Below are 132,815 nucleotides of genomic sequence, written 5' to 3'. Positions count from 1 at the left end.
TGTTTGGTTACATTCAAGTCATAAAAATTAATGACATTAATGACATGAACTATTTACACATAAATATTGTAGCAGTATCACCCAATGTAAATGAGGCTTTCAATTTTTTTTTTAATTAATTTTTTTTTGCTAAACATTTCAAACATTACAACAGGCGACATAAGACGTCCTAGCACGTAATGACAATAAATGACAGAGGTCAGAGTTTCAAGTCACCCATCCAAATGATAGTTCGAATCGCATGCTTTTAACCAGATAGAGCATCCAACTGTTTTAAATACAAAATATTGTTAAAATAAAAAAAAAAATCGTTATACTTTGTGACATTAATTTTCTTAGTTCGTCCTGATCATGTCAAAAAAAAAAAAAAATTGAAAAAGAAAACATATGGAACATATAAGCCTTCTCTTCGTGGGGATATCAGTGATATTATCACAATTTTAAATTTGTTAAAACATGGCTTTTCCCGATGGATTAGAGTGATGGCCCTGTGATATTTTAATTCCCTTGACGTCTTTCTATGACAGCTCAGTTAGAATGATGCTTTATAAACAAACTAACTGCATTAATGCCACATTTATTTCATATACTCCTGCTTGTATTTTTACAAAGCTCATAGAAACTCACTCGTCTGTTTTCCTTTTGTCTGTCTGGTACAAATTTTGTATACTGTATGTCTCCAACTTCCCAATCGCGGTTTAAGTTAAGACTTTGCAAAACTATTCATTGCACTGGAGAATCCAGGGGGGGGGGGGGGGTAGGGCGATCCCCCCCAATCGGCAGACGAATTTGTATACGAATTTATTACTTATGAGAATAATATATTAAGTTCCCCTTTCAGACCTTGTGGTCTTTACGGCAGATGATGTAAAGGTCCTCTGTTTCTGTGGCCTACGGTTAATAAGAGTGACATGTGGCCAGCACAACGACCAACAGCCTTTACTAATGTCAGGTGCCCATTAGTGCTGGGTGGACTCAGAGGCGAAATTAAAAATCCCAGTCTTCACCAGGATTCGAACCCCGGTCCCCGGTTCGGAAGCCAAGCGCTCTACCGCTCAGCCACCGCCAATAATATACACTCATTATTATTATTATTATTATACACATTATTTATTTTTTTAACCTATTTTTAGATTATTTCGCCCCCTCTCTAGTATGTTGGCCGATTTGGTGGGTTGGGGAGGTGGTGATGGCATCCATCCCGCCCCCCCCCCCTAAACTTTCGAGTGGGGGGGGCGGTACAATTTATTTGTAGAGATCACAGTTGTTAGAGTCAGAATCAATTAAATATCTATATAATTAAAACTTGTTATTAATATTTTAACGGATCTTTATATTATGTCGTTCCCCTGTTAGCCGATTTGCTGGGGGGTAGCAAATACATCTACTGCCCTTCCCAACTAAACCCTTTGAGGGGGAGGGGCCGTCCTACTTTTATTTAGAAATCATAGTTTGTGAACAAAATTAGTTGAATTACTATATAATCTTTATATTATGTCCTTACCTGGTATCTTAGCCGATTTGGTGAGGTGGGGGGGGGGGGGCGATTGCTTCTACTGCCCTCCCCACTCTAGCCCTCTGAGTGGGGGGGCGGTCCTATTTTTATGGAGAAATCATAGTTTGTGAACAAAATTAGTTGAATATCTGTATAATATAAGGTACATATTGATGTTTTAACCCATTTTTATATTATGTCGCACACAGAATCTCAAATTTTATCATTAGTAAATTTAAATGAAAAAGGGTTGTAACAGGTGGGAGGGGCGATACATGCAATCGCTTTCCTCCCATCGGACACCAATACTTTTTTTATTTTTGTATTTAAGTTAAGAAATTACAAAATTAAAAAAAAATATGTCACTAATATAATTTACATTTGCTATAAATTAAATTCTTATATCCAGTCTGCCACCCCCTATTCTTTAAGGCCGAATGCAATCATTAGCAGAAATTATAAAAATGAGCGAGGATTAATTGTTTTCACTCTAACGCCCTCTTCTCTTTCCAGACGAGAAGATGATGCTTTAAAACAGAATAGTCAAATGTGAAGACAGAGTTTATGTAATTGCACACGAATTTATCTTAATTTCTTTAAGAAAGACTTTGTTTTGGAAAACTTAGAATTCATACGAAATTTTTCATTATAAGAGTAACAATTTCCAACATTTTTCCAACCTATACTCACACTGACACTTTTGTATTGTATTACAAAATTTGGGACTATAACCGTGACCTCCATAACCTATATCGAAGATGCCGCTACAACTCACAATATATGCTTGAATCCTAAACAGCAACAAAAAAATAAAGTAGAATCCAATAGGCGCACTTAATTTTGCGTTCCACTTCCGAATGTTTTTGTTTAGAGCTTTGAATTAATAGTTACAAAATATAAATATTATAGTAACAAAATAAAGTTACAAATATGCCTATTGAGCAAAATGTATCACTTACAAATGAGTTTGTTTTTTTTAAATATTATTTTTCAAATATTTTATTTTCGGCGGCGATCCTCAATGTCTTAATCTAAATATGTGGGGTATCTTATCTTTTCAAGGAACAAATCGGTTGTATTTGCAATGTAGTAATGGCCTGTAAAATCATATTAGAATATTTTTCAAGTAAAACATTTCCAAAAGATCCTTTTTGAAAAGGATGAAGATGTAGATGTCAGGAGAATGCGTTTCTGCTGTAAAGAATGCAATGAAAAAAAACGCTTTTGGTTTACGGCGCTCCCCCCAGACCACCTAGCTGTCAAGATAAAGGCCTCAAAATGTTTTGTTGTTGTTGTTGTTTTTCGTCAAAGGTTGCGAAATACTGTTTTAAAATTCTAATATATATATTGTAGTAACTCCAGTGGCGGACTGAAAGGGTTAATGTGTGTGCGGCCTACTGACACACACGACTCAGGCCAATCACATAGGGCAAGGGCTGTTGAACAAGGGACAGTACTGCTAGTGCACGCAAGTATGACCCGTGCTTTGGTCATGTGACCGAGAGCCATTACGGTCGAGTGACAATGTGTAAGAAAGACAGTTGAGTCCAGTACAGAAAGCAGAAAGGACTGTACCTTGAGAGGCCTCGAAAATGTAGCTGTACGAGCTAGAGAGACTTGAAGTGATTAGTTAGGCAGTTCTGTAGTGCAGCAAAGCATTTGATGTATTTGTAATAAACCGCCACATTGTTTCTTGAAGTTCTTTTTGTAAAGTTCTTTGTTAAATGTGCTGTTGAGCAGTGTCTACAGAAGGCCTGACAGAGTAGATCGTAATAATAATAATATATATATCTTATCTTATCTTATATAATACAGACGTTACTTCAAAAAAGAAGATGGTTACGTCCTACGCGTCATGCATTTAGTCATGCATATTAACCAATGACTTAAATTCTGCCAAGTCACTGGTTTTCCTGGCTAGCTCAGGCAACCCATTCCATGCTCTAATAGCACTAGGGAAGAAGGAGTATTTGTACAAATTTGTCCTAGCATATGGGACGAGGAATGTGCCTTTATCTTTGTGTCTTTCAGAGTATTTTATTAAATTTTGATTTTGTATTTGAAGATTATGGTTCAGTGTTTTATGTATGATTGCTACTTTACTTTTGAGCCTTCTGTCCTGAAGGCTTTCTAAATTTAGTGATTTTACTAAAGGTGTTACTCTAGTCAAATGTGAATATTCGTTTGTTAGGAATCGCACTGCTCTATTTTGTGTCTGTTCCAGTTTCTTAATGTTTTCTTGAGTTGAGGGGTCCCAAACGGAGGATGCATATTCTATTATTGGCCTAACCAAGGTTAAATAACATTTTAGTTTTATGTTCTTATTTGATTTATAGAAATTTCTTTTAATAAATCCTAATGCTTTGTTTGATTTTTTTGTAGTTTCATCAATATGTGGATTCCATGATAGTTTTTCATTTATTATATCACCTAGGTATTTTGCGTTTTTAGTCTGTGTTACTGGTTTGCCATGAATAAGATAAGTGGAATTAATTTGTTTTAGTTTTTTTGTTACTCTTAACAACTGACATTTTTATATGCTGTCCGCGCGTTTATGCTTAGGGTTAGAGTTTACTATAAATCAATCCAAAAATAAACCAATTAATTAGTGGTAAGTAATTAATTTTGTTGGATAAAGAAAAAGGGAAAAATCTTACAGTATTAAGATATATTTCTGTAAATGTACTGTTTTTCCCTTATATAAGCTATGTGTTGTTTTTTGTAAAGAATTTTTTTTTATTTTGTTAATTATTTAAAATTGTATACCTGTCATCCTGTCAGCGGAAGTTTGAGTTCTTCCTTTCTCCAGCGTCGACTACACTTCTGCCAAAACACAAGAATGACTTGACATGGCTGCTGATACATCCATTGTTAATGGGACTGGCGGGAAACCTTCACACGGTAACGATTTTTGTTTTCTTTCCTTATACAGGTTCCTATGGTTAGAAAGGGGAACCAATCTATATATAGGCTTGACGAGAGAAGCGTTTCTCTTTATTTCATTTGGCTAGGATATTCGCTAGAAAAGTTGGCAGCCAACTGGAAAGGAAAGTGGTGACAAATGAACCGAGGCTTTTCGATGATTCTAAAAATAGATATTTGGTTTGGGTAATAGGTCAAAGCTCTGCTTTCAGATGTTGTTTTTTTTAAATGAAAAAAAAAACGTTACATTTTTTTTCTTTGGCTTATAAATGCCAAAACTCTTCGTTGTCAAATGTTTCATTTGATTTGTGAAGCGGATTTGCCTACATTAGAGATAACATAGATCAGTGATTCTCAAACATTTTCCTTAACGGAACACTTTGAAGATTCTCTGCGTATGTAGCGCAACATTGTGCTTATTTTTTTTAGGGAGATTAATTCACGTGGTGGCCTACAAATTGGTTCATCCAGTAGTTCGTGGAACACCTATTCAGGCCTTGCGGAACAATGTTTTTTTTTTTTTACGGAACACAGTTTGGGAAACATTAACATAGATTTTTGTGTTTTATGTCTGTTATATACTTTAGGGTTATTTCATAATTTATTTAGTAATTTGCGTTGTAGGTTTTCTCTTTACAAAAACATTTAAAGTACTATAAAGGTGTACATTAACACAAGTAACTGCATTGCACAGTAAAACTGTGTACAGTAACACTTTGAACAGTAAAACTGTGTACAGTAACACTTTGAACAGTAAAACTGTGTACAGTAACACTTTGAACAGTAAAACTGTGTACAGTAACACTTTGAACAGTAAAACTGTGTACAGTAACACTTTGAACAGTAAAACTGTGTACAGTAACACTTTGAACAGTAAAACTGTGTACAGTAACACTTTGAACAGTAAAACTGTGTACAGTAACACTTTGAACAGTAAAACTGTGTACAGTAACACTTTGCACAGCAAAACTGTGTACAGTAACACTTTGAACAGTAAAACAGCCTTCAATAAAAAACAATCTACAATAAAACATCGTCTTCTTCTGGTTAGAATGACGATACACATTACATATATAAGGACAGGCACTAAAGATCATATTTTAAATAACATAAATTGGTAAAATCAATTATAGCGGAATAAATGACAGTCCTGACAAGGGGATGAACCATTGACCTTCCGATTCGACACCTCTGCCTACCAGCATAACCCAGTGTTTGAATGTCGCAAAAATCCTGACTGTTATGGAGTGAGTGTGCGCATTTGTATTGGCTGATGATTTCTGACGCAACTTTAGGCAGGATTTTAGTGGAGGATCCTACATATTTTTCGAAAGCCTGAATAAAGATCCACTTATGAATTAAAATACTTATATCTAAAAGCGTGACTTATTTTAGAAGAAAGAAACAGAGTCTTTGTCAATTTAATCTCACTTTTAGTTTTGAAAAAAAAAAATTAATAGGCATATTTTAGTTTTAAAATGTATATATTTTTGGTGAGCTAAAAGGTGGTCGACGTAACAGAGGCGCCCCACGGAAACGCTTCAAAGACCAGCATAGGCGTCAACTTTCCTTGGCTGACATAGAAGAGAGCGCCTGGTTGCATGCGGCCTTAGAACGAGACAGCTGGAGGTCAATAGCGAAGGCCGCGGGATACACATTTGAGACCAAAAGAAAATCTGCTGCCGAGGACAAACGCAGACGGCGAAAAGAAAATCTAAATAGACCGACTGCGGACAATGGTTATGCTTGTCCTGGTGTGGCAAAATATGTAGGTCACAGCTGGGACTGCGCAGCCACGGTAAATACTGCATTCCTCAATAATCTTCGGACTCGAAGACTAGCTTTATTATTATTTTTAGTCTGTGGAAAGTAAAACATTAGTAGACGCACAATTAATCCGAAGATGTATTGACTTCTTCCGAGCATGCGCACACTTCTTACTCAAGACATTTTTGTCAGTCGTAAAAAACTGCGAAAAAAAAAAGTTGGACAAAAAAAAAAAACGTATAAGTTTCTGACCTATCTCTTTTGTTTAGGGCCCTTCCCTTTGGAGGTTCTGGAGATGTAGCCCCGCCTTCCCTCCTTTAAATCCGGCCCTGACCTTAAGTAAGATAGCATAAGCTAGATATGACTAGATACAGCTACATGCAATATCTGTTTTTTGTTTTTTTTTAAATAAACCAAATATATGTTCTAAAAATCTACTCCAGAAATTGCGTCGCATAGGTCAGCCTTTCCACTCTTACATCTCCCCGAAGCAGTAAAGGTCATTCGGGGCTGTCCCAATATAGGGACAACTCGAGGAATAATCAATTCAATTCTACTAGCATTCAACACCTAAATTTCGTCTCCCCCCCCCCCCCTTTTCCCCTCTCACCCCCCCTCCCACAACACCACAAATCTACTGTTAGCCTTTCTGTGTCCCCGAGCTCAACTTCACGCCAATCACGTGGGTCTGTCTTGTTCTGTCCAAAGAAGAAAAAAAAGAAAAAAATACAATCAAACCAACAGGAAACACTGGCACTTGGAAGAATAATAGATGTGGCCTCCAGTGGGAGAGATCACAGGAGTTCCTCAACACATACATAAAGTAATGTATGTCCTAATTTGTTGATTTGCTTGGGGCAGTCACGATTGGTCTGAACATTTTATTTTAGGATATGAGAAGAGGGTGGTCTTCTAAAGTCATGATGTTGACTTGATTGCACTAGGAAGAGAGAGATGAAATGAATACTTTTGAAACATTTAAAGAGCAACCCACAGAACCCTAGTCCTCTTTTTTTTTGTTGTTGATTTTTGTTTTACATGTTTCGGACTTCCATAAATAGAATCGAGGATTATTACAACCGAAACTTCTCGAAGGGCCATGGCGAGCAAGGTTAAAACTGGGACCGTCGAGACGGCAGTCCAGAGCGCAGACAACACGACCAGGTAGCATTTCCATCACGATAATAAGAAATAAATGGTTCGAACTCATTTGTCTATTTTATCAGTTCTTATTTCCAAGTTATTAATTGACTCTTTAGTTCTTACTGAATGTGGGACCATCTTCCATTGTAAATTATAAGTAGGATTTCTTGAACCCATTTTTCTGAGGCAAACATCCGATTTATTGATTACTTCCGGAAACCAATTAGCGACACGTGACATTTATCATCCAGACAAAGTCTGTTTCTTGTCGTCTGCTATAAATGCCGGTTGTGACACCTGTCATGCTTTGTTTTCCTTTTTTTCCCCTCGGAGAATTTTCTGGCAGTTCTAGAATGTTCCTCGCAGAGCTCATCAGATCATGGCGTGAATCTTCCCACGTGTTTACAGGAACATTAAAAAGTTGTCAGCAAATTGTGGAACGAAATTCTCATTTCTTTTGTTCGACATTTTTGTTTTTTATATAAGGACATAATTTTCCGAATACAAAAAAAAATCGATTTGAAAAGATTGAAGACTTTTAATTTTGATTACTAGCACTAGCCCAAGGTGGTTTTAAAGTGGAGGGAAGAGTATGAACTTTAACTCTATCATTTCTGAATACTTTTGATAAATGCATATCCTAGCAATATATGTTTGAATTATATTACTTTTTAAAATGTTACATTTTTACAAAGTTTTTATCAACTCACTCTGTCTGTCTCTGTGTCTGTCTGGCCAAAAATTTGCACACATTATTTCTCGACACCCAATCTCGGATCAAGCTGAAATTTTAAAATAATTATTTCTTTTACCTGACAACACAAGAATCATTAAAAAACAAACAAACAAACAATTGGTCATAAATTATTGTATTTGATTTCTCAAACAAGGAAACAAAATAGTACGTTACTGAAGTGGTATAAGCCGAATTATTCCCCTTTATATTAGCTTTAGGGAGCACAAACATGAAAAAGAAACAATAGATAACTATATAATCATCCATGTTCATAGACTCTTCGCTAGCAGAGTGGTTACCGCGTTGACTTGACTCTTTATCTCCCAAGAAACGATAATATCGTCGGTCGTTTTTGTAAAAGCCGATTAAGCGACGATATTGTCGTCGGTGCAGTTAAACATCTTTGTTTAGTTCCTATTCCTGGTTAATAATTTTAAATGCTTATATTCTAAATCTACGTGATTTCTGCTTGCAGAAGAGTTCACTGTTTACCTTCCTTCAACATGGTTTTAATATTACAGAGCGTTTTGAAAAGTCGTCTTTTTTGTTTGTTTGTTTATGTTTGGAAATGGAGCCCGGCCCCATCTGGAGGTCGATCTACTAAAACTTGTAGATCTAAATTATATTCGGATCAACATGTAAAAGACCTTGTTGATTCAGAATAACAGTGATTTTGTTTTATCTGTTCATAGTGATAGTTTTAGTTTCAGTGTTAGATCTAGATGTTAGATCTGAATCTGATAGTTCATAAGCTGATGAACCTGCCACGCCCCCTCCTAAAAACTAGACGTATTAGCACAAAGAATACATCTAGATCTAGGCCTGTTTCATCAAATTTGAAAAATGCAGAGATAAGTACTACAACAGAAAGCAATTTTAGATTTATTCCTTCTAATAAGTCTAGATCTACTTCAGCCAATGTGGTATATATAGGTGTCAACATGAGCTTACTCAATTCTGAGTCAATTGAGCTTTACTCTACTAGATTCCGCAATTGTTGATAATCTTGTTGATGCAATAAAGAGTAATGCAGTCTACAGAATAAAAATAAACACTCCAGCACGCAGGGCATCCACTTTTACAAAATGGAAACCAGTTTCTAACTATGAAATTGATAAATTTCTGGCCACGACTACAATGATGGGATTAGACTCGTCGTTACGTCCCGCACATCCATATGGATTAATTTTACTACCACAGTTAAAACATGGAAGTTGTTTTTTGTTCAGGCAAACATTATATAAATAACAATGAATCACTTTTTGAAATATATCATGTGCAGTGTAATTATTTTCTTACTGGAACTTAATGTTGCTAGTTGTTTGTTTTTTTATCATAAATTTTCTATGATGGTGACCTTGGATAATGTGCTCCAGTTTTGTACTCCATGAGTTTTTAATTGTTTGAGTGCCAGTTCTAGTTCATGGAAATATGAATAAGGATTATAAACATTCAGTTCATTCATTTGATTCAGTTTGGAATAGAAAAGATCTTCTTATGTGACTTGGATTAAATTTTTGTCGTCCATTGGTGAGTTTTCAGATTTTCATTTTTACTTTTCATAAAGCAAAAAAAAAAAATTACACTTAATTTATACACTTGACTATGTCATATCTAAAAAGAACATTCATTTTCCTTTAATTCAATATCAAAAACATTATTCTATGATTGTAAATAAAAAAAGTTATGTCATTATAATTAGAACATGTTAGTGCACTACAATCGGATTAAATTAATAATTCCGTCAGAACGTGGAAAATAGTTACGGAGATAAATAGTTGAGAAACCTGAGAAGGCTTTAGCCCACAAGTTCAAATTCAGGTCGTTCCCTTGTTTATTTATGAATAAATACATTTAAGATAAGCCGTTCTTTCTTTCCCTTTCCAACTGGTCCAGATAAGTGATAGGATCATAGCGCACAGATAACGCTAAAAGTATGACATTGGTGGAAAAAGTTCTAATCCCTCAGATTTATTATTGTTAGTCTAGATCTATTACAAATTTAATGACATGACTGATCCAAACTAACTGATACACTAAACATAATGTTTGTTTGTTTTAAAAGTTATTTTTTTATTTTGCTTATTTCAATGTTAGAGATATTATAGAACCAGTTTTCTTAAATTTAAACGATGTTTATTCTGTAAATTACAAACATGTCATTTGTAAAATGTTCAATAGCAGTTCTCAGCAGCTACTCCTGGTAATCCAAAAGCTTTAGATTTTTTTTTTCTTATTTAATACTAGCCAGACATTACCCACGGCCTGCGGGCCTTAGTTTGTGTATTACTAATCTAGTGGATTGAATATAGATCTATGTCAAACTAAGTTTATGTTTCTTTCAGGTTTTTCTCTTTCGCCACGAAAATAAAAGTAGTTTTGCGAAAATGAGTTTACTTCCATATCAAATATAAATTACTATGGACACGCATTTACACGATTTGTTAAACGCTTCTTTAAGAAATTAATTTTGCTATTAAAATGAAATAAGCGCGAGATGAATGGGTTATATAGCACAATTAAATTTAATATATATTAAGTATGTGTGACAAGTCAAAAACTCGCTGTCAGAGTCACTCAAATTTATCACAGCATTAATTATTAATTTTCATTATTTATTTATTTTATTTATTTCCCCATCCTACCCCTAAATTCTTCACCCGCACCACCTTTTCCCCTCCAGGCTAGACTTAGTTGACCACATTGGAGATAGCTAGGCCGCGTCTTTCGACTTATCTTCCCTTGACCGGGGCAAAGATACACACAGTCTCTTTGATCTTACCGGCAGGATGTCTGACGGGTGCAGTTGAAGTCCTCCCCCCCCCTTTTTTCCCAAGTCTCTCTTTGATCTAGGAGATCACGCGGACCAACACGCCCATTGATAATTCCAAGGTGCGACTCCCACCTCGAGTCAAATCCACCCACGTGTAAGATAAATCTTAGCCTAGGACATTTCCTGTTTCCGCCAGCACTTTCCAGGCCTATATAAAGTAGATCCAAATCAAATCAGACCCTCTTTTTTCTTATTGTCGCTGAGCAATCGAGTCTGGACTACTTCATTTATTCATACTCTTAAGAGGAATACCTGGTGGTAAGCCGAACTTAATCACAAGTTCCATCTTAATTACTTTTGTGCTATTTCCATTGGATATTATCATGTGTATTTTGCTTAGTTCATTTATATTTAATTAGTGCATTGTGTATTTCTCACTGGCATAAGTAGAAAACATAAACATGTCTTATGTAATCTATTAATGCTACGTTGCTCAATTGATCGTTGATGCAACCATGTATATATTTGTACATCGTATTTTATTTCCTTTATCTCGGTTGACCGCCTTGATAATGTTACTAGCGCACTGATACTGCGTCTAGATAGGAGATATGAGTTATCTTCCCTGTATTGAATTATCTCCTCTTTAGTCATTTCACTCTAACGAGAGTTGCGCCGCTTGAACGGTCACCCTCTCCATTCAAGCGCGCTCCATTGTTCTCGACCGAAGGTCATATGTAAACGAACCGTCTTGGTCGCTGACCACCGCCCAATACCTCCCCCCCCCCTTTTTTTCTTTCTCTATCCACCTGTGTTGTTTATTTGAGATTATTATTTCCCCTTCTATGTACATTTTTATATTATTACTTTCCCTTTTATGTACATTTTTATATTGCTACTATCAGCCATCTATTTTTCCAATCCCCTTTGTCATCATCTCCCCATTGTGCTCTAAAGCAATTTCACCAATCTGACGAATGCACCTCAGTCGAGGGCATCGATAAGATGCATGAGAGACATGTCCTAACTTGTCTTTATTTATCCGCAGCCTCCCTCAGGTGTCTGCCTATTTACTTGCCTATGTGCTGAGTGCTATTCAGCACTGCACTTTCCTACTGAGATCTGCCTATTTGCTAATTGCTGTTCAGCGTCTACTCGACACTACTCAACTCTACTACTTGGCGCTATCGGCCTTGCCCGCCTATTCAACAGCCCACCTGTCAACTTGTTAGGTGCGACGTTCCTATAGACCCAGATCTGTATGAAACGTCATAGCTACGCCAAACCCTCTGCAACTCACTGGACAAATCCTGTCAACTACGCTGCCCACGGCAGATCAGCTCTGCCCGCAGTATACTTGTGCCCACGGTAGCCGGCCACCCGCCCTACTGTGCCCACTACAGATATTAGAACTTGGGATTGAGACTCCACAAGAACTATATCACCGGCGTCCCTCTATCCGCTAGAGCGCCACCTCCAGCTGCAGAACCTCAAGCCAGGACACAGCCAGCTGCGACATCAACAGGACAACCAGCTAAGTCCGAGGACAAAGTGACATACTCTCTTATTAAATGCAAGAGTGATGATCAAAATACATTACTAATTAGAGATCGATGCAAACCCTCCCCCTTTTCTTATTATTATATGTAAATATTTATGTAAATAAATATTCTTCATTTTAACTTTGTATCTTTCTCTCATTGCTTGTCTCGTTGCGTGCCTGCTTCCGATTTATATGCTGACGGGTTGGGGTGTGATAGCTTTAAAAATAATCATCCCCTAGACATTAAACGCGCCATACACACGTTACATTTCCCCACCTGTCACAGTATGTATTGTTTCCAAGTCTACTACATGTTTGTCCTCGGCTCTTGATATTTTATGATAATATGAGAGTTTCAAAGAATTTATTTATAATCTAAATCTACCACCTGTGGACAATGGTTATGCTTGCCCTGGATGTGGCGAAATATCTAGGTCACAGCTGGGGCTGCGCAGCCACGGGAAATACTGTATTCCTCACTAATCTTCGGACTCTAAGACAAGCCTTATTTATAACTTACGAGCTTTTATTGCATTAACTCCCTTCAATAGTATTTTTGTGCAAAGCTTCTTCCCTTGCGCTATTAGAGTATGGAATGGGTTGCCTGAGCCAGCCAGGAAAACCAGTGACTTGGCGGAGTTTAGGTCATTGGTTAATATGCATGACTAAATGCATGACGCGTAGGACGTAATCATCTTCTTTTTTTGAAGTAACGTTTGTATCATATAAGATAAGATAAGAAAGTAGTGTACATTAATTTATCATAGAGCATGCACCTTAATAGAGCCCCACAGCATTATTCCTTGATAGAGCCCATAGAATTATACTTTAGTATGGCACATTAAAATTAAACCTCAATATAACCTCATAGCATTATAACTTATTACAGGGGTTCTCAACCTGTGGGTCGCGACTCCCTTGGGGGGTCGATTGACGATTTGCCAGGGGTCGCCTAAGACCATCGAATAAATGGATTGTTATTGTCTATTCTTCTATTGCTGCATGTGTGTGTGTGGAAGGGGCCGCAACAGAGTGGGGGGGTTGTAAAAAGGGGTCGCCGAGCATAAAAGGTTGAGAACCGCTGACTTATTAGATCCCCGTAATAGTGCACCACTGTAAGATCTTAGATCCTTAATGAAAAAGAATGTTTGTGATATTTTGATGATATTTCTAGCCTTTAAATCATAAACACGAGATACATTTCGTATATGAATGATAACCAAAGTTTTGTTTTATACACGAACTGTCTTTTTCAACCTTGTCCCAACGTTGTAATTTGATTTGTATTCTTGTGTCTGGACAAAGGATGAATCAATACCACCATAGTTCTTTGACATGTTTTGAACAATATTCAAACTTCAAACTTAAAGTACAAATGTAATAGAAACTGATTGCAGCAAGAGTTCCTTTAATCACAGACAAGATCAAACAGACCAGATTTCCCGTAACAAAAAAAAAAAAAAAATTGGAACGTCGTTATGTGACATTTTATATTAACGTAGGAAATTTAAATAATAATATTGTTGTATAACGGAAGAGTAATACGTTTTATGAATAAAATAATAATTTTTATTGAAGCCAATGTATGTTAGAATGTTTGTTATACAATGTTGTTTTGGAAATAATATAAATAAATTTAACTATTTTGTAGATCGGATTACGTCAGGCAGATAAATTCGGATTGTTTGGTCCATAACCTTCTCGTCTGATTTGTACAGGGGTTAAAAGGATCTATTTTGCACAATTGGGCTTCTTGTCTGGGCTCTGTGAGGGAACATAGTCCTGAGTCCTTCTTTTCCTGACTCCAATCGGATGCTCATCTAAAACGAACGAAAAGTTCGCGTTGTGCCTTGTTTTGTTAAAATGTCTTTCTGTTAATATATTTCACTTTTTTTTTCTCTACTGATTCATACAAGTGATTCATATAACCAATACAAACACATGATTCGTACAACTGGTTATTACAATTGATTCCTGCAACAGAATTTTACAACTGATTCATACAACTGATTCAGCAACTAATTTACACAACTGATTCATACAAGGTTCCTGTTATGAAAATTCTATGCTGTATTGGTTGTCGTTCTTATGTTTACATGTGCTTGTAACTCGCCCGTAAGAATGTGTTCACGAAATGTGTGTTGTGTAGTCATTCAGTGTATTAACTCTTTCTCTCCTAACAGACGATACCAGCGTTGATTCCACCAGAATGTGGTAAATAATTACGGAGAGAAAGAGTTAAAGCCATACAACGCAGACATGATTTTCGACTCCCTGTTATCATTACGTTCATAACAATAAGCTTGAGACTCCCTGTTATCATTACGTTCATAACAGTTCCATTTAGGAGTACCAAGAACAATCTAGAGTCTGCAATTAATTGTCCCACCAGCCACCTTTCCCCACTATTATTCCCTTTTATTTTAAAGCGACCTTCAAACGCCATTACACATGTTTATTATGTGTTTCTGTTGCATTTCTTTGTCAAGATTTTGTTAGATGGAATTTTTTTAAGGGATGCTATTACACTGATGACAAAATTTTTAAAAGAACAATATTAGTACACATTAAAAAGGGTAAATGTTATTACATAAAAAGGGCCACCACTGGGAATTCGTTCAATACTATTAGGACTTGGGATTAAAAAAAAAAAAAAGGTAAATGAATGACAATGGGGGCTCATCGATTCCCCGGTGGCTGGCATCACTCTGATTGAAGACTTCTTCTCGCTGAAGCACAATACAGTGGTAATGAGTCAATAATCCCGGTCAATGAAATACTTTTTTTATACTCCAAATCGATTTCTCGTACCTTCTTCACCTTCAACTATCCATTAGTCTGTAGGAATATAGGGGCGCCACATAAGATTTGTCGACTATCTTTCTCCATTCCTCTCTGTCTTTTGCCTTGGACAGAACCTCTTTCAAAGTCCATTCTTTTCTGTTGTCTTCCCCTTTCTCATCCCTTTTTTTTTGTCTGCTTCTTCTACCTTTTCCTGGTACTGTTCCCTGAAGGAAGGTCTTTGTAAGCCCCGAAGACCTTGTAATATGGTCATAGACTTTTAGTTTCTGTTTTTTTACACTAAATAGCAGGTCATCGTGGGGTCCAATCACTCCAGAAACTCTGTCTCTAATCTCTTCGTTTGTGATGCGTGTTATTTTAAAATAATACACTAAAAACGTGATATTACACAAAATCACTGATCCGCAAAAATAGGAGAAAATCCTCGATCGCTCAATCGAGAGGAAAAACTAATATGTCTTAATACACTAACACACTTACTGGGGGGTCATTAACTCTTTCTCTCCTAACTGACGATACCAGCGTTGATTCCACTAGAATGTGGTAAATAATTACGGAGAGAAAGAGTTAAAGCCCTTCAGCATAAAAACAAAAATCGCTCAAGTCATCACGAGGAAAAAATTGTTACAAGGGAGAACGGGCTTACAACAATCTATACAAGCCTGTAATGAAATACTATGTTCTATGTTTACATTAATCTGTAAGATCCATATTACATTTTTCTAGCTACAAAATGCGATAGAAAAAGAAAAGGAAAGATACGGAGAAATATGGAGCGATATAAGGGAACTAAAATAAAAAAATATGAATATTGCAAGAAATGTTGAAATAAATAAAGACGCCATATTGAAAGACCCCTGATCACAACTGGATAATAAAAATTACGTTGCGCTAAAGAGACTGCAAAGTTTATTTTACAACGCTAATAAGTGCACAAAAATTGTTTTAAACCTTTTTTTTTTAAATACATAGCTTATCAACGCGCCAAAATGTCTGTTCACCAGAAACAAAAATAAATTGCTATTTATAGTTATTTGTCTTAGATGGGAATTTCCGATTCAGGTCACATACATTGTATCTCGTACTTTAAACATGGAATTGGGAATCTCTATAACACTAGCGACTTTAATAGGTATCTGACATTTAGCTGAACTCAATGTAGGTCAGTAGTTCTAAGTGTAAATTTTGTTTTTTAATTTCTTCTTTACAGAAAAAGTTCACAGTCTTTTTGGTCTTGTACAAAAGTAAATCATCAATCGCGTGATAATTGTGTTACGTAATACTATAAAATGATCTATTTATTCGTAACTGGGAGCGGGCGTGGTGGCTGATTGAATAAACGTTTGGCTTCCGAACCTGAGGTCCTGTTTTCGGATCTCGGTGAAGACTGTGATTTTGAATTTCGAGAATTTTAGGGCGCCCCTGAGTCCAACCATCTGTAATGGGTACCTGACTTAAGTTGGTTAAAGTAAAGGCGGCTGCTCGTTGTGCTGGCTACGTGAAACCCTGCTCGTTAACCGTTGGCCAAAAAAAAAAAAAAAGATAACCTAACTGGGAGCAAATGTTTCTCATAGCGTATAAAATAATAATATGAAGTCAGCGAACAAGATAACAGCACAACAGTTTTGGCTTTCAAATTCTACAGCTCGCTGGTGTATCTGGCACATTTGGTGAAGAATTGATTAGATAGTTAACCATAATTGACTATTTTAAATATATTTGGCTTCACTTTATAGCCTTTGTTAGACTTCAGGCTGGTGGAGATTGGATTTCTAGAGTACACAGTTGATAGTGTGTTGGCTGCTATTTAATAGCAATGGCATCCTGTGAGGCAGTTAGACTAAAAAACTGCTGATCTAAAAATGACGGGAAATACTAACAAATATATATATATATATATATATATATATATATATATATATATATATATATATATATATATATATAAAACGTACAACTTAAGTTTGGTAAAAGTAGATAAACTAAGATATGATGTAGACAGACAGACATAGAACGAACAGACAGACAGACGGACAGATAGATAGATAGATAGATACATAGATACATCGAATAAGAATAAAATATCGATAATCTAACTTCATACAGAAAAATGTATTGACGTCAGTACAAAGTATTCGAAAAAAAAAGTGACATAATTTCTCTGAAGCAATACAAAAAGTAATCGAGCATGAATCCTAGACTCTCTAAAGTCACAAACTCATTTATTTGTAAAACAAAAAATACAATTTGGAGAGGTTAGTTTAAGAAAAAAAAAAGTCTTGTGTGAGTTATTTCTTTTGGGTGAAACGTCTTTAGTCTTTACTGTTAGTTTCCGTAATATAAAATACAAAAATGAAACTGAAATATTTCAGACTGTGGTGTATTTTTTTTTTCCTTTATAGATCTAAACAAATTTGAACACGTGCTGACAAAATAGATTTCTGAACATTTTTGCCATCTGTAACAAAATATAATTGGAAAAAAAATTCTTTTGGTTTAAACTAACGACAATCAGGGGGCACGGCGGCTGAATGGTTAAGCGCTTTGTTTCCGGACATTGGGTCCTGGGTTCGAATCTCAGTGAAGACTAGGATTTTGAATTTCGGGATATTATAACTAGTTAATTAATTAATTAATGGTGATTAATTATTGTGTTTGATATTGAAAAAGGGAAATGCATGCTACGTAAAGAGTGAAGTGGGAAGCGTGGTCGAGAGGCTTAGTACGCTTGAACTTGGCTTGGCTTGGCTATGAAGGGGGCTCGAGGTTCGACACCCGAGCAGAGTTGTGTTTACTGAGCGCCTAAAGGCAGCACGGAAAACCTTCTCCAAGACACCCTTTTCTCCACTGGTCCACAAATGAGATTGGACAATAGCGCTCTGATATGATATGATATAAGTATGAAATTAGCGCCATATAACAGCTATTATTATTATTATTATTAATATAAGTGTCTGTAAATATTGTAATAACTTAAGGGAGGCAACTCAACGAGATATATGTGTTTACTTACAAGAGGACATGACAAACACATAGGGCATCTGCCTTGAGCACAGCATCTTCATCTTGGTTCTCTCTCTAATGTCAACATCCTTCCTAGTCTAGTCACTAATGGTGAGCACCTTCTGCACTATCTTGGATGGCGGTAAGAAAAGCAGGGTTATAACAATATGGAGTTTTCACCTTTAATAATTTTGTACTTTAAAAAAAAATCCATTCCCCTTTCTCGAATTAAGTTGAAATTTCGCATAATTTTTCATAGTCTGTGACATACATGAATGGACCAAAAAGTTAACCGTATAATTAATTAAATAGAAGTAATAAATTAATTTAGTTTTTATAGAAAAGAGATTTTATTTACCAGTATTGAGATATTTACCAATGTTTTTTTTAAGTTCTTTCCCTTAGATAGGCTTTGTTCAAAAACAAAAGATATTTTGTTTATTTTGCTACTTACATTAAGTACATAAGTAACCTGTTAGTATACCCCCCCAGTCTTAGCCATACACTTCACTTTATCTTGTGTGACTGGTGAGGTCAGCACAACCTTAATGTTTTATTGTGTGCTGAGAAGTAAGATGGCAGTATCAGTTGTCCAATAAATGTCTAATGTCATATCCGTTACGATACACTGTCACTGGCGCTGACAACTGTCGAGATGACGGTATCGATCTGACAACATAAGCTCGAAACTAACTTAAGAGGGGCCACTCGATACTGACAAACTAACAGCATCAGATCTGCTTTCTCACAGTAGGAAATCAAACCTTAACCCCCCCCCCCCTATTCTCTCTTTTTTTTTTCTCACCTATTCTCTCTCCCCCCCCCCCGGCCCTCTTTTTTTTTTCTCCCTCTAACAGGATGGAGAGATGTGAGAGCGCGTGCTAGGGCTCCTCAAGATGTGCGAGAGGTCGGGCGCTGGAGAATTTATGGCGTCGAGTAATGGACAGAATGATTTCTCTCTCTCTCTCTGTTTTCTTTTTTTTTTTTTATATTTGTATCAAGATCTGATTTTTTTTTTGTTCTTCTCTTTCTTTAATCTCTCAGTGCATTTTGGATAAGCTTCAGTTTTACTAAGATACACATCTACGAAATTAGCATTCATTATTTCAGGACTTTTGTGAGAAAAAATAAAACAACTTGATGTTTGAAATTTCACTGGAAGTTATGGTCTAACTGTAAAAAATAGAGTGTTTGGATCTGAAAATTTAAAAAAGGTTCGTAAAACTTTAGGTGTCAGATTTGATTGTCTTTAATGTATATTTTTACAAAACTCATATTAGCTTACTCCGTCTGTCTGTCTGGGTAAAATGTTTACCTGTTTTTTTCTCCCACTTCCCATTTTTGGATTAAGTTGAGACTTTGCTTAATTATTCATTGTCGCTGACAACACTTAAAAAAAAATTAATTAATGAATAAGTCGTAATTAATTAATTTTATTTTAAACGGAAGTATAATCTTCTAATTTAAAAATGGAAATTTAAAAAAAGTGGGTCAAAATTGCGAATAAAAAGTCGTTATCGGCAAATTTCACCTCAGCGGTTTCGATTGTAAAAGGTGCCTGATAGTTATAGGCACACGTAAAGCAGTCACTGGTTACATTGTCGCAATTTTTCGTCCACTGTAATTAGGAGAATTATATATACGTCAGTTAATTAGTACACGAATGAATCTATTAGGGCCCATAGCTTTTACACATATACGTTTCTTTTCGCCTTTTTAGTCTTAAATCTTTGACTTTAATTTTCCACCACTATTGTCACTCAAACAACGTAACAGTCAGATAGAAAGTTTATGAAACAATTGAAATGATGTGTGTTACACCTTGGCCTTACCATTGGCGTAGAGAATTCAAACAGTTGTGTAATATTATTGTTTACATACCACCCACAACCTCATGAATTATCTCCAAATAGCTACAAAAATTACCACAAACTAAAAAATTACTAGAGTTGTTTTTTTTTTATTCCTTTATGTGCTGTCACCAAGCATGAGATTGTGTGCAAAATTTGATGACGATTGGATGAGTAGAAGAAGTAGAAAAATGGTTTAGGAAAATCCAAATATAAGATAAGATAAGATAAGATCATTTTTATTAATCGAATCAAATGGAAATTCAGTTTCACTACAATTGACAACCTCAGCGTAACTACTGGAACAATAACATTATAGATGCAAATACGAACAGCATTCACACAAGAAAAACATACACACACATAACCAGCGCTTTATGAATTAGACTTCTATGAACTTCTCGCTGACGACAGATGATCTTGTAACACTCTGATTGACAGTGGGATGAAGCAGTTTTTAAATCTTTCTGTTTTAGTTCTAATGGAAAGGAGACGACCACTTCGTTCAGACCTTATCTTATCTTATCTTATACAATAAATAAAAGCGTTGTACAAAAAAAGGCCTTATTGAAAAAAGTGCTGAGCTAATGCGTCCAATGGATACCGATGTGCCGATACATGAGGGATCAGGGTATGCCAGGTATGCCAGGTCGTAGCACTGTATAACGCTAGCTACCTAAGAATCACCAGTTCCTAATTTTTCCTCAAGGTTGACTCCCGAAGCCTTTCCTAGGTATGGGTATAGCTCCAAGGCAGCAGAGGTAAAAATTCTGAGTTTAGCTTCTCCTAGGTGGGTAGCCAGCCAATGCTAACCGAAGCTTGATGGTTTAGGCGCCAGTTCCTCGCCTCTGCCCTTTCCTCTGTCGGTGATAAAAGTTCCGCCGGACTCAATACCTGAGCCACAAGTGAATCCTAGGAACTAGACCGAGACCAGTCGTGATAGTAGGCTTAAACACTGACCTGCTACGTCACAACGTGTGGCCAGAGGAGACGACTGGTCTCGGTTAGACTCTTGGTTAGACTCCTTGTCATCGGCCATTTAAGACTCATGCCTTTGGAAGCATTTTATAGGTGGTGGTGATTACTTCCGGCCATTACAGCCACTGCCCTGTTGGCCTACTGTTATTGATGCCTTAAAAAAATATTTCGTATTTGATATACATATTTGCTATATGGGTCGCAGATGGATTTGTGGACATTTAAAAGAAAAAGGGGGCGGTATTTTAAGATGTGTATGAGATACTATAACTTATCAAGATACTATCACTTATCAAGATACTATCACTTATCAAGATACTATCACTTATCAAGATACTATCACTTATCAAATATGTAGGCTAAGAATTAATCTTTCTAACCACAAAATCCCTCTGAATCTTTTTAATACTATACTTTATAGTTATTTTTGTAAGCGTTTTATTATTATTATTTAGAAGCTAGTTATTAGTGTATGAATTGTATAATACACCAATTTATAATATAGAAATGAAACTAGTAACTTGCAGTATTTAAAGCTACACAATAAAATTTGTTTTAACCGTAATGTTCATAGATTTAAAATGGTGAATTTTTAAATAACTATGTTTACAAAAACAGATAACCGTCACAGTGCTCTGCCTCATTGGCCAGTAGGTCTCCAAGGGCAATGGCACGCGACTTTCTTTCGTCAGCCGTCAGTGGCAGACTAACCACAGTTTACAGTTTTGTTACAGTGATGACCCACTCGGTCACTGTGATCTTGAGAGTGGAATACATAGCTCTGTATATGCCTAGCTCTCTCGGATTCTCGATGTCCGTATTATTAGAGTCTTGAAATAAATGTGTCCCTTTGTTGTTATTAGGTAATGTCGCTGCATGGTCGAATGGTTTGCGTTCATCACTGTCGTTTCCATGCTCCGGGACTCGAACCTTGCCCCCTCCTTCCCCCCTCCTACCGCGAGAAGGGTTAGGATGTAAAGTATGTAATCTTCAAGTATGAAGGACGCAAACATCGAAACGTAAAACAAAACCAAAACAAAATTACATTGAGCATATGGAGTAATCAGCAAGCCATATTTACAAGCTTATATCAACTCAATCTGTCTGATACAAATCTAGAACAATGTCGCATATCTTGTACGAGTGTCCCCAGCTCCGAGAGCTAAAAAGGGGGGGTGGACGTGTCTGAGCAGTCACTCGACTTGTATGGTAGCTACGAGGCATTACGCCGAACGGCCCAGTCTCTTGCCAGAGCACTGCGGGACGATTGAATCATTCCATTTTTAATTACAGTTTCTGAATTTTACAGGAACATTTAATTGGCAGCCATATCTCTGTAGTGCCTTCTATATTCGCATTCTTTTTTTTTTTTTTTTTTACTGAAGACACAATTTTGTAAATCTATTTTTTTCATGCAATTCAATTCGAACATCTCTACGTCCCACTTTTATGCTCTGTGCCCCCCTCCCCTAATTCTACGAAATCGGCCCCGGGGGGGGCCCTTAAAATAACTGATCAAAAATAATTACCTGATTGATGAGTCTACGTCTCTGTTGTCTCACTCAATATAAGCTTTTTTATTTAAAAAACAAGTACATGTTTATATTTAACTTGTTTAAGAATTCATTCCATTCCTCTAAATAAATCTTATACTTGGTGCATTTGATTAAAAAAAAAGTATACTTTTCTTAATCTCACTGCCCTCCCAATCACACTCTCTCATTCCTTCAACCACCCACGCTCTACACATCCCTCTTTCCTTCTCTCTTTGTTTTTCTTTCCATCAGCTTAACCTCCAAGACTGATGAGGCTTGTATATCTGCAACATGTTTTCATTGCCGCTTCTCTAGATAGATTTCGGACTGTCTTTGTTTCGTGGCGAGTAAGAGTTCTGTTTAATCTAGAGTGGCGTCATCACTTCCGCTGTTCGCCCACGAATATTTTTAGCACGTGATCTCTATTGATTGGTTCTACTTTTTTTTTAGCCATTAAGACATAGAAGCTATAAATAGGTTTGCAAACATTTTATCAGTTAGCTCCCGTTATATGTTGAAATCAGTTGTTTTCTTAATTAACCTGATTTCGACGCCATCTAGGATTGTCGAGAAGCAAGCCTACATTTGCAACCCTTAATGCCAAGTTAATTTTGTTGAAATCTTTAATCAGTTACGATTCTTCGATTTGTTTATTGGTTGCCCTGAGTAGGACATGCTATTGTAATCATGCCACCATTGACAAAGGTGTTGTTTATAAATGGACCATCAATTACTCTCACTTTGGGAAATGTTTTCTTTCAGTCTCTCAAGTCCCATGGGACTTCAAGATTACGGTATGTTGTTTTTTTTTTGTTTTTTTTTTGCGCTAACTAATCAAAACATGCCATTTCGTTCGGTGCAGTGGCGTAGCTAGTGAGGAGGGGTCCAAATTAAAAAGTTCTCAAGTCATTTAAGGGTTACCTCAGTGAATGTCCTATTTTTTTTACTTCAAATATTAAATATTACGCCAGTGCCATGTCATCCCCACATTTCACATAAAGTCAAAAATGCTGGAGAGTATTGATCTAGATAATGTTATAGCTGTCTTTGCTGCACAGAAAGCACCATGTGAGGCATATGAATCTAGATTTGTCACTTGTGCACTATCTTGCCAATAAACTACTTGTTTACAAATGCATTTCTTTGCGCAAAATAAATCTAGCTTTTGATGGATTTGAAAAAAAAAGTCATAATGATTTTTATAGTAAATTTTAGTTATATACTGTACCTATTGAAATTTAGATGTATATATTTATTAAGTAAATTATCTCATGCCATGGCGTCGAATATCAAAATGCAAGGCCCCTCAAGAGGTCAAGCCCCCATGGCGTTCAAATCACTAGCTAGGCCACTGGTTTGGTGATCTAATATGTGTGGAATAAAAATGTGTTATCACCATTCCTCTTTTCAGCTCGGAAAGTCTTCATGGGTGGGTGGACAGTGGTGGACACGGATATCGAAAACAGCTTTTACAATTCTTATAGAAATAGGACAGTATCTTTGGACTAAAAATTATTACTAGCTAATTGGTCACACTGGTAAAACTTTGGTTTGATCCTAATCATTTATATATAATATAATAATCTAATAATAAAAAAAATAACCTAGCAAAACATGAATTAATTCGAAATTAACCAATTACTGAAATGATTATTGGTAATTAATTATTTAGTTCGATATTGAATAAGGGAAACAACTTCTATATTTTTAGAGATATAGTTGTAAGTGCTGAGTTAATCCCCTTCGAAAAGCTTTCCTTATGACGGGAAATTGGAACGGTTTTATATTTTATATTATATATATATAGTTATGTTACCTCAAGGTAGCTATTTCTCTTTTAGACAGAGATCGTAATTTGCGTTTGTGTATTGCGACATGTTTTGTTGCGTCAACAAGGGGAGATTGCTATGTCGTCTGGACGTGTTGGCTTTCCATGTATCAGCATCTGTATCTCATTTACTTTACCGACAATTCGAGGCAAAATGTACAATGTTCCTTGTATTATTTCTACTTCTGGTTTAAATATTGGAGAAAGATTCCTAATTTAATGAAATAAATATTAAATAAGCAACCCTTAATGAAATATCACGCATAGCCAAAAAACAGTTTCTAGATAACATTTTTGTGTGCGTGGCCATTGTCTATGTCACTGAACTCGGGAAGAGAAAGGGGCTTAACCTAGTCATGTGATCGAATCGTCATTGGCTTCGAGAAATAGTCGCCCTTGTTCTCGAACTGAGATAAAAGGGGAAAAAAAGGCTTGTGACGTTATTTTGATCTATAAATCAGTAGGTCAGAAGAGAGATGTATCAGAGAGATGTATCTCTCTTTGTTTTGTTGTATATTACACGGTTCGGATGTCACTTCAGAGTTGAAGATCATTGAACCACACCTTCCGCAATACGGCTGGGCACAATGATAAAAAGACTACAGAACCTGAACCATTTAGACGACTGTACAGAGCGCATAGTGCATGGTTGCCTGGATGTGCGGTTTTCGCGCTGGACTGTCGTTCAGATTTATCGATGGTCCAGGGTTCAAACCCTGCCCGCTCCCATCCCCCGTCGTCCTGCGGGAGGTTTGGACTAGGAAGTAATTATCTTCAACTCTGAAGGAACATCCGAAACATGTAAAACATTTTACAGACAAACATATTACACGACCTGGCAGGCCCTCTAGTAGACTCTAGGCTTGTACATTACATAGATCAGAGAAGAAGTCTAGTGTCAGAGTTTAGGTGGTACAATTAATTTATAATACTGTTTTACTATTCGATTATTCTTTTTCAATCTTTTTTCATATTTCACAAAATGACTTTAAATGACTATTCTTAAAGTCGCCTGCTGGAATGTCGGTAAACTTTGGGTCAGCATTAAAACAGACAGGACCGGCTTTAGTTATTTCTGTCAAGTCGGATAACAGGTCTAGGCCAATAGGGTATGACTTGCTATGCCGGGTTTACCCCCCCCCCCCACCTCATCGCTGATTATTAACTTCCTTTCGGGGTTGTACTTTAGTCATGGCTCATCTGCCTGGGCACCCCTAGCAATCAACTTATGAAATAATTACCAAAAGAACGAATAATACAAATAGTAACGTGTACTAGTGACTAACGAGATGGCATATAACAAAGCAAAATGTTTAATGTAGTAATGATATGATGTGGTATAAAGGATGAATAAATATTAATAGTATTCACAAGGTCAAATACCAGTTATACATTATATTCAAATGAGATATAGCACACCTTAAGCTCGGTGACACAACTAGACTGGAGCTCACGAAGCCCGCACCCAATGCCATGGATGCACGGACCATACCAAAACAAATCAGGCTTGACTATTATAACAGAGTCCCAAGCCTGCGTCCCTAAACATGAAAAATACGCATTCCTTGAGACCGCCATTCACAAGATTATATTATTAACGATTTTAAATCTACAACGCGAAAAATAAAGCAAAATAAACTAACTTACCTAATACTTGGGAAGAAAACAACAAAAGAAAGCTCCAGCAAAAGATCCGCCATACAAAGAAAGTGTGTGGACTAGAAACATGACAAGCGTAAGTGTCAATGTAAAAAAGAAGAAAGAGATTGATGTTTATTGTTTAAGAATATATAAATTAGATGTAGAGTAATCTATAAAGTTAGTTGCAATTCAGCTTGGTAAAGACATTTCTTGTCGTTGTACTATGATACGGGAAGGGGGGGGGGGGGTGACTGTGAGCGAGATCAATCGTCATTGAAAGCCTGATCACAGACCTGCAACGTCACAAGCTGTGGGCAGTTTAGACCGATAGCTCGTTGACACGTCTCAGGTCTGTACGGCGTGGCAATGAGCTATTGGTCTTAAAAAAAGCCCACAGGCTGTGACGTAGCATGTCAGTGCAGAGGCCGTAGGATCTTTATCACAGTCACCCACGAAAGGTCTCGCTGTGAGACGCGAGCATGGGAACATCTGCAATGTCAAGGATTGAAGTGTTTGTAGCCGCCCCCTTTTGTTATTTGAACACGTGGATATAAAATGCACGGGTGAACCAAAGAAATGTATTCAAAGGCTTAATTTAAATTTTACCTAGTTAGTTAGAGCTTGTAGAGCCAGACCAGGAGTTAAAATGTGTAGGGAGATAGGAGTTAAAATCTGGAAAGAGAGATTTAGAGACTAAAGAAAGAACTGAATTTTGTTGTATAAATACACATTGAAAATGCTACAGATTGTGCTTCTCTTCCCTGGGAAGCGTGGTCGAGAGGCTTAGTACGCTTGAACTCACAGCTTCTCGCCATGAGGACGATCGAGAGCTAATGTTCCAGCCGTGAATGTCGATATCGCATTCCTTGAAGGAGTTCTTGAGAGTGTCTATGTAGCGCTTGTATTGGCCTCCTTGGGAGCGCCATCCTGCACACAACTCCCCGTACAGAAGTTGCTTGGGAAGGCGATTGTCTGGCATGCGTAGTCTCAAGATTTGAAGCAAGAAGAGTGGCCAGGGCGAAAGAGCGCCGAACCAACAGAAAGCTGAGAGAAGAAGCAGGCCTACCTGCAACTGGTCTAACCCACCCATGCCACATATGCGGCCGGCTTTTTAAAGCGGAATTGGACTTTACAGTCATCTTCGAGTCCATAGGAAATGAGAAATGTGCTCATCTTTGACCACGAAGGAGGAGCTATATTTATATACGCTTGAACTATGAAGGGGGCTCGAGGTTCAACACCCGACTCGAGCAGAGCTGTGTTTGCTGAGCGTCTAAAGGCAGCACTCCCCAGATACCCCCCCCCCTCCCACTGGTCCACAAATGAGATTGGACCAAAGCGCTCTGAGCATGCTATAAGCCTGAAAGTAGCGCTATATAAAAGCCATAATTTATTTATTTATTGAGCACAAAACTAAACTAGTAAATCATCAACAATGAAATAACTTCGCATCACAAAAAAAAGTGTTTAAAAATAATAATATTGTTTAAAAATAATAATTAATGCTAGAATTACTTCATAATGAAAGTCTGTTTATACCTCAAAATAAATCTACTCACACTACGTGGATAGAAAACCAACCAGCAGACGTTGTTCGGAGCTAATTTAAACTCCCGCCTAATGACGTCACCTAATGACGTCATTAAAGCAAACTTTGTCCTCGGTTGTGCTGTCAAACGTAATTACTGGCCAAGACGCGGCACACAAAATGGAGACTTACGCAGATGAGAAAAAGGGACGAAACTTAATGTCCTCAAGGCCTCGTTCACGCGAAGGGGACATAAATCCGTATCGTTTCTTCAGCTTCATCAGCAGACGTTGATTTGGCGGTAACTTTAGAACCAGTTCTAGGACAGCAGTTTCAAACTCTGTTTCCTATACATTAACATGGCTGCCTGGTCGTGTGGTATACGCGTTGGACTGTCGTTCGGTTGTCTCGTTGGTCTAGGGTTCATACCCCGCCCACCGCCATCCCCTGTCGTCCTGCTTAAGTTTTGGACTAGGAACTAGATTATCGTCAACTCTGAAGGAACATCTGAAACATTCTTACAAACATAAATGATTATAATAATATTGGTGATGCCTTCGATTCCGAAGGTTAAGGATAATTGAAGGGCCGGATTTACACTTGTTACAGCCCTATGCTAATAGAGATATAAGGCCCCTTGTAAGGCCATTTTTACTTTGGGCTTTTGATTTAAAATATCCTTTTGTTTTTGTAGCCCTAAGCTATAGTTTATTTTTGCCTATAGGTAAATCCAACATTGGATGACTGAAGTGTTTCACAAGCCTCACAAACCCAGTTACGACCTGGATTTTATTCCACACCTGATGCAGACAAAGCCGTTGTCCGCCGGAGATCTAATTAAGTTTTCCTTACGTCGTCTGCGTTAGTCTTCTACTTCTGCTAGTTCTCTGGGTCTCAAATGTGTGTACCGCGGCCTTTGTGAGAGCACTCTAACTGTAGCTTTCAATGATGGACAAGAACTTTACTCTATGCAAGTGTTATAAAATGGTTACCTGACATTTTTGTGGGGAAGTAAAGCTGTTGGTCGTTGTTCTGGCAACATGGCACCCTTGTTTACCTTCGGCCATAGAAACAGATGAACTTAACATCATCAGCCCTGTAAATCGCAGAGTCTGGGAGGGGGACTTTACTTTTACCTGCGCTTTATATATTGTAGAATAATTATTTTATCTTTGTATTGTTAGTACTTAAGAGAGAGACAGAGAGAGACAGAGAGGGAGAGAGACAGAGAAGGAGAGAAAAAGAAACATAGAGAAAGAGAGGGAGAGAGACAGAGAGGGAGAGAGACAGAAAGGGAGAGAAAGAGAGGAGAGAGACAGAGAGGGAGAGAAAGAGAGACAGAGAGGGAGAGAAAGAGAGAGACAGAGAGGGAGAGAAAGAGAGGAGAGAGACAGAGAGGGAGAGAAAGAGAGAGAGACAGAGAGGGAGAGAAAGAGAGAGAGAGAGAGGGAGAGAAACAGAGAGAAAGAGAGGGAGACAGAGAGGGAGAGAAAGAGAGAGAGACAGAGAGGGAGAGAAAGAGAAACAGAGAGATGGAAAGAGAGAGAGATAATATATCAACAGTCGATAGTTTCTCGAGTTCAACGTCAAATCATTTTTATTACTTTAATTCTTATTCTCCAGTAATCAGTTTTAGTTACTTGTAGCGGACAACCAAAGAGAATTATCCTTTGCATCCAACACTTCGATCACAAGGCTCTGGAGGTTGATCAATACACTCTATTATAAATCGTACTCTCCAGTGCTGTGACATAATCAAATGTTGTTTTTTATCATTCCAAAAGAAATCTATGTTTCTTATGAGTTTTGTGTTTCAACAATGCAATAACAACACAAATGAGGTCACATCTACACAGCCTGATGCTAAATTGCAAGGTTCAGTTTGTTTTATTTCGCATAGTTTGTTCTAGCAGAAAATTAGGATTTCGTTGTTTTTTTATATAAAGCTGATTTTTTATGGTTTCAAGAGGAAAGCTGAAGATCAATAAATAACCTCAAAGACTGGGAGAGAGGGGGATAACAAAGGGACAAAGAGAGAGAGAGAGGGAGGAAGGAAAGGAGAGACAGAGAGAGAGGGGGGGAGTGTGGGAGGGAGGGAGGGGAGGAAGAGATAAAAAAGAGAGCAATGGAGAGACAGAGAGACAAACGGAGAGACAGAGAGAGAAAAATGGAGAGATAGAGAGAGAAAGAGAGAAAAAGAGACCGATGGAGAGATAAAGAGACAAACGTAGAGACAGAGAGAGAAAAATGGAGAGACAGAGAGAGAGAGACAGAAACAGAGGTTCAGTGAGAAAGAGAGAGTTTGACGTCCTCTTATGAAGACAAAGAGTTGAGAATGGGATGAAGGTCGTCAAGGTCAACATCTTGCACTCTCCATGGTCCATGAACTAACCTTTGACTTCAATGTAGCCCAACTGACGTTTTATAGAGCGAAGACGTGTCCACCTCTGACAACCATACAACTCAGACTTTATTTCAGTTGACAATAAATAGATCACAGACGTGTCCGCCGCGGTCCAGCAAGTGACTCGGACTGTACTTCCGTGGATATTGCATTTTAACATGAGTTACAACATACAATGTATGTGTCACAGGTCTTAGAATAGATGGCTGCCTGGTCGTGCGGTTTGCGCGCTGGACTGTCGTTCGGATTTATCGACGGTTGAGGGTTCAAACCCTGCCCGCTCCCATCCCCCGTCGTGGACTAGGAAGTAAACTATCTTCAACTCTGAAGGAACATCCGAAACATGTAAAACAATTTGCAACAAAAAAACAATTTAGAAAATTGTCTTACCGCAGGATTCGTTGTTGCAAAAACATATCAGGCTTAATTTGAATGCTTCAACTGTTTTTTCAGTTGAAGTCGCTTGGATGTTTAATCGTACTGTCATTATAATCATCGATGCCTAAAAGTCGACCAGAAAATAAAAGCATGCTTCGAAAACAGAAACTGTACAATTTTAAGTCATGTTTCTTGATAATTTTCAAAACCTCTCAGAACTTTTCCCCACACTAATTTCGTATCAAGCTGAAATTTAGAAACCTAATTTCTTCTACCCGATAACACAAGAATCAATTTTAAAATATTAACCGATTCGGTTGTTTTAAAATATCAAACAAGGGAAATAAATTGTACTTGACTTATGTCGTGGTATAAGTTGAATTGGTCCCCTTTAAACTTTGCTTACTGACTACAGACAACTATAAAATCTTCCAGTTTCATAAGTACTAATATCGATTAATGTGTTAGGGTTGAGGAGGATAGAGCCCTTGAGTTCGAATCCAAATTGTTAACATTTATTTTTATAATTGGATATGATAAGCGATCACATTAATATTCTAATATTCTATAGATACCCATTCTTTCCCACACTATTTTCCCAACAGGTCCAGACAAGTGATAGGAATCATAAGATCATAACATATTGACAAAGCTAAAAGCATGAAATTGCGCTAAACAAAACAATTGGTAAAAATATTTCTAATCGAACAGATTTAGTATTGTTAGTCTAGATCTAGATCTATTACAAATTGAATTACATGACTTTTAAAAAAATTCTTGTTTAACAGTACATCCATATTTCTGGGTCAGTCTCTGAGACCTGGTCTATTCCTTTGGCGTTCATCTCACAACAAGATAAACACCAGCGTTTCCTGACGTCTGCTATTAAAATGTCACTACAGGCCGCGTGAATGTCTCTTTAAGATTCCTGGGAGCAAATAGAAAAAAAAAGAGATTCACAAATAGAGAGAAAAAAAAAGATTCACACATACTGTAGTGTAGCTGAATACATGTAAAGTGATATATATGCTTAAATATAGGTATCTCTAGCTACTATAAGAATAATGTTAGTTTTCAAATGTTACGCTGTATGATATAATATTAAGTTAACAATGCAGCTAAGTTGTTCTCTTCTCCAAGTTTTTATGCCAACTAAAATTATGAGTTGTTTATTATTCATTCACATCTCCAGTTTTCTTCTATTGCGAACTTCTTTCTTGTCTACTCTGTTTCTGTCATTCTTTCCTGTTCAATGTATGGAATAAGAAGTGAGTTTTTACATATAAATAGAGTAACATCTTTAGTTAAATCACTAAATTTAGAAAGCTTTCAGAATAGAAGACTTAAAAGTAAAGTAGCAATTGTACATAAAACACTGAACCATAATCTTCAAATACAAAATCACAAATTTAATAAATTTCTCAGAAAGACACAACGATAACGGTGACACTCCTCATCCCATATGCTAGGACAAATTTGTACAAATACTCCTTCTTCCCTAGCGCTATTAGAGCAGGGAATGGCTTGCCTGAGCTAGCCAGGAAAACCAGTGACTTGGCAGAATTTAAGTCATTGGTTAATATGCATGGCTAAATGCATGACGCGTAGGACGTATTCATCTTCTTTTTGAAGTAACGTCTGTATATAATATAAGATAAGATAATATAAGATGATTGTGAGTCTTAGCAGAAAGAGAGTAAGCTTTCTATTTGTATGGCTGTGTCAGGGCCGGATTTAAGGGAGGGCAGAAGGGGCTAATTCCCATGGGGCTTCCACGTGATTAAAGCCTTTACATTTGACGACTTGTTTTATTACTTTGAACACAAGGATGTTAATCTTTTCAAATCACAGTAAGCTTGGGCTGCGTGGTGGATGAGTGGTCAAAAGGCTTGGCTTTCAGACCGAGTTTGAATCCCGGTTTACTATTATGATTTTGTCCTTTGTGACTATCATTCTACCCAACTGTATTCGTTAACTGGCAATCTTTTGGGAAGTAAAGACGGTTGGTCGTAGTGCTTGTCAAGGCGTAGGTTAAACAGGTTTAGCTATGGGATGATATAATTAACCAGTTACCCCTACCTCGGTAGTCTTATGTCTTAATTAAATGACGACAACAAGTACATGTTAAACAAAACTTTAAATAAATGGTAAACCATCGAATAACAATATTATATTTAATGCTGAAATATGAATGGATAATGAGTGTTAATATACGTTTAAAAATGTCTTAAAGTAAAAATTATGCAAATTTAACTCACCTAACGCGCGCACATATAATTTCGGCTGAATGTCCCAGGAACTCCAAAATTAAACATGACCACGCGCAGCCAACCACCACTAATCAAAGCCCAGTTCTACCTGCCCAAGACCTGCCTCAATCACGGCTCCAAAGTCGGTGTAAATAGTAGACAGTACGGCTCCGAACCTAACACCCTGAAACATAGAATAGGCCAAGATCTAGCAATGCCTCTAAACCTAGAAAGTTCAAACAAGACACGCCTACCAGTATATCGAACCTGAGAGGAATATCTGTGTACTTACGAAACTCTATAACTGGGAAACAGTGGACGCTGTAGTACAGAAGGAACCCACAGACGGGACATCATCACAAGAGGAAGTACAGGAAATGAAGGCGTGACGTCTTACACACACATACACGATTCTTGACACCAAATCGCGCAAAACACCAAACTAGTTCATTCACCAAAAAAAAAAAAAAATTAAAAAAAAAAAAATAAATAAATTTTGAAAAAAAAAAAATAAAAAAAAATGAAAAAACAAAAAAAACAAAAAAAAACAAACAAAAAAAAACAATTTTGAACAAAACAACAACAACAACATGTGTTCACGACAGAGCTAGGTATTGTATAAATAAAGCCGAGTCCAGTGGAAGCAATCATCTTCAGCATCTTTGTGCACTGCGGGCAAAAGATATGGGTGCTCGGATTGGTTCCAATAATCGCTGTTTGAGCACCACTGTGTGAAATCAATAGCATAGAAAGTCTGGCTCTCTAACGGTCAACTGGTCAACGCCCGAAGATCATCGTTGCTGACCTGGAGAGATAGGGCCATTCGTTGAGATTTATTTCTTTAGTCCAGCTGTGCTTCCGCCGATTTTCTCGCATGAGTAGCTTCCCAATTTTTGATCGGTCAGAACTGAAGCTAGACACCACTGGTCACTCACGCCTGATTAGATGTTTATATAATGAGCTTGACCTGTGTCTGACTGAATAGATAAGAGATTAAAAGTGAAGAATCAATGACTAGCTTACAATTTGTCTTTTGAATGAAACACTATATTCTTTAACCTGCTTGAGCTATTGAATGATTAAGCTTCAATTATAATTTCTATACATTAGTGCGCAAGTAAACATTATACCAGCCTCGTTTTCAAAGCGAGGTCGGAGTGCTCAAACAATGGATAAGGTAAACAAAAAAAAAACAGCATGTCGCTTTTTACAATTCCTCTATTCACAGGGGAAACTCTGGATTGACAGTTATAATTTTTCGAAATATTTGAATCAAAAATTTAATTTGGTCTGGATTTCTACATCTTGAGCAAACATTCGTCAGCGGGTATTCCCGCATGTATTTGTCAAAGAGTTAAATAAATAAATAGGCTTTCAAAACATTTTGCACACGGCCTTCGAAGTTTGGATCTATGGGCTTTGCTGCATTAGCTTGATCCATAGACATAAATAAATACAGACTGGCCGATTAAAGAGTTTTATGAAACGAACATTTGTGACTTGCAATTTTGTGTACTTTATTATACAGCATTTATGAGTAGTATAAAAGTTAATCTATTTCTATATCTATTTCAGCCACACACCTATATATATATATATATTGTAAATAAGGAGGCAGTGTAGTTTTGTTTAATCTCTAAGAATGAAGATCATGCAATTTTTCATAATTCGGAAATCCGAATACAATAAATATACATGTTTTCAAGTTACATGAAGTTACTTCCTTCGGCCAGTCTATATTTATATATGTCTATGGCTTGACCATGATTTTTTTTTCGTGTGTGTGTGGTAGTGTGGAGGTCGGCTGGGGCAAAAAGTGTTCCATTTTTTTATTTTGTCTGTCAGTCATTAGTTATGAGGAGTAGAATTGTAGCTCTCAAAAGACACTAGCGTCATAAAGAAAAAAAAACAACATGTTACTTTTTATGACCTAAACTAATCTGTTTTATACTTAAGTGGTGGGATACTGTTTTACATAACCATTTAGATCAGACGAGATCAATTAAAGAGATAAAAGTACGTGTACGAAGCCGAACTGACAGTCAAATTTATGGGTGTCTTCCAGGGCAGAGGTTCTCAAACGTTTTTGACCAGTGAGCCCCTTGATAGAGTCAAAACTTACCAACGGACCCCTAAGTGAAAACGCTACATAAATGCATGTTACATGAGTTACAAAAGTATAAAAAAAAATATATATCACATTTTGTTGAAGGTATGTTTATTGAGATTATAATAAAAATAAAATAAAATCGTAGAAATATTAATGAATTGGAATTGTTGGGTGCTGTTGTCACTTTTCAAAACAAAAGACAGGACTACACAGCCATGTTCGAGTTTATAGGAGTTAAGATTGTCTGAATAAAGCTCTGGGTCCCTGTAGAAAAATAGTTTCACTTATGTATTCTGTGTACATGGGGGCAAGATGGCTGAGTGGTTAACCACTTGGCTTTCGAACCTGGGTTCGAATCCCGGTGAAGACTGGGATTTTGTATTTCAAGATTTCCAGGGTTAACCGTGGGTCAAAGAAACAGATGAGCTGACATCATCTTCCCTATAGATAGTAAGGTCTGAAATGGGAGCTACTATGTTTACAGAATATAAATATAGAAGATAAAGAAAAAAAAAGTCGGAATTCCCCAAAATGTCTTCTTGACTATAGCATGGAGGCACAATGCATATTGAACAAAAGATATCAAGCCATTTACAATTAGTCTCGACTCTGACGTCACTCTGATGAAAACGAGGCTCCTTAAGCCTTAGGCTTTATTTATCAAAGCCGTACCTCTGGAAGTAGGCTACTGTCCCCATTGGCGTTAAACCATGGCGGTTCGCTTTCAGAAGATGAAAACATCTTATATAGAAAAGTGATGATAACATTAGATTTTCAACTTTTAGAGATCTAGAATCTAAATGTCACAAACACATGTTCCTACGTACGAACAGACAATTCATTGAAAATAAAATGGTCACTACTGGGACCGCTAAATGTTTTACTTATTGAGACATTTGGCTTCTAAATTTTGAAGCATGCAATTTATTTGAATGTGTAAATGAAGAAAAAAAAGAACGAAAATGACTTTTTGAGCTAAAGAATACAGAGGAGAAACAAAAATGTGATTAAAGTTTTATTTCTGTCATAACATCAATGTCACGTTCCATAGCCCCAACAGAAGAAGCCAATTTTTTTTATCTTTCTTCTAGTTTTCTTCGACTGGTCTTGTATTTAGTTTGTGATTTAACTTCAAATAAGAAGATATTCCATTCGTCTGACAGATTCTATCTATCTATCTGTCTATCTATCTGTCTATCTATCTATCTATCTATCTATCTATCTATCTATCTATCTATCTATCTATCTATCTATCTATCTATCTATCTATCTATCTATCTATCTATCTATCTATCTATCTATCTATCTATCCATCAATCTATCTATCTATCTATCTATCAATCTGTCTGTCTAGTTTTCTTCGACTGGTCTTGTATTTAGTTTGTGATTTAACTTCAAATAAGAAGATATTCCATTCGTCTGACAGATTCTATCTATCTATCTGTCTATCTATCTGTCTATCTATCTATCTATCTATCTATCTATCTATCTATCTATCTATCTATCAATCTATCTATCTATCTATCTATCTATCTATCTATCTATCTATCTATCTATCTATCTATCTGTCTGTCTGTCTGTCTGTCTGTCTGTCTGTCTGTCTGTCTGTCTGTCTGTCTGTCTGTCTGTCTGTCTGTCTGTCTATCTATCTATCTATCTATCTATCTATCTATCTATCTATCTATCTATCTATCTATCTATCTATCTATCTGTCTATCTATCTATCTATCTATCTATCTATCTATCTATCTATCTATCTATCTAACTATTTATCTATCTGTCTAACTATCTATCTAGTTTGTATTTATCTATCTAGCTATATGTCTGTCTGTCCGTCTGTTTGTCTATCTATCTATCTCTATCTATCCGTTTATCTATCTATCTATCTATCTATCTATCTATCTATCTATCTATCTATATCAAATGGCTGTGTACTCATTGTACTGTGATTTAAATAATTATAGAATCCCTCCAATAACCTAATTTTGTTATTGACAGAGTGGAGAACAATTATATATTTAAAATGTTAAGCCTGAACTCGATCAAGCGGCATTGGGCCAACAAAATATTTCTTTGAGACTCTTTTAAATATCAGAACTATATCCTTAGTTTGGGTATATTTGATAACTTAGTAAATGGCTTTGAATTTATTTTTAGACTATGTCACGGGGCGCATCAAATGTAGTTTCCGACCCTTTTTTTTTCTGGTGAGAATGAGACTGGATGTTAGCAACACTTCAGGAGAAACTGCTAAAGCTAGGGCTTGGGAGCTGGAAGAACGCTTGGAGAGAGGGGGAGAAGTGGAGTGGGAGGGGGGAGGACACAGAGAGATTTATTTTAGTCACACCTGGTGACTTTCAAAATAAAGTGATTACAGAGTAAATAAGAGAGACACACACACAAGGAAAAAGTGAGACACACACACATGGAAAAAGAGAGACATGTATTGAAAGATAGAGACACATACACACATGGAACGATAGAGACATACATTGAAAGATAGATAGAGACACACGTGGAAAGATAGATAGAGACACACGTGGAAAGATAGATAGAGACACACGTGGAAAGATAGATAGAGACACACGTGGAAAGATAGATAGAGACACACGTGAAAAGATAGAGCTACACATGTAAAAATAAATAGAGCCAAACATGGAAAGACATAGAGACACACACATTAAATTATAGATAGAGAGTCACATGAAAAGATAGATGGAGACACCCATGGAAAGATAGATTGAGACATATTGAAAGATATAGACATAAACACAAGGAAATATAAAGACACACGTTGGAAGATAGAGACACCCAAGGAAAGATAGACAGAGACACGAGGAAAGATAGAAACACCCACATGGAAAGATAGAGACACACATAAGACTACTGAGAGAAACATTGTAAGATAGGCACACAAACGAGCACATTATAAGATAGAGACACACACGGAAAGAAATAGAGACACACACGGAAAAAGAGATAGACACACACACAGACACATTAAAAGAGTGATTGAGACACACACACTCAAAGAGATAATTAACACATAAAGCAAGATACATGCAAACACACACGACACATTGTAGCCCTGTATCTTCATCTTAGACTGAGTGGAAAAACAGCAGACGCTTTATTAATCATGTCCGCTATTTCCGCTTTAATTTCTAATGTAAACAATTTCACGTCAAAATGGATGTTGAAAGCGAGAAATTTCTTTTAATAATTAAGAAAATATCCGCCCAGATTTAAACAGTTTGCATTGTTCTCACTTAAGAAATGTCATTAGTGTTGATCTTAGCGCAGTTGATACTACAACTTTATCAACTGTTCATCTAAGAACTGACGAACAGAATTGAGCATCCTAGAGATCTCTATAGAAACCTTACTTACGATCACGAGAAATGATGTCACGGGAAAAGGGAAGCAATCACAGTGAGTGGAATGGAAAATACCCATCTCAATATTATATAGTCATTAGTGTCAATCGAAAAAGAAAAAAAAGGTTATTTTGTGGTCTGAGTTACAGAAAGGTCTTTGCTCCTTTTCAAAGATAGACGTTTGAAATTTGAACATCTAATAACTAGATTAGACTGTTGAAGAGTCTTTGTGTCTGAGTGTGTGTGTGTGTGGCTACAAAACTGACGTAACGGTAGGAGCTGAGAATGCTATTTTTGGATAATAATGGATTACATTGAGTTGATCACAAAGCTAATACGAACTCACTCTGGTAAAAATGTTGAACGCGTTATTCTCACACTTCCTTTGCACAATGATTCATCCTATTTAAACATGAATCAATCCAAATATCCAATTAACAAATGAAATAGTGGTAATTGATTAAGTTAAGAAAGTTTTAAAAAGGAAATAAATCTTACAGTATTGAGAAAATATGGCTGAGAAGATGAATTTCTTTCACTTAGATAAGCTTTGATTTGTTTTTTTAAAGTATTGTTATTTAAATTTGCTGTTTCTCTTAAAACTTCAAGTTTGCTGCAATAGGAAGTACATTTCAATAAGTTATAACTGAATATTTTGCATATTCAATAGTACAACAATAAATATCGGCAGGCGCGGTGGCCAAATCCTGGTGAAGACTGGGATTTTTAATTTTGGCTTCTTTAGTGCGCCTCTGAATCGACCCAGCTCTAAAGGGTACCTGACAGTAGTTGGGGAAAAGTATAGGCGGTTGGTCGTTGGCCACATGACACTCTAGTTAACAGTGGGCCAGATAAACAGATGACCTCTACTTCGTCTGCCTCATAGGTCGCAAGGTCGCTGACCCTTACGCTGATTATCAAAGCCCTATGAATATGTTGAATAAAATTAGAATTTACTTTGTTTAAAAAAAAAAGCATTTCAACATTCAAAATCAACAATTCCCATTTCAATAGAGTTATAATACAATCACACCAAAAAAAAAAACGTCAAAATTAAAGTAACAGTAAAACATAACACAATTAAACATAAATTACAGATACAAAAATAAAACTTAATAAAATAGTCAGTAAATCGTAAAGATAAGGTATATTCGTTATTCCATGCTACGGCAATTTCCTATAAGTAATCCTCTTGCTTTCTTATCTTATATAATACAGACGTTACTTCAAAACAGAAGATGATTACGTCCTACGCGTCATGCATTTAGTCATGCATATTAACCAATGACCTAAATTCTGCTTTAGTGCTATTAGAATTGGTTGCCTGAATCAGACAGGGAAAACAACGACAAGATTGATATTTGGATAAGCGTATCACGCAAGTATCTTCTCTTTTGAAGTAATGTCTATAATTTATAAATTAATATAAGATAATACGCATCAATATATAAAGTCTTTAAGTCTATTGACGCCTATAAAGTAATGGTGATTTGTTCACTTATTATGAAGTTAATTTTTCTCTCAAAACTTCTAGCTTTATTCTTCTATTATTTTACTAATTGACCATTTCATTCATTACAACAGTGTGCAGGGCTGCAGGTGGAGGTTCAAGGGTGATACACATTATCGCACTTTAATTTAAAAAAAAAAAGAAATTGATTACCGTACTCGATACCGCCCATCTATCATGGCGGTTGACGTAATTCAAAATAAAATAGCCATTAATTCAATCTGTAAGATTATCCTATTCTTGAATTAATTAAGTTCTAATAAAAAAAAATGAGGTCACCTTAAACAAAAAACTCGTCGGAATTCCGATTGACATGGAGACAGCTAAGGGGTGAGAACTCAGAAAAAAATGCAAATTTAGTTCTATCACACATGCACTGTGGGTTGCTCTCAACACGCTCACACTCATTTTGTCCGACATGGGCGCACACACACACACACACACACAAAGAGTGCCATTAGGACACAGACGAGACGAGACGAATGAACGCCCTTTGAAATGTAAAATACGCTGTTCTGTTCGCTGCATCTGAAGATCAGTCTTCTGTAATGTCTTCAAAGTCTTCTGTAATGTCTTCGAGAAATGTACTAGATAAGCTCAGAACGCAAGGCTATGGTCCCCCCAGGCACATACAGACAGACAGCAAGCATCCAAATTGACGTTTCTACACATATTTCCCACTAGCGGGTATAAATATTTCAGCAACGATGTCTCTGTAATGTTTTCAACACAACCGACTCTAAGAGTTGGCGGCCCAGTTGGATACAGATTCAGGTCGGGATCTATAACGAGACGGCGAATAAAGGGAGTGGGGGAACTGGTTGTTTCGTGTGAGAATGTGTCTACGTCTTGTCTAGGACTAGCAGACATGGACAACAAACTGCAAGACTAGATGTAGACTAGAGGTGTGTCTTTATTAGTCGTAGATGACCAGTGAGTGTTATCAGGTTGATGGATGGACCTCATTCAGCACAACGAACGGTCACGTGATGGCCACGAAAAATACGGTCACGTGATATCCATGCTTGTTTCGAATTAGGTCGTGAGTTGTATAGAATAGATAGGAAAGCACGTGACTCGAGGGTCTTTGTTTACAATCTTATATTATCTTATATAATACAGACGCTACTTCAAAAAAGAAGATGATTACGTCCTACGCGTGTCCCCAGTTCAATCTAGTCGTGCATGTTAACCAATGACTTAAGCTCTGCCACGTCATAGGTTTTCCTGGCTGACCCAGGCAATCAATCCCATGCTTTAAAAAATAGTGCTTGGGAAGAAGGACCTTGTGTCCAGTAGATGACTTGTGTGCTCTGTGTCCAGTAGATGAATGTGTATACTGTGTCCAGTAGATGAATGTGTGTACTGTGTCCAGTAGATGACTTGTGTGCTCTGTGTCCAGTAGATGACTTGTGTGCTCTGTGTCCAGTAGATGAATGTGTATACTGTGTCCAGTAGATGAATGTGTGTACTGTGTCCAGTAGATGAATGTGTATACTGTGTCCAGTAGATGACTTGTGTGCTCTGTGTCCAGTAGATGAATGTGTATACGGTGTCCAGTAGATGAATGTGTATACTGTGTCCAGTAGATGAATGTGTATACTGTGTCCAGTAGATGAATGTGTATACTGTGTCCAGTAGATGACTTGTGTGCTCTGTGTCCAGTAGATGACTTGTGTGCACTGTGTCCAGTAGATGAATGTGTATACGGTGTCCAGTAGATGAATGTGTATACTGTGTCCAGTAGATGAATGTGTATACTGTGTCCAGTAGATGAATGTGTATACTGTGTCCAGTAGATGACTTGTGTGCTCTGTGTCCAGTAGATGACTTGTGTGCTCTGTGTCCAGTAGATGACTTGTGTGCTCTGTGTCCAGTAGATGAGTGTGTATACTGTGTCCAGTAGATGAATGTGTATACTGTGTCCAGTAGATGACTTGTGTGTACTGTGTCCAGTAGATGACTTGTGTGCTCTGTGTCTAGTAGATGAAAGTGTAAACTGTGTCCAGTAGATGATTTGTGTGCTCTGTGTCCAGTAGATGAATGTGTATACTGTGTCCAGTAGATGACTTGTGTGCTCTGTGTCCAGTAGATGACTTGTGTGCTCTGTGTCCAGTAGATGAATGTGTGTACTATGTCCAGTAGATGACTTGTTTGCTCTGTGTCCAGTAGATGAATGTGTATACTGTGTCCAGTAGATGAATGTGTGTACTGTGTCCAGTAGATGAATGTGTATATTGTGTCCAGTAGATGACTTGTGTGCTCTGTGTTCAGTAGATGACTTGTGTGCTCTAGGTCCAGTAGATGACTTGTGTGCTCTGTGTCCAGTAGATGACTTGTGTGCTCTGTGTCCAGTAGATGAGTGTGTATACTGTGTCCAGTAGATGAATGTGTATACTGTGTCCAGTAGATGACTTGTGTGTACTGTGTCCAGTAGATGACTTGTGTGCTCTGTGTCTAGTAGATGAAAGTGTAAACTGTGTCCAGTAGATGATTTGTGTGCTCTGTGTCCAGTAGATGAATGTGTATACTGTGTCCAGTAGATGACTTGTGTGCTCTGTGTCCAGTAGATGAATGTGTATACTGTGTCCAGTAGATGACTTGTGTGCTCTGTGTCCAGTAGATGACTTGTGTGCTCTGTGTCTAGTAGATGAAAGTGTAAACTGTGTCCAGTAGATGATTTGTGTGCTCTGTGTCCAGTAGATGAATGTGTATACTGTGTCCAGTAGATGACTTGTGTGCTCTGTGTCCAGTAGATGAATGTGTATACTGTGTCCAGTAGATGACTTGTGTGCTCTGTGTCCAGTAGATGAATGTGTATACTGTGTCCAGTAGATGACTTGTGTGCTCTGTGTCCAGTAGATTACTTGTGTGCTCTGTGTCCAGTAGATGAATGTGTATACTGTGTCCAGTGGATGATGTGTGCGTACTGTGTCCAGTAGACAGTAGATGAAAGTGTGTACTGTGTCCAGTAGATGAATATGTGTACTGTGTCCAGTAGATGATGTGTGAGTACTGTGTCCAGTAGATGAATTTGTGTACTGTGTCCGGTAAATGATGTGTGAGTACTGTGTCCAGTAGATGATGTGTGAGTACTGTGTCCAGTAGATGATGTGTGAGTACTTTATCCAATAAATTATTTGTTTTTTCAATGTCCAGTAGATGACTGGTGTGACTGTTTCAAGTAGATGCATATGAATACTGTGTCCAGTTAATGATTTCTGAGTTCTATGTCCAGCAGATGACGGGTGTGTATACCGTCCAGTAGATGGCTCATAATATAAGATCTCGGCAAGGAAATCTATCCGTTTCCTCGTTCTACGACAAATCAGAGCTCTAAAGATTCTTTTTTTTTTTCATTTTGGTCAGAGTCCGTTTTCAAACTTATGTTTATTTTGGATCTAGAACAGTAATTAGATATTTTATAAAATGTCATATAGCAAGGTTGGATGTAATACAATCTGAATATGATAAATGAGATACAGCTGACCTTATAATGTCCAGCTTTGTCAAGTCGCGTGTCAAGAGCAGTTTCATATCTCGAGTGTTGACAAAAATGGACTTAAATTTGTTCAGCTCTCGTCGTCCTAAGCCAATTAATTGCGCGTTTTGTTTTTTTAAATAAATGCGAAACGTTAATTTAAAAAAAAGAAAAATTCCAAATCATGACAACTGGAAAGGGCTGTCACTCACGGGCAGCCTGGACAACTTTGTATGTACAGACAGCAGCTAGTGGTCGATACGATGTCCTTGGTTCTAATGACTGCCCTGGTTGTCGAGAAGCTAATTTCAATTGGATCGTCTGCAAGTTTAATTAGCACCAGTGTAACGAATGTCGACCTAAAACACATCGCTAGAAGAAATGTGCAAGGCTAATTAAAAGTCTCATGGGGGAAAAAAAGATTACAGCCGAAAGGACCTTTTCTGATAGCTAAGTGGTAAAGCGCCTGACTTCCTAACCGAGTTGTCTTTTAGGTTCCAATCCCGATAGAGACCGTATTAAATTTACGGAATTTTTAAGACGCTTCGAAGTCCACCCAACTCTACTGTGTACCCAGGGCCAGCCCTACATATTGCGGGGCCCCATGTGAAACGGATTGCGCGGATAATACGTGAAAATTAAGATTTTTGGTTACAAAGTAAATTCTTTGCATGACAATTGTGTCTATTTTCAGGAGAGTTTTATGAGTTTTTTTTAGGATATTTTAATAATTTCAGATTTTCATGACTCTTTTCGTACACTTTACAATTTACAATTTCTTTTATAACATCGCTGTATGACGTCGGTCAGCGTAGAATCCAAGCAAAAAGAAAAAAATGGAGTAAATTTGAAGTAATTTGGACTGATCATCTGAAGCTTTAATAAGAAACGTGGGCAGAAATTTCGATAGGCTTTATAGCACTGGTTGACGGGATTAATCTAACCCACGAGCCTGTTGTCTCGCTATTTCTCTGTCTCGTTATCTCTCTGTCTTGATATCTCCCTGTCTCTCTATTTCTCTGTCTTTGTATTTCTCTGTCTTGGTATCTCTATGTCTTAATATCTCTATGTCTTGGTATATCTCTGTCTCTCTATCTGCCTGTCTTGATATCTCCCTGTCTCTCTATTTCTCTGTCTTTGTATTTCTCTGTCTTGGTATCTCTATGTCTTAATATCTCTATGTCTTGGTATATCTCTGTCTCTCTATCTCCCTGTCTTGATATCTAATTGTTTATTCTCTCTATTTCTGGTTCTCTATCATCAAACTAATTATTTTGGTCTCCTTGTCTTATCTCTATGTCTCATCTTATTTCTCTGTCTCGTTATTTTCATTCTTCTTTCTCTGCCTTTCTTACCTGTCTTGTTATCAGTGTCCTTTTCTTAATTATCATTCTCTTTCTCTCTTTATTACAGTAAAAATAAAGAACTGTTTAGCTATAAATAGAAGTGAGTGGGGAATGTAATGCTATTGATGAATGTGTGGTCTAAGTTTTCATTGTTAGTATCATCTCTGTGGACATCGATTACTGACTCTTTCAGAACCTGGGAGTATTCTCTCTCTCTCTTTCTCTCTCTCGTATACACACACACCTAACAAGAGCTATCACCAAATCCTCAGGATTCACCTACTTGACACGCCGTGAGGACAAAGACAAATAATATGCAAAGAACGAGCCTGGAGATTCTTAAGCTAGTTGGTCTTCACAGCAGCCGAAGATTTTGTCGAAAAAACATGCAAGAAAGGAAGCGGTTAGGCCGACAGATCATAAGTGGTGTCCCTATACATGAGAGATCAGCTTGAATTAAAAAAGTAAGCTAACCAGCTACAATGCCAGAGCTAAGATATAAATATCAACATACAAAAGTCATATTACTTTAAATAAAATCAATGACTACTTTATGTTCAAATAAAATTTGATAGGATTGTATTCGATCTCTTCAGTTTGAATAGAACCTGATTGAATAGGATAGTATTAGATCGAATAAGATAGAATAGTCATAAAAAAAAATGACCAGTATTGGAATAGAACTTACGACATTCGTGTTACTAGCGTTAAGCTCTATCGACTCCGCTGCCAATTAGTAGGAATTTCCAGACTTCCAATTTTCTGCTAAGTTGTTACTGTCACACATTAAGAGAGATTGTAAGTAGCAGGAATTCTAGACTGCATTCCTAGTAAATGTAGAGTTTTGTAACAGTATATGTATATATATCACCTTACTAAACACATTGCTCTAACTGCGAGACCAAACGTGACCGGAAGTAGGCGAAGGCCACAAGTTAGTAATAAATAATGCAAAAATTAATTAATTATTGAAGTACAAGTTTAAAAATATTTGGAGTACAAACATATACTTACTCTTGGACTGGATTCAGAATCTTATATCGTTTGATATACTTCCAATTATAGCCAGTTATATCTTAAGGCTGGCTGGTTGTTCGTTGTGCGCGCTGGACTGTCGTTCGATCGTCTCGATGGTATTGGGTTCATACCTTGCCAGTTACCATCTCCCGTCAGATCGCTTGCTGGAGGTTTGGAAATTTTTTGAAATTAATCCTGTGCACTCCCAGGAGCATAGGGCTGCAACCACACCTCTCCACCGAACTCGGTTCTGTGCAGCTTTCTTCATCTGCCCCCATGTCATTCCAGTATCCTCAAGTATCCTCAAGTATCCTCAGCCTTACCGATGACTGACGTCTTCCAGCTCTGCCCGCTTTAGGCTGGGACGTAAATTATCTTCAACTCTGAAGAAACACTCGAAGCACCTAGAACATTAAAAAAAGGTTAAAATTCGATTTCTGACTAAAATTACTCAATCATTGACTATTCTGTCATGATGTCAATGTGCGGGAAGGAACGCGTCATCTCACTAATACCTTTATGACAAGGCGCCCCCTTAAGACCATGCCATACATCTGGGCAGAGGCTCAACTGTTTCTACGGCCTGCGGTTAACGAGGGTGCTATGTGGCTGACACAATAACCAATCGTCTTCACTTCTTTATCGTTTGTCAGATAGTCATAAGCCCCTAGATGACAAAGTGGTCATCATCGAACCACGATGGACGAACTATAGAGTTGTACAGACTCAGGTGCGTCCTAAAGATCCACGGGGACTTGAACTCAACACCTTTTGTTTCGAGATCGTGTCCTGTTAACTGTCCACCACGCCGAATAAATAAAAATGTAAACTGAGTCCCTTTCTTATTTTTTTTTTTTACAAATGCATCATCATTATTACTTATATAAATATCTCCCACATTTGGAGAGAACACCATGTGAGCTGTAGTGGCCATAGAGATGGGAAAGGTTTCATTCGTTAGGCTAGACTATATCATTTTCAATCATTAGAACATTTTTTTGTTTTTCATAAGCCAGCATGAATTTGAGAGGTGGATATCGTGACTTGGTATGAAGCATAGAATGAAAACAACCTATCTGTAATGGCGAGGCTTTGCGCTCAGTCGAAATGTAGTTGTACCAGACCCGAAAACAATTTTGAAAATCCATGAAAACAAAAACTTTAATATCTATACATTCAAAAGTGTAAGCATTTCTTTCTAGTTGGGGTCTTTTGGTAGATTCATTCAAAATATAAATATAGGATATCTGATATATATATTATATGTGTGTGTGTGTTTGTATGGAGCCTCTGTACTTACAGGTGTTGGGGGGATTGTTTACAAAGTACAAGAAATACAGTGATACACATTGTTTGAAGTTCGAAGTGTCATTTCAAATCTGTGTTCCAGCATCTTTGTTTTTAGCCATGATCACATTACGGCGAGGAACATTATACATTTATCTCTCTCTCTCCATTATACATTTATCTCTCTCTCTCTCTCTCTCTCTCTCTCTTTCTCTCTCTGTACATATATATATATATATATATATATATATATATATATATATATATATATATATATATATATATATATATATATATATATATGTATTTAACAGTTGTCCTATGAGGAGCCTATTTTATAATTCATGCGTTAATCACTTTGTTGTGTGCCTAGTGCTAACTCATTTCTTATGATGCATTTAACATTTATTTTGTCTGATGTTGAAATTTGTATTTGGTCCACGAAATCCGTGGAAGTAGCAACTCATCGGCCAGATGGTCTTCACATGATTGAAGTCAAAGTAAAAAAGCTAAGTAACTCTTGTCACTCCTTTGCAATCTATGGGGAAACTTTAATCTGTTTCTGAGGCCTACGGTCAACTAGAGAATCGTGTGGCCATTGCAGCTGCATTTACTTTCCCCCGACTCATTAGTCTGGTACCCATTAGAATTGAGACGACTCCTGGGCGGCCTAAATGTCCCTGAATTCAGAAGTCACTTTTCACCGAGGTTCGAACCCGAAACCCTCAATTCTAGGAGTTAAGTGCTTTAGCACTCAACCACTACTGCTCTCAATTCCTTAAGTATAAGTATTGAATAATTTGGATAAATCTAAATAGTATTTTGGCATCGATTTTGGAAGAAACAAAAATTGTAAACAGACTTGAAATTATGACATTATCACGCTAATGCATTTAACATTTTTCCAGAAGATATCGTTAAGAGAGACATGTTCAAAGGTTTGGTTCCAGTCTCGTCCCCTGACGTCAACAATAGCTTTCAGCTGATTGATACGAACAGGGACAAAGCCAGGGCTTCAATAATGGGCTGGTCTATCCAGGAAGAAGAGGAAACTAATGCAGAGCTTTTTAATGTGGTCGATGACAAGTTTTAGTCAAGTATTGATTGGACCCTCACATTCTTTCATTGAACATGTGAAAGGAAAAAAAAAACATAAAAAAAACAACAACGGCCATTTGCGCTTTCTAACACACACACACGTAGACACACGCAAACACACAAACCCTGATACGTACACAAATGTACGCACGCAAGTACCCACATCCAAATGATCACACTCGCGCGCAGAACACTTCTCCAGATTTAATCACTGTTTACAATGCCAGAGTGGACAAAAAAAGGGCGGGAAAAAAAACTGTGAGTAGCTGGCAATTAGCTGTTTCCGGCAAATTGGTTGATGGCGACGACTTGGTTGAAAAAGTCGTAAACATCTTATGCCAAACCCATCACCCATCACTAACCCATCACCCATCACTAACCCATCACTAACCCATCACCCCATCACTAACCCATCACCCCATCACTAACCCATCACCCCATCACTAACCCATCACCCCATCACTAACCCATCACCCATCACTAACCCATCACCCCATCACTAGGCCATCACTTCTTCAACGTGAACTCTAAAACAAACTGTCACGTTTGCGTTCCCGTGTTGTTCCTGTTCACATGATTTTATTCTTTGTTCCCAAATGTTGAAGGATTGCGTGACAAGCGACACCAAAAGTAAAATGAAAGCCGGTTCACTGCGAGGACAGAAAATGATACAAGGAATGTCCTGGTAATTTGATGCTATAAATAGCAGTATAACTATAACTTTGCAGTTCTGCCTCTTAGTCTTTTAGTGCATTTTTCAGTACTATATGACAATGTATTTTTCACACTAGTTTAGGCTGTTTTCAGTACTGCTGTATATAGCAAGGGAGATAAATCCATTACTACAACAATTAAGTTTTACTAATCTTTCAATCGTTTACTTTTTATGTAAATTTAATAAACTTGTCAATAAAACATACAAATATAATATATGAAACATATTAATAAAAACATTTTAGCGTCAACAATACACATATGGAAAGTAAAAAACTTATTGATCTATAGATTATGAATCCTTTAGAATGTTTAAATTACGAATAATACATTTAAGCAAAACTTATTTTTAAATGGAAGGGATATACCTATCATTCTCGACGACTAACTTGTTTAATACACAACAGATACCATCATATTTATAAATGTTGATAATCTTACAGTATAATCTGGAAATGCTAATGGTAATGTCAAAGTAAATTTCTCCTTTCAGAACTTGCGGTGATGCAAAAGTCATCTGTTTCTGTGACCCACGGTTAACGAAGGTGCCATATGGCCAGAACAATTAGAGGAGCTCCAAAGATCCCGAATTATAAATACCTTCACGAGGGCTGGAACCCGAGATCCCCGGCACGGATGCCAAGCGCCTTACCGCCCAGTCCCCGCGCTCACGAGGCAAGGCTTATGCAACAACAACAAATATGTTGCGTGATGGGAAAGCCATTTTTAGACTCGCAATTTTCTAAGAAAAATGTTTCAAGTCACGATTTTGTTGCTTTTGGCCCAAGCTGAAGTTTCACTTTGACATCTAAACAGTTTTTCAACACGCGCTACTTAGGCTAATTGAAATTGATTTGATCTAACGCTTGACCAAGTGACCCTCTAGAGCATTAGGCTAAAGATTTCCTAATGCTGACAAAGTTTTAGTAAAATTTTACACTTATAGCTAGCTATTCGACCTCTAGTGCTTAAAAATACTTGCGAATTAGGCGAAGACATCTTATAGTTTTGATGTAGCAGTTCTTGAAAAAAAAATTTTTTTTAACTTTCGTAACAAATAGTTCTATCATTCTTTCTTGCGTCATCACCAGTTTTCACTGTGTGTGTTTGTGTGCGTGTGTGTGTGTGTTCCATGCTTTATCAGGCGTCAGATGGCGACGTTACATAAGTAAAGAATAGAGGGCGGTCTGAAATGATTTTTATGGTTTGTTAACCTTTGCACTAACAGCGATCTCCTTCAGAAACTGTTCAATATGGGTGAAGGTTCTTGTCAGATCTTATTCCGGAAAGTCTATGAGCTGGGTCATCTCAGAACATGGTAAAATAGAGTTCAATCTCCTTCAGAAACTGTTCAATATGGGTGAAGGTTCTTCTCACATCCTATTCCGGAATGTCTAAGAACTGGGTCATCTCAGAACATGGTAAAATAGAGTTCACTTCAGCTCAATACACTATCAGAAACTTTCATTTTAAATACCGTATGTTTGGGCATGATAACCAGCAAGATATACAACTTCCACAAACGAAATGGCATATGCGCGGGTTATACAAAGGTGTAGGGTATACACATTTATTTCACTCATAATCATAGCATGGACATACCGGAGGGTCTTTCTACATCCTATAGTTCGCTGAGTGGTTGTGAAATGTTTATAGGAAAGTTTGATGAACACCTCAATCTAGAAAACAAATAGTACCGATGCAACAGAGAATCTTTAATATAGCAGTAATCAATTGTGACAAAAAAGAAACTAAAATAATTAGCCGATACCGGTAATGTCGAAATGTATGGACTACATTGGCAATCAATCGCCAGTCTCACTAATGTCACTGTCCTCACTATAGTTAGTGAAGCAATCAAAACTTGCACCACTGTCTTCTTCCACCAAGCGAAGTAGTAGTTTCTTATTAACATGCGTGGTCTATAAGGGTGCAGGTTGTACAATTTTGCTTTTTATATTATTTTTTTTTTGCGGGGCATACGTGCGGGTTATGTGTGTGTGTGTGTGCGGGGGGGGGGGTATACGTGATTCCGGGGATATATGCCTGAAAATACGGTACTTTATAAAATTTTACTCTAAGGTTTGGTAGTTTGTAAACAGATCGATCGAAAAGGTCATTAGGAAATAATACTAGAAAAGAAACTCACTGACATTGATAATTCTAAAAAAAGTGCTTATGTACTGGGCAATAGAGTTAGGCTTTGTATTGACTAGAGAATAGAAGTAAGATGAAACTTGAGAGCTGGTACTGGGTTTGTATTAGGTAGGTTACAAAGACAGTGTGTGTGAAAACACAAACTCAAAATCGGCCCCCGAAGTGGTCCACCCAGGCAGGTAAAAAGTCAGGTTTCAATATCATCAGAAAGAATATCAGAATGAAATTCTATCAAAGGCAAATGACAGAGAAGAATGGAGAAAGAAGGTTGAATGATCCTTTGTGGTAACCCAACGGTCCAGCAGACCAAGGGATAGGTGAAAGTGAAGGTGAAGCTAGACGTGAACCTGGCCTAACTGATGTCATATAATGATTATCTAATTGATCTAAAAGGACTGCTCTTATTTAAAGCCTCAAAAAAAATATTCCGTTGGTTAAATTAAGTGTCCCATAGGCATATTGAAACTGTGCAGTTCACGCAATTGTACTAATAACTACAAATTAACTGTTGTAATAAATTATAATCCACTTATATGCACATTAAATAGATTTTTTTTTCTTTTACAATGTAAACGTAGTAGTTAGTATTACATAACTTACTAAACTTTGTATGTGTAAACAACATTTTTTTTTTCAAAAAATCTACAACCGTTTGCATAAATGTGTTTAAAAAGTGTAAATAGTCGCCTTCCTTACTAATTAGCCTCACGTGTTTATTACTTTTAATAGTGAATAGTTATAAAAATATTGTATTTTTATGAAAAAAAAAAAACTGCATGCGTAGTTGATTTTAATAATTAATTTTTTCGCTTTCAGAAAAGAAAAAAAGTAGCCGTTGCATGAGAACTTTGAAAGGTCTAAAATATCATAATGTCGGATTTTCGATATTTCTTTTCTTGTTTACGAGATCTAAAGGGGACGGACGGACCGACCAACAGACAGACCCACAAAACTAATAGCGTCTTTTCTAATAAAAATATCAGATGGGCGAAGAAAGCATGCTATGACATATGATGAATGGTGGTTTAGTGTTAAAGTATAAAATGTATACTGTACATCTTTTTCATATATAGATGTAGTTAAATCGGCAAATTTAAATTTGGTAGTTTAAAGGTTAGGTCCTGCATTTTAAAGGAGCTATGGTGTTGTTGGTCAACCGTTGACCTGTAGCACCAGATTGCTAGTATTGCTAGTACAACAAAACTGATGTTGGCTCATGTCACCAACTCTTAAAAATGCCTCACCTCATATATCCCTACTACCATCATGTGTACGTGTTGACCAGGATCTCCCCCCCCCCCAATGGTCAAGCTTCCAGTACCTGGGGTAGACAAAGACTCAAAACTTAGCCCTACCATAAATATAACTTGAAATGGTTAGTAACACCATCCTTCAAATTATTATTATTATTATTTTCTCGATCGCATCCTCAATATTCGTATAGCATGTTTGTCACGGATGAAAGTGTGTGTGTATGTATAATCTATTTTTACAATCTGCGCGAATGACCGGAAGTGTGTTTTGTTGATCAGACAGAGACCAGCGTATGTGATATGCAGTAAAGCTGATTAAAGTTTCTGTGTTTGATCTAGTGGTTGAATTGTTTCATTTCGTTAACTAGAACTGAACCAGGGACACCTAGAGACGTATCGAGACCTAAGGTAGATTCTGTCGAGTTATAGGTAGAAATAGAATAGGAAAGCTGTGACAATGTTCAATGCGCTAATTAGTGTACAGGTGGTGGGGGAGGGAGGGGGGGAAAAGGGTGTATAATGGAAGATGGTTTCCGAGATGACTATGGGCATTTAACTTTAGCTCAATCTCGAAAACAAATGTCCCCTTAGTAAAGTGGTCAAGTGGTTAGGTCTCTCAACATAGCCTCCTCAGTCTGAGCCAGTTTCCTCCCAGTGCAAGATACTGTTCAGCTCTATTAGGATTCAGCTCTTTAGTGTTCAGCTCCATAAGAGTTTAGCTCTATAGGGGTTCAGCCCCTTGGGTTCAGCTCCATAGGGTTCAGCTCCATGGGGCTTCAACGCCATGGCGGTTCAGTTTCATGATGTTCAGCTCCATGACGGTTCAGCTCCTTAAGGTTCAGCTCCATGGAGGTTCAGCATGGACTTTCTATCTAGGATTGGAAGAACATGTCTACTCTCACAAATCTCAACTAAGTCTTTCTTAGTCTCCGACTCTGAAATTATCCCAACAACTGGAATAGCTAACTAGTAACATAACACGTGTTCCGCTAAATTGCGCCTAAATACTCACAATGTGCGAAGTGTTCCGTCCGGGAAAAAGCCTGGGAAACACTGCAATAGACTGCTCCTTAATATTCATTTATTCCTCCTGACTAGGAATGTTCTTTTGTTTTAAGGATGGTTATATCTTGATTAAGTTGTCAGTTGCCTCTACCAGACGACGGGAAATTTCCAACGTATGATTTAGTTTCAATCAGACACAATACAAGGAAGTATTGGTTCTTAATACAGAACACCTGTCAGTCATATGATAAGCCACCTTCTGTTAAGCTCCATTTTGTTTTCTATGCGATGTCTACATCTTACTTCGGAATGCATTTCTAACCTCTGATCTCAAGCTGAAATAGACTACAATGTATTTATCCATTTTTTGAAACAAATTTTATATCTCCAAACGCATGCGAATAGGATATTCGACATTTTCAATCCAAAATTAGTATTGTTAAATGACTAATGATCCATTTTTCGTATAGAGCAATGACCTAGTCATATGGACATCAGTACGAATGCCCTGAGAGCCGGCACCTAAATGGATTGATGGGCCGACGTCTAAAGGGTCGCTTAGAAATAAAATATCGATCGTAAAAAAAAAATAATTTTTTTAAATAATTTTTTAAAATAAAATACTCTTACGAAACGGGCAGATTAACGTTGTGATTCTTTTGTTACCATTTATAAACGTTCTTTGACTGACTCGACACTAACATTTTTGTAATAGGCCTATTTTAAAAGACTTCCTCCATTTACCAGGATGCAGTCCATTATACATACATACATACATACATACATACGTACATACGTACATACATACATACATACATACATACATACATACATACATACATACATACATACATACCATACATACATACATACATACATACATACATACATACATATATACATACATATATACATACATACATACATACATACATACATACATACCATACATACATACATACATACATACATACCATACATACATACCATACATACATACATACATACATACATACATACCATACATACATACCATACATACATACATACATACATACATACATACATACATACGTACATTTATACATACACACATACATACTTACATATATACATACACACATACATACATACGTACATACATACATACCATACCATAACATACATACATACAATACATACAATACATACAATACATACAATACATACATACATACCATACATACATACATACGTACATACATACATACATACATACATACATACGTACATACATACATACACACATACCATACCATACATACATATATACATACAATACATACAATACATACAAACGTACATACATACATACATACGTACATACATACATACGTACGTACATACATACATACATACATACATACACACATACATACATACGTACATACATACATACACACATACATACAATACATACAAACATGACCTTAACATCATCTGCCCCATAGATCGCAAAGTCTGAAAGGGTAAAGATTGTTGCATAGAGTCCGGTGCCATACTCTGTCGACAGTTTTTTTTAAGTCGATAAACACATGAAAAAGATTCTGTTTGCCCGCCCCCTGTCTACTAGATTTAGGGGAATGGTAAACTCTAAAAAATACTGTTACGGTTCTCTTCTACTCCGGCCTTCTATAAACACTGCTAAACACAACACAACACATCAACACATCGAGAACCTGTCAACAAGAGCTCCACAATAATCTGGTACTTTAATAATGAGTGAATAAGTAGAAGACAGCCAATACGACACAATTGGCAACACAATAAGCTACTACGAATGTTAAACTGTACATCACCGTATACAACTCTACTGTCTCTATTTCTTCCTAGACTCGTACATAACACTTGAGGACTCGACAAGGACCGACTTCATGGCCAACTAACCGTCCTGGTCTCAACGCTCTCCGGTTTTGAACTCCGCTTTCTTACACACTGTGTCACTCGTACCGCAGGCTTTCGATCACATGACCATAACATTGGTCATATTTGCGTGTAATCGTAGTACTGTCCCTTGTCCATGGCCCCGCTGACCTGAGTGATTCACGGGTGTGTCAGCTGAGCCTATAGTTAACCCTTTTGCGCCGCCAATAGGGTCGTAACACTGCCCCCTTCTCAGATTTGTCCGTCCCGGACAAAATCTATCACACGACATGGGCAGTGGAGGTGAATCGATGCAGGAGGAGGTCTATCGGTGGGGGCGACAATGGGCTTATATTGCCATCTCGATGGAGCCATCTGCGTTGTATTCGGCGTATGTCTCTTTCTCCTACTCCAGGTGACCTTCACCTGGCTGCAGTGACGTCGTGGTTGCATCGCCATGCACTTTGGACTGAGCAAACGTCGCCTTCTTCGGTCGCTCACTTCTGAGGGCAGCCACTTAACACACGGGGAGGGATAGGATGTCAGGACTGGGGTCACCAAGATCGCTGGCCTATCAGGTTGTTTCATAGGGTTTTCAAGAGACGGGTTTTTGGGAATGGGTGTCAGGTCCACAGGAGGGGAGACAGTGGCACACATCATCTTCAGGCTTGTCCGGAGGGCAAACTAGCGGAGCAAGTTGGCAGCACTCCACTTGCGAAGGACCCTCATCTTCAGCATCAGGCTCCAGTTCACTTACTTGACCATCACCAGGTCTCGTCAGCTGGACAAACGTCTGTTGGGTGCAGACCTTGCCGATGGGTTTCTTGGAGTTGGCGTTCTCCCTGCAAAGCTCGACACACAAAGTTCTCGCCAAACATCTGAGTGCAGCCATCAGGATTCGGGTCCCTCTCATCAGCACTGACAGATTGACAGATGTCTTTAATGTCCCCAGCTACAGGCTTGATGTAAGACACAACGTTGTCTGGTTCTGTCTGGCTGTAACACAACGTTGTCTGGCTCTGTCTGGCTGACGGAGGCACTCATTTCTGCAGCAAAAGCGACGGCTGACTACACACACCACTACCCCCATCTGTGCCACCACCTTAGGTCTGTCCGTCCCGGGCAGATCCAGCTTCACCATGGTACTTGTTGAGTCTGTCGATGTGGACGACCTTCAGTTTGGATCTTGGGCTCTTCTGTATTCGATACACGACATCGTTGATTCTTTTTATCACGCGGTAGGGTCCTTCCCAGTCTGTTTGAAGCTTTGGGGACTTGCCTTTTCGTCTTTGTGGGTTGTACAGCCACACCAGATCGTTCTCATGAAACCCAGCGGCATTGGCCCGTTTGTCGTACCTTGTCTTCATGTGGTCACTGTTGATCTTGATGTTTCTGCGGGCTAGAGCGTGAGTTTTCTCCATCCGTTTTCGGAGATTTGCGACATAGTCTGTCGAAGAGGCTGGCACATCTCCCGGGATCCCGAATAGCAAGTCACAAGGTAGTTGCAGCTCTCGGCCGAACAACATCTTTGCTGGAGTGTAACCGGTGGTGCTGTGAATCGATCCTCTATATGCCATAAGGAACATTGGGATATAGGTGTCCCAGTCCTCTTGACGTTCATCGACGACTTTCGACAGATGTTGTTCCAATGTTCTGTTAAATCGTTCCACCATTCCATCTGACTGGGGGTGAAGAGGGGTTGTGCGTGTCTTTTCGATGCCGAGTACCTGGCACATCTCTTGAAAGATCTTGGATTCGAAGTTTCGACCTTGGTCGGAGTGTAACTCCCTGGGAGGACCGAATCGGCTAATCCAATTCTCCACAAGTGTTTCCGCTATGGTGGTGGCTTCTTGGTTTGGTATCGCATACGCTTCAGGCCACTTAGTAAAATAGTCTATCACTACTAGAACGTACTTGTTTCCTCTCTGGGATTCAGGAAATGGTCCGGCTACATCGAGCGCTATTCTTTCAAAGGGGTTACCGACGTTGTATTGCTGCATACGTCCCCTCGTTCTCCTGTGCGGGCCCTTTGCTGCTGAACATGCGTCGCATCTTCGGCACCATTCTTCTACATCATCTCGGTAGCCGAACCAGTAAAACCGCTGGCGTACTTTTTCAAAGGTCTTGTTGACACCTAAATGTGACCCACTGGAATTATTATGGATTTCTTGCATCACCTCAGCAACTCTCACTTTAGGCAACAACAGCTGTAAGCGATTGCATGTCCCATCTGCCGTTTCCCAGACCCTCTTGAGAACTCCATTGTCGATTGTCAGTGAGTCCCATTGTGCCCAATATGCCTTGGTAGCAGCTCCTTTATCAGAAAGGTGATGCCATTCTGGTCTTTGTCCGTCTTCCTTCATAAGCAGAATGGGAGCCAGGTCCTCATCTTTTAACTGGTCTTCTCGGATTCTTTCGTCGGACCATGACCCGGAAGCTTGTATCCCAAGATGTCGACAATCAACGATAACTTCCTTTTCTTCAACCTTGCTGCAGTGTTTACATTCCATTCTGCAAGGTCGTCGAGACAGCGCGTCAGCATTCTGGTGAGTTTGTCCTTTTCGGTGTTGTGTCTCGAAGTCATAGGTTTGCAAACGTTCCATCCACCTGGCGACTTGTCCTTCCGGACTTTTAAATGACAACAGCCATTGTAGAGCAGCGTGGTCTGTCCTAATGATAAATTTTTGCCCATATAAGTATTTGTGAAAATGTATGGCATCCACAACTGCCAGTAGCTCACGTCTTGTGACACAGTAGTTTCTCTCGGCTTTGGACAAGCTCCGACTAAAGTAAGCTATGACTCTCTCAGTTCCATCTACCTTTTGGGATAAGACAGCACCTATTCCGGTATTGCTCGCATCAGTGTCAAGTACGAACGTCTCTGCTGGTATCGGGTAGGCCAGAATGGGCGATGAAACAAGAGCCTTTTTAAGTCTCTCAAAGGCCTCATGACATTCCGTTGTCCAAATAAACGGCCGCTTCGGTTCTGTCAATTGATGAAGGGCACTACAGAGGCTAGAGAAATTAGGCACAAAACGTCTGTAATACGTGCAGAGTCCAAGTAAGCTTCTTAACTCCTGGATATTAGCGGGGATCGGCCATCCATTTACGGCTTCAACTTTATCCGGGTCTGTGCTGACTCCCTCCTTTGACACGATGTGCCCAAGGTACTTGACAGTCCTTCTGAACAAGGAGCACTTCTTTGGATTCAATTTCATTCCAGCGTTTCTAATTCGTTCAAACACTTCCTTCAGGTTTGCAATATGTTCCTCGAAGGTTCTGCCTATGACGATAATGTCATCTAAGTAAACAAGACACGTGGTCCAGTTGAGTCCTCTTAGCACATGCTCCATTAGTCTTTCAAAGGTGGCTGGGGCGTTACAGAGGCCAAAAGGCATCACGCTGAATTGCCAGAGACCATTACCAGCAGAGAAGGCTGTTTTATCTCTGTCCTCGGGGTGTAGTCCCACTTGCCAGTAACCGCTCTTTAGGTCAAGGGTGGAAAAGATCTGTGACCCAGCAAGTGTGTCCAATGTGTCGTCTATCCTAGGAAGCGGATAGCTGTCCTTGTGTGTGGTGTCATTTAGTAATCTATAGTCGACACAAAATCGAGTGGATCCATCTTTCTTCTTTACCAAGACTATGGGTGAACACCACGGACTGTTGGATGGTTCAACAACCCCTTGCTGCCTCATTCGTTCTATCATGTCCATAGCTTCTTGATGTTTTGCTAGCGGCAGGCGACGTGGTTGCTGTCGGATGGGCCTAGTGTTCCCTGTGTCTATTCGATGCTGGATCAGGTTTGTTCGCCCAACGTCCATTTCATCAGATGGCAATATGTCAGAGAACTCTCTTAGGAATCGTTCTGCTTTGGTGTACTGTTCTTTTGACAAGATCGTTTTGGCTTCTGCCAGAAGTTTAGTAACCTGGGGTTCACTGGGCTTGAGTATTCCGTCGGGATTTTCACTGCTGCAGTTTCTTATCATCTCTAGAGCATGGCAACCAGCGATGAGGCTTCCTTCCCGTAAATGTTTCTCCTCTGTGCCGAGGTTCATAATTTTTACGGGTACCTTTTGGTCTTTCCCAATCGTGACTAGTGTCTTTCCTACTGCTATCCCGTTATAGTTGGTGTTCAAGCTTTCTACCAGCGCGGTTTTTGTCGTGGGATAGTCGTCCTCAATCTTCCCCCAAATGATCGTTTCCGACTTAACAGGCAAGGTTGTATTTTCCACCAACGTAACCCTTCTGGCTTGGCCATCTTCTTCATTTTCGTCGCCAAGCAAGGGTACTTCGAGGTCCCCACATTGTAAAGTGCCTCCGCCGATATTCAAAGAAAAGCCATATTTCAGCATGAAGTCGAGTCCTATTATGCAGTCATCTGTGACGTCAGCAATCAGGAATTCGTGTTTGAATGACTGATTTCCGATCTCGACTGTTATGTCGATCAGGCCTTTTATGGGCATCAGTTCTCCACTGGCTGTTTTCAACGAGTAGGCCCTAACTGGCGTTTTCTTGCTATTGTCCACTTTATCCGTCCGGATGACTGATCGTGAGGCACCAGTATCAAGGAGGAAGTGATAGTTTTGACATCCAATTTTCCCGATGACCTTTAGACTCTTACTTTGCCCTAGCACGGCGACCGGGATGATGGTTGCAGGGGCTCTCATTCTCTGTGTCGCCGGGTTCCGCCCCTTGAAGCCGGCGCGTGCTAGTTTCCCTGGTAGCCCCGAGAATTTGGTCGTGCATACCTTTCTGATCTGTAATGGGTTCCAGTTTGTGCAAATCTTCTAGTGCAGCTTCTTTGTATATGACCGAGTTCACCACTGTCACAACATGTGCTGATGGTATGATGTCACGATGTGTTGTGATGCCGGGGATTTTACTTGAATTCAATAGTTAACAAAAATGACGATCTAGAACTACAATTGACGATTCTTTTGATAAAACAAAACTCTGGAACTTTATTTAAATACAACGTAAGTACAGTTTATGTACAAATTACAAATCAATGAGCATGGAACATATTACAAAGGCTTTTCAAACAGAGCTCTTAGAAACGTGACTATCTACAAGAACATTATTTATTCGACTACCTTTTCTTTCTTACTACCGCCAATTCTCTGGCGCTAACTCTTTTCAAAATGTCTTTGTTTTAAATTCAAATCAACCAATATATTTCAAACATACTAATTACGTCCCTTGGGTAAATCCTGACTTGAATGTCAAGTGTCTAAATTTGAGGATTAAATCCCGAGACTCATGTCGAGGGCTTATATTTCTTTCAAAAGTGAAATGTACAAACAATTCTATAATGTAATCTGTGACATATTACCCCTCCCTCCATTTAGCATTTGTATGGTAATAGAAATGCTCATATGTATTAAAATATTTAAATATACACAAAATACCATACATGAAATTATAGAAAAATGGTTGAGGTAACATATGACAAAATAAAGTCAACTTGGAGATAACAACAATAATAAAAAAAATGTAAATGTAGTGAATAAAATTTTTGATAACTTTGAACACCTGTCTCACTATTCAAGTGGTTATGAAAATGAGACAATGCTTGTCATGAACAATATTAAAAGTTGTACAAAGCATAATACTTGGATAAATTAAATCTTGAATTGAATAGGTTACTTCTCTTCATGGTGCCTTATGATGAAATTAAAATATGACATTATAACTCATTTGGTTAGTACTAATGTGAAAATGTGTACATGGAAAAATATATTGCATATGAAAAATTGACATAGAAAAAATAATTGTGATAGTACATGACAATCTTCTGAGAAAATAATACTCAATGTGATCAATCTTCTGAATAATAATACTCAATGTGATATAAATCTCAACATGTGTGAAGCAATGAAAAATTCCAATTGTCTGTCATGTATCTGTACTATTATAATAGGATATATGCAATAATATTCGACCTGAAATAAAATACCTGAAATAAAATGCACATGATTTAAAAATTAAGATGTCTGATGCATGTCATATGCAAAGATGCTGAAACATAATAAACAAAGTATCTTGAATGAGTGACTTTCCTCAGTGGGTTGCTTGGTGCTGAAATAAATACAACATCTGATATAGAACTCCTGTGGAAAAAATGAGTAGACAAATTAATTGATTAAGTACAACTGAATACTGTTCTTCCTTGACGAGTATGAATGATAATGGATCAAGTGGCACTAAATATGCTATAGTACATATGTAGAGTAGAAATGTAAAGTTCGGAACCCTTCTGAATTGCCGACATGGATGTGCATGTGCGTTTTCTAAACTTGAAGAAAAGGTCTTTCAGTTTATGAAGCTGTTGTCTCCATGTCATAATGATCTCACAGATAATGTCTAATTGAACCGCGTTTGAGTTTGGTGAAAATAAGAACTGTCCGAAACCAAAACTCAATTTTCTGGTTGATGAACTTTGACGCTGTAGAACAATGGTATCAGAATGCTTTGCATTAGAATGTTCAATAGAGCAATGACTGAACATGTCTGAGTTCAATCGGTCAATACAGCAATGTTGAAGAAGTTCATTTGTTCCTTTCTGAAGAAAAGTTGCCCCTTGAGTAGAAGGAGGATGAAACTTGGTGTTGTCAATGTTGTTGCTCTCTGAGTTGCTTTCAAATTGCAGTACTGGAAATGTCTCAGAAACACCGGTAAAGAAATCTGCATGGTCTGGAAACACTTTAGTGTCCTTCACTTTCTGTAGTGCTATGTCATCCAGAGTGATGACCTTGGGAATGTCAATGTTATTTGATGTTGGTAATGAAACATCTATCTCAGGAATGGGTGTTGATGATGTTTCTTCTTCCTCAGGAATAGTTGCTAAGCTTGTAAAATGTTCATCTTCTGCTTTGATGTCTTCATTATCTGTTTCATAGTAATGTTCAAACATATGAACATGAAATACTCTGGTAAACTTGTTGACATTGATTTCATAAAGCAGGTTGGAAATCTTTCTGGTGATGGTAAATGGACCTTGCCATTTGTAAAACAGCTTGTTACTGAAATCTGGTAACGGTAAATTGACTTGATCTCCTTGAGCAAAATGTCTTGATTTCATGTGTTCCTGTAATATTCTTTGACTTTCAATGTTCTTGGTTGTAATGGCTTCTTGAGTTGACTCACATTCTTTCAAATGAGGAATACTTGTATGAGTGTTAGAGTCAAGTTGCATAGTTTTTCTTTTTTCTGGTATAGCCAAAGTTGATTGAATATAAGTATCTGCTTCTGGTTCTTGAGACTTGTCTTGATGGACTTCAGTTTGACCAGTTAGAGTTCTTGTATCATTGCTAGAGACTCTGGGCATGTCGTCTTGTTCTTCAAAGTTCAACAATGGACATTCGGGAATTGGAGGTGGACTTATGACCGGTAGGGATGGGCTTGATGTAACTGGGGGTGTCCATGTTGAGTGTTCTTGATTGTTGCTGGCTACTGGACTAGTAACTGGTTCTGTTGCATTCTGCATAACTTGAGTAACTGAGGTAGCCATGTGATTATTTTGGCTAACTTGTTCAGGTGCCAAATGTTCCTTTTGTCTGGACATGGATCTTGTCATTACTGCCAAACATTTTTGACCTTGCTGTATGGCATTTGTTCATTCAGTAAGTTCTTGAGGAGTGCATTCTTTAACTCCTTCTATGTTTCCAATGATTAGGTCCACTGGTAGATTGGGTGTTACTAATGCTTTTGTTTGACCACTGAAGAATGGTGTAGTAACATAAATGATGGCTTCAGGTAACTTGCTGACAGTTCCGTTGAAGGCAGTGGCTTGGACGTGGTTGCCTGTGAAACGGTTTGCGTGTACGAAGCGTTCATGTACTAATGTGGACGTGCTTCCGGTGTCACGAAGAACTTCCACCTTCTTGTCTCCTACAAAGCCTGGATAAAATTTGAGACCATTGTACTTTGCAATGACTGTCATAGTTGAGTGCTCATTGTAATAGCTTCTGTTAGGCATATATTGTGGTCTGGAGTCCTGTGAATGACTTCTGTAGCGAGGTTTGTTGTTATCTGGTTTATTATTTCTAGGTGCTTTGTTGAGATTGTATTGCTCTCTATTGCTGTATCTTTGAGTTGGTGATGTGGGTCTATCAAAATTTTGATTTTTGGAGACTGCCTGTTTTTTCCAACATTCATGAGTTTGGTGACCCTTTTTATGGCAATATGAACATTCTGTGGTTCTGCTGCGGCATTGAGACGTGAAATGCCCTAGTTTATGACATTTGTTGCATTTGACTTTGTCGTCTGACTTATATCTTGCATTTTTGTCTTGAGCAAAGCAGACAAAATTTTCTTCAACAGATGGTTTGACTGACTTGTTTGGATAGGCTGCTCTATATTGTCTGATGATCTTGGTTAGTGTCTGGATATCAGTAGGATTTCTCTCTATAATGTAGGATTGAATATCTTCTGAGTGAGCATGGGTGATGTTGTCGATAATAATATGTTGACGAAGAGCTTGGTAACTTTCTTCTATTTTGGCCATGGATACCCATCTATCAAACCACATTGACATATTAGCTACAAAAATTTGAGGATCATCATTTTGCTGTGGCCTTTCATTATAGAATTTCTTTCTATAGTTGGATGAAGTTGCTCCGTATTGGCGCAGTAGAGCTTCCTTGATATCAGAGTAAGTGCTGCGTTCATTGATGGACAGTTGTGAGCAAATGTTGACCGCTTTGCCAGTCAAAAGGGTGAGGAGTGAGCTCGACCAATGTGCTTCAGGTAGACCGGATGTTGTAGCTATTTCTTCAAATCTTATGAGATACGAGTCCATATTGTCAATGTTTTCGTTGAAAGCCGATATTTTGTTCATTAATCTGTATTTGTCAAACATACTTGAGTGACCTTGAATTGAAATGCTTTCTTTATTTTCTTTATTTTGCCTTTCGAATTCCATTTTTTCTTTTTCATGTTGTCTTTGCTTTTCGGCGTCTTGCCTTTGTTTTTCAGATTCTTGCCTTTGTTTTTCGGCGTCTTGCAATTTTTTTTCTTCTAATTGCATGCGTTTTTCAAATTCTTGCCTTTGTTTTCAGATTCTTGCTCTTGATATTCTTTTTCTTCTTGTTTCTCTGCCCACTGGTCTGGCTTTGAAATTTGCTTTTCTTTGGCAAATTCTATTAATTCGAAGAATCGTTGTGTTCTAGCACTGGAAGCCATATTTAATTTTCTTGTTAGTTTCTTGTATTGGAGCAGAATGTTCGATATCTGGATTTTGGCTTTATCTCAGAAATAATAACAATATAGGTCTAGATCTAGTGACAAAGTTCTTGAGGCCTCAATTTGCTAATAAATTCTTGACAGTAGACTTGTAGTTACTGGAGTCGTATAATTGAATATATAGATCTATTGAGCCGATGTACTTTTTACTGGTTTAACAGTTGGTTAAATCTGGTCTTCTGTTTAATGCCAGTTATTTGATTTACTGGTCTTTTTTATAATGCCAGTTATTTGATTTACTGGTCTTTTTTATAATGCCAGTTATTTGATTTACTGGTCTTTTATATTGCCAGTTATTATGTATATTGGTCTTATTCCTTTTGCCAATTACATATAATAATAGTTTTCGTGAGTTAGACGTAACTCTAACGAAAATCTTTATAAAAGAATTATCGATAACCAACTGACCTGTTAAACACAGAAATTCTGTCCTCCGTTAAATAAGAATGAAGTTCCTTTGAAGAGTTTAGAAATTGGTCCTAGATCTTGAATAAATTTCGTTAAAAGTTGTCCATGAACTTTTGTTAGTCGGAGAGTGCCAAATATGTCACAACATGTGCTGATGGTATGATGTCACGATGTGTTGTGATGCCGGGGATTTTACTTGAATTCAATAGTTAACAAAAATGACGATCTAGAACTACAATTGACGATTCTTTTGATAAAACAAAACTCTGGAACTTTATTTAAATACAACGTAAGTACAGTTTATGTACAAATTACAAATCAATGAGCATGGAACATATTACAAAGGCTTTTCAAACAGAGCTCTTAGAAACGTGACTATCTACAAGAACATTATTTATTCGACTACCTTTTCTTTCTTACTACCGCCAATTCTCTGGCGCTAACTCTTTTCAAAATGTCTTTGTTTTAAATTCAAATCAACCAATATATTTCAAACATACTAATTACGTCCCTTGGGTAAATCCTGACTTGAATGTCAAGTGTCTAAATTTGAGGATTAAATCCCGAGACTCATGTCGAGGGCTTATATTTCTTTCAAAAGTGAAATGTACAAACAATTCTATAATGTAATCTGTGACAACCACAATTCCAGCATCGTACAGGAACCCTAGGTTGACTTTCTGGTACTTGGTTTGTTCGTCGTTCATCTATTGCCTCTGTCACCCTTCTCACAAGTTGTGTAAATTCTTCCTCTTTGACTTCTAACCTTCGGCCTTGATGAGTGCTCCCTGATGCGTCTTTGGCGACTTCATGTGAGAGAGCATATACGAGGGCTTCACTGGCCTTACGTTTACCACTAACTCTGGTGGCTTTCTTTAACTCGGGGTCTCGAAGGGCATCAATGAAAGCGTCTGTAATAATGACTTCCAGAAAATCTTGTGCGGCGGTTGGGTAGGCCAGATGTGCGAGGCGTTCGATGTCTGTTTCTCGTTCCTGTAGTGTTTCATCGGGGCGCTGTTGTCTGGTCTTTAGTTGCACACGATATACTTCTTGCAGATGTTCATCCCCGTATCGGAGTTCCATAGCCTGGACTAGGGCGGCGAAGTCTTGCTGGTTCGGTAGAGACTGTAGCAATTCGGAGGCTTTTCCTCTTAGGGATAACACAAGGGCTGTTGCTTTCTCCTCCTCACTGATCCATTTGTTAACTTTGGCTGCTGCGTCAAATTGCTTCTTGTATACTGACCAGGACACGGAACCATCAAATACGGGGGGCTTCATTTTCCCGGAGACTTCAGGTACAAATGACGTCATATCTGCTTCTAGTACATTTGTGTGCTTGCGTTGGACTTGTATCTTCATTTCGTCGATGGCCTTCTCCACTGCGTCGACCCTCTGATTCATATGCTCGTCAATGTTGGTGATTCTCTCCTCCACAGCATGTATGCGTTGGTTCATTGCCAATAACTCCGTTTTGATTCCCGAGTCCATCGTATCTATCTTGGTGTCCATGGCATCTATCTTGTAATTGATCTGTTCCAGCAAGTCCGGTTCGACCTCAAAAAGATATGTGTCCGGATCTTCTCTTTCCTTCACCAGTTCTTCCCGAAGGCGTGCTTGTAAGGTTTCTTTGTTGCCGCTCGTCTTCAGGCCTCGATCACGGAGCTCTTCCTTCAGTTCCTTCACACGGAGTTGGTCTAACGTTTTCATAGTAGCCATAGCGGATCCGTTCCTATCCGATACGATCCGATCCCACTTCTGACACCAGTGTTACGGTTCTCTTCTACTCCGGCCTTCTATAAACACTGCTAAACACAACACAACACATCAACACATCGAGAACCTGTCAACAAGAGCTCCACAATAATCTGGTACTTTAATAATGAGTGAATAAGTAGAAGACAGCCAATACGACACAATTGGCAACACAATAAGCTACTACGAATGTTAAACTGTACATCACCGTATACAACTCTACTGTCTCTATTTCTTCCTAGACTCGTACATAACACTTGAGGACTCGACAAGGACCGACTTCATGGCCAACTAACCGTCCTGGTCTCAACGCTCTCCGGTTTTGAACTCCGCTTTCTTACACACTGTGTCACTCGTACCGCAGGCTTTCGATCACATGACCATAACATTGGTCATATTTGCGTGTAATCGTAGTACTGTCCCTTGTCCATGGCCCCGCTGACCTGAGTGATTCACGGGTGTGTCAGCTGAGCCTATAGTTAACCCTTTTGCGCCGCCAATAGGGTCGTAACAATACCTTAGAGTTTTTATCCAATATTAACTCTACTCACTATTTGACTTTATCACTATTTACCTGATTTAGGTCAATATTGTAAAATGAAGATTTTACGACCACATTGCAAAGAGTTCAGGCTTCTCCTATGTCACCTCTTGTTCGATGTCTACCAAGATATATGTTGAGACCAAGATGGCTACATTCGGGGCACAAGAAAATAATCAACTTTGGTTCAGCATTGTCACGTGATCAAACGTGCCAAGGTCGTTACATCGTCAACAAGCTGTTTACCTTCTTTTTTTTTTTTTCCAAAAATTAACGTAGAGCTAAAAATAGCACAACGGAAATAAACACCTAATTACGCGACAACAAAATTGCGTCCCAGCATTTTCTAAAATTCATTGTAAGATCTGCTGTAAGCTCGCTGTTCATAAGTTGTAAGCTTTATGTTAATTCTATTTCTGTCGATTCCTTATTCAAACAAATATACATTGTGTATACTTACTTGGGAAAAAGTACGTGCTTATAAATTGTATGATTCCCATTTGTGTCTTTATAGGATCCCATTTCTGAAGTCTGTACATATATCTTCTGCTACGAAGGAACGTCTGTAATTGATAAGATAAGATCTCTTTTGGTTCTTCACCATTTTATTTATTCCCGGCACGCTTGGTTATTATGTCATCGGACTTTATGTCTGGAAATCCTGATTAGTAATGACCACTCTATACCCTTGTGGCAAAATACATATTCGTATGTATGTGATTAATGCTTAATATCAAATGTGTTGTTGTTGTTGATATAATGACTGTGCTAGCGTCTGCAAGTATTCTATCTTAAGGTGTTTGTTTTAAATTAATCAATAATAAAAATTATTAGGTATGCATCTTAAAGCCACTAGCTTTTCCTTGGCACAGTCTGCAAAAGAGCTGACAGCTCAGCAGCAAAAAGCTGGCTAGAAGAAGAAGAAGAAGAAAAAGCCACTAGCTATGTTTGTAAAATGTTTGGCATGTTTCGGATGTTTCTTAAGAGTTGAAGATAGTTTACTTCCTAGTCCAAACCTCCCGCAGGACGACGGGGGATGGGAGCTGGCAGGGTTTGAACCCGGGACCATCGATAAATCCTAACGACAGTCCAGCGCGCAAACCGCACGACCAGGCAGCCATCCTTCTATATTTGGAGAAGTCAGTAAACGAATCCAAATGTACTTATTATTTTATTGTCTATCATTCCAATCACTCTGGCTCACAGTCTCTATAAATAACGAATGTTCATTAAAAAAAAAACGGGTTGATGGTAAAAAAAAAAAGGTCGAAGCTGAAAATAATGGTGCGTTCGAAATCCTCTCCATTGTCCTGTGACGAGAAAACGCAGGCTCATAAACTTAACATCTATAGATTCTAGTCATTCTAGAACTCTCTGAGCTAATGGGTTTTCATGATAGACATAGCGAAAGTATCCCAAAATAGATGGCCTTGGCCTCGCCAGGGCAATTAGGTCACCAATACGCTTGAACTTTATTTCTGTATTTCAAGTTCAAGGATATTACTTAGAGAATAGCTTTCGGTGTCTTCTCTTTCCACAATATTCTTTCATTAGATACTAAAGTTGTTTAGAAATAGTTTTTCTTAGGGAGATCAAACAGATTCAAAAACAAAACCTAATAAAATACTTAGACACAAAAATAAAGGCACATTCCTGGTTCCAAATGCTAGGACAAATTTGTACAAATGCTTCTTCTTTCCTAGTGCTATTATAGCAAGGAATGGGCTGCCTGAGTCAGCCAGGAAAACCAGTGACTTGGCAAAATTTAAATTCTTTTATTAACATGCATGACTAGATTGACCTCGGAACACTCCCAGGACGTAATCGTCTACCTTTTAGAAGTAACGTCTGTATTTCATAAGACAAGAGAAGGTAAGAAGATAAATGTTGCTCTTGTACTTTATCTTTGGTTTGTTCTGGTGGAACATTTAGTTTAACCGACGCTTGTTACAGAATGACGTGGAGACACCTGCAGTAAATAAGGTTGAGACACCTGCAGTAAATAAGCTTGAGACACCTTGCATTAAATAAGCTTGAGACACCTTGCATTAAATAAGCTTGAGACACCTGCAGTAAATAAGCTTGAGACACCTGCAGTAGTCTAATGGGGAGTCTCACGACGCACCAAACAATGCCAAAAACGTTAAATTATGCTTCAATGTTACCACCTGAATAAAAACATATTTGATTTCTGCAGGGCTAAAAGTTGTCCAAATTGTATTAGCGGTCGATGTCTACATGGACAAAGTCTATCGACACTTCCTACATCAGATACACCATAAATATATATTTAAAACCTTCTCCGCCAACGATGAAAATCTCCAATTACATAAATAAGTATAGACAATGCGAGACCAGATAAAGAGATACGTATTAGCGGCCCCCGAAAGGGGAAAAGACGCTATTAGTTTTTGTGTTTCAACACACATTTGTCTTTGTAACCTTGTTTAAAGAGTCAACTTTTTCATTTCTTTTACATTAGCGGTCATAAAAAGCTGCATCTAAACTGCGATCAATAACATGGACTTTTTTTTTGTATGTCTCTTCGTTGCTTGATGGTTTGTTAGATTTGTTTTTTGTTTTATATGTTTCGGATGTTCCTTCAAACGATTATTTCACCCGAGCCCAAATATTCCCAGAACGCGGGTTCGAAATGACAGCCCAGAGCGTATACTACAAGGAAGCCATCTTTGTGATTGTTGTATTTAATAGTTACCACTTAAACTTCCGCCGTCCGTTCCCCTTCCCTCAACGTTGTTTATACTTTATAGCATCTTTACGATCTTGAAACAATTTAGACCAACTGTTACCAGAGGCTTTAGTAAGTCTGCTATGTTATATTTAAAAAAATATTCATCGAAAATCTTTGTTCTCGGCTTGATCTGAAGCCGAATGGTAGAGTACAATCATCGAGAATAACCACATGGATTTCAAGGATCATCAATCTAACGATGTTAGAAAATGATGATCTGACATCAGGTGTGTGGATATTGTTGTTTTTTTTTACTTAAAATTTACAATCCTGACAAAGCTAATAATACAACTTTGGAATTCTTGAAAAATAATTGCAAAGAAGAAGAGGTTGCTTCCCTTTTCGGCTCTTTTTTTCATCTGCCTCAAAGCATTAGGTCGATAGTACTTCCGGCTACAGGTCCAACATAGGTAAACAAGAACAAGGGAGTTCATGAAAGGTCAGTATTGACCCAAAAAAAAGCTGGACAAGGGCAACGCCCATTTTTTTAAAAACTGAACAGTAAGTAGCTGACTAGTGAAAGTTTCTAAGCCATCAATTAGGTGTGTGTTTGTGATGTGTGAGTGTGTGTGTGTTTTTGATGTGTGTGCATGTGTTTTGTGATGTGTGAGTGTGTGTTTTGTGATGTGTGTGCGTGTGTTTTGTGATGTGTGAGTGTGTGTTTGTGATGCGTGTGCGTGTGTTTTGTGATGTGTCAGTGTGTGTTTTGTGATGTGTGTGCGTGTGTTTTGTGATGTGTGTGCGTGTGTTTTGTGATGTGTGTGCGTGTGTTTTGTGATGTGTGTGCGTGTGTTTTGTGAATTGTGAGCGTGTGTTTTGTGATCTGTGCGTGTTGAAAAGGGCGTGAACAGTACAGGGACAGTCCGGATGTCTGGAAGAGTGCTAAAATGTATATCTTACAGTCTTAGAAGGTGCGTATTATTTTCAAGTAGAATTGATTTTAATGATCTTAGGTCAGCTTGCTTGACCTTGGCCAAATCTCATACGATTTGAAGCAAACAACAAAAGAATGAAACTATTGAATTGGTTTTTATTCATAAATATCTTCCCCTTATTTTGGTAAGTTAATTTCAACAATAAGAGGATGTTAAGAGACGTGAATCGAAGGGCGAAGTGGCACCATACAGTCTGCAATACGAGATGCTATTAAGTGTTTCTCTCAGGCGACTATTGATAGTGTCATCTTTTTTTTTTCTCGATGTTTTAATCTGGGATGGTGTCTTTACTGCCTCGGCGTTCCTTCAGTTCCACCACAAGTCTCACAACCCTTTTTGCTAGTTTGTAAGATCATTTTTTTTTACATGTTTCGGATGTTCCTTCAAAGTCCTTCAAATTTAAAAGAAAAAGCTTATGCAAGGGAAAGATAAGCACACCATTTCAATATTGCACATTTCTATTTCTATATAAAGAAAATTTAATTAATAACAACAGATTAATTAATAATGATATAATTGTTTGATTGAGTCGTATGTTGTCATTGACATTTATTAATGTTACAACAATCTCAACTTGATCCGATTAAGGGAAGGGAAAGGAGTAATGTGTACAAGATTTGAACCTACCAGAGAGGCAGACTGTCAGATTGAGTTAATGTAAGCTTTGTAAAATAACAGTATATCTATCGTTGTAAAATAACAGTATATCTATCTTTGTAAAATAACAGTATATCTATCTTTGTAAAATAACAGTATATCTATCTTTGTAAAATAACAGTATATCTATCGTTGTAAAATAACAGTATATCTATCTTTGTAAAATAACAGTATATCTATCTTTGTAAAATAACAGTATATCTATCTTTGTAAAATAACAGTATATCTATCTTTGTAAAATAACAGTATATCTATCTTTGTAAAATAACAGTATATCTATCTTTGTAAAATAACAGTATATCTATCTTTGTAAAATAACAGTATATCTATCTTTGTAAAATAACAGTATATCTATCTTTGTAAAATAACAGTATATCTATCTTTGTAAAATAACAGTATATCTATCTTTGTAAAATAACAGTATATCTATCTTTGTAAAATAACAGTATATCTATCTTTGTAAAATAACAGTATATCTATCTTTGTGAAATAACAGTATATCTATCTTTGTAAAATAACAGTATATCTATCTTTGTAAAATAACAGTATATCTATCTTTGTAAAATAACAGTATATCTATCTTTGTAAAATAACAGTATATCTATATTTTTAAAAAAAAAATGTGTGATATGAAATCTATAACATGAAAATCACTCCCTTTTATTCAAATATGTGTTACTTGTTTTACTGTCAACTTTTCACATTAGAAACGATTAAATAAAAAAAGAAAATATGTCTCGAAAATGTATTTTGCACGTGTTACCCATATAGAAGCTTCCATTAAATTAAACTGGATTTTTCAGGCGTCTTTTGTTTCGAGTCAATTATATTAAAACTGTTTTTTTTTTTAGACCAATGTTATTTTCTGTAATTGTAAACACGCTAGTAAAAGCTTATATTAACTCACTCTGTCTGGTAAAAATTGTGTACACATTATTTCTCCCATATTCCCAGGCTCGAATCAAGTTGAAACTTTGTACAATCATTCTGTGGCCCTAATAAAGCATATATATTAATTTTACAAAATAAGCAAATAATTAATTGATTAATGATAATTAATGAATTTATTGATTTTATTTTGTAAAGAGAAATAAATCTTACAGTATTGAGAGATATGGCTGCAAAAATGCAAAGTTCTTTCCCTTATATTAGCTTTGCTTAAAAAAAAACATTTAAAAACATTTTGTCTTTTTTCTATAAATGTAAACACATTATGTAATCAACATTGTCGGATTATCTATGCGATATCTAATGGTAGAGGGTAATCTTCTCTTTGTCATTAGCAGTGGCGAACTAGGGATTGGGGGGGGGGGTGGGGCGGGTTGCTTGATCTATTAGGGGCCTCTGCATTTTGACATTCGACATCATGGCTTAATATTTAATTAAAATACAAATTTCGAACACTCATTTGGGGGAACCCTCAAGTGGGGGCCCGGGGGATTTTCAAATTGAGACCGATTCAGAAACCCCATTGACAGCGAAAAATATGCTGGGAATTACTCCCTTAGAGCACGTGAGAGGAAGCGAGCAGTGAGTCTTAAGGTCGCCTTGTCCCCGTACAAGGACAGCCTCTGTGTCGGCCATGAACCAGTTATCTCTCTATCTAAGCCTTGTCCCAATCGTCCTTCGTGCAGAACTCTGCATTCATAAAGAATGTGGTCTATTGTTTCGTCGTCCTCCATGCAATGGCGACACCGTGTGTCGTAATTCTCCTTCCGCCGTCCGAGGTAAGCACCAATTGGACAGTGTCCGACCCGGAACTGGGCTAGGGCCGCCTGTTCCGCACGATTCAATTGCCACCATGCATCTCTTTTGTCTGGTCTATTCTTTAAATTGAGATCAGACCCTACCACTAGTTTGGGTACGCCACTCGCCTTTTCAAATAGTTACTTAAAATACCTATTGAAATTTTAACACAAGACTGTTCTGAGGGCGGTGGGGGAGGAACGTGGAACTAAGCGATCTAAAAAATCACGTGATTTTGAGATTTCTGAGACGAATATGGAACTTTTCCTTTGCTAAGGAAAAATGTAATTTCTATATTTCTGGACAGAATAATGCGTTCACGTGATCAACTTGAAACAGATTACTGCCCTTGTTATCTCCGGTCCTTTGACTTATGAAGGAAGAATATTAAGATATTCGAGGAAACTAGGAACTACAGCCTAATCTCAGTTCATTGAAAGTTCACATATTTCTGATTACAGATGTAACTGTAAGATGTAAGGTAATGATAGAACGAGGTAAGTGTCCTCAGCCACCAGTAATTGAACTGAATCAAGGTCCTTGAGAAGACTTACATCGAGCTTATCTGATCTTAGAGAATATAGTAGGGATTCTCAGTCTAAATCTTCTTAGCGATATTGTTGACAAGTCCTGCATTGGAATATTTGATTTTAGTGAGAGATGTCATGCAGACTATAGCAGGGATTCTCAGTCTTATAGTACACAGGGACATCATAAAGAAGTCCTACATCGGTATATCTGACTTTATAGAGCTGATGTCAACCAATTGGAAATCATTCTAGATTGGACCAACGGTTCTCAGTAGTTAGTAATTATATCGCATTGAAATCCTATGGGATCCACATTTAATATTAATCATTCTTTTTTTTTACCAAAAGACTTCTGTTACAGAGATTTGACGTTAGATTAGAGCAGGGATTTTCAATCGCCACTATTTGTAAACAGCATTGAAAGTAAAATGCCAACAATAAAATTATTTCGGAAAATGAGTAGACAAATAAGTATTGGAGAGTATTCCACAGTAATCTGCTTATTTTACACCTAATTACAAAGCTTCATCATAATCATCAAACTCCATTAGAGTGAGGGCTTGAGAGGCTCAAATCCTCTCTTGCAAAAGCCCTGGACAGAAACCCTGCTGTCTTGCGTAGTGCATAAATGTCGCCATACAGGTCGAGAATTACAAAATTACAAAGCTTATATCAACTCTTTCTGTCTGTCTGTCTGTCTGATAAAAAGTGTGTGCACGTTATTTCTCCCACATCCATTCTCGGATTGAGCTGAATCTTTGCACAATTATTAATTGCCATAAACAAGACATGGGTCAATTTAAAAAAGTAACCTATTAGACAATTAATTACTGGTAATTAATTATTTTGTTTAATAGCAACAAGGGAAACTAATAATTCAGTATTCACAGATATGGCTAAGCTTGTTGGGTTTAGTCCCCTATAACGCTATTTCTTCCTCTCGATTTTTCCGATCAAGTTGATACTTTAAACAATTATTTATTGTACCTAGCATAACATGAATCAATTATCAAATTACTCAATTAGTCAATTAACTATAGGTAATTTTTTTTTTGTTTGATATCGAGTAACGGAAATAACTAGTACATTATTTGTAGGTATAGTTTTAAGGACCGAATTTTTCCTCTTTAGACAAGATTAGTTGTTGTTTTAATGATTTTTTTTTATATTTTACTTGTACGTTGTTTTTTATTTTGTTAATTTAATCTACTGTGGCTTAGCAATCAAATACAGTGTGACAAATAAAAAAGACAAAAAGATAAGAAGCAATGTGGTGGCGATATCATGGGATGTAAAGAAAAGCGTCTGAAAATAAAAAGAGGAATCTTGGAGACAGATTTTGAAAAATAAATTGACAAAATAACAATGCTAAGGGCGCTCCTATTGAAAAATCTCTGCCAACTAAAAAATAAAAGTTTTATTGTGGACTACTAAATGCGAAAAACGTTTTGAAGTTCTATTCTACAGTTTTGTAGGAATGATGGTATTTTAAAATACTTCACTCATCAGTACTACATAATCCAGTGTCGTAGCTAGGGTGGGGGAGGAGGGGGGAGAATTTGAATACCCCCGGGCCCCCCACTTGAGGGGCCCCCAAATGAATGTTTTTTTTTACATTAAATATTGAATATTGCGCAAAATGCAGAGGCCCCCAAGGAGGTCAAGTCCCCTGGGCCACCAAATGATGGAAAATTCCTAGTTACGCCTCTGACATAATATGTGTTCTTTTTATAGGTTTCCGTCGTTGTATGAAAATCGTCATTATTCCGTCTTCGTGTTATTCAAACTCAATTGGACTTTTCGTCTTAAGTCATGATCAAAATTTTTTTTTACAAAATATTGTCATACAAGTTAATTATCGTTAGTCAGGGATAGGGAAACATAATCAAATTTGTTTTCATAAATGGTTGTTTTGAACATCAAAGTTTAAATACTGCAAGAGCTGGGCCTGTTTGGGGTGAGAACATTTTAGAATTTGTATGAAATTATAAGATGCTGCAAAATATTTGTGTTTCTGGTTTATATTTTTCAGGCTCTAATTGAAAAAACAATTTTCATGTTTATTTTAACGTTACGATGATGAGGCGGGTTGGGGCAGGGTAAAGTTCTTGTCGTCTGCGACCTTGTTGGCTTAAGACAAGATCATTGAGTTCATAGATTCTCTCGTGGAATAAAAAAAATCTCATCAGCAACCCTTGTCTAGTGGCCGCCTGAAATGTAGATCTATAATTTGAGTTGAGCGATTTTGACAGACAAATATTAAAAGTTCCTTAAAGTGCCAGATCAACAGTTCAACCTTTTTTAAAGTATCAGATCAACAGTTCAACTTCTTAAAAGAAAAATATCAACAGTTCAATTTCTTTAAAGTACCATATTAACAGTACTTAATCAACAGTTCAACAAGAGTTTAACCTCTTTAAAGTACTAGAGCAACAGTTGAAATTTTGGCTAAGTACGGTTCAAATCCCTTAATACTAATTCAACTATGTCAGTAGAATTATTATTTTTGTATGACTAGAATCATGCGTACTCCACTGTGCACAAATGCAAACTCGTCCTCAACACAATAACTACTTTTAACGTGTTTCGTAACAGGTGTTATACCCGAGCCATAACAGGTTTTGTAGCAAGTTATACCATCCAAATCATATTGTAATAGGTCCTGTACATGTCTTGTAACAGGTCAGGTAAAGGGTCTTGTAATAGCTCTTGTACAGGCCCAGTAACAGACCACATAAAAGACCTTGTAACAGACCAAGTAAAAGGTCTTGTAACAGGCCACGTAAAAGACCTTGTAACAGGTCACGTAAAAGACCTTGAAACAGGCCACGTAAAAAGACCTTGTAACAGGCCACGTAAAAGGTCTTGTAACAGGCCACGTAAAAGGCCTTGTAACAGGCCACGTAAAAGACCTTGTAACAGGCCACGTAAATGACCTTGTAACAGGCCACGTAAAAGACCTTGTAACAGGCCACGTAAAAGACCTTGTAACAGGCCACGTAAAAGACCTTGTAACAGACCACGTAAAAGACCTTGTAACAGACCACGTAAAAGGTCTTGTAACAGGCCACGTAAAGGTCTTGTAACAGACCACGTAAAAGGTCTTGTAACAGGCCACGTAAAAGGTCTTGTAACAGACCACGTAAAAGGTCTTGTAACAGACCACGTAAAAGGTTTTGTAACAGACCACGTAAAAGGTCTTGTAACAGACCACGTAAAAGGTCTTGTAACAGACCACGTAAAAGACCTTGTAACAGACCACGTAAAAGATCTTGTAACAGACCACGTATTGTAACAGGTTTTGGAAAAGGTTTTGTAGACGTAGTCAAGATTAAGTTTAGGCTCTGTGTCGTGCCATTATATTTTAGTGTGTGGCAGCCGCTGCGTCAGAATTGACAACGTGTACCAGGTTGTAAATAAAAGACTTGGTAGACAACCTCGCGTGGGTGGGAACAATGGTCAGATGATATTCGCGTGGGTGAGTACAAGAGTCAGATCTAGTTCTGAGTGAAAACAGAATGTAGTGAGTATTTGTTGACAAACTCATACTAAATCATGCAGCAGTATGAAGGTGGTGTCTAAATAACAACAAACTATTGATTGGACAGTGAGACTTCAGGAGGTCAAGTTCACCTTTACCTATCCCTTCGTTTCCTGAGCCGTTGGGGCACCACTCAAGATCTGTCCACCATCTTTCACAGTTCCTCTCTGTCTTTTGCCTTAGATACAATTTCATTCACTGACAGGTCTGTCCATTTTTTTTTTGGTTGTCTTCCCATATGTTCCTATGTCTTCTCTTCTTCTTCCTGGCACTGTTCCCTGAAGGAAGGTCTTTGCGAGCCCTGAGGACCTTGTGATGTGGCCATAGAGTTTGCGTTTACGTTTTTTGACAAGTCATCGTGGGGGTCTGATCGCTGTATTACTTAATCCTGTTTCTAATCTATTCATTCATGATGCAGTCTTTGTAAGTGACACCTAGGATTTTTCTGACGCAGCTTAGTTCTTTGCTAGAATCCTCTTCTCAAGATCTGGAGGCAGTGTCCAAGATTCGCATGCATGAATGTGGCCTAGACAAGGGAGCTTTACCTTCGTCTGTTCAGATTGTTTTGAGTTTTACAAGTGCTGCTGTGAACTGTGCAATTCTGGCCATTAGTTCAAGTTTGGTTCCTTCATCTTAGACGATATCTCCAAGATATTTGAAACTACTGACAGTGCAGGCAAAGTCGTTGTACGTCTGGGGGTCTATTTAAGTTTTCTTTCCGTCTTCTGCGCATGTCTTCAATAAGTGCTTTCTTTGGGTTTCAGATGTGTAATAAAACCATTGGGCCTAAGTAACAAAAAATATTCCTAATGTCACCCAAAGAACTTGAAAAATGTTCAATTCAACTTCCCCAAATGAAAACAAAATATAAAAAAAAAAATTCTATAAAGTTTCTATACAAAGAAAACAAGAAGCCAACACAAAAAAATGTCAACTCAATAACCTTCTCTTAAAAGCATCAAAAGAACAAAGAAAAAAATGTTTCAACTCAGTCAACTTCTCTACAACATTTTACTGTGTGAAAACATCCATCTGTCCAACACGTTTACCACTTTTCTGAAAGCTTCTTCATCCTCCACAACATGCATTAGTCATTGCTTTAAAATTTTGTTCCCAAAAAATATTCGCTAATTACTAACTGACTCACAAATATCGACATCACATCACTTTTTTCAGCTCAATTTTATTTTTCCATTAACAGATTTGTTTAAAGGTATGGGCTCACGCATCCATCATTTAACTAAGACACTAAAAACATATATTTATATGAGACAGTTGTCCCGTTGATAGTAAGGTGCTTATTATTTATTGCTTTAAAGACTTGTGGTGGAAAACACTTTATTTACAAAATAGTTGTGTAAGTAAACAGTAAACAATCAAGTATTTTCCTGTATTGAGACTCTCGACTGATTCCACACGATTTATCATCTCTTAACGATAACTTTATCTGACAGCAGGCTGGGACCCAAAAATGTTTTAGTCAGTTCCATTTTTCTTTGACAAAAATTAAAGAGGCCAGAAAAATTTTGTTGTCACGTTAATGCTATATTTTGTAAATTACACACACACACACGCGCTCATCCTGATACATCCACACTCAGGGTTAGATACACAATTAGTTAGAAAACAGTTCTGTCTGTACTGGACTATCTCATTTTACTTTTAGTATCATTTTAGTCTGACTTTTGTAAAAATTTTTTCAATATGGATTTCAAACTACAGACTTTTCAGTCTGATTCATACATTCACGAAAACTAACGTATAAGGCTCTGGTGACTAGAATGGGGGGGGGGGGGCGGGAGGGGGGGGGAGAATTGAGTGCTATTTAATTGTAAATAATTATAATACCTCTTTTTTATCTTGAGTGTGCCGCACAGAATTAAATAAGATATATGTAGAAACTTAAAGGGGGGTGGCGGTGGCCGAGTGGTTAAGCGCTTGGCTTTCGAGCCTGGGTTCGAATCTCAGTGAAGATCTTTAATTTCAGGATTTTTTAGTCTATCCATCTCTAATGGTTACCTGACTTTAGTTGGGGAAAGTAAAGGCGGTAAGTCGCTCTGATGGCTACATGACACCCTGCTCATTAACCCTTGGCTAAAAAAACAGATGATCTTCACTTTGCGCTATCGCAAGCTCTAAAAGGGGAGCTTACTTTAGAAACTTAAAAGGATGGATAATTTAAAGGGAAAGTCCGATGGTTTTTCGAATTTGATTATTGACATATTTGAATTCTGCGTAAAAAAGTTGTAATAGTAAACATTTTACCTTTTTTTTTAAATGCTTAGAAACATTTATATTTAATAAATTAGACAGTAAATTCTTGTCATCTCAAAAATATATTGTTTTTAGGTTAGGCATACGTCACTTCCATCAACAATACTGAAAAGGAAACTAGATTTAACCAATCGTATCGCTTCATTCTTACGTTCTCTTGGGCTTAGTGACGGCCTATTTTAGAGCTTTGGTACAGTTATAAATACATGTATAGGTAAATCTAACAGCATTAGGATAACCAACTCGAGAAAAAAAGTAACATTTTCATCTGAGCCTTTCCCTGTCCCAAGAAGTAAATAGATGGTGTGTCTGATTAGAACAAACTGGTCAGTGTAAGGCTAGTCTAGACTACGTGTAGTCGGTCATGACAAGACAACCAAGCCATAGTGTTTGTTGTGTGTTGAGTGGTCAGGTGAGAAGATACACACTGCCGTGGTTAGTCAAGTATGTAAATCAAGTTTTGATACGTATTTTTTCTTTGCTTACAAGACCCTAGATATAACTGCATAGACGAAAATATATTTCTTTTACGAGAATGTAAACTTTACTGTATGGTCTCCCGTTATACAATAAGTCAATAGATTAAATTAGTAGGCTAGTGTGACGTCACATAGAAACCCGGTGAATATCTGACTATTTTGGATGCGCAGGAAAATTACGTCAGAAAAACATCAATTACTAAGTTATTATTGCAAATTTAAAAAAAAAGAATCATATATTCATTATCTGTAAATCAAAACACATATTATATCAAAAATTGTCAAAACCATCAAAGTTTCCCTTTAAACAAGCTGTTACCAAAAGTAACCTAGACTTAGACATCGATCTGACAAAAAGGATAGGAAAAGCTACCACAGCATTGGCAAAACTCTCCAAGCGCGTCTGGGAAAATGGTAAATTGACCACAGCGACCAAAATCCTAGTCTACAACGCCTGTGTTGTGAGCACTCTCCTTTATGGCAGTGAAAGCTGGTCAACATACATGTACCAAGAGCACAGATTGAATAGTTTCCACTTGCGCTGCCTGAGACGCATAATGGGCATCTCTTGGAGGGACCATGTCTCGAATCAGGAAGTTTTGAGATTGGCCAATATCAACAGCATGTATGTTCTCCTGACACAAAGAAGATTACGCTGGCTCGGACATGTCACCCTCATGCCAGATGGTAGAATCCCGAAAGATATCTTATATGCTGAGCTTGTGGAAGGAGTCAGACCCAAGGGCCGCCCAAGACTAACATATAGAGATGTCTGCAAGCGAGACATGAGAGCCACAGGCATCAGCGAAAGTATGTGGGAAAACATAGCCAAAGACCGGAGTGCATGGAGACAGACTGTGCGTGCTGGGACAACCCTTGCTGAGAACAAAAGAATTGAAGCGGCCTTAATCAAGAGGGAAAAAAAGAAAGCTGCCCTGTCCGCTAGCCCTAAATCAGAGGCATACACATGTACGAATTGTGGCAAAGTCTGCCGTTCTAGAATTGGCTTGATTAGCCACACCAGATTCTGCCCTGTCTCAAGAATAAGCCAAAACCAGTGACTCATTTGGGCGCATCCATTGCCTTTCGAGACAAAAGGAGCCATATATTTACCAAAAAAAAAAGTCTCTTTTGTCTCAGATCCCTTCTTTGTCTCCCCTTTCTTGCACGTTCACATCCTATTTATTGACTATTGTTTTTTTTTACCGGGGACGCCTCTACATCTTTGAAACCTTTCAACAAACCCCAGAGTGAAGAAAAGTAAGTAAATGCATACTGTCAATTACAAATGTAGAAGAAAAATATTTTATTATGAGAGTGCTTATTAAGATTATAACTTTCATAAGCCAAACAAAGTTAATGACATGAATGATGTTGATGAGATATTATGAGTGTTTTTATGCCCGACAATGTTTGTAAGTAGCAGCCTCAAATCTACACAATCAACAATTTCTAGTCCGTTGCTTTTTTCGAGATAAAGTTCGTAACGATCTGAATCCCCAATTATACCGAAAAGACGGAAAAAACAGACAGCAAATTTTTTTGTTTTTGTTTTACAATAACCCATAGATCAGGATGTGACAATGTTATCTGTTTGTGTAACCAATAGTTGTGCTGTGATCGAACAATGGTTTCAATAAGCTATTCTTGTATTGGTGGATTCATCTCTGAAACCTTTGTCTTATCTTATCTTATATAATACAGACGTTACTTCAAAAAAGACGATGATTACGTCCTACGCGTCATGCATTTAGTCATGCAAATTAACCAATGACTTAAACTCTGCCAAGTCACTGGTTTTCCTGGCTAGCTCAGGCAACCCATTCCATGCTCTAATAGCACTAGGGAAGAAGGAGTATTTGTACAAATTTGTCCTAGCATATGGGACGAGGAATATGCCTTTATCTTTGTGTCTTTCAGAGTATTTTATTAAATTTTGTTTTTGTATTTGAAGATTATGGTTCAGTGATTTTATAATTGCTACTTTACTTTTGAGTCTTCTGTCCTGGAGGCTTACTAAATTAAGTGATTTTACTAAAGGTGTTACTCTAGTCAAATGTGAATATTCGTTTGTTATGAATCTCACTGCTCTATTTTGTGTCTGTTCCAGTTTATTAATGTTTTCTTGAGTTGAGGGGTCCCAAACGGAGGTGCATATTCTATTTGTCAATGAACACTCGGGATTATCCAAGTGAAGAATGTCTTCAAATTTTTAGTGTATATAGTGAAAATAGTGTGTAATAACAGATACAACAGCAGTGAGGGGCGAGTGGATTGTGTAACTCCCAATTGCGGACTGATAGGGTTAATGTGAGTGTGACCAACTGACACTTGAGACATGAGGCTAACACACAGGTCAACGGCTGTCAATGAACAAGGGGCAGCACTGCTAGTACACGCAAATATGACCCGCGTTGTAGTCATGTGATCGAAAGCCTTAGTTGACCAGAGACCGTAAGAAAGGGTAGTTCGGTCCTAGACAGCAAGGCAGTAAGGACGGTGCTGTAGAATGTGAGTCCTCGAGAATGTAGCTGTACGAGTCCAGGAGTAGACAGCGAGACTAGGAGAGTTTAGACAGCAGTTCGGCTAAGTACAACAAAGCATTTGAAGCTAGTGAAGCCAATGGACTTCATTCACCAATCGTAAACAAACAACATTTAGCCACGTTATAATATTGATAAAACAATGAGAAAAAAAACGTATCACTTGACAGCCTTTATGGATTAAATATTTTGTATAGAAGATGTAGAGAATCACGTGGATAAATGTTGTTTACGATTGGTGAATGAGGTCCATTGTGTTGTATCGGCTGTCGATGTATTTGTGATTAAACCGCCACATTGTTACTTGAAACTCTCGTTGTCCAACTCTTGTGTTAGATGTGTTTTGTTGAGCTATGTACAGAGATAGAGAAAATCTATCAAAAGTATTCGATCGGATCGACTGGCTTTTAGCAAAGATTTTTTTAAAATTGTATACAATTCCATATTTCTGCGGACCCCTTACGCTCGACGTTTGAACCCCTGGGGCTCCGTGGACTACAGCCTAAGAACCACTTGACTACAATCTATATTCAAACTAAACATAGGACTCCAGCTCGCACACGCACACACTAACAAAGTAAAACAAAAAATACAGTTTTCAATTACAAACAGACGCACAAACAATACAGACACAATCAATATAGACACAATCAACATAAACACAATCAATATAGTACAAACAATATAGACACAATCAACATAGACACAATCAACATAGACACAATCAACATAGACACAATCAACGTAGACACAATATAGACACGATCAACATAGACACAATCAACATAGACACAATCAATATAGACACAATCAATATAGTAACACAATCAACATAGACACCAACAACATAGACTATTGCTGAACATTAGTAATAAAATCTCTTTAAAAAAAAGAATCATGTTTGTAACTCGAAACATGGAATTTATTTGATTTTTCTTCCAAATCTAAAAAAATGTACAAAAAAAATCAAATTTATTGAGCTCCTACTTATTTGTTTATCTATTTCTATACTTTTAGTTGAAGCTAAATCAAAAATCTGTTTTCCGGGTGGTATTTTCGCCCTATGCATTAGCCCCTATAGAAGAAAGATAAACGAATGGAACTCACACTTCCGGTGGAAGCTTTCCTTTATTTGCATATTTTCATCTCTCGCTTTAGCACTGACACGGAAGTAGACGTTCGTTGGCTCAGGCTCTGCCTTTCACTAGAAGTTAAATGTCTCGCGCGCAGAAGTGGGGAAGACAGCGGGGTGGGGGGAGACGAAAAGGGCAATGAGAATAACAAAAAAAAAAGGGAAGAAAACGATAAAAATGGTAGTTTGTAGGTGTGGAAGGGTATGGTTGGGAGGCGCGACAATCTGATTACCATTTGAATCGTATTAGGGGAGTAGTGGCCCCTGACAGCCTTCATTGCCTGGTGATGTCATAGATGTTCATAGAGCGATGGTTCTCACGCCATAAACAGGCGTCCTAAAAGCTTATGAAGAAGTATACAATCCCTAGCTGAGGAAATGTAGGTGTAATTTAAAGCAAGCATAACTAATCTTCAGTATAAATCTACAATTATATTAAAGAAATGGGGCGTGTTGGCTGAGTGGTTAAGCGGTTGGCTTCCTGGGGGTCCTGGGTTTGAATCTCTGCGAAGATTGGGAGTTTGAATTTCAGGATTTGCAGGGCGCCCCTGAGTCCACCCAACTCTAATGGGTCATGACTTTAGTTGGGGGAAAGTAAAGGCGGTTGGTCGCTGTGCTGGCCACATAACACCCTGCTTTTTAAACATTGAACAGACGCGTTCATGATCTAATATCTTCCTCTGCTTTCAATACCCTGATTTTATTACATTGTATCCTCCTCTGCTTTCATTCCTTTTTACCCTTCCCTGCATTCATTATCTTGTACCCTCCCCTGCATTCATTACCTTGTATCCCCCCATGCTTTCATTACTTTGTACCTTCCCCTGCCTTCATTATCTTGTCGGCATCCATTTCCTGACGTAATCTCTTATAGAATTACATAAGATTTGAAAGGTATGATGTAACCGCAGTCTTTACTTGACACACGAAAACGTGCGATATAGCCACATAGGTTTGTATGTATTGTTTTTGTCTTGTATTCTCTTCGTCTCTGCCATAGGCCGGTCTGCCTCATCATTATTGTTTCAACTCTCTCTCTCTCTCTCTCTCTCTCTCTCTCCCTCTCCCCCCCCCCTTTCTCTCTCTCCCTCCCCCCTCTCTCTCTCTTTCTCTCTCTCTCCCTCTCTCCCCCCTATCTCTCTCTCTCTCCCTTTCCCTCTCTCTCTCTCTCCCTCCCTCCCTCTCTCTCTTTCTCTCTCTCTCTCTCTCCCCACACGTAAAAGTACAAAGTCTCAAACAAATGTTTGTTGTGAATGCCAGAGGACAGCAATAACAGACATTCTTGGTGACGACACATTCATATAGATCAGTGTTTCCAAAACTATTTTCTGCGGAACCCTGGTATTCCTCGAGATGCCTGAATAGGTGTTCATCGAACCACTGGAATAATTTACCACCACGTAGGTCACCACGTGAATTAATCTCTCTTATATAAAGAGCAAAGTGTTCCGCTAAATACTCAGAACGTACGAAGTGTTCATTAAGATAAAAGTATGAGAAAAACTAATATCTAGGTATGGAAACATAAAGGGAGACAAGTTTCCTATAAGAAATAACAGAATTATCTTTCCTTTTCGCTTGAAGCTACTACCTCAACGGTCTTCTTAAGACCCGGTACTACCAACTACCAAGTACATTTATCGCTTTTTGCTTTTTTTTTTACGACTTCAAATTAAATTGTATTAGGACGTGTGGCTGAGGGTCATAAACTGCTTGGCTACTCATCAAGCAGGCACGAGTTCGTATCCTTAGTCGAGTTGATTTATTTTTTGATGAGTGCCTGAAGGTAACTCTACTACATCTCCCGAAATACCATTTTCTTCAGGTCCAGAAAAAAGATTAAAGCACAGCATAATTTGGCACAATAAATGCGAAAAACTAAGATAATTCGAAGCAAGAAACATTCCAAAATAAGCTTTTTTTAGACATTATCTCTGTCACGTGTTTATTATGTTTATTTGATTTGAAGATCTTGATGATATAAACTTGTAAAATGTTTGGCATGTTTCGGATGTTCCTTCAGAGTTGAAGATAGTTTACTTCCTAGTCCAAACCTCCCGCAGGACGACGGGGGATGGGAGCGTGCAGGATTTGAACCCTCGACCATCGATAAATCCGAACGACAGTCCAGCGCGCAAACCGCACGACCAGGCAGCCAAGTAACTTGTGACATATGCAGGTCCGGAGGTGCCTTGATTATAGTTCAAACACTTTAATAATCAATGAAGTAACAAAGTGCTGATATGTTTTTCTTGAGTTTTAATTATTTAAAACTTGAACTTGAAATAATAAATGTATGTACAAAAATATATAAACCAGATACAGGATCCAGTAAAAATGATCATTAAACTGAGTATATATTTACTTTAAAACTAGCGACTTCTAAGCCTAAAGCCTAACTTTCTAGCTCTCCCCCGTCTCAGGCAAACACGCCGCCTTTTATATCTTTCTTTAGAATAAAGAACCGTGACATCTCAGTACCCATACTGGACTCCTTGACCCGTTTGCATTTAATTTTCCTTTTAATTGTTTTTGTAATTTAACCTACGTTAATTATGTTTCCCTGCTGCAGCCTTGAACTAAGTTTTAATCGGCGTCTTTCTGGCATTAAAGCGCGAGTGCGCTGACCTGAATTGAGATAGGTACAATGTCCTCATTTTGTGAACAATGAGGTGTCACTAGGGACGTGTCAACCTCCATTATGGCACTAAAAATTAAATAAAATATTTAAAAAAATAACTTAAAAAAAACATTTCCCAAACCGAGAATCAAACTCGCGATTTTTGACAGCTTCATTTACGAGCTATGCTACCAATTAGGCCAGCGGGCGATGCATTACTGAGCTAATATTTATTGGTACTGTCATTATATGGACATTTATGTATTTTTTACAAAGCAAAAGCTTATATCAACTCACTCTGTCTGTCTGGTACACATTTTGAACACATTCCTGTTCTCAGTCTAGTTGAAACCTTGCACAATTAAGACTAAGACTAAGACTAAGACTGCTTTATTGATCCTTACGGAAATTTGTTGTGATTACAAGGACTCGTTTCTCATATAAAGACAACACAACAGAAAAATACACATAAATACAACAGACAACATAAAGAGTTCATTCAGCGACTACAAACAGGTATCTTGGTGCATTTCATGTTCCCTGATCAATGAGTGGCGGTGATAGAGTCTAACCGAGTGAGGTACGAACGAGTTTTTGTACCGCTCCGTTCTTGTTTTGATTGACAGCATTCGCCCACTTCGCGACGACCTGGCGTAGTTCTGATGGAGCGAGGGGCCTTTGTCTTCCAAGATTTTTTCGATTTTTCTTAGGCACGTTTGTTCAAAAAGTTCCTTTAAATGTGGTAATGTTGTGAGTGTAATTATTCATTGTTACTAGCAATACATGAATCAATAAAAAAAAATTAATCAATTAGTTAATTAAATTTATTAATTAAGTTTTATATCGAAAAGGGGAACAGAATCTTACATTATTGTGACAAGTGATTGTAAACTTTGAGCTCATCCCATTAAATAATCTTTGTTTATTTATTTTGTATTTTGCTTATTATAACAAAGAAGAATACAGTTATTTGAGTCGCATAGTTTTAATGCCACTTTTTTATTCTGTGACGACAGTCTTGGGCCGTCAGACGTCTCAAAACTTGCCACGTAAGCACAGCCGCTGTTTAAGCATGATCAATCTGAGACGCGGGAGCTTGTCTTAAACAGCCTGCAGCTAAAGTCCAAACATCTCCATGCAGATGAGACTAAAAAAAAAAAAAGATTGATGGATGCTTCATGTGTGTAATAAATTTCTCGTTAATTTTACTGACATGTTGATTTCCGGTTCGTTTGCATCTCTAGCGGCAGAAGCGAGAAGAAAAAAAATGGCGGGAAACAGACTCAACACAAATAGGTCTTCCATGAAACAAGTGCAGACGGTGAAAAAAAATATTATTAGCATAGGATGTTCTGAAATCAATCTGATTGGCCGCATTTTGTCACGTGTGCAATGCATTTAATGTAATAAAAGAAAGCACAGTTTCATGTTTTTCATTTGTTTTTGTTTGTTTTTTTGGCCAGATTTTTTTAACGTTAGACAGAATAAAATATAAGTTATCAGAACTATAAAGCGATAATTTACATTGTTTAATATTTAGGTATTGGAAAGTTCGATTACCGTCTTCTATTTTCAAATTATTTCTTTACTGTTTGTCACCACAGAAGGCTTAGTGACTTCTCTTTCATGTATTAAACATTATTTTAAATTTGCTTGAATTTGAAGACCTCTGATATCTACAGTGAGACAATATATTGAGCTAACGTGAAACGCTTGAGATTGCTACTTGAGTCAGATTTTCTGTATGGATAACAAAGAAAGCTTTTATACATACATACACAGTTAGTACTGTGTCGTTAATATAAAAGGAGAGAAACTCCGAATTTACAACCATATCTCGCAATACTATCAGATGTATTTCCATTATCAAAACATTTAATTAAGTACCACTATTTCATTAACTAATTGGTTAATTTTTTAATTTAATTTTAGATTGATTCAATTTTTTAGGGACAATGAATATTTGCGCAAAGTTTCAATTTAATCGGAGAAGGGGACTTGGGAGAAATAACGTCCTCAAAATTTGCACAAGACAGACAGACAGACAGACATGGTTTATATAAGCTTTGTAAAAATCTTGGACATTTGACTTCGGACTGATTGACGATTATATCTGGGTTTTTTTTTAACGAAACCAGAAAGGTTTGTTTGCCCCTGAACATTGAAGGAGACTATCAATCCTTAGCCATGACAAGTATAGGATCATCTTTGCTCTTGATTGTGGTTTGAAGATTACAACTAGTCATGACTAATATCAGGGCGGGCCTTAGATAGTTGGAGGCCCTAGGCTAAGTGAATTTGGTGGCCCCCAATTTAAATAGAAAAATAAAAAAAAAATAAACAGCGGAAAAAAAAAACTAAAATTATGCAATTTATAAAAAAAAACAACTAGTGTACTACAAAACTAACATTGTGGGCAAGTTTTGTTTTGTGTCCTGTGTGAGGACCCCCCACCAATCGGAGAAATAAGGCGGCGGACTAGTTTGCCTATGCCTAAGGTCCGCCCTGCAAATATAAGGTCATCTTCGCTCTAGATTGGTGTTGTCGGTGACGTTATAGTGTCATCTTGGCTTTAGAAAGCTGATCTTCAATCTGCGGCCCAAGGGCAACAGTCGCGGTGCTAACCGCTCTTGGAAACGTCTACCAGCTCTGCATTATAGGACCGCGGTTATCGTCTCCGTACGAGGAGTCGATTACTTTCAGGTTGTTGATAAAGACATATATATTGGAAATGTCTATTGCCTTCAGGTTGATAAATATTGGGCATCACTGGTCTATAGGCTTTTCTTTAAAACGTTATATACACAGTAAACATATAATTTATATGTGTTTCTTCTTTTTACAAATCACATTGTTGCCTTTTTTTTATATTTCAGGAGAAAGAACATGCTTGAAGTTGTGAAGTCTTTGAAGAAATTTTGCCAAGACAACTTTGACCATATATAACTTGTGTTTTTTTAGTGGCTGTGAATGACCTTTTAAATACTGAATGGATAATGAAAGAAGGGAAATAACTGTCATTGATAACCACTCATATTTATTGCTATCACTTTGATCGAGACATTTCCTACAATGTAAAAATCCAATTTATTCTATTTATTTTTTTTAAGCTAGACAATGTCAATGAAAGAGGTTACTCTCATCTATGCCAATGAAAGAGGTAACTCTTATCTATGTCAAGAGGTAACTCTTATGTATGTCAAGAGGTAACTCTAATCAATTCCAATGAAAGAGGCAACACTCATCTATGTCAATGAAAGAGGTAACTCTCATCTATTTTAAAGATCTTGTCATGAGCGACAACTCTACAGGGGCGCAGACGTATGGGTTCACTCAAGGATTACCCAGTTTTCAACAGTTGCACCCTTTAGACCCAAGAGGCTACGGTTACGTCGCCAACTCTAGCAATGAGACGACGCTGGAGTCTCGGTCATGCATGTCCACCATTTTACTCACTTTGACCCTGGCGATCATCGTCCTGCTGACCATTACCGGAAACGTATTAGTCATCGCCTCTGTCGTTCTGAACGGAAACCTTCGGACAACGACAAACTACTTCATCGCTAACCTGGCGATCGCTGACCTGCTTCTGGGCACCACAGTGTTACCTTTCTCTGCTACATTAGAAGTGCTGCAGTACTGGGTCTTTGGTCAATTTTTCTGTGACGTCTGGGCGGCCATTGATGTCCTGTGCTGTACAGCGTCCATACTTAGCCTATGTGTCATAAGTATTGATAGGTAAGTTCCTGAATCAGATAGCTAGATAGATAGATTGAAAGAAAGAAAGATTGAAAAACGATAGAAAAATAGATAGATAGATAGATAGATAAATTGAAAGAAAGATTGAAAGAACGATAGATAGATAGATTATCAGATAGATTGTAAATAGCTACCTCCCCTACTAAAGAGACTCCAGTGTTTGTTACTATTAATAGTGATTAGTTGTAAAAGTGGTGTATTTTTATGAAATAAAAAATGCTTGCATAAGTGATTTTAAAAATTAGATTTTTCGCTTTCAGAAAAGAAAAAAATAGCCGTTGCATCTGAACGGATGGACTAAAATAGTATGATGTCGGATTTTCACTATCTTTTCTAGTTTACGAGATCTAAACGGGACGAACGGACGGACGGACAGACGGACGGACAGACATTTCAAACAAAACTAATAGCATCTTTTCTCCTTTCGGGGCTGCTAAAAATGCTGAGAAATTGTTTTCTTTTCTACCCATTTCATGACTAAAAAGGCTCTGGAAATTCTTTCATAGATGTCTCAGTGATGTATGAAAAGGATACATCATTTCTTTCAGGAAGTATCTCCTCAAGATTCTCAAACTATCTTGCTGAAAACTAGATCACGTTATTTAGCAATTAATTCTAGTTTTCTTTATAATTTTTTTTTTAAAATCCATCTCCATAATGTTCTCGCTTGTCAGGCGTTTAATCTTCTTTCCGTGAAGTCTGTTTCCATCTAACGAGCCAAGTCGCCTCTGGCTAGTTTAAGTCTGCTTTAATGATGAACTGGAAAATATCTGCCAAAGAAAGACTGTCGACAGCTACTATATCATCACTCAACATCGCACTAAATAGATATTTGAATTCATTTGTTAGTAGTTAGGTAATTGTGATTGAATCTATCTTATCTTATCTTATAAAATCAGACATTACTTCATAAAAGAAGAGAATTATGTCCTACGCGTATTTCCAAAATCAATCTAGTCATGCATGTCAATCGATGACTAAATTCTGCCAAGTCACTGGTTTTCCTGGCTGGCTCAGGCAACCCATTATATGCTCCAATTGCGCTAGAAAAGAAGGAGTATTTGTACAAATTTGTCCTAGCATATGGAAAGAGGAATGTGCCTTTATCTTTGTGTCTGTCTGGGTATTTTAATAGATTTTGTTTTTGTATTTGATTATTATGTTTCAGTGTTTTATGTATGATTGCTACTTTACTTTTAAGTCTTCTATCCTGGAGGCTGTCTAAATTTAGCGATTTTACTAATGGCGTTACTCTAGTCAAATGTGAATATTTTTTTGTTATGAAACTCACTGCTCTATTTTGTGAATGTTCCAGATTATTAATGTTTTCTTGACTTCAGGTAGAATTATGATGGTTATTTTTATTTTTTTAAGTTCAAATGATAATTATAAGACTATGCTGTCCCAGTCAAAAAGAAGAGAAACACTGCGTTATTTTACATAACCATGCTGACCCAGAAATTAACTATTTATTTTTGGTATGCAGACAAAACGACTGTCTAACCCCCCCCCACCCCCAAAAAAAAAAAATAAAGATAAACAATTTGCTCAGGATTTAGTTATATAGGCCTAGAAAGTAAAACAATAACTTTGTAACTCAAAAATTGATTGATTTTTATATTGAAATACATCTATTTAACTGAAAACCACAATTCATCTATTTCTTTTACAAAGCTTACTTAACTTACTCTGTCTGTATATCTAGTATGTACATGTAATTTCAACAAAACCCTATCAAATTTTGCTTAATTATTTCTTTTACCTAACAACAGAAGAATCAATAAAAAAAAATGCACAATTAGTTAATTAACTATTGGTAAATAAATATTTTCTTTCGTGTCTCGAACAAGGGAAAGAAATTGTTCTTGACTGAAACTGATTTGAAACAAGCAATATATAACTATACAATCTTCGCTAGTCATAAGTGTCTCACTAGCAGAGTGGTCAGAGAAGAATTCAGGTCGTTTCGTTTTTTTTAAATGCTTTTAAAAACCAGTTATGGTAAAACCCTACCCCACCCCACTTCCCATTGTTCTAAGTGGTCCAGGTAAGTGATAAGATCATAGCGTATTGAGAAAGCCCAAAGCATGAAATAGCGCTAAATAAAACCAATTGGTAAAAATATTATTAATCGCACAGATTAATTGTTGTTGGTCTAGATCTATTACAAATTTAATTACATGATTGATCCAAACTAATTGATACAACTACACTTAACATAATCTTCGTTTTTTTTTAAAAGTATTTCTATGTTTTTTTTCGTTTAATATTGACAATTTTGTTCCATCGAATAAAAAAAAACATCACTCAATGATCTTTCAAATATTTTACGTTTTAAATTTGTTTTTTTTTTTAATTTGCAAATGGCTTCACTTGGATTCTAATTAAATTGTCCACTTCTAAAGACTATGGCTTGACAAATTAACAAGCTACATTCGTTGAGAGTGTTTGATTCAAATATTGTAAAACCAAAGTTTTCCCAAGCCCGCAATCCGACGTCCGCTGTATTCTCTGCTATAGAAAACATTAAAATCTTGATACTACATTGAGAAGATCAATTAATTTTATCTCCATGGGCAATTCGCTACAGGTGCAAGCTAAGTTGGTCTCTGTCACATCCGCGTATGTCTGTAGTCTGCGTGTAATCAAAAGCGGTGGACATGTCATGGGAAAACACACAGCCCTTGACCACACTAAGTGGACAGAAGTAGTGACAATACAAGAACTCGATTTGGAGAAAGCAATGATCTCTGCGGCCAAAGAAAATGTGCAAACAGAAAAAGAGTCGCTCTTCTAGCACCCAGTAAGGCATGGGCGTAGCCAGGAAGGGTTAGGGGTTCAACCCCCCCCCCTCCCAGAAAAATGAAATCCCACCACGCAACGTTTAGTGACTGATATTTTGCTTTGATTTTGATTATTTAAGGAGAGATTTTAATACTAAACCATCACTTGCCCAGTGCAGCCAAGGGGTTTTTGAGTTTAAAACCCCCTACCAGGGAGCTTGTAGTTAAATCCCATCTTCTATAAAACAAAACCAAAAAAAAAAAATGCAAACGACAATTCCGAAATTCTAAGAGCATAGCTTACAAACTTCTGTCATGAAAAATTTCTACCAGTGGCTGTGCTCCATTAATAAAGTGCAGTGAATAGACATCTGCCGAAATTGAAAAAGACTAAATGTGGCTCAACAAAGATGGCTAAGATGGATTTTTGGAGTCACTTAGAGATCGGGTCTCAATCAAGGCAATTATTTGCCTAACTTGGAGTCGACCCCTTAGTAAGGTTGTGACAGAGCGTCGCATGAGGTTTGCGGGACATGTTTTCCGACAAAATAAATAACGCATAATAAGAGTTGCCATGACATAGAGGCCATTACGAGAAAAGCGCAAACAGGGATATCCTAGACAACTTTGCGCCACACTGTCGAGGTCCTCAGAGCAGGTGGGAAGAGGCTTAAGGCATTGCCAGTGACAGATTTTTGTGGAAGGAGCTTGCCGACAATATGCCCAACGACGCGGAATGATCTAAGTCAGTAAGAATAGCACATAAGTTTTTTGAACAAAAACTTTTTGATACCATGATAATGCACTGTAGATACCTCAGAATATGCATTTTTTAGGCTTTCAATATCGAAATAGTGCTTGGCGGTGGGGCTCACAGCGCTCCCCAGACCAACTTGCTGGAAAGGTCGGGAAGGCTACAATCTTTCCACTAACTCCAGGAAGAACCTATTCTAGGGTACAATAAACGTCTTATGAAAGAATAAAGGGTCAGAATGTATTAAAGATTAATTATATATACACACACACACACATATATATATGTTCGAGGGGGTGGACAAATCCCCCCCCCCCGAAAAAAAAACCTGGCTACGCCCATGCAGTAAGGGGCTACTTTCTTTTACATGTGATGTACGATAGGAATAAACAAGTTCTGAAATAGGGCTCTTCAAGAATAATCCTTACGGGAAAAAAACCTGTATAGGAATATTCCTTTCTGAAATAGGGCTATATCGAAGCATATCTCTCTCTATAGCCAAAGGGAAAAAAATAAATTATCTTTCAGATGACTTATAGATTTTACAACTTTAAGACGGTGACCATGTAGATGTATTAACGTAATCTCTTTGGTTTCACATGTTCTCTCTTGATATTCTATGCATGCCATTGGCACTACAGCCCTTGAAGGGCCCTGGCCTGCTCTAGCACATCTTTCCATTCTGATCTATCCTGGGCTTTACGTCTCCATACCCGTTTTCTTAGCTTTTGTAGATCCGCCTCTACATCATCAAGACACCGCACTCGTGGTCTGCTTCGGCGCCTGCCTTTTTTTGTTGTTTTGGCCGGTGAACAATCTTTACTTCCCTGTTCTCAGGCGTTAGTTCGGGTTGACCTGCCCAACGTAGTCTGTTCCCTTTTATTTCCGTCACTGTGGAGCGGTCTTCGCATAGCTGGAATATATCTTGGTTGGTGCAAGTCCTCCATCCCGTTTCCTCTGTTTATTTACATAGTAGGATGATCACCATATGTCTCTAAATCTAAGTCCCTTTAACATTCGTCTTGGTTTAAACCCAAACATAGTATTTACTTCTGTACTCTGTCAGGGTTCAAATTTATATGCTTGTTATTGTGTTTCTTGACTTGATTCCTGTGGCTCACTAGGGGTTTCACCTATACGAACCAATATTACTTGATTCTTAAATTCTTCAATTCTTAAATATTACAACTAAGAACAATTATACTTAGATACACATCAACTCCAACTCCAGATCTCGTAGAATATAACAATGATATTTTAATATCCAATATAGCTCAAATAATGCACAATAAATATTAATATTAATAAACAAACACCAGTCCAAGTAAGTAAACGTCCAACCTTCCTGGACCGGGAGCAAGACCTTACTGACTTAACACACTCTCTCGCACATTCAACGAAGACTTAATCATTCAGTCCATAACACGTGCAACACTTTGCATTCATAACAAGGGGATATAACAATCTTAACAAAATATCAGTAACATTCTTTCTCGCCGTACCTCCCACTGACATACTCCTATTCTGTGGCGTTATTCGTCTGTCTAGTTACGTCACTACTATTTTTCCCTGTCACTAAATACACACTATTTATATATAAACTAATATACTCTCTAAACTGAACCAAACCACTACATCTGGAACTGTTCTGTGCTTGGGGGCATGGGGCTGTGAGGTAAAGCGTTTTGCTTCGGAACCGAAGGGTCTAGGGTTGGAATCTTGGTGAAGACTGGGATATTTTCATGTGGCTGGCACAACGACCAACCTCATTTACGTTCTGCAACTAATGGCAAAACCTCTTCAAAAACGAAACCTAATGAAATACTCAAAAAAATGCACAATGATAAAATCACATTTGTTATTCCATTTGATAGAACAAATTCGTACAAATGCTCCATTTTCCCTACCGCCATTAGGAGATGGAATGGGTTTATCGAACCAGTCAGGAAAAACAATGATTTAGAAAACACAAAAACACCCCAATAGAGAGAAAACTATATGGAGAGCTCCCTGAGTTGGAAACCACTGCGCAGTTCATCTCAAATATTGGTCTAGTCATCTGAACTCTCCAACATAAAAAATGACAGCTAGGAAGAAGAAGAAGATACGACAAAAAGAGTTTAAGTCATGGATGAATGTGCATGACTAGATTAACACACAAAATGCGTAGGACGTAACTATCTTCTTTTTTTTTAAATAACGTTTGTAATTCATTAGATAAGATAAGAATTTATACGTACATTTAATCTACAAGTACAGAGTGCCAAAAAGAGAAACTGTGGATAACTCAATAATCGGTTATTTTAGGAAAGTCTAATGATGATATGAGTTGTAGTTCTTTGTTGTTTTTTTTTTTGTTTTTGTTTTTTTTTTAATGTGTTAAAAAAAAATCGTATTTCTTGTTTTTGTAAAATTCTCTGGGTTTTTTTTTTTCTCACTCTTTCGGACTAATTTCTGGGCCGTTATTAAAGTGTGTTTCTCCAGAGAATTACAACCATGACACCGTGCACTTTTACAGACAGACTTTGTATTCCTGTAACGACTCGGCAATTCAATAAAGTTTGTCCCCAACGGGGAGAAAAAATGTACACAAAATAATTCGTAGTCTCGACATTCTTTTCCTTCCCTGTGTTTCTCTCTCGACTTTTTTCGCCCATCTCACATTACGAGATTCTCGCCACCATGATGAGACGAGCAACAGTAGTGTTTGCTTCTTTATAGACACATTAGCGTTCAGCTTTTTATTGTCTTTTGTTTTGGCGGGGATTCATTTGGCGGGAGCTGAAAATCTGAATACCACTGTTTCTGGTATTAATCTTTTGAAAATGCTTACCATTGTTTGCAAAATCTGGTGTCAGCAGAAAGAAACAGAATTAGAAAAAAATAGACAAAGTTGCCATTGTTTACAGAGAGATAGAGTACTCATGCTGTCTCCAGCCGTAATGGGTTCGTCCTATTTGTGTCACTTCAGTTGTTTTATTATTTCAAGCTTCAATAAATATCCTTATGTAACAACTTTGGAATGTTTTGAATGTTTAAAGATTTCATTTCCGTCGAAAGTGTTTGTTCAGTTCTGAGGCGTCTTCCTGGCGCCCATTTGTCTAAAAAGGTCACGTGCGTTTGCAAGTTCTTAAGCATGCGTCCTCAACAGGTGCTATTCTAAGACTATTCTTATTCGAGAAGATTGAGCCGAACACTCTCCAGTTGTCACAGCGTCGTTTAAGGAGATAAACTTGTGTTGTATTTCCTTCTGACATACGAACTCAATAAGGAAGGCGAAGTGGTTGAGTGGTAAAGCGCTAGGCTTCCGAACCGTAGGTCCTGGGTTCGAATCCTGGTGAAGACAGGGACTTTTGGTATCTTTAGGGCGCCTTTGAGTCCATCCAGCTTTAATGAGTACCTAACATTACTTGGGGAAAAGTAAAGGCGGTGGGTCTTTGTGCTGGCCACATGACATCTCTCGGTAACAGTGGGCCAAAAAAAAAACAGATGACCTTTACATCATCAGCCCCATAGATCGCAAGATACAATAAAATGACACAGTAGACATAATTTTTTTGAGATTAATTCTTTCAAACTCGAGCTTGAAACAATAAATATAGATAAAATACAATGGACCTCATTTACCAATCGTAAATAAGCACATTTAGTCACGTCATAATATTGATAAAACAATGAAAAATACGTATCACGTGACAGATTTTATGGATTACATAATTTGTATAGAAGATAAATAGAATCGCGTGGCTAAATGTTGTTTGTTTACGATTGGTGAATGAGGTCCATTTAGATACATGGTACAGAACGTCAGGGATGATTAATTAGACTAACTTACAATTTAATTTAAACTAGCTGCATCTCTGACACTGATTTATTTACTGTCTTTAACTGTCTACAAAAACTTTAACTACATTTCTTCTATGTCGTTCGGGTACCAGATTTAAGATATATATATATTTCTTTTTTTTGGCAACAAAATAGGTGCCAATACTCAGTAATTAGGTACTGGTACTCAGTGATGGACTGCCTAGCTTTTAACTACTAATAAATTAATAATAAACGTTAAAATACAAGAAAAGTAAAAATAATTTCCCCCACATTAAAAAATTTGCCAGTACGCCGTGCAGATGCGTACCGTCACAAAAATGCAGTATATATATATATATATATGGCTCCTTTTGTCTCGAAAGACAATGGATGCTCCCAGAAGTTCCGGGTCACATACCTGTGCCAAAAGTGATGGGGACAAATGTGACCCGTGCGTCATGGTTACTCTCTCGACCCTGCTGATGTGATCCAAAGGTACGCTTCGTATTACAGGTGGCACCAACTCAGCTGAAGAGGCTGCCGGTGGGAATGTCGTAGTTGATACATCCACCGCCTAAGTGGCTTCACTCCTGATTTTTGCTCGAGGTTGTCTCCAGAAGCCTCAGTACCGCAAGGCAGCGGGGGTTTGAAGTCAGAGTGCACTCTCCTAGATGAATTGCCTTACAAAGCCTGACGAGTTCCATCTGCCCGAAGCTCCCGGTTTTATGGCGCCAGGTATCCGCCTTTACCCCTTCACCTGTTAGTAAGAGCAGTTTCGCCGGACTTAGTATCTAAGCCACACCACCAGGCCAGGTGGTGAACTTGTCAGAAGCTATTAGAAACGCATGTCGTTAGGGGTATTTTATAGACAATGGGAGCTTATCCCCAATGAACCCCCCACCCCCCTTGCCGTGACAACCTTTGAAACACGGTTTCAAGTTTAGACTAGGAAGTATATTATCTTCAACTCTTAAGGAACATCCGAAACGTAAAACTTTTTTCTTTTTTTTTTTTGCAGTAGGGGATAGCCGGGGGGGAGGGGGGGAGGGGGATACTCGAATTCGGTACGATTGTAATCACATAAAGTATGTCTAGAATAATCTAGATATGCATAAATAAGTAATAGTAAGATAAATACAAACAGATTTTTTAAAAAGTAAATTATTCATTTTCTACCTTGCGATCTATAGGTCCGATGATGTAAATATCATATTTTTCTGAGTCCATACAACTATAATGGGTACCTGACATTATTTTAGGAAAGTAAATGTGTTACATCGATGTGATGGCTACATGACACTTTCGTTAACCGTCGGCCATAGATACCATAGCACAATTGATAATTACATAGAAAAAAAAATAATCTTATACGCAACATAAATACTACACCATTATAAAACTCGACATTAGAAAACATTGGCATTTATAAAGTTAATGTATGTCCGTCTCTTTCGCTCGCCCAGACTTTCAAATTTCGTCTGGTGTCAGGCTGCACGGACAGAATTTTGCATTTACATTTAGTTTGAAATCCAGTTCTAACCCAACAAAACCCCCAGTCTGGCTGTATAAAGTGACACCTCGTATCAATGTCACGGACTGGAAAAGTCCCACAACTCCTTATAATTCTACCACACAAGTGGGTTGTGTTCCTTTTCAGTACTCCATTTGCAAAAATTAGCTGTCGTAGGAATTCAAACAGAAAATTCCCTTGTAAAACATAAAGTCTAATTACAATGTCACTTTACGTGCTTGGTGTAATTTGATGACTAGATCTATATATCAGACTATTTTTTTTAATGTTCCTCTATTCAGCTTGCAAATTCAAAAGAATTTCTAGCTATTTCGCCACGCTAGGAAAACTAGTTTGACCGTTAAAATTTTTCAAAGTTAAAAGGGACTAACTGGAGTTTATATATAGAGTTACCTCACGTAACTTTACAGGCGAAAAAAAAGAGAGGGGGGGGGAACAACAAGTAGTATTCACCCGTCACTAAATGGCAAGCCAGATCTAACGATTGTGACGAAGAATGAAGTCATGGTAAGATCACTCTATAAGTCGGACTAGAATTACCTCACGTAACTTTAGAGGCGAAAAAAAAAGAGGGGGAGGGGAGAACAAGTAATCTACTCTGTATTCACCCATCACTTAATATTACAAAAATATCAAGGTATATACTGTAATGACCTCATTCACCAATCGTAAACACACAACATTTAGTCACGTGATCTTATTAATAAAACAACGAAAAAAAATTGTCACGTGACAACCATCATGAATTAACCATGAGATTGTAAATTATATAGAAGAGATAGAGTCCCACGTGGCTAAATGTTGTTTGTGTACGATTGGTGAATGAGGTCCATTAGATGTATACATTGTTGTAATTAAGATTTTTTCGGCTTTAGGGGTGGAGTTAATGGGCGGGTGGATGGTATATTTTGATCTTTACCTATATTAAGAGCAAAGCTACATTAAGGAAGAAGTGTCTTTAAAAAATTATAGTTTATTTATATATATATTTATATTGTCTATTGATTTTAACTAACTTTCACTATCTGCTCTATTTGTTTAGGTATATTGGAGTTACTCGCCCCTTGCAACATGCTCGGATAATGCGTCATACAAGAGCGGTCTACATAATTATATTGGTATGGCTCCTTTCTATGGCCATATCAGTGGCGCCACTAATCGGGTGGAAGGAAGAGGGCGACCCAGACCCAAGGGTTTGCACAGTGACCACCCAGCCAGGATATGTCCTCTTCTCCGTGGCCGGATCCTTCTACATCCCCTGCCTGATCATCTTGATAGTTTACTTTCGAATCTATCAGGAGACAGTGAAATACACCAAGTGTCTACTGTCCGGCGCCAAACTCTCCAAAGTGGATGAGGAAAACGTCGTGTCCCTCCGAATCCACACCGGCAGGCTGGCCGCGACTGACGCCAGGAGGGACAGCAATCCGCCGGACACGGCCGACGACGACAGCGCGCCGGACGGGGGCATACCGCAGCAGCTCTTGAAGAAGGATATTGGTTGCAAGAGAAACAGCCGCTTGACTTTCTCCAACAAAGTGGCCAAGTTTAAGAGGGAGAAGAAAGCCGCTAAAACTTTGGGGATAGTTGTCGGAGTCTTTATTACCTGTTGGTTACCGTTCTTTGTTATCTTACCTTTAGGTAAGTACACTTTCACTAACAGATTACTAATTATTATATTATTATTATGTTAGAAATGAACGAGTATTTATTCTCTGGGAGGAAAAAAAAACAACATGTTCAAACTTTTTACCAGATAGACAAAGAGAGACTATATAAGCTTTTTACAAAAGGAAAATTTTTTGCATCTCTGGTTTACAAACTTTGTTATAGCCATGATCAGACATTTATGATATTTTGGAAGAGTATCTTCTGTACTCTTCATACGCCAATGTAAAACGTCAGTTTACCTCACAAGGTGATTTGCGGTGGCTGAGCGGTAAGGCGCTTTGCTTCCGAACCGGCGGTCCCCGGTTCGAAACCTGGTGAAGACTGGGATTTTTTATTTTTTGAGATATTTGGAGACTCTTGAGTCCATCCAGCTCAACTGGGTACCTGACACTAGTTCGGAAAAAGTAAAGCTGGTTTGTCGTTGTACTGGCCACATGACACCCTTCTTGACGTTGGCCACAGAAACGGATGACCTTTTACATCATCTGTTCTGTAGATCACATGGTCTAAAAGGGGAACTTTATTTTACTTTACTACCTCACGAGGCTTACTATATCAGAGCAATATCACATTTCTTAGTCTAAGAAAACATTAATCTTATACTTTTTGATTTATCATAAAAACGTGTCACGTGGTGTAGGCATCAAGGTCCCAAAGGAAATGTAAAAAAAAAGAATTTTCTCTATACACTGGCCTCTCAAAGCTTCGAGTTTCTACATAGATAATTAAATTAATGAAAGGGAGATAATCTGTTTCTGGTAACAAGCATTTCAAGCTTCATGTCAAGTTTATTAGACTTTTTATTGAATTTGGATTATGCATTGTTTTGTTGCCTGGCATATAGTAAGTATTCACTATTTAAATATTTTTTATAAGGATTAAATTATTTTATGTCGCAAAGAAGATTTTTGTTATTTTTTTACCTTACCATGGATCTCCTGCACACATCGAACATTGGGTCATCACATTTAATTTCTGAAAATAGCACTGTACCTACCGCCCTATCCCATTGTAATAAAAAGCTCTAAAAAGCTATCAATAGCGTGATGTAAAAAAATGTACATTAAAACCACTTACTTAAACACAAAAATGAGAGTTGTTTGAAACTTGTTTGGTCCGTTTTACTTTTATCCGTACGGTCGTTGGACTTTTATTGGCTCTAGCTAATGGATTTCACTTTCATGTGTCTTAATATCATTAGCCTCAGCCTCAAGCACAATGATGTTGAACGCCTCACTAATTATTATTGGTCATCGTTGATGTCCGTCTGAATGACGGACATGACGATGTTAATGCGACATGTAAAGGTCACCGCTGGTCGTCGAAGTGAATTCCCTTTCATGATCACACCTTTGAAGCTACTGCCTCGACCAGCAAAAAAAAAACTTGTCAAACTCAACCTGCAATTTAAAAAGAAATGAAACAGAAACATTTTGCATTTGAATAAAGAGCACACTTTGGGGCTAATTTTGCTACAGTTGTATAAGTTATCTTACTTTTCAGTCAAACTTTAGCTTTTACAAAGCTTATATCAATCTTTATTTTCCATTTTCCATTCTCGGATCAAGTTAAAACTTTATTCATTGATCCTGACAACACATGAATCAAGCAAAAAAAAACGACCAATTAGTTATTAATTATTTTGTTTAATATCATAATTAGGGGAATAAATGCTACTTGATGAGAAATGCGTGCGTATATATGGATGTAATCCACTTATAGCTATAAGGCAAGTTTTTTCACCTTTTATCCATTCTCAGATCAAGTTGAAATTTTGCATAATTATTTCTAGTCGATGACAATACAAGAATTAATCCAAAAAATAAACAATTAGTTAATAATTTCTTACTAATTATTAAATTGTGAATTATATAGAAGAAACGGAGCTAATCACGATGATTTTCAGATAAATGGCAGTAAATAGCGGTTGTTTCCCTTAGATAAGCTTTGATTTTGTTTTTTAAGAATTCTTTTTTTTCCTTCTATTGCTTGTTATGAAATGGTCATCTAAATTTGTCTTCACATAAATTGTTCAAATAGTTTGCCAAAAAAAAACAACAAAAGCAACACTCATTGTTTAATTGTTGCCATAGATATCGGCGGGCATATTTCTTTTTATGTTTCATTTTTATCATGTTGTATAAAAATGTTGACTGTAAATTTCCGATTAATACCGAGTAGTATCGAATTAATGACAAAGTGGCATTTTTACAATTGAGTATGTCATAAGCTACAATATGGGAGTAAATACTAACACTGGCGGATCCAGGGGGGGGCGGTAGGGGCGGACGAACTTTAGTATAGAATTCGCACAATTTGTGTACGAATTTATGACTTGTGTTAATAATATATACTAATTCTTTATATTTCAACCTATTTTTAGATTATTGCACCCCCCCCAACTCTAGTATGTTGGCCGATTAGGTGGGGCCGGGAGGGGTCGATGGCATCAATCCCGCCCCCCCCCCCCTCCGTTCCATATATATGTTGTACGCACATTAATGCATAGGGTTAGGGTTTACTGGGCGTTAGGGTTAGGGTTTGAAACCCCCCATGCTCCAGATATCTAGATCCGCTAGTGTATACTAGGGGGAAAACTTAATGAAGCTAATAATAAAACTGGCGAAATAATACGTTTTTCTTTTTAATGATATTTGATATTTGATTACAATTTTGTCACAAAAAAAAACAACTTAAAACATATTTTAGAAAGCGGTTTTAACAATAAATATTACTGTTGCGTAAAAACGAATTGTTGCTCCAATCATTTCTTAGCGAATGATCGATATCGAAGACCGAAAAACGTCGATTTCTTGTCCAGGGATAACTCCCCCTTAAAAATGGATTGGAATCAATACATTTAAAATGTTTATCTTCTGAAATATCGGGGCGCTAAGCAGAGTACTCTCTAACAGATTTGTACTCTTTCTGATTAAATTTTTTTCTGACGTAATTCAGTAGTCTGTTAATAGTCTGATAATATGTTGAAGTCAAGCTGACATAATTTCTCCTGGAGAGGGGGGGGGGATAACAACAACAACAAATTTCAGAGCTGTTGTGATCTTTTGACCTTGAGCGTCCTTGGAGACGTAAAGGTGCAGGTCATCTCGTCTGCTTTTGTAGTGATCTTTTGACCTTGAGCGTCCTTGGAGACGTAAAGGTGCAGGTCATCTCGTCTGCTTTTGTTGTGTTGAGCATATCACAACAACAAAGCGTCGTTTGACATTCAATCAGAACTACTTCAATAAAAACTCTCAACTAGCACGTTATTTTGTGAGCTGTATCGTGACCTCCGTGTCGAAGGCGCCGGCTGTATCAGGTCAGGGGGCGCGGTGGCTGAGTGGTCTAACGGTTGACTTTTGAACCTTGGGTTCTGGGTTCGAATCAGAGTGAAAACTGTGTTTTTGAATTTCGGGATTTTTAGGGCTCCCCTGAGTCCACCTAACTCTGATGGGAAAAGTAATGGTGGTTGGTCGTTGTGCTGGCAACATGACACTCTGCTCGATAAAAGGCGTTAAAAAGATTATACCACCATTTCAGCCAAGATAACAAACAAAATAATTAATGACCAATTATTAATTAACTAATTTGTTATTTTTTTATATTGATTCTTGAGTTGTCAGATAAAAGAAATAATTTTTCAAAATTTCAGCTTGATCCGAAATTGGGTGTGGGAGAATTTGGAGAAATAACGTGTACACACTTTTTATCAGACAGACGCACAGTTGATATAAGCTTTGTAAGAATAGGAAGACACTATGGAAACACTAGATAACTCTACAATCTGTCCACTAGCAGAGTGGTTACCGTGTTGGCTTGAGAAACATGAGAATGCTTGAGCCATGAGTTCACATTCAGGGTCTTCCACCTTTTTCCTTAATTTTTATAAATGCTTTTTTATTATTATTCTCGATCTATTACAAATTTAATAGCATGACTGATCCAAACTAATTGATACAAGTAAACTAATTGATACAAGTACGCTTCAATTTCATATTTTTTACTGATTCATCAAATGTAATCGACAATGAATAAATGTGCAAAGTTTTAACTTGATCTGAGAATGGGAATTGGGAGAAATAATGTGTAAAACATTCCACCAAGACAGACAGAGAGACGGAGTGTCTTGAAATGAGCTTGGTAAAAACATATTTCTAAATGATTTTGTGATAAATTGTATTCATTTACTATATATTTACTATGTGGCCAAATTGTAACAATGTACATATATTTATAATGGGATAACTTAAATCCTTAAAGCTACGTAGCAAGTAGTTTAAATCAATCTTGAACTAACTCAAAAAACCTTCTTTTCTGTTTGTTCCACAAGCTCCTACTGGGCCAGAACTTTTCTATTCTTATTGTTATAATGAAACCTCATAAATAGTCATGAGAATGATTGTACATCACAAATCGGTATTAATAAAACATGACTCCTCAGAGAATGAATGATTTGTACATAGTGTGCGGGGCAGTACATTCGGGTGTACTGTCAGTGTGCAGATGTACAAACACACCAGCAGACAGGCAATCAGTCTTTATTATTTCTTAAATTGACCAACTGATGAAATCTTGGCGAGTTCCCGAGGCGTGGGGCTTACATGACTCAAGACAAGCTCGTCCCCAGGGACCGAAGCTCAGTAAATCGTCCTAGTCAAGGAGGATTGTGATACAGTCTGGGGAGGTTATGGAGAATAGGGGAAAGGAGGGAGGGGTGTCCTGAAACAGGAGGGAGGTCTAGAATTATTTCAGAAATGGGGGACAGTATAAAAAAAAAATGGATGAAGAGATGAAATTTGGTGAAGATTTAAAATAGGAATTTTTCTTACAAGTCAAGAAACAGTGTTATCTCAAGACTACTGATGTGATGTACTAACTAGATTTTACTTGGTTACCTCCCGCTTTCTTTTGAATTTCTTTCACGTTCTTTTCTATGAATATATTCTTTCTCTTTCTCTCTCTCTTTCTCTCTGTAAGTATGTGTGTTTGTGACGGAGGTATATGTATTTTGTAATTGTGTTTTTTTTACCAAAATAATAATAATAATAATACGTTTTGACGACTTAGGGCATGAGATTCGCCAATGGGAAGAAAAAACACTCCACTGAAAATTCCCGGCTTTATTAGATGGGGACAACATTGACAAGGCTGCGTCCTTAACATGGCTCAAAGCAGGTCATCTCTATCCTGAAACTGAAGACTTTGTTACAGCAATACAGGACAGAGTAATTAGGACAAAAAATTACGAGAAACATATCCTAAAACTCAATATTGTTGACAAATGCCGAACATGTGGAAATGTGGGGGAGTCAATTGAACACATAATGGCAGGATGTTCAGCCCTATCAGAATCTGACTACCTAGGTCGCCATAACCAAGTTGCAAAGCTAATACACCAGCACTTGGCTTTGACACACAATTTGATCGGTAAGGATACTCTTCCTTAATACGAATACTCACCACAAGAGGCTCACGAGTCTACGGATCCATCTACTGTACTGGGATAGGCCTATTTTGACTGACAAACTGTAGATTTTAATCTCCCTGATTTGCTGCTCATCGATAAAAAAGAAAAAGCCGCTACTTATTGACATCGCCGTACCACTATCTCATAATTTTAAAAAAAAAGTGAGCTGGAAAAACAACGAAAATATGGGAACCTAGGCTTGGAGATTAAGCGTTTATGGAAATTATCTAAAACAACAATATACCTCATTGTAATATCAACCGAGGGGATAATAAATAACAAATGACCTCACAGATACATTTAAGGCCCTTGGCATTCCTAGGAACATTCTCGTTGCCTGTCAGAGGGCGGTACTTCTGCAGACCTGCCACATCACTAGAAAATTCGTCGGTGGAAACTGTTAAAGGGACTACGATGAATTTTGTTTCCCTTTAATGAAACTCGACCCTGGCGAAGCGGATCTGCTGTTCATCGATAAAAAAGAAAAAACCGCTACCATTATCGATATCGCCGTACCACTGTCTCATAATTTAAGAAAAACTGAGATAGAAAAACAAAGAAAATATGGGAACCTAGGCTTGGAGATTAAGCGTCTATGGAAATTGTCCAAAATAACAATATACCCCATTGTTATATCAACCGAGGGGATAATAACAACTGACCTCACAGACACCTTCAAGGCCCTTAACATTCCTAGGAACATCTTCGTTGCCTGTCAGAGGGCGGTACTGCTGCAGACCTGCCACATCACCAGAAAATTCCTCAGTGGAAACTGTTAAAGGGACTACGATGAATTTTGTTTCTCTTTAGCGAAACTCGACCCTGGCAGCGCCAGAGAATGACTACTCGTTCATTTCTAACATAATAATAATAATAATCGTTATTCCCCGTAAGGAAATTTATCTTACAATATGTGCATTACACCAAACAAAACATTATAACTTTAGAAAACCAAAATATACATACACACCAGACTCATAATTTATATGTGAAAAGTTTATATCGGATAGTTGAATTGTATTTAACGACTCCATTTCGAAGGAGACAAATGAGTTTTGTGTCTGTTTATCTTTGCTGTCGGTATTTTATATCTTTATTGCAATAACAATCACAAAATCCAGACCCAAAGGATGATTATTTTATTTCTAGAATTTTTTTATCTTTTTTCTGAATGTTTTTCACAAACAGCTGCCCGAATAGGGTTTGTTTTTGCCAATGACTTTACCAGCAGCATTTAGGATTGTATGAAGTTTATTTTGTATTTTCAATGTTCAGATTTCCATATCAACGGATACCGATTCCAGTAAGATAAATGTTACGTTGGATCAAACATGTGCCTTTAATATTTAAGAGTTAGATATTACACTAAATAAAATCTCGACAACGTTTTTCGTTTGACATCATTGGCCTCCTTCAGTCGTAGAACCACTATGGTTCATCTCAGAGCACACTTCCTCATGTGGCTGTGGAGTCCTATTTTGGAGAGACACTCCCGTCCACAGATAGCGCAGGTTAAGGTGGCTTTTGCTTCTGTGGTAGAGGAGCTGGCCGGTTTTTCGGATTGTACGTTTTTCTTCCTGAGCTGAGTCCCATGTACTTTCACTGTCCATAGCTTTCTTGGACACTGTCTCTCTCCGTTTGACAAGGGAAATAATATAAAAAGATGATCCTAATTCTATTGAGATTCTACGTTCTTATTTTTCAGATTTTTTTTCTTGGTTACTTCCCTTTCTTGGTTTTCTTCTTCCATTCTGTCACATGACTATGTTGTCTTTTATTGTCTTACATTTCAGCATCAACCGTGGCTCATCTTGAAGTTCAGTTATGTAATAGAGAAGACTTCTTACCACGCAGTAACGTTAATACTTCCCAATAGGTCTGGTCCTTTATAGATCCAAAATAATTACACACACACACACACGCGCGCATATATATATATATATATATATATATATATATATATATATATATATATATATATATATATATATATTTATATATATTGTTAAGACCTCTGCGCGGTGTTGATTCTTGACAATCTGTCTAGTGTAGATCTGACTGTAGGTAACGCTGAACTCAACACTTCAGTAACACCGGCGAAAGGCCGAAACAATCAAATAGGTAGTCGACGCTGATATGTTGTTTTACAAATATGTTTAATACTCAAAACGGGAATCGTCCGATGTCAATAATGTCGTACTCAAGTCTACTACTCTACAACAAGCGTCCTCCTTCTAGCGTCGTTTAGAGCGTTCTTATTTTTAAAAGATCTGTCACGTCACTTGTCGCTAATTAAAACTTTACCCTATTCCCGAAACAAATAACTAATTCCTAACTACTTCCTAATCATGTCATAACAATATATATATATATATATATATATATATATATATATATATATATATATATATATATATATATATATATATATATATATATATATATATATATATATATATATATATATATATATCTGGAGGCAATGCAGTAATTAGCCCACAAATCGCGGGAAATACTGCATTCCTCACTAATCTTCGGACTCGAAGACTCGAAGACAAACCTTAATATTATATATATATATATACAGAGAGAAAGAGAGTTTGATAGATAGACAGATAGATAGATACATACATAGATCATAGCTAGATAAATAGACCATAGATAGATATATAGATACATAGATAGATGCATAAAGACAAATGTACTATTAGAGTATGGAATGTATTGCCTGAGCAAGCCAGGAAAACCAGTGACTTGGCAGAATTTAGGTCATTGGTTAACATGCATGACAAAATGCAAGACGCGTAGGATGTAATCATCTTTTTTTTGAAGTTTTATATAAGGTAAGATAAGATAGATAGATAGATAGATAGATAGATAGATAGATAGATAGATAGATAGATAGATAGATAGATAGATAGATAGATAGATAGATAGATAGATAGATAGATAGATAGATAGATAGATAGATAGATAGATAGATACCCAAACTAAAACAAGAATTTGTCTTTTAGAAATCTTTACATTGAGAACCAAGATACAGATACTATCGAAGGCACTCTAAAGTGCACATAATTGATTTCTTTTTAGAAAAGAAGTAGCAAAAGTTCACTTTTTAAAATCTGCATTTCCTAGACATTCAACATGCTTGGCTTGCGTATCGAATGAAATGCCATTGTGTGAGACATCTATTAGGTTGAGGTGTCCTCTGCCCTGCTAGCCTCATAATCTATTGTGCGGCACCCCCAGACTATCCCCGTATGTTTTGTAAATGGAGTACTGCTATTTTATGTAGCATTTACTCTGAAGAATGGCTAAAGTATTTCAAGCCGGAGTTCACGGTGTAAGTCTTATGGTAAAAACATACAAATACAAAAGACATTTCAAAGTTTAATTGGCTATTAAATGTAGGACTTCTTCGTGTTTGGGTTTTCTGAAACGTCATGGTCACGTGTTGCTGACACATTTATTCGAAAATTTGGCGTCCTTGGGGTTATAATATTTGATTCAGTTTGCTTAAGGTTTTCACAAAGCTTATATCAACTTATTCTGTCAGAGTGGGTGGAATCATTAACACGTTGTTTCTCCCACTTCAAGTTCTTGGATCAAGTTGAAACTATGCACAAAAATGTATTATCGATGACAATACATGAATCGATTTAAAAAAAACAACTTATTAGTTAATCACTTAGTAGCATTTATTGAGTTTTGTTTTATAAAGAGGTCTTAGGGGAGATAAGCCTTGTGTAGAGAAAAAGGTCAAAAAGTGTTTAACTAACAATAGTCTTTAAAACATTCTACTTTATAAGTACTTGAATAGCTCTTAGGTAAGCACGATAGCCTTCCATCAAGAAGACTCAAAACCTTGCGTATGGCATTTAATTGATCTTGTCAACCCATTGTCTCCACAAAGTGCATTTTTGTTTACAGAACTTTTCAACTTTACTATAACGACAACAGATTTTACGGCTAAACGAAAAGTTTGAAATAAAAATTCTTGGCACATGAGACTAGAAGGTTCAGATTTATCTCAATTCGCAGGAAGAGAAGAAAACATGAACACTTATTTCTTTGGTATGATTCGCTTTATTTCAAGAATTCGTGTAAAGAGTAATTGACATGAACTGCTAAGTGGTTTCCAGATCAGGCAGCTAATCCGTGTATTCCAGATCAGGCAGCTACTCCGTGTATTCCAGATCAGGCAGCTAATCCGTGTATTCCAGATCAGGCAGCTCATCCGTGTATTCCAGATCAGGCAGCTAATCCGTGTATTCCAGATCAGGCAGCTCATCCGTGTATTCCAGACCAGGCAGCTAATCCGTGTATTCCAGATCAGGCAGCTAATCCGTGTATTCCAGATCAGGCAGCTAATCCGTGTATTCCAGACCAGGCAGCTAATCCGTGTATTCCAGATCAGGCAGCTACTCCGTGTATTCCAGATCAGGCAGCTAATCCATGTATTCCAGATCAGGCAGCTAATCCATGTATTCCAGATCAGGCAGCTAATCCATGTATTCCAGATCAGGCAGCTAATCCGTGTATTCCTGATCAGGCAGCTAATCCGTGTATTCCAGATCAGGCAGCTAATCCGTGTATTCCAGATCAGGCAGCTAATCCGTGTATTCCAGATCAGGCAGCTAATCCGTGTAGTTTATCTTTTGGAACCAGTTTCGTGTTCGGTTCTCTGGATAGAGTGAGCAACTGTCAATGACGTGGTCAGCATTCTCTGGTGACACTCCACAGGGACAAAGATCATTAGTCCCATTTTTTTAGTTTCAGGAACATGTGCTGTCTCATTCAGATATACCCAGACCTGGTGAGAAAACATTGGTCGTTTTGGGATAGTTTATTGTAGGCATCGTTTTTCTTGAAATTCAGATAAATGCTGGTGTATTCTATCCTATGTTATGTTCTTCATTTCACGAATGCTTTAAATTGTTCTCTTTTTTTAGGAAAATTATTTTTTACCCTTTTTAAAACACTAAACTTAAAATATATATATTTTCCAATTATCATCTATGTATATTCCATAACAACATAATAGCAATACTTGAATGTAGTTCGGCTATTGGATTTTACATAGCAGACAAAAGTCGTGAGGATATATAGAATATAGTTTTGTTATCTAACTTAAATTAGCTAATTTATTTTCACATGTACGAGGGAAAGCAAGCATAATGTAAACGAGAAACATACTATTTTTAAAAAAAAAAGGTTATATTAAGTACAATTGTGTCCATTGGTTTGGATTTGTCATGTAATTAAATTTTTTATAGATCATGACTAACAATAATAAGCGATTAGAAATATTTTTCACCATTTTTGTTTTGTTTAGTGCATTTTCATGCTTTTAGCTTTCTCAGTGCGCTATGATTCTATCACTTGTCTGGACCAGGTGGGATAAATTACATTCCTTCAAAAGAGAGGATAACCATGTCCTGCGCGTAACCAAGGGAGAATCCAATCATGCGTGTTAATTAGAGACTCAAACTCTTGAGATTTTATTGCGGCCCTTGAGCTGGACGATCGTGGAGCCGTCGATCTTTGCGGCCTTTGTTGACTGAGATAGGAAGACTGATCTTTACATAATTGCCTTATAGATTTCCAGTGAGAAATTAGAATGATTCTAAAATATATAGGGATTTTACATTTTCTATGTATTCATCGGCGAGAGGTTCGATGTGAATATATCTACAAATTTGGTATATACATTTATATGTTTTATTGGTAAAATGTGTTGTGGATTCGTTGGAATAAAGAGTAAGTTACGATTTTAATTATAAATGGAAAGGCATTCTAATTTTTGGGATATCAGTTTGATTTAAAATTTATTTTTCCTCATAACATGCAAATCATATCTCGCCTTTTTCTTAAAGTAAATACATGATTTTTTATTGTATTTAATTACTTTATTTTAAAAACATATAATCATATTTTTACTTTTATTATATTTTTTAACCTTTTATACTTTGGTCCTCAAAAAATTCTTTTAGTTGTCTCCCTTTAAAAAGTTTTCTACCAAAAATGTCTGAGCTTTTCTGACGCTTGTTGAGCCATTGAAAAGAAATAAATTTTTTCGTGTCCAAAGTGTTTCGGTTCTCCACAAAAAGTCAACCGAGATGTCTAGCAAATATCGAGAATGGCAGATCAATACACTGGGATGAAAGTACAAGAAAAACTGAGATGGATTCCCAGATACAAATGTCCACATTGGAATTTACGGCTGAGCTAAGTGATCCAGTCCTGAGAAAAACCATTAGATGCCAGAAGTTTTTTTTTATTCAGAGGTAGAAAAGGAACCATTGGGCTTCTTAATAAATGTGAAATGATTTTTTTTTTCTAATAAAAAAATAATTAAGCGATTAACTAAAAGCTTTATTGAACTGTAGCTCATTGAACTAACTAATTAATGTACATATACATTGAGTAAAGAAATTAGAAAGTCTAAATGGTAAGCTTTTAAATATTTATTGAAAGTATTTCTAAGTTATGAGATAGACAAAAAAATAAAAAAAATAACTAATGTAACAAATGAAAATTATTTCTTGTATACATATATATTGCAAATCGTATGTTCAAATAATGATAAAGTGTATACGCTTGTACTTCTTGGTCTGAAACGAGAACAAAATTTTCTATGAACTTGAAGTGGGTTTTAAAGACCGGTCTTTGCTTTGAAAATCTGGTTACACTCAAGTCTTGGAGTGGGTTTTAAAGACCGGTCTTTGCTTTGAAAATCTGGTTACACTCAAGTCTTGGAGTGGGTTTTAAAGACCGGTCTTTGCTTTGAAAATCTGGTTACACTCAAGTCTTGGAGTGGGTTTTAAAGACCGGTCTTTGCTTTGAAAATCAGGTTCCATTTAAGTCTTGGAGTAGGTTTTAAAGACCGGTCTTTGCTTTGAAAATCTGGTGACACTCAAGTCTTGGAGTGGGTTTTAAAGACCGGTCTTTGCTTTGAAATTCTGGTTACACTTAAGTTTTGGAGTGGGTTTTAAAGACCGGGCTTTGCTTTGAAAATCTGGTGACACTCAAGTCTTGGAGTGGGTTTTAAAGACCGGTCTTTGCTTTGAAAATCTGGTTACACTCAAGTCTTGGAGTGGGTTTTAAAGACCGGGCTTTGCTTTGAAAATCTGGTGACACTCAAGTCTTGGAGTGGGTTTTAAAGACCGGTCTTTGCTTTGAAAATCAGGTTCCATTTAAGTCTTGGAGTAGGTTTTAAAGACCGGTCTTTGCTTTGAAAATCTGGTTACACTCAAGTCTTGGAGTGGGTTTTAAAGACCGGTCTTTGCTTTGAAAATCTGGTCACACTAAAGTCTTGGAGTGGGTTTTAAAGACCGGGCTTTTTTTTTTGAAAATCTGGTTACACTTAAGTCTTGAAGTGGGTTTTAAAGAGAGACTCGCCAGAACCAAGACACCTGCAGGTAGAAGATTGGTGGCCTTTGCCCCAGATGGGACCAAAAGGCAGAGCTGATGATGATGAAGTTCAGTAACGTTTCATTAATTAAAATGAACAGATTGATAAATTAAATATTTTACTGTTACTTTATCTTTTTGCAAAATAAATAAGACCAGAGCTGAGACCGAAGATTTATGTAAAAAGATAGGGGGAAAAAAGAAATTTTGAAAAGAGAGAAAGTGAAAGAAAGATAGAAAGAAAGAAAAGAGAGGGAGAGAGAAAGAGGAGTGAAATAGAAAAAGAAAGATAAAATTTGATAGAAAAAAAGAGGGAGGTAGAAAGAGAGATATAGAGATTTTTTTTTTAAATGGTGAAAGATAGAATAGAGTGACTTTGAAAAAGAACTATTTAAGATCTGTTCAACAATTGTCAAAAAGATTCGTTAAGATAGAAGTACGTAAAAGAAAAAAAAGTTATTTTTTTCTTGTCTGCGATTGTCAACATTTCTTTCAGCGCCATCTAAACTGTTAAGTGGACAAACCTGTTTTAGACAAGGAAGAAAGCCTCAAGAGCTACGCTAACACAGTCGATATAAATACAGAGGCAATCCTCAGACGAGATGGCAGATAGGAAAGTCACTCATGGGAAAGAAATTGTTCCTGGGACATACACCCTAATTGTCCATACAGGATAATCCGATTGGCTAGGGCCCATCGTGAGCTGCAGTTGGCTGATAAGCTAATAATGGCGCAGAGAATTCGTTAGACGTCAGCACGGTTGTCATGCAACTAAATATAGCACAACGAATCAAGTCGGTATTTTGTTTGGTCTGCAGCCTTATGAATATCGACAGGCTTAGAAGATAATGGAAATACCGGATGTCTGTTCTCAAAATGACTGGCTTACTTTCAGACTTGGTAGACTTTAAAATTAAAAACATGTTTTGCATTTAGCCATTAAAAAAATTAAAATAATTTGGTTTGATAAAGCTATACGACTGGCAAAGGTTGGACTCAAATGCCAATGGGAGTTAAGCCTTTTAAATTTAAAATTGAGTCCTGGGAGAGGTTGGATTAAAATACCAATGGGAGTTATGCATTTAAATTCAAAATTGAGTCTCCATGTACTTGCTGGGCACCTAAAAACAGCATGAAAATTTTCTCCAAGACACATCTTTCCACATATCCAGAGACTAAATTTGAACGCCCTTAGAGCATCCTCAAGTAGCACGGATATATATATATATAAAGTTTGTTTTCGAGTCTAAAAATTAAGGAGTAGTGAAGCATTTCACGTGGATACGAAGTCTTTAACCCTTAAATTGCGTGTGGTAGCTTAGCCTCTAAACATCATAATTGTAAGTCTCTTTTGTATGCACTAATTGTAAAACTGCTCAGCACTTTGAGGGTTAAAGTACGACAAAAATAAATCTCAGCATCACCAGATAATTACAATTTCCTCAATAGATGAATAATAAAATCACTGAGTACCATCAAATATCTGATCCTCTGACTGACTGAATACCAACACTCGACTGTCAGGACTTGCTAGCTACTCTTACTGTCTGCTAGTTATCTTCAATGCTAATTATGTACTGTCTTCAACAACGTGGCATTTGTGAATTTGAGTTCACGAAGTTTACCAAAATATTAGTAATATTGGGGATTATTAAATATGTCACAACTATGAGATGACATCAGTTTTTTTTTTTAAACATTTGAATGGCTTGAATTCTACGTTCCAATTTTGCTGTTAGACTGTATTATCTTTCATAATAGGAATTAGTGTTGTTCTTATCAAATAAATTATGATGATATTTGGAGGTTGCGGTGGTAGAGTGGTAAAACGCTTGGCTTCCAAACCGAGGGTCCCAGGTTCGAATCTTGAATAAGACTGGGAATATTAATTTCGGGATCATTAGGGTGGCAGTCAGTCCACCCAACTCTAATGGGTATCTGATATTAGTTGGGAAAGGGTACAGGTCGTTGTGCTGGCTACATGACACCTTCGTTAACCGAAGCAGATTACATTTACATCAACTGCTCCGTAGATTATATGGCCTAAAGGGGGATTTTACCTTTTTTTTTCAACATATAGTAAATAATATTGTTGTAAAACTGGTGGTGACACAGGTGGGGGTAGTGCTGTGTGTGTTCTTAGCCTTCCCAAATCGCCCCAGTCCAGCGCATGACGAGCGGTCAACTGTGACCAGTGTGTGACAAGTCAAAAACTCGCTGTCAGAGTCACTCTAAATTATCACAGCATTAATTATTATTTTTCCTTATTTATTTATTTTATTTTAATTATTTCTCCATCCTACCCCTAAATTATTCACCCGCCACACCTTTTCCTCTCTACCAGGCTAGACTTAGTCCACCACCTTGGAGAAAATTAGGCCAGTCCTTTCATTTATCTTCCCTTGACCGGGGCAAAGATACGCTCAGACTCTTTGATCTCATCGGCAGGATGTCTGACGCCGCAATTGACTCCCCCCCCCCTCTTGGGTGGAAGGTAGGTCACTCCCCCCCCCCCCCCACGTCTCTCTTTGATCTAAGAGATTACATGGGTCAACACACCGCGTGATACTCCAAGGTGCGGCGCTTGTCGGACTTCACCCACGTGTAAGCTAATTCTTAGCCTAGGACGTTTCCTGTGTCCGCCCACATTTCCCAGGCATATATAAGTAGATTAAATAAAGTCAGACCCTCTCTTTCTCATTCGAGCTGAGCTATCGAGTCTGGACTATATCACTTATTCATTCTCCCTCCTAGAGGAATACCTGGTGGTAAGCCGAACTTAATCACAAGTTCCATCTTAATTACTCTGTGTATATTTCCATTGGATTGTATCATGTGTATTTTGCTTAGTTCATTTATATTTAATTAGTGCATTGTGTATTTCTCACTGGCGTAAGTAGAAAACATAAACATGTGCTATGTATGTATTTTAGTATTGCATTAATCTATTAATGCTATGTTGCTCGATTGATAGTTGATGCAACCATGTATATACTTGTACATCTTATTTTATTTTCTTTATCTCGGCTGACAACCGTGATAATTTTACTAGCGCACTGATACTGCGTTTAGAGAAGATATATGAATTATCTCCCCTTTACTCATTTTACTCTAAGGAGAGTTGCGCCGCTTGAAGGGACATTCAAGCACGCTCCATTGTTCTCGACCCACGGTCATATGTAAACAATCATCTGGGTCGATGACCATCGCCCAATTCAACCCCCCCTTTTCTTTCTCTATCCACCTGTGTTGTTTATTTGAGACTATTATTTCCCCTTCTATGTACATTCTCATATTATTATTTCCCCTTTTATGTACATTTCTATATTGCTACTATCAGCCATCTATTATTCCAAACCCCATTTGTCATCTTCTCCCAATTGTGCTCTAAAGCAGTTTTACCAACCTGACGAATGCACCTCAGTCGAGGGCATCGATAAGATGCATAAGAGACATGTCCTAACTTGTCTTTATTTATCCGCAGCCTCCCTCAGGTGTCTGCCTATTTATCGGATTACTTACCTGCCTATTTGCCTATCACCTATTGCCTATTTATTTGCTGTTGCTGTTCAGTGTCTACACGACACTACTCAACTCTACTACTTGGCGCTATCGGCATTGCCCGCCTATTCGACAGCCCACCTGTCAAGCTATTAGGTGCGACGTCCCTATGGGCTCAGGTCTGTGTGAGACGTCATAGCTACGCCAACCCTCTGCAACTCACTGGACATATCCTGTTACTCACACTGCCCACGGCAGATCAGCTCTGCCCGCAGTAACCTTGTGCCCACGGTATCCGGCCACCCGCCATACTGTGCCTACTACAGATACTAGAACTTGGGACTGAGACTCCACAAGAGCTATATCGCCGGCGTCCCTCTATCCGCTAGAGCGCCACCTCCAGCTGCAGAACCTCAAGCCAGGACACAGCCAGCTGCGACATCAACAGGAATACCAGCTAAGTCAGAGGACAAAGTGACATACTCTCTTATTATGTGCAAGAGTGATGATTAAACATAGAATATACTAGAGATAGATGCAAACCCTCCCCCTTTTTATTATTATATGTATATTTATGTAAATAAATATCCTTTATTTTAACTTTTGTATCTATCTTTCATTGCTTTGTCTCGTTGCGTGTCTGCTCCCGATTCATATGCTGATAAGTGGGGGTGTGATAGCATTAAAAATAATCATCCCCTAGACATAAAGCGTGCCAAACACACGTCACATTTCCCCACCTGTCACACAGTGACAGTACACGCCAGTTCGGCAACGGAGCAAGGCCAGGTTTTTGGACAGTTATTGTTATATTGTTGCCAACTGTACAGCGTTTGTAATGTATTTGAAATTAAATTGCTACTTTTACTTTGGAGCCCTGAGTTGTGAGGTTCTTTAAGTTCGTTGTGTCGTGTGGTGCAGTTAGAAGAGAGCCTGGATAGTAGAGGAGAGATCGTAACAATATAATACGAGCCGACCCACGGCGTAGCATATGCTCCCTCTTTTTTTCTGAGCCTCGCTCTCAGTCACTGCGAAAGTTACGTAGGGAAACTCTAGTCCGACTTGCAAAAATAAAAGAGTTATCTTTCCATTTCTTTTTCTTCGTGGTGTCCCGCATGGTTGGGCCACGAAAAGAATCATTTATAGATTGTTGCATTTAATGTATTGTGGAGATGGGGATGTTGCTTTTATTTCAAATTGAACAGTCTGGTTATTGGCAGGAATTAAAATATATGAACACTATTCAAAAGATTTGTTATCAATCCTAAAGTATAAAATATCTTAAGAAACTACATTGTGCGTTTTGTAGCTATTTTCAATGCAATTTAATTTTATGGAATATTTTTCCCATTCGTACTGTCCAAATAATTCTTTAGATAATTCTTTCTAAACATCGAATGGAATATTTTTGCAACTCAATTCTAAACCAAAAGTGCTAAAATGTCCTTCTCTCAAAAAAAGAATTAGATTGATTTTGTTTTCATGATATTTTTAACTTTAAGGTTTTCAGATAAATTAAGAACGAAGAATACTTCAACATATTGCTTTAAAGCCGTTGCAGAGATAAACTATTTACATGTATTTCAGGCTTTGGGTTTAAGGGGAGCTTTGAATGTCTCTCGTGGACACAGATCAGATATCGCTTAATATTTTAGCGGATTATGACAGATTTACGTCTGGATCTTGGAAGGAAGACTTTAAAATACTTGGTTTTTTTTTTATTTTCTCATCTATGGTGGGGGGAATAGCTATAAATAGCTAACTTATTGGTGTATCCGGTGTGCAGGAGAAAGTATTGATAATCTATGCATCATGAAACGTTTATGATAAATGTGTATGCACTTTTAGCACTGTAAATTCAAATGTATACTGTTATAGATTTACTTGAGTGGGAATTGGACGAGACTATAAATAGACTATTTTAGACGGATATAGGAATTATGGGATAGATTTTAACGGATGACAACAACGACTCACTCCTCTTAGTTAATGGCGAGACCTCATCTGTAGTAACTGTCGACATTTTTGACTGTGCCCCTTCATTTTCTTGATTAAACAGTTTGTTAAGTATCTATCGTTTTCCTTAAGTATATTCTACAAGTTGTTATATGTTGTTGGTTGAACGAACTCCATCTAGACCTAAATCTACATCTTAGACATCTGTAATTTGTTTTACTAAACAACCCACAACAATACGCTCTTTCGCATGTAAAGTTCCCCTTTCAGAACTTGGGATCTGTAGGACAGATGATGTAAAGGTCATCTGCTTCTGCGGCCCACGGTTAACAAGGGTGTCATGTGATAAGCACAACGACCAACCTCCTTTACTTGGTGGACTCAGAGGCACCGAAGATCTCGAAATTAAAAATCCCAGTCTTCACCAGGATTCGAACCCGGGACCTCGGCTCGGAAACCAAGCGCCTCCTCTTTCCCATGTAACACAAGTAACATTGCCCATGAGACAGTGTTTACTTTTTCTATTTCTTTCCAAATCTCTGCGAAATCTTCCTTATTTTATTCTCTTACATTTTTACATATCTTTCCCTATATCGCCTCCTAATTTCTCCTTACTGCTTTATCTTCTTTTTCTATGTTACTGTTTTTACAATTCGAAAAGCTTAAAAGAGAAGATAACTGCGCTTAAAAATTTATATAAAAAATCCGCAAAGAAAAAAAAAGACATTTCGTCATAATTTTGTGTGCGAAAAAAATTATTGTGTTAGTGTGAGACTCTTTATGTGTGTATGTGTATAGAATAGATCTAACACAAAAACGAAGTTTTCAGATAAACGGTAGTACAAGCTAAAGTAGGATACCAAAGCTTTCTTAGATTCATAACAAACGACTATTCACATTTGGCTAGTGTAACTCCTTTAGTAGGATCTCTGAATTTAGAAAGCCTTCAGGATAGAAGACTCAAAAGTAAATTTGCAATTATACATAAAACACTGAACCATAATCTTCAAATACAAAAACAAAATCTAATAAAATATTTAGAAAGACACAAAGATAAAGACACAATTTTCATTCTATATGCTAGGACAAATTTGTACATATGCTCCTTCTTCCCTAGCGCTATTAGAGCATGGAATGGGTTGCCTGAGCCAGCCAGGAAAACCCGTGACTTGGCAGAATTTAAGTCATTGGTTAATATGCATGACTGAATGCATTACGCGTAGGACGTTTTCATCTTTTTTTTTTTTTGAAGTAACATCTGTATTATATAAGATAAGATAAGATACTCTTAGGCCAAGCATATACACACTAATTATTACTGTAGCCTAGTGGTTCCCAAAGTTATTCCTTAATGGAACACTCAGTACACTCTGAGCATTTAGATTTAGTGGAACACTTTGTTTATTTTTTAGAGAGATAAATGCACTCTGTGGCCTACTAAATAATCATTCTAGTAGTTCGCGGAACACCTAAATTTCCTCGAAATACAATTTGGGAAGCACTGTTGTAGCCGATATCCTTATGAGCGAGTGGATAAAGATGTCAGGCCAACCTAGTCTATATGTTGCATAACAAAACAAACTTCATACCAGTAAAATTTCATATTTCTTCCTTTTTTTTCTTTCTATACGATCAATGAATGATGAAGATTTTCTGGGTAAAAGCAAAAAAAAAAAAAATAATAAAAAAAAATTACTTAAGTATGTTACTATCGATAGAAATGCTCGCTCATCACAATAACGCGATTCACTCTTGTATAGCTCAAGCATCAGGGGATCTAAATCTGTGGTAGTCGGACAACTAAGCTATGTAATGGTTCACAGTGTATGAATAAAAAATAAAATATTTTTCAATCTCATTTCAATCACTGGAGTTCATAATGTTAAAAACTCTAACACTCTTTGGTTCGTTCATCTCGTTCCCAAACGATTTCTATACTGGGAGTGGTGTGCAGGAAAGCTCTCCCAGGGAGGTCAATACAAGAGTTACAAAGACACTCTCAAGAGCTCCGACAAGGAATGCGATATCGACGTACTCGACTGGGAAGCACTAGCCCTCGATCGCTCCTCATGGCGTGAAGCTGCGAGTCTTGGAGTCTCGAGATTTGAAACAAGAAAAGAGGCCAGGGTGAAAGAGCGCCAAACCAACAGAAAGCTGAGAGAAGAAGCAGGCCTATCTGCCACAGACCAAACTTACCCATGCCACGTATGCCGCAGGCTTTTTAAAGCGAGTCATCTTAGAGTCCACAGGATTTGAGAAATGTGCTCATCTTCGATCGCGAAGGAGGAGCTTTACAGTTCTTTTCGTAAGTTTGCATTAAACAGACCAACGCATGGTACAGAATTTGAATCCAGTCTTGTTTTAATTTAACTGAAAGTTAATTGAAGAACGCTCATGATAACTTGACCGCTTGAAAGCCATAACATCTTTCATTAATTTATGCAAGGCAAGACGACACACAACATCATAACACATCATAACTTTATATTAAGTATACAACATTAAATTTTAGTATAAGGGAAAGAACTGCGCATTTACAGCCCTATCTATGAAAAGCGTAATACTTTTCTCCTTCTTTCTATATCAAATATAATTAATTAATTGCAACTTATTACTTAATTTTTTAATTTTGTGATTGACTCATGTTTTGTAGAGAACAGCAAATAATTGTGGAAAGTTTCAACTTATCCGAGAACGGAAAATGGGAAAAATATCGTTTATAAATTTTGTACCAGACAGAGAGAGAGAGAGTTGGTATACGCTATGTAATAGCAACATAAAACATAAGGCTAGTTATCCACTTAACAAACGTTAAACGTTATTTGTTTTTCTTTCATCTGGAAAGATCTACACATTTTCCTAGTTCACATTTTTCATCTAGGAGTAATTTCGATTCGATCGAAAAATGACCGAGAGAGACAAAAAAGTGACAAACAAGAGACAAACTAGAGACAAACAAGAGACAAACTAGAGACAAACAAGAGACAAACTAGAGACAAACTAGAGACAAACTAGAGACAAACAAGATTCAACCTTTAGATAAGCCTCTTAAACCTTATTATTTCATCAGACAATTATTTGTTGTACATTTTCCATAATTAAGAAATGTTTGATCCATGTTGATGGACGTTGGCTACTCGTAATTCGAAATAATGTTTGTGAAGGTTTGTCACTATGTATGATGTCATTTGATAGCTTCATTCCAACTTGGACAGTTTTTAAGGTTGATCACTAAAAACTGTTGCAGATTTACGAGTGTATTCTTCTTCATCTTATATATTACTGACGTTACTTCAAAAAAAAAAAAAAAAAGAATTTGATAATTACGTCCTACGCAGTTCATGTGTCTGTGTCAATCTAGTCAAGTCTGTTAATCAATGACTTACACGCTGCTTAGTCGTTGGTTTTCCTGGCTGATTCAGGCAATCCATTCAATTCTGTAATGGCACTAGGAAAGAAGGAGCACTTGAACGAATTTGCTCTAGCATATGGAATAAAGCTTTATTCAGATTGCGTGGTGTAGATTATAAATCAATCCGCTGTCTTGTAAGATATATATAATCTTATGCTCAAATGAAAGTTGTAAAACATTTTATATATATATATATATAGTTTATTTAAATAATTACTCATAAAATTAGTATAAAATAATATCAAACTATAATTATGTATTTTTTGCTGTACAATGAATTATAAAAACTAATGCACTAGAACTGCACTGGACCTTGATAGGTAAATTTGTTTGAAATTTCGATCGGTAGTCGAAAGAAAGGTAGAGAACCGCAGGGAGAGACTACTCTTTCTAGGAGCTGTTAATCTGTCGTCATAAAAACGTTGGATGCTGCCCCCTGTCAGCGTAAGCCATGAAGCCACCATAAAATCTACTGGGAAATAATTCTGCATTTGTTAAGCAGACGAGATGGCCATGAATATAAAATAGTGAAACAGGAGAGTGACTGAAAGGAAATAAAAGATCTAGATGTCTTAGGCGCCTAACAAAATGTACAATTTATATTTGCAGAATAAAATTAAAGGCACAATTTCAGGTTGCTATAAAATCGTTTGTAAGTTATAAGTAAGTGAGTTTTCATAACAGTATTTTAAATAGGTCAAATAATGTAAAGATACGTATACATTGATTTATGCATCTATTTATTCGTATATGTATACATATTTATTGATTGATTAGTATTCTATTGATACAAAATAGATAGAGAAAAGAGAGAGAGAGAGAGAAAGGGCGATAGAGAGAGAAAGAGAAACAGATAGACAGACAGACAGACAGAGCTATAGAGAAAAAGAGAGATTATTTCTAAGATTGACATTTAGCCATCTTCTGTATTCTAATAGTTTGTCCATTACTCACTCATTTCACATTGAATATTCCACAAAGACCAATAAACATACTCTGGTAGCTAAATCGAAACCTTCGTAAGAGCTCTCTAGCTGTTTCTTTAAGATGCCATTGGCTGCCAGCAGCTTTCCTCTTGCGATCTTTGCTGATGTAGTGTTCATTTGTTATTAGGCTGACTTTTAACGAGGATGTCGTGTAGACAGCACAAGGACCAGTGTCAGGTACCCATTACACTTTGTTGCATCTCAAAATAAGACTTCACCGAGATTCGAACCCAAAACCTATCATTTTTTAATCTGTATATGTACTGACCGTTTATACTACCTACTTGTGATTTAAAAATTTATGGTTAAATTCTTCATCGTTAATGAAGTGGAGGGCCATTGAAATGAAAACAAATATTAACTAGCCGAGGCTGTACATTCCCATCCGTAAACAAATATAATGAATGATTTGAAGCAATGTTTATACATTTTATAACTGGATCAATAATGATTGATTGGCTTGATTTTTTTTTCAAAATAGCGCTGCATTTAAAAAGAACAGTAATAAAGGAAAACATGACTGACATTTAATTTCTAATGTTAGTATGTATGATATTTTGCAAGATTGTTATTGATTTGGGGAATCATATCTAGTTTAAGTAATGAAAATAAAATCAATACGTCGTCTAAGACTGAATAGTCCTACTATTTGTATGTGATGTTACTTTTATATTTCACTCGGATTTGGCAAAGGGACTAAGAAACAAGTGCATATTTAGAACTCTTTGTATAGTTTTATTTTTAGAAGTATTATAAAAGATACATTAATTTTTTAAAATTTGATTGTTATTCACTGTTAGCTTCGAGGTCCCGGGTTCGAATCCTTATAAAGACTCGGATTTTTTACTTTCGTAATATTTCGGTCGCGTGGCAGCTCTAATGGGTACCTGACATTAGTTGGGGAAAAGTAAGTGTGGTTGGTCAGTGTGCTGGACACATAAAACCCTCGTTAACCGTGGGCCACAGAAACAGATGAAGTTTACCTCATCTGCCCCATATATTGCGCGGTCTGAAAGGGGAACTTTACTTTTTATGTTAGCTGTCTTAGTCTCATTCACAGTGATACAGACAACATAGCGCTGGAACGTGGAGATAGGACTAATTTACCAAACCAGTAATAAAACTCACGGGGAAAAAAAAGATGTCGCATCATGTTGTGGCCTTAAAGAACGTATATACTTCAACGTCCTAAAACAAAACTTGTATCCTTTTAGAAAAATCTCATCATTTGATAAATAATTTGTCTGTTCCTTATTCAGCCTTGGGGCAATGTTATTTTAAAAGCTATTAATTCTTAGTCTTGGGGCAGTGATGTTTAGCATCGAGGAAGTGTTGTTTAGAATAGGGTCAGCGTTGTTAAGCTTCCAGTCCTAAGGGAATCGATGTTTAGCCTCAGGGCAGTGATGTTCGGCCTAAGAGCATTGATATTTATCCTTGGGGCAATGATTTTCGGGCCTTTGTACATTGATTAGTCTCAGGCTGTGATTTTCGCCTTCGTGGCAGTGATGTCATGGGACAGTGATATTTGATCATGTTTATCAAAACATCTTAAAAATTTTCGACAACTCTACCTGGTCTATATTCACTTTCTCTTTAATATCTTATCTTATCTTATATAATGTAGACGTTACTTCAAAAAAAAAAAGAAGATGATTACGTCCTACGTGTCATGCATTCAGTCATGCATATTAACCAATGACTTAAATTCTGCCAAATCACTGGTTTTCCTGGCTAGCTCAGGCAACTCATTCCATGCTCTAATAGCACTAGGGAAGAAGGAGCATTTGTACAAATATTCTATATCGTAAGAAAGGATTGCAAGAATCAAATTGTGAGGATCAGCTGTGAGAGAACCATGTCTTAACACATTGAAATTATAATTCAATTTACTAATGCATCGGATCAAGCCTCTGCGCCGAATGATTTCCGGTTCCTTGGATTGCTTGTTTCCTGATTCGATTCTTATTTATAGCTTTTATTTTTTCAAGTAATCGATTTCGTATTGACGTCTTAGTGCTACATCGTAATTTTAAGGATCGTATACCACTTCTGTGCACTCGATACTTGGACTTGTTGATCCTATTTCTGTGTTGCTCTTCTCTATTCCCTATTGTTATACATAATATAATGTGTGTACAACTTTATTCATTTTGTTACTACCAATTACACTGTTTAGTTTACGGTCTATAAGCTGGTTATAATGTAAACTGCCAATGGTGAATGCATACTAGGGACACAAATTGTCTAGTTGTAGTTTATACTTATCTCTAAACATTAACTGTGTTGTTTAGTTAACGCTCTAAGCACCCGTTCTGTTATTTAGTATACCGTGTATACACATTGTTTAGAGATGTGAAAGCATTCATATTGAATTTATTTCTAACCTTCTTCTGAAACCAGTACTAAAATTGTATTTCTGTGACAATACTAACATTGCGTCTCTGTGACAGTACTAATATTGTGTCTCACTCTCATTGCGTCTAACAGTTTGTGTCTCTATTTAAATAATGACACTATGTATCTCGGTAAAAATTCTAACATTATGTGTCTCTGTAACAATACTAATCATCATATATCTCCGTCAAAATGCACACAAAAAAAAAAAAACTACATTTCTTTCTGGCAAAGATCGAAGCAGATGTCTAAATTCTCCAAATTGCTATTTCCAGTACTTACAGGCGACCAGCAACCAACGCCTTTTTCCTAAAGCTTCTCAGACCTACCTTGCAGGAATCCCCACTTCTAAAATGGTCCTTTCAGGAACGACCGTTTCCACCTGGAAGCAAGGTTGAGTCAGGGTAGCTTGCCCGAGCATAGTCATATATTCATGGTCATTCGATAGTTTCAACCTTTTTATGCCATTAAAGCTTATCTAAAACCCGTCTATCATCTTACATTCTGGCCAGGTTTTTACTCAAGTCTATTCTATTCAAATCAAAACATTTTTCCAGACCTAGAAATAGATTTCTTTGCTAAAAGCAAGCTTGGGAAGGTTTATTGTCATTGACCAACACATTTATTCCTGATGAAAGATAAATCACAGAATGATATGGATTGTCATGCTCTGTACCTGGTAGATTACAATGCGACTTACATACGTATTACTCAACCTATACGATTTCATGTCTGACTTCCTGACATTTGTGAGTTGGTAAAGCTAACGAAACTCCGGTTACCTCCCAGTTCTGTCGGTATCGACTTCTTCCATCAATACTTGTGTTGTATATTTACATCTCTGTCCAGTGGGTGGGGGGGATGCTAACGGTCAATTTCTTGGATTCTCTCTGTCCTCTCGAGTGTAACATCCTCATGGATTAGGACGCAGTTAGACTGATCCGCGGGTCATTCGTCAGTCAAACTGCGATTTCATCTCGTTCCATCCCCCTCCAGCGACCCCCTCCCTACCACCTACCCACCCAACCTTTTATTCTCCCTAGCATGGAGGTGAAACCAAACACACACAAAAATCTCAGAATAGTTCTCCATGTTGGCAACAAGCAGGGGGCCAGCATCTCGTGTGAGCAGGGCAGATAAATGAGGATACAATACAGGACATCCAGTCCGGCGACATTTCATTTAGGACAAATTGAAGACTGTCTGGTGCGCAAGGAAAAAAAAAAGATATTAGACTGTAAAGGGTTAATGCGGTTTAATGTACAATTTGAGAATCTTGAGCGATCTAAAAATGGAATAAAGTAAAAAGAAGAAATTGTTTAGCACTGGAACAAATAACAGTAGAAAGTGTTGAGACACGTGACTGAAAGCTTGAGATTGATACTGGTTTCTGCTTGCCCTCATAAGAAGAAGGGAGAGAAATAGGGATGATAAAATAAAAAAGGCAACAAAAAACTGAAAATGTATTTTTAAAATAGAACTGAAATCACTTATTGGATATGATGTCTCAATATTATTTTTATATTTGATAATTAAAAGTCTTTCTTGATTTACGTTGGTATATAGTCTCTCTACAAAAAAAAAAGTGTAATCAAATGTAAATGGTTTTAATCATGTAGATAGTGTTTCCAAACTTTATCATTTTTGTTGGAAATATATGGGTTTTTTTTTGTGTGTGTTTTTTATTATTCTGGCTGCCTGAAGAATCTATAAGTGTGCGTTCAGCCAGTAAGGAAATTTTCAGAAAGTCTTCATTGAATTATAAAACATTAACTAAATTGTGTGCTTCTAGCTCTTCAGAGACTAATTTGAAAAACTTTCGGACTTTTAGCACAATTGATTTCTAAATGTAGTTGGCAGCAGTTATGTTTTAATGTAGTGTCCTTGACATATTTTTTTTCCCTCCATTTTATTTTGAAAGCTTTCTTCAAACTTGCATTTTTTAGTTGATTTTTTCTTAGGAAATGTATTATATTGCCCCACATTTGTTAATATCCCTTTCTCTTTTTTTTTTCTCTTCTTTTTCTCTAACTGTATTTCCTTTCTTAACGAACATAGCCGAAGGTTAAAAATAAAATATGAATTATTGAACAGATTACTGTCATTAGCTTTTGCTTAGAAATTCCCTACGTTTAGAATCTATTTTATAAACACTTTACAAGAGTTTCTATACAAGAAAACAGAAATTGTAGCGAAAACGTCAAATAGAACCATCGCTAATCTCAGGATAGCAGGGGCGGATTGGCCCTGTGGGCCGGTACCCAAATGGGCCGGTATAACGACAGTAATCATCTTCGTTTTTGAAGTTGCGTCTGTATTTTATAAAATAAGGGCCGCATTGATGTCACTAAGGCTCGTATTAAATGGTTAAAGGATTTATAGTATTCTTTAACAAAATGGGGCACTAAAGCCACGTATATAAAAAAAAATCTTTTATAGGCTCAACGTGTAATAGTGCCTACAAATTTAATCTAAAACATTTTCCGAAATAATGTAATAGCTTACACCCGAAGATAATGTTAGTAGTAGGTTTCTCCCTTTTAGGGTCTACACACTTAACATAAGGCCTATAATGCCACCTATATATTGCTTAGAAGGTGTGGTGAAATAGTTACTATTTGTTTATGTTTGTGTAACGTCGTGAGAATGTGTTCACAACATTGATCTAGTGTGCTACTGTCCAAGTCTCTTTCGTCAGTTCATGTGTCGTTCTAGTTTAATAAAGCCTTGTTTTAGGTTAATCTTCAGTGTTCTTTATTTCTTATTACAGAAGGATATAGAGTTCACTGTATGAATGTGTACAGTTGTCGATACAGTATCAAACTCAACATAATGATTTTGAGGACAGGTAGACCTAGAATTGAATGCTCATCATATAATATAAAATTTATGGGCCGGATAGTATAGAAACGTCCGGACCTATTTCGATACTCAGTCCGCCCCTGTACGGCAGTGTTTCCCAGACATTTTCTTTCACTCAACACTTTGCACATCTTTGTATTTACCGGAACGCTTTGCACATCTTTGTATTTAGCGGAACACTTTGCACATCTTTGTATTTAGCGGAACACTTTGCACATCTTTGTATTTAGCGGAACAATTGGCACATCTTTGTATTTAGCGGAACACTTTGCACCTCTTTGTATTAAGCGGAACACTTTGCACATCTTTGTATTTAGCGGAACACTTTGCACATCTTTGTATTTAGCGGAGCACTTTGTTTATTTATTACAGATATTAATTAATGAGGTGGCCTTCTGGTTAATTATTTCAGTAGTTCGTGGAACACTTGTTCAAGCCTCGAGGAACACTAGGGTTCCTCGGCACACAGTTTGGGAAACACTGGTCTACGGTATGCTTGAATTCCTATCTATTACTACGTATGCAATAAAATTAATATACATATCTTTCTTTCTCTTTTTCCCCAGATTCTCTGTGCCCGAGCTGTTCCGTCCCTCCCCTGATGTTCAAACTTTTCTTTTGGCTGGGTTACTGTAACTCCACTATGAACCCCATCATCTACACCTGCTCCAGTCTGGAGTTCCGCAGGGCTTTCCTCAGCATCCTCTTGTGCCGGCGGTGCCGCACCAGACCCCGCGTCACCCTGACGGAGATGCAGCTGAGAACCAAAGGCCCCGTGGTCCGGCACCGGCACCGGATGCGAAGAAGTCATCACCAGCAGCAGCGTCTCAAGCTGACGTCCCTCCAGGGGTCCAGGTGCTCTCCGGCTGCACCTGGGGGGCCGCCCGTCCTGGCGAAGAGCTCCGGCGATGACAGCTCCTTGGGTAACCCCTATCTCCAGTGTAATTGCATTATTCCAGACTGTGGAACGAAATTAGGCCTTATTCGTTATCGTGACTCCAGGACAGTGGGCAAAAACAAATGTCCAGAGTGCTTGACCAATGGTCATCTTCATATGAAAATGATGGAGACAGCCTTAAGACACGACATCACAATCTATTCCTCGGTGGACACCCATGACACTCGACGCCCTTATGGCGTGTACTCCTCTGTCGAGCACCACGATGCTCATCGTCTCTGTGGTGCCAAATCGAAGCTCTGCCCCAACGACAAGGCCGGCTCACCGCTTGCCAGCGCCCACTCGTCAAATAGCACCCTGAGCTCCACCTCGTCTTTGAATTCCTCCCAGCAATCCCCTTCGCCTCCAGGCCACCAGTTGTTTAGCGACATGAATGGATTATGTAATCCCCAGACATCTGGTTGTGAAGGCAACGACGGACTTATAACAGTGTCCTTTTATTCTCTCGCGGAGACTATTTCTTGCAGTGATTAACGCTCTAAATTACTCACGCATACTATTCACAAACATTCCGTCACGTACTTACCGTTGAGGACTATATAAACGATTCTCGGCGATATAGCTTTAACGCTTGACAAATATTTAAGCCACTTTGCCTTCAGGAATTTATAGAGTATTTCTGTTTTTACAAGGATTAAAGAATCAAGAAAACGAAGACACGGCTAGGTCAACGTATTCAGCATTCAGGCTAGGGGTGTTCGGGGAAGTGGTATAGATGAAAGATCAAGATCTATAGTAAAGGTGATACGGAGGAAAGTTTCACAGCCATGGTCAAATTAATCGAACGCATGTTATAGTTTGTAAACTGTAGGATCAAAGTAAGCTATGAAGAAGAAGATAGAGAAATTGTGATGACACAGTTCAAATACATTAAACACTATAAGATAATGATAGATATGATACACATGATACAAATGCTACATAATACAGATGTCAAAATACATAGTACAGATGTCACACATGATACAGATGTCACACATAATGCTTCTGTCACAACACATGATACAGATGTCACAATAAATAGTACAGATACCACACATGATACAGATGTCACACATAATGCTACTGTCACAACACATGATACAGATGTCACACATAATGCTACTGTCACAACACATGATACAGATGTCACAATGTATGATACCGGTCATACCACGTGATACATATGTCAACAATACATGATACAGATGTAGTCCATAATTTAGATATCACAACACATGATACAGATGTCGTCCATAATTCAGATGCCACAACACATAATACAGATATTACACATGTTACATATGTCACACTCAATGCATATGTCACGTAACATGATACAGATGTCACACATGCTAAAGATTTCACATATGATATGGATGACACATATAATACACATGCAACACATGATACATATAATAAAAATATACAATAACGGTTACGATATGAATGATACATATAATACACACTGATAATACAGATATATATGATAGAATTGATACAAATGTAGATAATACTTCATTGTAGGTCAAACTTCCATGAGTTCCATTTTCCATACCTATGTTGTGTTGATTATTTACTATAAAAAATGTCAAACTTCTACATAAACCTAATCCAGCTCTGGTCACCTTGAATGCCAACTCAGAAAAAAAAAAAAAAAGAACTGAAGCTTATCAAAATAAAATCGCAGGTTCCAGATATTGCAACAAGGTAAAATAAAAATAGAATGGTTCACAGGTAGATATGACTGGTCGTTATGCATCGAACTATTGTATAGTCTCTGAACTATTTCTTCGATAGAAAACTATTTTCTTCTATTGCAAATATATTACTCAACACCTGTGCTTCTGTATTTAGTTTCGCAATATATAGTACGGCTTGTCTTTAGAAATAAAAGAAAAAGATTTAGTTGCCGATAATTGCATAGATTGTAATTTTTTAATTTTATGAAGCCATTTCGGGGGATTCAGAAACCCAACATTACCCCTTTTTTTTTTTTTTAAATTGTACTTGTATATCACATCAATAAACTCCACAAGAAATGACGAACTGATGTGTTTCAACTGCAAAAGACTTACAATATCAATGAACTTTAAAGTTACTGGCCCTCACTGTGAAGATGTGACTGTGTCACAAAAGAAATTGTAATAATAATGTAAAAAAAATATGTGACAACTTTGTCGTATATGTTGTTTATATATGTTGATGTAAAGATGAATATGTTTAATATGTTCCTGTTATGACAATAAAATACAAATCAACTGTGTAGCGAAATTTATAATTTTTTTGTTTACAATCGATAATTTATTCTCACAATTTATGTTTAAGCAGCTAAATATAAGTTTTAACAAAATGGGTTAGATAGTACAATCCTATCATCAGTATCCTGACCTTCGTCGTAGGAGTGCTGGGATAGTTCGCTTACCCTTATCCCTCCATTTTTCCAGGTCATAAGCTGTTTTTAGTAAGATATCAACAGAGAAGCCTATCCATTCCTTTACGTTGTACAGACACTTTCTCTTTGGACGACCCTTTCTTTGTTCTCCATCTACTGTACCCTGATAAATGACTTTTGACAGTGAGTCATGTCTTTTACAATATGACCCAAACAAGCTCAGCGTTCGGCTCTACACAATACTGAAGAGTTCTTCATTAATGCCAGCCGAAGTTGTGACTTCTGATTTAACTGTTCTGGTGGTGATCCATGAATTCCATTTATTCAGCGTAGAGGAGCGATACAGATGCAGGATAAGAGATTGGTGAAGGTGATACAGATGAGAGTTTCACCAACATTGTCAAGAGGTATCACTTTAGTGAAGGGCTGAAATTATTGATATACTTTCCTTTTTTACCTTTTCCTTCACCTATCCCTTAGTCTGCTGGACCTTTGGGGCACCACGCAAGAGTCGTCGACCGTACTTCTCCATTCCTCTGTCTTTTGCCTTAGTTAGAACCTCTATCAATGGCAGGCCCGTCTATTCTTTTATGTTGTTCTCCCATCGCTTTCTCTGTCTGACTCTTCTTCTTTTTCCTGGTACTGTTCTCTGAAGGAAAGTTTTAGCGAGCAACGAGATCTTGTAATAAGGCCATAGATTTTTAGCTGCGTTTACTATAGTTAGCAGGTCATCATGGAGTCCAATCGCTGCAGTAACCCTGTCTCTTTGATGCGGTCTTTGAATATGATACCTAGGATTCTTCTGTAGCATCTCAATTCCATTGCTAGGATCCTCCTCTCTAGCTCTGCAGTCAGGGCATTCACAAGCATATAAAAATGTAGCCATGACCAGGGAACGCATGTCTGATTGTGGTGCCGAGGGCTTTCCTAGATGTGTGAAATTTATGTTCGGAATTACTGTAAATTATTTCAGGAAAAACACATTTAATTATTTAGTCCTCTAAGTTGCTAGCTAAATAAAGTTTCGTGAATAGTCTTCCTTATTTGAATTCATTCTAATTCTTGCAATATTAAGATACATTTATGTGGCAAGCTAGCTATTGTGTTGTGTAGTCTATCCGTCTGTCATAATTAGATCTGACAAAACTAGAAAAAAAAACATTATACACCTCTGTCATATTGCTTATTCTATTTGGTCTTCC

General features: G+C 37.4%; 1 protein-coding gene across 1 annotated transcript; it reads left to right on the top strand.

Moving 5' to 3' along the window:
• Positions 1-19,099: 19,099 nt before the first annotated feature.
• Positions 19,100-131,484, top strand: LOC106075230 (alpha-1A adrenergic receptor-like). The gene is made up of 4 exons (XM_056018288.1): positions 19,100-19,398; positions 88,862-89,723; positions 99,662-100,260; positions 128,848-131,484. The coding sequence occupies exons 2-4, from the start codon at positions 89,233-89,235 to the stop codon at positions 129,711-129,713; spliced, it is 1,956 nt and encodes a 651-aa protein (XP_055874263.1). The 5' UTR covers positions 19,100-19,398; positions 88,862-89,232; the 3' UTR covers positions 129,714-131,484.
• The last annotated feature ends 1,331 nt before the right edge of the window (positions 131,485-132,815 follow it).

This window comes from Biomphalaria glabrata, chromosome 1 (assembly GCF_947242115.1).
Source record: "Biomphalaria glabrata chromosome 1, xgBioGlab47.1, whole genome shotgun sequence".
NCBI lineage: Eukaryota > Metazoa > Mollusca > Gastropoda > Planorbidae > Biomphalaria > Biomphalaria glabrata.
The sequence above is the reverse complement of the archived record's forward strand: the minus strand, read 5'-3'. Positions and strand labels throughout refer to the sequence as shown.

Bases quoted from the DNA above. Each gene is read 5' to 3' on its own strand.
- LOC106075230 (XM_056018288.1), top strand. From the start codon at position 89,233: ATGTCAATGAAAGAGGTAACTCTCATCTATTTTAAAGATCTTGTCATG. The intron at 89,724-99,661 runs GTAAGTTCCTGA...CTATTTGTTTAG, and splicing joins TGTGTCATAAGTATTGATAG to GTATATTGGAGTTACTCGCC. The intron at 100,261-128,847 runs GTAAGTACACTT...CTTTTTCCCCAG, and splicing joins CTTTGTTATCTTACCTTTAG to ATTCTCTGTGCCCGAGCTGT.